The 128691-nt window shown below is 45.1% G+C and overlaps 2 protein-coding genes across 3 annotated transcripts; both read right to left on the reverse strand.

The window, feature by feature from the left end:
• Nucleotides 1-11344: 11344 nt before the first annotated feature.
• On the reverse strand, nucleotides 11345-20002 carry NEIL2 (nei like DNA glycosylase 2). Its single transcript, XM_061626134.1, has 6 exons — nucleotides 19886-20002; nucleotides 15603-15698; nucleotides 15343-15458; nucleotides 12626-12807; nucleotides 11979-12167; nucleotides 11345-11403 (listed from the first exon to the last, which is right to left on the reverse strand). Exons 1-6 carry the CDS (start codon nucleotides 20000-20002, stop codon nucleotides 11345-11347), a joined length of 759 nt encoding a protein of 252 aa, XP_061482118.1.
• Nucleotides 20003-26786: 6784 nt separating this feature from the next.
• On the reverse strand, nucleotides 26787-90379 carry GATA4 (GATA binding protein 4). 2 transcript variants are annotated; one of them, XM_061625799.1, is made up of 7 exons: nucleotides 89575-90379; nucleotides 82690-83484; nucleotides 37143-37309; nucleotides 36395-36520; nucleotides 34950-35037; nucleotides 33810-33958; nucleotides 26787-32734 (listed from the first exon to the last, which is right to left on the reverse strand). In XM_061625799.1, the coding sequence occupies exons 2-7, from the start codon at nucleotides 83213-83215 to the stop codon at nucleotides 32552-32554; spliced, it is 1239 nt and encodes a 412-aa protein (XP_061481783.1). In that variant the 5' UTR covers nucleotides 83216-83484; nucleotides 89575-90379; the 3' UTR covers nucleotides 26787-32551. The 2 variants fall into 2 exon arrangements, with proteins under 2 accessions (XP_061481783.1, XP_061481784.1); XM_061625800.1 differs by lacking the exon at nucleotides 89575-90379 and adding an exon at nucleotides 89446-89541.
• Between the last annotated feature and the right edge of the window lie 38312 nt (nucleotides 90380-128691).

Genomic DNA, 128691 nt, shown 5'->3' on the forward strand with positions numbered 1-128691 from the left:
CGATAGCTTCGCAATCGCCGGGTTTCTTAAAGGGGCCGAGCACCTTTTAGGTCTTTCCTCCCCCATACCTGCGCCCCGCTCCACTTCCACGTACGATTTGCAAAAGACTGCGTGAAACCTTTGCAAGGAATGGCATTGCGTCATGCTGCAGGTCCAGTTTGTCCGCTGGCAAAAATATGTGCAGAAAAGAAACGGTAGTGCTGATGTCGCAATAGCTAGAATGGCACGCGTTTAAAAAGAGCAAAGGCTCTTTGTGGCATCTTTAGGTGGAGATCGTTACAGATAATAAGAACATAAAAACATAAGAAGAGCCTGCTGGATCAGGCCAGTGGCCCATCTAGTCCAGCATCCTGTTCTCACAGTGGCCAGCCAGGTGCCTGGGGGAAGCCTGCAAGCAGGACCCGAGTGCAAGAACACTCTCCCCTCCTGAGGCTTCCAACAACTGGTTTCCAGAAGCATGCTGCCTCTGACTAGGGTGGCACAGCACAGCCATCATGGCTAGTAGCCATTGATAGCCCTGTCCTCCATGAATTTGTCTAATCTTCTTTTAAAGCCATCCAAGCTGGTGGCCATTACTGCATCTTGTGGGAGCAAATTCCATAGTTTAACTATGCGCTGAGTAAAGAAGTACTTCCTTTTGTCTGTCCTGAATCTTCCAACATTCAGCTTCTTTGAATGTCCACGAGTTCTAGTATTATGAGAGAGGGAGAAGAACTTTTCTCTATCCACTTTCTCAATGCCATGCATAATTTTATACACTTCTATCATGTCTCATCTGACCCGCCTTTTCTCTAAACTAAAAAGCCCCAAATGCTGCAACCTTTCCTCGTAAGGGAGTCGCTCCATCCCCTTGATCATTCTGGTTGCCCTCTTCTGAACCTTTTCCAACTCTAGAATATCCTTTTTGAGATGAGGCGACCAGAACTGTACACAGTATTCCAAATGCGGCCGCACCATAGATTTATACAACGGCATTATGATATCGGCTGTTTTATTTTCAATAGCTTTCCTAATTATCGCTAGCATGGAATTTGCCTTTTTCACAGCTGCCGCACACTGGGTCGACATTTTCATCGTGCTGTCCACTACAACCCCGAGGTCTCTCTCCTGGTCGGTCACCGCCAGTTCAGACCCCATGAGCGTATATGTGAAATTCAGATTTTTTGCTCCAATATGCATAATTTTACACTTGTTTATATTGAATTGCATTTGCCATTTTTCTGCCCATTCACTCAGTTTGGAGAGGTCTTTTTGGAGCTCTTCGCAATCCCTTTTTGTTTTAACAACCCTGAACGATTTAGTGTCGTCAGCAAACTTGGCCACTTCACTGCTCACTCCTAATTCTAGGTCATTAATAAACAAGTTGAAAAGTACAGGTCCCAATACCGATCATTGAGGGACTCCACTTTCTACAGCCCTCCATTGGGAGAACTGTCCGTTGATTCCTACTCTCTGCTTTCTGCTTCTTAACCAATTCCTTCTCCACAAGAGGACCTCTCCTCTTATTCCATGACTGCTAAGCTTCCTCAGAAGCCTTTGGTGAGGTACCTTGTCAAACGCTTTTTGAAAGTCTAAGTACACTATGTCCACTGGATCACCTCTATCTATATGCTTGTTGACACTCTCAAGGAATTCTAATAGGTTACTGAGACAGGACTTTCCCTTGCAGAAGCCATGCTGGCTCTGCTTCAGCAAGGCTTGTTCTTCTATGTGCTTAGTTAATCTAGCTTTAATCATACTTTCTATCAGTTTTCCAGGGACAGAAGTTAAGCTAACTGGCCTGTAATTTCCGGGATCCCCTCTGGAACCCTTTTTGAAGATTGGCATTACATTTGCCACTTTCCAGTCCTCAGGCACGGAGGAGGACCCAAGGGACAAGTTACATATTTTAGTTAGCAGATCAGCAATTTCACCTTTGAGTTCTTTGAGAACTCTCGGGTGGATGCCATCCGGGCCCGGTGATTTGTCAGTTTTTATATTGTCCATTAAGCTTAGAACTTCCTCTCTCGTTACCACTATTTGTCTCAGTTCCTCAGAATCCCTTCCTGCAAATGTTAGTTCAGGTTCAGGGATCTGCCCTATATCTTCCACTGTGAAGACAGATGCAAAGAATTCATTTAGCTTCTCTGCAATCTCCTTATCATTCTTTAGTACACCTTTGACTCCCTTATCATCCAAGGGTCCAATCATCTCCCTAGATGGTCTCCTGCTTTGAATGTATTTATAGAATTTTTTGTTGTTGGTTTTTATGTTCTTAGCAATGTGCTCCTCAAATTCTTTTTTAGCATCCCCTATTGTCTTCTTGCATTTCTTTTGCCAGAGTTTGTGTTCTTTTTTATTTTCTTCATTCGGACAAGACTTCCATTTTTTGAAGGAAGACTTTTTTCCTCCAAGAGCTTCCTTGACTTTGCTCGTTAACCATGCTGGCATCTTTTTGGCCCTGGCGGTACCTTTTCTGATCTGCGGTATGCACTCTAGTTGAGCTTCTAATAGAGTGTTTTTAAACAACTTCCAAGCATTTTCGAGTGATGTGACCCTCTGGACTTTGTTTTTCAGCTTTCTTTTTACCAATCCCCTCATTTTTGTGAAGTTTCCTCTTTTGAAGTCAAATGTGACCGTGTTGGATTTTCTTGGCAATTGGCCAGTTACATGTATGTTTAATTTAATAGCACTGTGGTCACTGCTCCCAATCGGTTCAACAACACTTACATCTCGCACCAGGTCCCGGTCCCCACTGAGGATTAAGTCCAGGGTTGCCGTCCCTCTGGTCGGTTCCATGACCAACTGATCTAGGGAATAGTCATTTAGAATATCTAGAAACTTTGCTTCTTTGTCATGACTGCAACACATATGCAGCCAGTCTATGTCCGGGTAGTTTAAGTCACCCATTACTACCACATTTCCTAGTTTGGATGCTTCCTCAATTTCATATCTCATCTCAAGGTCTCCCTGAGCATTTTGATCAGGGGGACGATAGATCGTTCCCAGTATTAAGTCCCTCCTGGGGCATGGTATCACCACCCACAACGATTCTGTGGAGGAGTCTGCCTCTTTTGGGCTTTCGAGCTTGCTGGATTCAATGCCTTCTTTCACGTATAGAGCGACTCCGCCACCAATACGTCCTTCCCTGTCCTTCCGATATAGTTTATAGTTTATATCCGATATAGTTTATATAGTTTATATAGTTTATATCCAGGGATAACCGTATCCCACTGGTTGAACGAGTTGTGGCGGATATCTGTTGATACAGAGATAGGCAGATGTAATTATAGAGCCATGAGAGTGGCTCTCCCTTCCCTCACCTGGGCCCCTGCCCCAGGTCAGTTTCACCTATCCTGTAAGGACAGAATATGAAGAAACTGATTGGTTCCCCATCTGAAAGGGTGTGAGACAGGGGTGTATTTTATCAACCTATTTGTTTAATGGTGGTTCATGACAGATGCTCTTGGAGGTCACTGATTCATAGGGTCACCATAAGTCCTAATCGACTTGAAGGCACATAACAATAAATTTGTTTAATCTATTTGCATAACATAACCTACGGAAAGCAGGATTGCACCAAGACGAAGGAGGTGTGAAAATTGGAGGGAGAAATATCAATAATTTAAGATATGCAGGCGATATCATACTCTTAGCACAGACCAGTAATGATTTGAAACAAATGCTGATGAAAATTAAAGAGAGAAAGCATTAAAGCAGGACTACATGTGAACATCAAGAAGACTAAAGTAATGACAACAGAAGATTTATGTAACCTCAAAGTTGACAACGAGGCCATTGAATTTGTCAAGGATTATCAATACAGTCATTAACCAAAATGGAGACAATAGTCAAGAAATTACAAGAAGGCTAGGACTGGGGAGGGCAGCTATGAGAGAACTAGAAAAGGTCCTCAAATGCAAACATGTATCACTGAACACTGAAGTCAGGATCATTCAGACCATGGTATTCCCGATCTTTATGTATGGATGTGAAAGTTGGACAGTGAAAAAAGTGGATAAGAGAAACATCAACTCATTTGAAATGTGGTGTTGGAGGAGAGCCTTGCAGATACCATGGACTGCGAAAAAGACAAATAATTGGGTGTTAGAACAAATTAAACCAGAACTGTCCCTAGAAGCTAAAATGATGAAACTGAGGTTATCATACTTTGGACACATCATGAGAAGATATGACGCACTAGAAAACACAATAATGCTGGGAAAAACAGCAGGGAGTAGAAAAAGAGGAAAGCCAAATAAGAGATGGATTGATTCCATAAAGGAAGCCACAGACATGAACTTACAAGATCTGAATAGGTAGTTTATAACAGATGCTGTTGCAGGTCGCTGATTCATAGGGTTGCCATTAGTTGTAATCGACTTGAAGGCACATAACAACAAGCATGATTGTACAAAGTTTAAATCCCATTGATCTCAAAAAAGCATGCAAATGATCAAACCCGCCTCCCCCTTCCTCTCTATCCCCTCCCCCTTGCCCCTCCCCTCCCCTCCCTTCCTCCCCTCTCCTCCCTCCTCCCCTCCCCATCCCCTGTGGTCAGTTTCACCTATCCTAAGCATGATTGCAGGGGACTAAATCCCACTGAACTCAATAAGCATGAAAATGATCAATCCATTCTCAGCAAACTTGCACAGGATCCCATTTCTTACCTCCCAGGTTAAAAAGCAAAGAAATTCACTAATAGGCAAAAAACCTTGCGGTTTAAGAATGTACCTATAGCCCACAGATGTTTCTACCAAACTTTAAAAAGCAGGGAAATAGGGCAGCTATAGTGAATGCACCAGGGGAGCAGGAGACCAGACCTCCTCTCTGAAATATTGGACTGCCCTACAAATTTGTCAAAATGCAAACACAGTTTGGGTTGGTCTTTCACAGTCCAATCCACTTCATGTGTAGGTTGGAAGAATTTGCTAACATGTGCTTCTGAGCATATGGTGAGTGGTGGCAACACCTGGAATCAGCCCAAATAATAGAAAAGACGTGCTGTGCTGATCTTGTTTTAGCAGGGAGGAAGCAACAGTATTAAGACAGTTGATATAGTTCAGATGGTCACTTTAAATATGTCTGATTTACTTTGCAAGTTTAGTGAAGTTTCCTATAGGAAATCATTTCCTTTTGCTTTTATTTCTATGAATATGTGAAGTACAGCAACAGTTTGCAAAATTTACACTAAAAAAACTCCAAACATAATTGTGGAATAATGGCACTGACTATTCTGCAGAATCATTTCCAATTAACATGAGGAAATATCAGTTTGCACAAAATAATTATCAGTTTGCACAAGATAAAACAGTGGGAGGTGACATATTCCAGCAAATTTCTAGGTGTGCTCTATATTTTTAATTTCCCACGCCCACCTTTCCTTGAGTGGTTTAAGCAGGCTGAAGACATGCATCTAGGGCAGGCCAAGTTTGTCCTTCTAACAGCTAGAGCCATTGCTTAAGTAGCAACATATTGTTATCCGTCTGATTTTATATCACACTGCAGTTTCACATTCAACTGTTAATGTACCCAAAACAGAAATAGAACATAACCTCCAATTTGAAACGCAAAAGGCTGTCTTCACCATCATATGACATTGACCAATAAAAAGGCTTTGAAATGAATGAAGAATAAATTTGGCACAGATTTCTAGGATGAATTACAAAATGTAAATGTACTGCCTCAAGTCGATTCCAACTTATGGCAACCCTATGAATAGGATTTTTATGAGGCTGAGAGGCAGGGACTGGCCCAAGGTCACCCAGTGAGCTTCATGGTTGTGTGCGGATTTGAACCCTTGTCTCCCAGGTTGTAATCCAACACCTTAACCACTACACCACACTGGCTCTCCTAAGATGAATAATGACAGAAATATAATTTTCTAAGTCAGATGCTCTGTAGAAACAGTAACACAGGAAAGAAGCAAAGTAAGAAGAACACCAACACAATACAAAAAATGTAATTCTCCATCTTTGCAGATGGAGTCCTGATTACAGGTATTGCCACTACTCATATGCTCAGAGGCACATGTTACCAAATTCTTCCAAGCTACACAGGAAGTGGATTTGTTTAATCTATTTGCAGAACATATCATATGGAAAGCGGGACTGGACCAAGATGAAGGAGAAGTGAAAATTGGAGGGAGAAATATCAATAATTTAAGATATGCAGACGATACCATACTACTAGCAGAAACCAGTAATGATCTGAAATGAATGCTGATGAAAGCTAAAGAGGAAAGCACAAAAGCAGGACTACAGCTGAACATCAAAAAGACTAATGACAACAGAAGATTTATGCAACTTTAAAGTTGACAATGAGGACATTGAATTTGTCAAGGATTATCAATACCTTGGCACAATCATTAACCAAAATGGAGACAATAGTCAAGAAATCAGAGGAAGGCTAGGACTGGGGAGGACAGTTATGAGAGAACTAGAAAAGGTCCTCAAATGCCAAGATGTATCACTGAACACTAAAGTCAGGATAATTCAGACCATGGTATTTCCGATCTTTATGTATGGATGTGAAAGTTGGACAGTGAAAAAAGTGGATAAGAGAAAAATCCACTAATTTGAAATGTGGTGTTGGAGGCTTTGTGCGTACCATGGACTGCGAAAAAGACAAATAATTGGGTGTTAGAACAAATTAAACCAGGACTGTCCCTAGAAGCTAAAATGATGAAACTGAGGTTTGGACACATCATGAGAAGATATGACTCACTAGAAAAGACAATAACGCTGGGAAAAACAGAAGTGAGTAGAAAAAGAGGAAGGTCAAACAAGAGATGGATTGATTCAATAAAGGAAGCCACAGACCTGAACTTGCAAGATCTGAACCAGGTGGTTCATGACAGATGCTCTTGGAGGTCACTGATTCATAGGGTCGCCATAAGTTGTAGTCGACTTGAAGGCACATAACAACAACAACATGGAAAAATACACACACACATAATTTGGGGAAGGGCCTTAGCTCAGTGGTTGAGCATCTGCCTTTCATGCAGAAGGTCCCAAGTTCAATCCTGGCATCTCCAGGTAGGGTTGGGAGGGACTCCCTCCCTGAAACCATGGAGAGCTGCTGCCAGTCAGTGTAGACAAAATGAGCTAGATGGACCAATGGTCTGAATTGGTTTATGGCAGCTTCCTATATTCATAATTGTTATTATTTCTTCTCTCAATATTATGTCCACAGAAGCTTACATCACAAACAGCTGGCTGGGACTGATGGGAGTTGTACTCCAAAATATCTGGAGGGCACCAGGTTGGGGAAGGCTGCTAAACATACTTACCTGAGACTGAGACACACAGTGGGCCTGACATTGTAGTCAGCAACAAGCTGAAGCCAAGGTTTGACTTTTAAGGAGCAGGTTTGTCAGCAGGTGTGAGCCATCAGCATTTTGGCCTTAAGTGGACAGGCCTGCCCCTCTTCTGCCTGACCTTCTGTTGTCTACGTTCTGCAGGTGAGGGGGGAGTATCCTGTTCACTGTCTGCTTCTGGCTGAAGGGCTTCAGCTGTGTCTGGGGTGCTCTGCAGCTGAGGGGAAGAAGGAGCTGGGTTCTCAGGAGTTTCCTCCATTTCTCCTTCTGGGTCTGCTGCTGTTACTCCCGAGTCATCCTCATCTGATGAGTCCTCTGACGGGGCCATGACATGTATCCTCAAGGCTGAGAAAACCAGAACTCTGGCGATGGAAATGGACATCAAAGAGTGAAGACGACTGTTCCCACTGTTGAAATCTTAGAAGATGCTAGGGGATTGACCTCTGCACCACAGGGTTATCACAAACTGCGCTCTTAGAACTGAACATAAGGAAGTGCCCTAAATCTGGATCAGACCAATAGTCCTTTGTTTCCTGCAGAATCAAATGCCAATGGGAAGCCTACAAGGAAGTGTAAGTGTAAATTTTACCTTGGGAAAGCTGGTGCCCACACGTGTTCCTGTACCTCGGAATTCTGTATCCAAGCAAGCAAAAACATATCCAGCCAGGCAATGTCACTTGAGGTGCGAAGCAGTGCCAACGAAGGGCGGTGCCTGGAGAGAGTGGATGTGGCCCTGGGAGAGTTCCAAGGGCCAGATAGAAAGGCTTGGAGGGCCACATTCAGCCCCCCCGTGCCTGAGCTGCCCACCACTGCTATAGTCCATCCTCTGTGGGTTCCATACCAACTGGTATTCAGTGGCATACTGCTTCCGTAGGCAGAGAGATCCACTTAATCTTCATGACTAATAGACCTTTGAGGGCCATCTAACCCAGTGGGGATCACCCATCTTGTGGCAGGTTACCAGTAGAGTTGCTCCACAAAACTGTCCCAGGAAATTTAGAGAAGAGGCTGAAATGCCAACAGGAACACACTTTGACAATGTTCCCATTTCTTCAGGTGTTATGATGTCAGAAACAGCTGGCATAGCACAGTGGGGAGGAGAGCCTGGCTGGGAGTCCAGAGTCTGTGAGTTCAAATCCCCGCTCGTGTCTCCTGGGTGTCAGGGGCCAGCTAAAGATCACCCCCACAGTGAGTGGCTTAGGGGTTACGTGCCCTGCCACCTGTGCAGCCGTGGGCAAGCTGCAGAGTCCCAAGGAACCCAGTTGCCCTCCAGCTGGCAGTTGCGGACAAGGAAGAGGCTGGCTTGTGCAGCTGTGGCAAGCTGAGCAGGCCCTCGCCAGCTGGGGAGGACTAGCCTCAGAGGGAGGCAATGGGGAAACCCCCTCTGAGTACTGCTTACCAAGAAAACCCTATTCATAGGGTAGCCATTAGTCAAGATTGACTTGAAGGCAGCCCATTTCCATTTTTATGGTGTCAGAAACCCAATTCCCCTCACCACCTGATTGGGCTAGTCACTCTCTGAGCCTAGCCTACCTCACAGGGTTGTTGTGGCAACAGCAAGGGGTATGAACCATAGTGGCAGCTTTGAGCTCCTTGGAAGAAGAGATGAGATCAAAATATAAAAAATCACTAAATTTGCATTTCTATGTGGTAAAATAAAAATAGTCTTTAGAAGAAGCGCGGGTCACGCTGATGTTTTTCTGCAGCACCTAGAAAAAGGCTACTTTTCTGGAACAAGACCTAAAAAATCTAGGCCTATTTGGGTTAGGAACTCTCACCACAAACCTGAGGACTTGCCCATCTCCCTCTCTGGCCGTTTTTGAATGCAACGAGAGCACCTTTGGGTTTGTGCCAATATTGTTATTGATTCATTTGCACAAAGATTATGATGATGATGATAATTAAAATTTATCCTGCCCTTCCTCCCAGAAGGTGCCCAGGGCGGTTCTAAAGATGTATAGAACACTTGATTACAAACATCTCTAAGCAGGGTGTATTACCAATTTTGGTTTCCCAAACTTCAAGGTAGATTTCTTTGTAACAGAAGAACCTGTTCTTGGCTATCGCCTAGGCTAAACACGACATCTCAACTCCACAAACAAGTTCTTCTCCCTAAGCACATAGTTGGACAACATAAACCCTGCTTCTCCCATCCCCACCCACCCCGGGCTGAAGCTTTAAGCACTTGCTTACATCCTCATAGAGCATCCACCAAATTCCCCTCCTTCAAGCTGTTTGACCTCTTCCTGGCTAAATCAGTAAAGAGAATATAGCTACAAGTTCTGCTCCTAATGCAGTGTGGATAAGGAACCTTCAGTCTTCCAGATGCTGCTGAACAACAACTCCCATCATACCTGCCCATCTGAACAGGGGGGTTCATGACAGATGCTCTTGGAGGTTGCTGATCCATAGGGTCGCCATAAGTCACAATCAACTTGAAGGCACATAACAACAACAATCCAATATGATCTTGGAGTGTGAGCCTTTTCAGCTATAATCCTTTTTTATAATTTTATAAAAATTATAATTTTAATATAATTTTATCACGAACCCAAACTACTTCACCAGGCTCCCGTTCATCACGGGGTTGGACTCCATGGCAGTTATCTTTTGTCTCTGTCTTCTCTGATTTTCCCAGTTAGTCAGTTCCTCCATATCCACCTGTTGGGGGAGTGACTGCTGTGGGACTATTGGTAATGTTGTTCTGATACAATGTCTCATAAGCAAATCTGATGGGCTGCATCCATTTTAGAGACGAGATGCCCTATATTCCACCAGTGCCTTATGTGGGTCAGCATTCTTCTTCAATTGCATCTTTACTATTTTAACAGCTGGTTCCACAAACCCACTGCTGTTAGTTAGGGAACTTGGGTCTAGATATCTGGTGCTGAAACCCATATTCCTGTCCAAATCTCTGGAATTCTGAAGTCTTAAGAGGGAGGAACTGAGGTCTGCTGTCACTCCTGACTAGCTCTGGGACCCCATGTCTGGCAACCTCCAGGCTGGATTACTGTAACACACTCTGCATGGGGCTGCCTTAAAGGCTGGTCTGGAAGCTACAGGTGGTGCAAAATGTGGTGGTGAGACTGCTCACTGGGGCAGGGTATCACCGGCATGTCACCCCGCTGCTGAACAAATTGCACTGGCTACCTATTAGCTACTGAGCTTAGTTCAAGTTTCTGGTTTTGGTATACTAAGCCCTATACACTGTGGAAACAGGATTCCTGAAAGACCATCTTACCCCTTATATACCCACTCGATCACTACATTCTACAGGTGAGAGGAGGGGGGAGGAGCAAGAGGCGATTAGAGAGGCCTAGAGGGGAATGAATCAGCTTGGCTCCTTGTGTACTAATACTTAAATAAAGCTGTTCTAATCTGAGTTTACCAATTTACCAAATTACAACATTCTTAAAAACCAAAATAAAAATATTGTTATCATAAACCGAAATAATAAAACAGAAGTCACCCACACACAGCCACAGAAAGCTTTGGCAGCACACTAATACAAGCAACATCATCCCAGTCTATCAGATGCCTGGGGGAAAAGATGTCTTTACCTGGCGCCAAAAAAAGTCAATGAAGGCGCCAAGCGGATCTCGCTGCAGAGCATATGCCACAGATGGTGAACCACCACTGAAAAGGGCCTGTCCCTTGTCACCACCCTTCGGGCCATCCTCAGAGGGGGGACCTGGAGAAGAGCCTCAGAAGAAGATCTATGGGTCCAGGTGGGTTCTTACCAGGAGAGGCACTTGGGAAGATATTGGGGTTCTGAGCCATAAAGAGCTTTATAGGTCAAAACTAGCACTTTGAATTGGGCTTGGAGGTGTACAGAGGAGTCCATCACCACCACCACCAAGTAGGCCAAGATAGCTGGCTGCACTTTTCCGAAATCAGTAAGATATTCTTGTTTTGATGTCCAGGCTGGTTCTGCATTTGGATGGCGGGAGACTCCTTGTCTTTTAGGCTGCCAAATCCAGCAGTGTTCTTCTCCTGTTGCTGAGCCGGCCACTGACATCCTGAGCCCGGAGTTCAACCAGGAACAGGTTATGGAGGCCCTGCGTAAAGCCACATCTGTGTCGTTGACTCCTGGGTCAAGGGGAAGTCTTTGGGAAGAGGAAGGAGGAGCAAGAGGGAATTAGGGAGGTTTGGAGGGGAACGGGTCAGACTGGAGCCCAATATACTGAGACTTAAGTACTTAAAGCTGTTCTAGTTTGAGTGCTTGGAGTTGTTTCTAAGAAAGTTGGGCAACAACACATGGTGGCATCTCAGTGGATTCCTGACACCCACAGCTTTGGTGAAGGGAAGGATAAAGGAAAAGACAAGGATCCAAGGAGATTGGGCCTGCTCCAGCCTGCTCAGATTGGAGGTGAGAGAGAACATCCACTGTCTGTGGCAAAGGGGACATGGTGGCAGTTTCTCTTCAGGTTCAGTCTCCTGAGCCTTTTGCATTTGCAACCTCAGCAGACTGGCCTGGATGGAGGCACAGATTTCAGCGGTTCAGGATAGCCTTTGGACTAAGTAATAAACCTGAAGAAGAGGAAGCAAACATCCTGGGAGACCAGGCAGAGGATATTCTGGTTTCCTTCCAGCTGAGTCCAGATGAACGGAAACAAATGTGATGGGAAGATCTGAAAGGCATGTCCCCTTTGCCACAGACAGTGTGGCTATTCACACTCACCTCCAATCTGAGCAGCCTGGTGCAGGCCCAAGCTCCTTGGCTCCAGGACCAGCCCCAGACTTGCCGGGGCCCTTGGGCACAAGTCTGCCCCAGGCCCCGGCGTTCCCCTTCCACAATTCACTTCAGGATTGCTGCTGTGGATCACACGGCGAGAGCTCTGGAGCTCCTGCCATTCCTTTGCTTCAGCCCCTTAGGGAACCCTCAGCCACCATCTTGGTTAAGGGCAGTGCTGCGCAGGCAACCGCTCAACAGCTGAGAAAGGTAGGTTGAAGCAAGGGAATGGCAGGAGCTCCAAAGCTCTCACCGATCAAGCTGCAGCAGCAATTCTGCCGCAAATCGCAGAAGGGGAGCAGAGGGGCCCCTCGGGGGCCCTTTAGCCCCAGGGGCCGTCAGCCAGGGCTCCACCTGGCAACCCTGCTTGGATCCTTGTCTTTTCCTTTATCCTTCCCTTCACCAAAGCTGTGGGTGTCAGGAATCCACTGAGATGCCACCATGTGTTGTTGCCCAACTTTCTTAGAAACAACTCCAAGCACTCAAACTAGAACAGCTTTAAGTACTTAAGTCTCAGTATATTGGGCTCCAGTCTGACCCGTTCCCCTCTGAACCTCCCTAATCCCCTCTTGCTCCTCCTTCCTCTTCCCAAAGACTTCCCCTTGATCCAGGAGTCAACGACACAGATGTGGCTTTACGCAGGGCCTCCATAACCTGTTCCTGGTTGAACTCCGGGCTCAGGATGTCAGTGGCCGGCTCAGCAACAGGAGAAGAACACTGCTGGATTTGGCAGCCGTAAAAGACAAGGAGTCTCCCGCCATCCAAATGCAGAACCAGCCTGGACATCAAAACAAGAATATCTTACTGATTTCGGAAAAGTGCAGCCAGCTATCTTGGCCTACTTGGTGGTGGTGGTGATGGACTCCTCTGTACACCTCCGAGCCCAATTCAAAGTGCTGGGTTTGACCTATAAAGCTCTTTATGGCTCAGAACCCCAATATCTTCCCAAGTGCCTCTCCTGATAAGAACCCACCTGGACCCATAGATCTTCTTCTGAGGCTCTTCTCCAGGTCCCCCCTCTGAGGATGGCCCGAAGGGTGGTGACAAGGGACAGGCCCTTTTCAGTGGTGGCTCACCATCTGTGGCATACGCTCCACAGTGAGATCCACCTGGCACCTTCATTGACTTTTTTTGGGCCAGGTAAAGACATGGTCCCAGGCTATGGTCTGAACACACACAAGGCCACCATCTTGCTGAAGCTAAGTAGGTTTGAGTCTGGTCAGTGCCTGGATGGGAGACCGCCTGGAAACCACATGCATATGCAGCCTTGGGTTTCAGGGTGAAAGAAAGGCAAAGAATATATGTAACAAATAAATAAATAATAAAGAGATCTTTTTTCCCAGGCATTTGATAGACTGAGATGATGTTGCTGGTATTAGTGTGCTGCCAAATCTTTCTGTAGCTGTATGGGGGTGACTGCCGTTTTATTATTTTGGTTCATAATACAATGTTTTTATTTTGGTTTTTAACCATGTTTTAATTCACTTGGAGACCTTTGGGTAACAAGCAGCTAATAAATCTAAATAATCATAATCATAATCCAAAAAGCCACAATAGAGGAAAACCTTTATTACAGGTGTGGGGAGCTTTTGGCCCTCTAGATGTGGCTGAACTACAACTCCCATCAGCCCCAGTAAGCATGCCCAGTGGCCTGGGATGATGTCGTTCAGGAATATCCGGAGGGCCAAGGGTTCCCCACACATGGTGCATTGGAACCAAGCAGAACATCAGAACCTTTGCTCATAGCTCTGTGCATCTGGAAGCTGCCATTTATTTACTTATTTAGATTTGTTAGTCGATTGTTACCAAGTTAGTCGATCTTAGTCTATCAAAAGCCCAGGGGAAAAGGTAAGTCTACCTGGTGCTAAGTAGACCTCACTGGGGAGCCGCAACCGAAAAAGCCCTCAGTGCCTAGTATTGCATGAGACACTGGATTTGTCCACACTGGCATTTAATCTGGATTTCAAGCTGCTTTTGCCTCTGTTTATTTGTGTGTTTGTGTGTGGTGTCCACACGAGGTCCTCATCCAAGGGGCAGCCCATACTTCCCCCCTGCTAAATTTGGATTTTCCCAACTTGCATATAATCTGACAAGGGAAGAAAACCCAATATAAAACCTTATGTAACCTGACTCTGAATCTTCTGAAGTGCATGGTGTGGGCGGGTTGTTGGTCTTGTTTTCCACATGTGTGGTGTGGTGTTGTTTTGCTGGGTGCCGTCTATCACCACGCCCCCACTTCCATTTTGTTCCCAACAGCCCCAAAAGAAAGATGCAGCCTGCATTTTTCCACCGGTCATTGTTGAAGGCCGAGTGAGTTCCAGCTCCTCAGCCCCACAACTTTGACTGAAAGGTCATCGCTGGGCTCTGCTACCTAGCTGGTGGAGGCCAAATGAAAACACGGGGGAAGACCTACAAGGGAGAGCAGGAAATGCCACTTGGGTAATCTTGACATCACAGGGCAAGGGCGAGGTACCTTTGTCAGACAGAGGGCCAAATTCCGTCATGAGCAACCTACTGGGGGCAGCATGCCAGGGGTAGGAGGGGCCAAGAGCAAAAGTGGGTGGGGCAACAGATGTGATTCTTACCTTTGCACAGTAGGGCACATTCCAGCCTTGCAAAAGTCAGAGATAGATGCACACACGCCATCCACACATGCCATCCTCCTTCCAGGCAAGGAAGAGGCTGTGTACACACCATACATTTAAAGCCTGACATTCCCCCTATTAAATCTTGGGAACTGTTGTGCTTTTGTGTTCAAGTCCTGCTTGTGGGCTTACCATAGACATCTGGTTGGCCACTGCGAGAGCAAGATGCTGCACTAAGATGCTCTTATGTTCTTACTAGGGGCTTCTCCCCTGCTCACTTCACTCACCAACCCAGCTTACCTCCCACCAACCTTGTCTACCTCCCACCAAACCCCCTCGCTTTACAGGCCACCCACCCACTCCCTTTCTCTCTCGAAAAAGCCACCTAACCCCTCCCTTTACAGGTCACCAAAGCCACCCTCTCCCTTTAGACTTGCCGCCCTCCCTCCTCCATTGGCCCAGCAGCTCTCAGAAGTCTGTCAGCCTGATGTAGTTTGCAGCACCACCTGTTGGCAGCCAAGCAAACTGCTACGTGATGACATTCTTATGCAAAAATACTGGAGAAAGCTCACTGGGTGACCCTGGGCCAGGCACAGTCTCTAACCTACCTTACAGAGTTGCTGTAAGGATAAAAATGGGGAGAAGAACCATGCATGCCACCTTGACCTTCTTGGAGGAAAGGTTGGGTATAACTGTAATACATAATAAATAGAATAAAATAATCTCACCATTCATACTTGGGAATTGGATCTTTCCAGTCTCTTCTTTTGTTTGCCTTGTTGGCTCTTGCAAACTCATTGGTACAGATCCTTCCATAGAGGCAAAAGTGGAAGCGTAACCATTTCTAAGGAGGCCTGGCAGCAGCATCTTCAAGCAATGGCAAATCTGATTCCTGCTCCTACTGCAGGGGTCGCTGTGGACCGCCAGCATCAGCCTCATTTCCTTCACAAGTCAGGAGAAAAGAACTGTCCCTGCTAGCAGCTATCACATGGCCTGTGTTCAGGCTTTCTGGAGATGTGCTTTCGCAACTGGGCACTACCTTCTGAATGGTACCAAAAGCCAGGAAAAAGTTCTTCCCGTGGACCTAAAAGTATTTTTTAAGGGGGAAAAAAAACCAGCCAGTTATCTCCCTTTTTCCCCATGCCCATGAGTAACCTCAAGTTTTATTTGAAGGAGAGAGTTGTACCGGAGATTCAGGTTGCCAACTGTTTTCCCCCTCTGGCCCTTGTTCCTGCACAAGCCAAGTTAGATCGGAAGAGGCAAACGGCCATGGAAGCAATTTCAATGTAGTTTTAAAAGCAGAGAAAGTGAAGCTACATACACAACGTGTAAACAGGCAGGACTCTCTGGGCAAGCCTTGAGTTGTCAGGAGGAACCCCAGACAGAGAAGCCTTCCGTATGGAGCTCCAGCAAAACGAGCCCAGGATGCTTCCGTCTTTGGGACCCGGTTGAGCCAATTCCCCAAATCCATAAAAGGAATTTAAGGATAACCGAGACTGTAAGGTGTCCAGGGCCTGCCTCTTTTCTTTCTCTTGCGCTGTGTGCAGGGATGGTCCCCATCATACAGTTGGGAAGAAGATCCACTAAATTGGACCTAGTGCTGGATTTCGGCTGAATTCGACAGTTCACTATCTTTTCAGACCGCTTCCGATTTCTTGCGGCGCAACTACAATCGTCACGAATTTTTTCCCCAAATCCCCCCCCCCCATTTTACGTAATTATCTTTGTAATTTCCTGTAACATTTTTTTATTAAGAAAGCTTAAAATTTAGCAGGAGAACAGGTGTTGCAAACAAAACAAGAATAGCGTAAGGGAGGGGAATTGTTAAGCAGCACATCAGTTAGCCCGAGGCGAGAGACAGACTCAAAGCCAATTATCTACTTCACTGATATGTAAATGGGTGTCTGTGTGATAGCTGGCTATCAAAGTCCACTCTGACAAACTCCATAAAGAGACACTCCAGTCTTGCATACGGGAAACAGGTTTTATGAAAAGCTCAGAACATACACTTAAATAAGGAATGCTAGACAAGGCACTTGGCTGATTGAATACTTCTCACCTGTGCTTAGCAAGCAATTCAAGTATCTTAAAAAGACATTACACCACGGGGGGGGGGGAACCACGTGGAACAGCATCGGTGTTGGAATTGCTTTTCATATGTTTTTTAAAAAACATTTTTCCCCTAAACAATATGTTGTTAACCCTTTTTATTTAAGATGTTTTTTAAAGCTTTTTTAAAGAATGTTTTTAAAGTTGTTTTGTTTTAATGTGTTTTAAGGTCTGTTTTTATGATGTTTTAATAATAAATAAATAAATAAACAAACACTGTGATAATTTTCATAAGTATTTACAGTATGTTAAAAAATATTCAATTTTTTTTCGCCACCAAAAAACAAAAAAATACCCGGCTCGAATCACCCGCCCGCCCCCCCAAAAACCCCCACAGCACGTTAAATCGGCAAGTGCCAAAGCAAGCAGGAACAAAAAAAGGGCAAAAAAAAAATATTTGGGATCAGACTATCAGAATATAAGCGGATCAGAACTAGGCAGCGAACCCCATCCCTACCCCCTATGGAGCCAAGTGAGGCAGCCACCTCAGGTGGAGGGCAGGCAACACACAGCGGTGAGGTGTTGGAGAACGGAGATGCGTGCACGCGATATGGCATACCCTCCACCTCCTGAGTCGCCCTGCTGCCCCCAGGTGGGGTGGAGGATGCTGACCGATCACCAGTGATGAAGATTCGTAAGAAGAACCCTGTAGCTGGATCAGGCCAGTGGCCCACATAGTCCAGCATCCTGTTCTCACAACCAGATGCCCGTAGGAAATCCGCAAGCAGGACCTGAGCAAAAGAGGTTTCTCCTCTCCTGCAGTTTCCAGCACCTGGTATTCAAAGGCACACTGCCTCCCACCATGGAGGTAGATCATAACCATTGTGGCTAGTAGCCAGGGATAGCCTTACCCTCGATAAAGTTGTCCAATCCTTAAGTTGACAATAAGGACATTGAACTTGTCAAGGATTATCAGTACTGTGGCACAGTCGTTAACCAAAATGGAGACAATAGTCAAGAAATCAGAAGAAGGCTAGGACTGGGGAGGGCAGCTATGAGAGAACTAGAAAAGGTCCTCAAATTCAAAGATGTATCACTGAACACTAAAGTCAGGATCATTCAGACCATGGTATTCCCGATCTCTGTGTATGGATGTGAAACTTGGACAGTGAAAAAAGCAGATACGAGAAAAATCAACTTATTTGAAATGTGGTGTCGGAGGAGAGCTTTGCGAATACCATGGACTGTGAAAAAGACAAATAATTGGGTGTCAGAACAAATTATACCAGAACTGTCACTAGAAGCTAAAATGATGAAACTGAAACATCATGAGAAGACAGGATTCATTAGAAAATACAATAATGCCGGGGAAAACAGAAGGGAGTAGAAAAAGAGGAAGACCAAGCAAGAGGTGGATTGATTCCATAAAGGAAGCCACAGACCTGAACTTACAAGATCTGAACAGGGTGGTTCACAACAGATGCTCTTGGAGGTCACTGATTCATAGGGTCGCCGTAAGTTGTAGTTGACTTGAAGGCACATAACAACAACAACAAAGTTGCTGGCCATCACTGCCTCTTGTGGGAGCAAATTCCATCATTTCATGATGCACAGCGTGAAGAAATCCTTCCTTTTGTCTGTCCTGACTCTTCTAACATGCAGCTTCACTGGATACCTCATGTGTTTTAGTGTTATGAGAGGGTGAAAAACATCTATCTATATTCTCCAAGCCTAATTTTATACACTTCTGTCGTGTCACCTCCGACTCGCCTTTCCTGTAAACTGAAAAGCCTCAAACGCTGCAACTTTTCCTCACAGGGGAGCTGCGCCATCCCCTTGTTCATTTTGGTTGCCCTTTTAAGAAGATCTAAAGCCATTTAACAACAGTCATATATTCTCACAGCAAATTTCTTCTTTAAAAAAAGTCTACAAGTGGAGAACCACCACTGAGAAGCAGCACCATCTAGGCAGTCCCCAGCACCGGCACCAGCAACGGGGCCTCTCTTGCCAATCATACGGCTTGAGATGGTTGATACAGGGAGATATGTTATTTAGGTACTTAATATTATTGTTAATGCTGTTACCTACTTAAAAATCCAAATTAGGTATAGCGTAGACGAGGACAAACAAACATTAGGTATTGCACTCCCCTGGAAAGAGCAGGTCCGCAGTCTGGTAGTTCTTCTGGATCCTGCCCTTCTGCTGGAATATCAGGTGGCTGCTGTAGCCAGGGGTGCTTTTGGCTATCTCAGAGTGGTCTACCAGCTGTGTCCGTTCCTGGAAGCGGCTGACTTAGCCACAGTGACGCATGCATTGGTGATGTCGAGACTTGATTACTGTAATGGACTCTATGTGGCCTTTGAAAACGATTCGGAAACTACAGTTGGTCCAAAATGTAGCAGCCAGAATGTTAACTGGAGCATGGCGCAGGGAGCATTTCACCCCTGTGCTTTATCAACTCCACTGGCTCCCAATTTGTTTCCGAGCCCAATTCAAAGTGCTGGTTTTGACCTTTAAAGCCCTAAATGGCCTTGGACCAGTGTACTTAAAGGACCACTTACATCCATATTATCTTACAGCCCCTTAGGGAAACCTCGGCCGCCATCTTGATTGATGGCAACCCTGTGCGCGCAGTGCGCGCAGCCACAAAAAACAGCGAAAAGAAAGGTAGGTGAAGCGGGGGGATGGCGGGCGGCTTGGAAGCTCCTGTCCTGCGATCCGCGGTTCGTTCCGCGCATCGCGGAAGAGGAGCGGAGGGGCCCCTGTAGCTCCGGGGGCCCTTGGGCCAGTGCCCCACCTAGCCGCCCTTTAGAACCGACCCTGCCAAGAAGCCCGCTTTGCTCCGTCCCTGATGGTCTTCCAGAAACTTGTAAAAACTATTTTGTTCCGGAGAGCCTTTGGTTGGGACTGACGGGTCAGCCTGACACTGTTTAAAGTTTTTTATCTTTTTTTAATCTTTTAAGCTCTTTTACTCTCATGCTTTGCACATATATACATGTATGTATGTTTGTATGTGTAGGCATAATGCATTTTATGTATTTTAATAGTATTTTATGCATTTTAATTTACATTTTAATTTGGGTTTTTATTGTGTATTTTATTATATATGTGTGCTATTTTACTGTAGCCGCTCTGAGTGTCCTATTGTAGGGTAGAAGGGTGGGATAGAAATATTTTAAATAAATAAATAAATTTTGGGTGCCAATTATGTCCATGACTCACCTGAGTGTCTGACAGTGCCATTGTCTTCAGATCATCTGGGTTCATTTGCTTTGGGATTCCCACCATGTTGACCAGTGCCTGCCTCACAAAGGGAGAGCACAGAAGCTGGAATCTCATTACTTTAAAGATCAAGATAGCAGCAGAATTCCTGAAACTGAAGGCAGTCAAGCTGAACGATGAGGAAGAGTGGCCCCCTCCCAAGCAAAAAGTCAAAAACACAACTCGGTCCAACGGAATTTCTAGCAATAGGTCTTCATCCAAGCATGCGACCTGAACAGGCATCAAAGAGCCTGCAGTACAAAGGCAATCACTAAGATTAAGTTGTGTCATGTTCACTCCTCAGTACAGAAAATATATCATCTTCTTGAGGGGCTTAGTGTGGGCAGCCGGCCAGGCAGAAATGGCAGTGAGGCAAACTTTTTGGCGCTCTGCCTGCTGCCTAACATGGTAAAGCACATTCAGCCATTAACTGCTGGACAGGGGAGGAGAAAACTGGAGATGTGGCATTATCGAGGAGCAGCAGCCAGCGAGGCTGTGGCTTATTCCTTTTTTTTTTTCCCCTTTTTGTAGAGGTTCTGAGCAAGAGCAATCCATCTGAGTATCCTGAAAAGATACTGCTGGAACTTTCCAAGATTTGTGTGCAAGAACTGGGACCTTGCAGAGGGATGACTGGTTATGGCATCGCTCATAACAATTTTAACACCAGCCTGTTCAAAACCGTGCAGGGCTAGACATTCTAGTCTACTTGTTGGAAAAATTATATCAGGAAGGTTCACAGTGCACTATTGAGCATCCCCATGGATTTTGAACTGGATATCTGGGTACTCTGAGGACAAAATGCCTTGAAAGCTTTGCTGGTGTTTCTTGGTGACGAGATGATTTTATATATATAGTTATTTTGCATATATTGTGCATATATTGTGAATATATATATTGTGCATATATTGTGAATATATATATATATATATATATATATAGAATATATTGTGAATATATAGTGCATATATTGTGAATATATATATATATATATATTCACAATATATGCAAAATAACTTCAATTATTCCAAGGTTTCCATAAAAATTGCAAGCCACTATTCCATAAGCAAAGCAAAAAAAATTCTTCTAGTTACATGAATAACTTAATAGCTTCATATTTCTCCTTATAAGCTGGGGCAGGGAACCTTTTGCAGCCACAGGGTAGAGATGTGAAGGCCTGGGGGGAAAGCCAGAAAAAGTCAGGGGGGGAAACCCATTTTCCCCCCAGATTTTTCTTCTTCAGTTTTTTTGAAAAACAAAAAACAAAAAAGGTTTAAAAAAAGGGGGGATCTTCCCATTTTAATGTTTTCAGGGTTTTTTTTCTGAGCCTTCACATCTCTACCCCAGGGCCACATCCCCTTGTAGGCAACCTCTCCAGGCCGCACTCCAGTGGTGGGCAGGGCCAGAGGCAAGAGTGGGCAGAGCAATTCATGTAAATGTTACTTTTGTCTAGTAGGCTAGTTTCTACACACGCACACTCACGCACAGCTCACTGCCCTTCATCCAGGCAAGCGAGAAGTATTATCACAGTTGTTAAGTGTTAATTCTTACAACAAAGTCCAAGGACACTTTCCAGCCAGATGAAAACGCTTTGTGCAAAGTAGGACCAGTGAGGGGCGTGGCCTAGGGAAATAGGGTGTGGCCAGACAGAGGGGACTGCAGGGCTGCATTCAGCCCCTGGGCCTGGTCCGCCTCCTCCCCCCCCCCAGTGCAAACTACCGGTAATCAATCTAATTTAAGGAAAAACAAAATAGCATATTTTGGTGTGCCAGTTTACAACAGATGTATCAATAAAACATTCCCTGTTGCCAATAAATATATTCCTAGTCTGTCTGCCTTCCCTCGCTCTGATGTAATATGTCAACGTCTCCACAAGAGCCTAGTCCCATAATTTACTGAGCCAGATCTTTATTGAGGGTATTTTACACAAACTCTACTTTTTTACATAGAGTATCCTAGCTGCTGTAATCATATAAATGGCTACCTCTTTCTGTCCACGTGTCACAAAGTCACTCACATAAAAAGACAAGCTTGTCCACCCCCACCAAATTCACCCGACAACGCACAGGTTGCATCGTGTGGTTTCCATGCAGAGTGACAGAGAATTTCACACTACACGCCACGCCTCCTGTGCCTCCAAAAATGTTGCTATCAAAGCTGGCTCTTGGGGTGCCTTGCATTAGGGGTCTTGAACCAGGGACCCAAGTCAATTAAGGCAGGGGGTGTGCCACTCTGAATTGTCCCAATCATTTTGTTGGCGGAAAGCGCTACAGGGCTGTTCCTTGGCTGCTCTGCAGCACCCCCATTGCCAAAGGCCAGAAGGTGGTACTGCAACAAGATCAGGTGACACAACACAACAGGCCAATAGGCTTCTACCAGATTCTATAAAGGTGCTAATTCTGGCCTGCCCCTTCATTATGAACAACTTCTTGACCAGGCAGAGGTTAAGCAGCTCTTCAACTACTTATCTGCACAGGCCTCCAGAGCAGCCCCCCCCACAAAAATGTATATTGGGAACTGTAGTTTGTTAAAGATGCTGGGAAGTGTAGCTCTGTGAGGGGTAAACTACAATTCCCAAGATTCTTTGGGGGAAATAATGTGCTTTAAAGATATGGTGTGGATGCAGTCTGAATACCCTTGGAGCTTTTTCGTTTGGCCAGTATCTCTCTGCAAGATAAGGCTTGGCTTGCTTATGGAGATTGGGGTGGAGTCATCTCCATTCATTTTCTGTTTCAAGAGAGGCATCAGAAGTTGGCTTTTTGGTTACTGCCAACTCTACAGTATTATCATGGCTATTCATTTTATAATATCTGGTCGTCTTACAGAGACAGGAAAGGGCGAGGGACCGCATGTGAACTGTGTCAGCCAAGAGCGCCCTCTTGTGCCCATCCTGACTTAGGCTGCATACACACCATACATTTAAAGCATATTACTTCCCCCCAAAGAATCCTGGGAACTGTAGTTTACCTCTCGCAGCGCTACAGTTACCGGCACCCTTAACAAACTAGTTTCCAGGATTTTAGGGGGAAGTGATGTGCTTTAAATGTATGATCTACTCTCCAGATGCCCAGAGATGCACCCAGTCCCTCTAGCCATTTTTAAAACATGGCTGGTTTCCAAAGCTAGGCACTCTGCACATGCTTAACAGGCACTTTTCTCTATCTGAGACATTTCTATTTTTTATCACTTTTTTTTTTTACACAGCCTTTGTCCTCCAAGAGGGAAAAGCACTCAGCAGCCAACTCAACAAGCCAAAGATTTTGGTACCAACACTAGCAATGGTTAGCACATCGGGAAAGGCTAAATGTCAAACACGCATGTTCACGCTTGACGATGGCAAAGGTCAGCAAACATGCCTCCTCTCAGACACAATGCTTGCCCAAAGGAAGCAGTTCTCACATGCACACTGCAGCTCAGAGCTGTCACATGTAAAAGAGGGTGCAAATGCACGTGTGAATCACCCCATGAGCTTTCTGCAGCTCAGCCAACCTGGTTTCTCTTTTTGGCTTCTGAACTCTGATCACAATGTGCCTTCCAAGAATCTGGACTCTCTCATCCTTTCACTGATGCAATTTTTTTATTTGGGAGAAGCACTTTCTCAAAGTTGCTGCACCGGCAGATCCTCTCAGTGGAGCACCGAATGGCACATCTCCAGAGCAATCGATCTCTGGGCACACTGTGTGCTTCTTGGCTCTAGCCTCAGAGCCAGCTCCTTGCAGCTGTTCATGATTATGTCATTGTGAGCAGATGATTTCTTCCAAAGTCCCAGTTAGAGGTCAGGATAACCCCACTTCAGGGTTGCTGTCCTCTTTCGTTTCCAAAATTTCTAGCACCTTGGCTTGAGTGCCTCTGAGCACATGCAAGGTGTGTTTTCCCTGCGTAGGATAAAGATGCCTTTAAAAAAAAAAAAAGACTAAAGTGTTCCTGACCATTTGGCATTTGGGGTGGGTTAGATTTTATTATCATTGTTTTCAGATTTTTAATGTCTAATGTATTTGTATGTCTATTTTGTACATTGCCCAGAGTGGCTGGATAACCAGCCAGATGGGCGACTAATAAATTCAATAAATAAATAAACAAATAAAATGTGCAGATTGCTTTTTTCTTTTGATGGGAAGCAACATTTAAGGGAATTTGATGAGAGGGGTTTCTGAACATGTGCAGAGTGCTGCCACATCTCCCCCTTTTCAAACAATACATCTAGACAGCTTGGATAAAACAAAAAGAAAAGACTGACCGCAACTTATTTCCTCCTTCCACTCCTTTACATCTGGCAACTGGATGGGTTCAGATGGATAAAATGTTGCCCACTTGACAGTCCTTTATTCATTCCCCCCACCTGGATAATTTCTAAAACAGGAGTGGGAAACCTCAGGCCCAGGCAGCCAAATGTGTGCAGCCCTTCAGGCCCTTCAGTCAAACCCTCAGGACTTTCCCCTACTCACACATGCCTCACTGGCCCTGCCCCACGCCCTCAGGTGCTTGTGTGTGTGAACATGACTTTTGTCTGGGATGTAGCAAGAGGTAAGAGTCATATGTGTTGCTCTGTCACTTTTGCTTCTGGCCCTACCCACAAGTGGCATGTGGCCCCTGGAAGGTTGTCCATAATGGGATGTGGCCCTCAAGCTGAAAAAAATATTTCCCATTATTGTGCTAAAAGAAGGGATTGTGACTGCATAGCTACAGGGAAGACATGGAATTTCCTTTTGTTTTCTTTAACCTTGGCAACTCTCCAGCATTTTTTTTAAAAAAAAACTATGTTGCCAGGCAGATATTCAACAGGTGAGGCTTTCCCTTTACTAACTCCATACAGAGTGTGAATAACATGTTATATTTCAATCTGTCATGAAAAGAACCTTCTTTTGTGTTATAGAACACCAATCCATCCTAAAATTGTCTCCCCCAAAGCCCAAATGTGTGGGCTTTTAACTGTGATTAGCAAATGAAGTGTCTAGCTGCAGTCTGGGAATTGGGCCTGGCAGAAGCAATGGGAGAGGTTGCTACCACCACGGGGTGCTGTCAACTCTGACAGAGCAATCCTATACATGTTTACTCAGAAGTAAGTCTATGTTCAGTGGAGCTTATTCCCTAATGAGTGTTTAGGATTGCAGACTTTAAAAAAATCTGAATTACCAGAAGTGGACAAAGTTTGAGCTTGCGGGATCTTAGTTTTACTGGATTCCGCAGGTCCACCTTGAGATCTGACCAACTGGAGCCAGGTGCAAAATAGTGTCCCAGTGTGTGGGGCCAGATGCAGAATAATGGCTCAGGGGATGAAGCCAAACGATTCATTGCATTCCATTGTACACCATACACTGGGATAACCAGCATGTACATATACCAGTGTGAGTATGGTGTAGTGGTTAGAGTGTTATATTAGGACTTGGGAGGACCAGGGTTCAAAGCCCCACTCTGCCATGAAACGTATTGAGTGACCTTTGGCTGGTCAATATAACCTACCTCACAGGGTTGTTGTGAGAATAGATGCACCTGGCAAAAGTCTTTTTTGTAGTAGTGGTCATTGCTACAACCCAGCCTTTTCTGGGCCAGGATCTAGCAGTGCATTATAGGCAGGAAAGACGATGATCCAGTGTAATGTTCAGAGTATTGAACTAGGATCTGGGAGACCAGGTTACAGATCTCCACTCACCCAGGAAGCTCATTTGGTGATCTTGGACCAGTCACAACCTTTCAGCCTAGCCACCTACCTCACAAGGTTGTTGTGAGGGTAAAATGGGGAAGAGGAGAATCACGTGCATCACCTTGAGCTCCCTAGAGGAAAAGGCAGAGTAGGAATGCAAAAATAAAATGAACTTTTAAAAAATACAAGTACAAATCTACAGCTGACTTGCTACAGATCAGAGACACTCACCTACACAGCTCTACAGTTAGCCCACAGAGCTGCCCAACCAGCAACTAATTAATATCTCTGGTTGACAGGGGAGGAGGCAGAAGAAAAGATTAGCATGAGGACAGCCATGGTGGCAGAGATTAGTCTGTTTACTTGCAGCTTGATTTAAACCGCAAAGCTGTTCTGTGTCAGGAACGAACACATCCCATCCTAGTTTCTTTCTTCCCCTGAATTAATAAATTGCTATTTCAGAATAATTGTTGATCATTATTAATTAATAATAATGTATCGGTATTAGTAGCAGAAGTAGTAATAGTTGGGGTAGTAGCTGTTGTTATTACCCTCCCTTCACCCTGAGGTCCCAGGGCAGGATTACAACAGGTCCCCAATAGTTAGAACTATGTATCCTTATGGTAATTTTGCAGGAGTACAGAATGTGCTGTTGGACGCAGGATCGAGCTTACTGTGCACCTCTGCTTTCCATTATTTATTTAAGAAACTAGGTTTCTAGCCCTTATTATTGCAAAGCACATGCGAAACATCTGCCGAAATTTCGGAGGGGTAGCAGGAAAGGTTTCCGACAGTTTTGAGCAAGTCCTCCATAATTCCTCCCTGTGAATAAATTATGCAAAAGAGCTGGAATGAATTATGCATGACAGCAAAAAGCAGGGAAGCCATATGGTATCGATTATGTATGAATTTGCATTATTGACTCAGAGTGCAGAATTCATTTTGTCTTGGGGCAAAATTTGCTGCATGTTATGTTGATCTTTTCAGTGTCTCTGGGTAGCATTCTGTGCTAGTCTTACAATGAAGTTAACAGACTTGACTAACTTAGGTTCATTACTTTCAATAGGTTTACTCAGAGTAGGACTGAGTTGAATACAACCCTGTGTGTCCATCCAGTACAGAGAACCCTGCAGGTACCTGTTAGGTCTCCTGTTCTCATAACTGCAATCAGATTTAAAAATGAATGAAAAAAAAAGGAATGTGTTCTTGATTTGAAAATTAACGCCTATGTTTTATTTCCGTTCATTCTAATGGGTGAAGTCAGTATGTAGATTGGTAGTCATATTGCATCATAAGATATATATATATATATACACATACATACACACACATATATATATTATAACTTTAAATAATCTTAAACTTGTTCAGGTCCCTGCCACACCTTCCACCATACAAGCAAGCATCTTTTTGAACGGCACCTTTGCACACAAATGTATCACGCTAAAAATGCATGGATTGATTTTTTTAAAAAATGTATTAATGCCACTTAAGATTACCAGCCATTTTTTGGCTCAAAGATGGAGGCCATATCGGTGGGCTGCTAAACCCGAGATGGGCCTTGACACGTGTCTGACTTCAGCGGCCACTGACTCCAGCTATCGCTCTAGGGCTGCCAACTAGGGTGAACTAAGCCCTAATACTTCCTCAGGTGGTCAGCCTGTATCTGGACTATACTACTTCAGACTGCAGGCGGGACTCACTTCATTGAATGCTCCAATCCTGCAAACAGAAAACTAGCAAATCAGGGAACAGTTGTCCCTTCTAGCCCTCTCCTTGAAAAGCTAGTTTTCTGAGGGTGTTTTTTATTTATTTACGGTGTGGTGTGGTGTTGCCCAATATGAACTCCCTCCTACAGCCTGAAGTGGTATAGCCCCAGATACAGGTTGATGTCCTCAGTAAGAGGTAGCCCAAAGAGTATAACCTGAAACACATACAAATTTGGTTGTCATTTCTTTTTTAACAAAAACAAAAACCTTGGAAATTTAGCAGGGGAAGCGTTGCTTGACACAGAGTGATCAAAATAATGGGGAAACTCGCTTTCCCTTTCTGCTACATTTTTTTTAAGTTTTAGGCTATAGGCACAGCTGCAGCTCTAGGGAACTGCACTGGCAGCCTCCTCATTTGACTTGCCACCATGTGTCCAAGTTTAAGCTAATGTTGTGCCTAAACCTGTCCTCCAATTTCCCAAAAGTTGTTTTCCTTTGTAAAAGCTTGCACTTTCCTGCCTCTTTCGCAAGCTGTTTTTGCATTTCTTTGGAAGTTTGTTGGGTGCGGGTTGATCTTATAATTGCAAGGGCCCATGCAGAGGTGTCATCCATGGTCTCAGGGGGCTTAGTCCCTTTACTTTTTTGGGAGCAGGGTCCCAGCAGCATCCCTGTCTCCAGCATCCTACAAGCCAATCAGCACGAAAGCAGAGTGTGCTAGCCACTGAGAAGAGTCTTCTAACATGCTTCCTTGTCTTTTCCTGCCAATCAGAGTGAAAGAAGGCAAGTCACCTACTGAGAAGACTCCTCTCAGTAGCTAACACTCCCGTTTCATGCTTATTCACTCCTAGGAACATCTGTTGTTGAGAGAAGGTATTAACCCAGCAGGGAAAAGGGGGGAGGGGATGTAGCTGTGACTATCATGAACGGACCCTGTACTTCCAAATTTGCCACTACACTACTGGGTCCCTGGGTGGTCTCTATGTTTCTTCCCTTCAGATCTTTCTCCTTTGCTTTGCGCCTCCTCAGTTGCCTGGGCTTCCCAATTTTAAAATGTCCCAATGGGAGGGCTGGGCAGGAGGGCTCCCTTGCCACACTGTCAGTTAATCCCAAGGGCCAAGTAGTTTCAGCTTGTGGCTTGCTAAAGCTGACCTCTGCATTCAGCTTGACTGGTGGCCCATTGTTTTGGGCCGGTGGAGGATCGCCGGTCTGCATTTGGCTAGGCGAGACACACAAGCCTGGGCTAAATATCCAAACTGTTATAACAATTTGAGCCTGGCAAATGTTTTCTCCCAGGCACAGCAAAAGATTCTAAGTGGAAAGGTGATTTGGGTATGCAGAGATGTGCTGCCTCTGACAGACAGGTGATTTGCTCATTTGGACCCCTGTTGTCTGACGGGCAGCAGCTCTCAAGGGTAGACTTTGCCAACCTGGTGCCTCTGATGTTTGGGACTACAACTCCCATCAGCCCCAGCCAGCCCAGCTGATGGGAGTTGCAGGGGTGTAAAACATCTGGAGGGCACAGAGTTGGGTAAGGCTGATGTAGGCTCGCAGACCCACCTTCTCCATTGTCACTCTGACTCACTCAGCCAGTGATGCCGAGGGTCAAGCCTGAGGCCTTTGGCATGCAGAACACGCCAACGAGGACTGAACCATTTTAATCTGCTGCTAAAGATTTAGCCGATGAATCTCCTCAGTCAGTTGGTTAGAGCCTTAACTGCAAGACTTGCAAAAGAGAGCCAAGGATGAGGTCAAGTGTTAAATGCACAGAGGAGGGAGGGAAGCTCTGAGGACTGAGCTTTATAACGCCATTTCTGTCTGTGCTGAGATATGCAAGGCTGTGTTTGTTTTTGTTTAAACCCGCTCAAGGGCTGTATAGCTCCTCTGTGTTTGCAGGAGCCTTAAACAGCAACACATGATCAACATTAGGATTAACATTGTTAAACGATGGCAACCATCATATAAAAACAAAGCCAATCACTTCTCTGCCTGCGAAGCTGCTGTTGGATCCAGGACCGCACCATTTGTGACCTACCGAGATTAGCCCACCTATCGAAGCTCTCAGGAAACATCCATACGTTTGTCCATCAAGCCCAATTTAACCTACTCTGACTTGCAGGAGCTCTCGGGCAGAGCAAGTTCTGATACTGTTCCTTTTAGGGATGTAGGGACACTGCCTTATGCCGAGTCAGATCATTGTGCCATCTAGCTTAGTATTGTTGACGCTGACTGGTAGCAACTCTGCAGGGTTTCAGGCAGGCAATCTTCCCAGCCCTATCGGGAAATGCCAAAGACTGGACCTTCTGTATTGAAAGTGGATACTCTGACGCCAGGGCCGGATTAAGCTGAGTAGGGCCCCTAGGCTGATTGGTGTTTGGGGGCCCCTATCCCCACACTTCACCTACCTTTCCGTTGTTTTTTGCAGGGCGCGCAGGTTTGCCATCAATCAAGATGGCGGCCGAGGTTTCCCCAAGGAGCTGAAGCCTCTGCTGCCATCTTTGTTGATGGCAGCAATGTGCACGTGTAGCACACATGCATGCCATCAGCCAAGATGGCAGCAGAGGCTTCAGCTCCTTAAGGAAACCTCGGCTGCCATCTTTATTGATGGCAAATTTGCAAGCTGCAAGAAACAACGGAAAGATAGGTAAAGTGGGGGGATAGCACAGAGCTTGGAAAAGTTACTTTTTGAACTACAATTCCCATCAGCCCCAGCCAGCATGGTGCTGCCTGGGGCTGATGGGAGTTGTAGTTCAAAAAAAGTAACTTTTCCAAGCTCTGCGATGGCGATCTGCGGATGCTTCCCCGGATCGCGGAAGGAGAGTGGATGGCCCCCTGTAGCTCCAGGGGCCCTCGGGCCAGTGCCCCATGGGCCCCCAAGAGCTCCGGGCCCCTAGGCTTCAGCCTACTAAGCCTAATGGATAATCCAGCCCTGTCTGACGCTAAGCTTCAGTCCTACCTGCCACCTTTTAGTGGAGGGTGCCTGGGATTCACGCCCATGGCCAGCCCCCCTAGACCCGCCTGGCTACGTGCCTGCTGGGATTGAACCTTTGACCTTCTGGACTAACTATGAATTCTTCCACTGAGCTGCCATCCCTCCCCAGGGGTTGCAAAACCCCTGGCAAGCCACCAAACATGGCAGATGGGATGAGTGCTGCCACCTGACCAGAACAATGGCCTGCCTTGCTCTCGTGCTTTTCAACGGCAGCTTGGTCTACGCAGAAACTAGCAGGCAAAGCTTTTCTTCACGTGGGCGGAGAACAGTATGATCAGCCTGCAGATGTAGAGGATACTAAAAGCACAGGAGCAGGGCCTGGTTAAAACACTGGCAATCCTGCAAGTAGGCTGTGTTCAGCTTAGTGGGTCATACATATCAGAAGTCTCGTTTAACTCTGATTTAGCTCTGGCTTTGTTCTGGTGGGAAGGATGAGCTTTGACTCCAGTGAAGTTTTTTGCTAGCCCAGGAAATCTGCTGTGCCCTGAATCTGATGCCTGACGATTCTGGTACACACCAACTCTTGCTGTCCCCAAATTTCAGCTCTGCATAACAAAAAAAAAAAGAAATCAAGAGATTTCATGCGAGAATGTCCAAAGATTTAATTTGGGAAGGGCCATAGCTCAGTGGCAAAGCATCTGCCTTGCATGCAAAAGGTCTCAGGCTCAGTTCCCAGCATCTTCAGGTAGGGCTGAGAGAGACCCCTGTCTGAAGATCTTGGAGAGCCACTGCCAGTCAGTGTAGACAAGACTGGGCTAGATGAAACAATGGTCTGACTCAGGCAGCTGCCTGTGTTCCTAAGGACAGTAGAAAGTCCCTCTTTTGACTCAATGCCGGGCAGGAACTGTGTTGGGGCGGCTCTGAAAGGAAGAAAATTGAGATTAATTGATAATAACCAAGGCTGGCGGGGGAAGGAAAAGGAAATAATCAAGGCGAGCAAAAGCGATGAAAGTCACAGTGGCATGCTTTGGGCAGTCGTACAATCGCTGGATTCGCAAGCGTCCTGTGCGACAGTGGGATCCACCAGCCGTGATCACAGCAATATTTGAAACTGACGATTCTGGTCCACACCTTTGAAAACAGCTCTTGTCTTTTTCCAGCCCCCTCTCCCGAAGTCTTCCGCTTTGTGTTCGTTTGTCGGATTTGCTATCCAAACCGTCTTGTTGGAATGCCGACCTTCATTTGAAATGAAGCAAGCCAGGCGCTAATGTTCAGGAAAATTCTTTCAGCTTTGTGGCCATGAGGAACAATGAGTCAAGATTCATGGTCAGCAACAAGCTTAGGGAGGTGAGGAAAGGGCCACTTTAACAATCAAATGGGGGAATGAAGGGCCAAAATCCCAACTAGCCTAGACAGATATTACCACTCAGCAAGCCAGATTTTTGTACAGAGGCTGGCAGTCACCGATCCCTTTCACTCAAAAATTTCTAGATATTGTTTGGTCCTTGTGTTATCTCTTCTTCTCCTGTTTTAGTTTTCTTCGTCCCACTTTGCCCCATCTGACGGGCTTCTTCACACATCTGTGTCCATCGCTTTGTGTTCTCAACACTTGATTACTTAAGTGGCCGACAGCCGGATGTGTGAAAAGCCACCGTCACATTCAGGGAGAGAAGACGGACATTGAGCAAGATGAAGGCTCCACTGGAGGTGTTAGCATCATGGTTGACCAGCAACGGAAGGCACATGGGGATCAGCTGTATGGAAAGTCCATCCGCCCAAAAGCCAAAGTCTGTACTTGGAGGTCGCTGATTCATAGGATCACCATAAGTCGTAATCGATTTGAAAGCACATAACAACAACAAAACTATTCAAAGAAAGATCAGTGCAAGGGAAAGTCCTCCCATCCTGCTGGACCAGCACTGGGAACTGAATAGATGACAAAAGTCACTGTCAAAGACGTCAGGACCAAATATTTATTATTATTATTATTATTATTATAAATGGGCTTTCTGTCCGTTTTACTTAAGGTGGTTGTCATTTGAGGCCTTGAACTGGCTAAATCGGTTTTACTTGTTCAAAGCTTGGTGGGATCTTCACGGAGATTCAAAGTCATTCAAAGTCATTCAAAGATGATGCTTTTTGACTTCAGGAAAACAATCAAACAAACAAAACTCTCGACAGCACAATTTGGAATGGCTCTACAAGGATCAGGATCTGCACCCTTCAAGAAAGTGGGTGGAGAAATAAGTAAAACAAAATAAAGAAGAGAAAAAAAACTGGCTTTGGTCGATAGTCGGAAAGTTGCCTTCGGAGATCCGGAGCCCGAAGCCGCCAGGGAGGGCAGAGGACAGTTATGCCGTGATGATGTCTCCGTGGCTTTCGCCTAGAATCAAGCTGTTCCAGGAGTCTTGCTTGGAGCTAGGCTGGGGAGAGTGACTGATAGCTGCCTGGTAACTCTGTGGGGAAAGTTTGAGGGCCGACATGGCGGAGTGAAGGGCAGATCCATGTCCGGACATTGCAGCGACTGAGAATGCCTGGTTGGAGGGAAAGATTGCAGGGGAAAGAGAAAGAAAGATATGGATGATCAATGAAACAACGGGAGAATTATCATCATCATCAACAACAACAACCACCACCACCCTAGGCAGTTTCCAACAAACTTGTCCCATCTGTGCAAGGATTTCCGCTTAACGCAATAGAACATTTCCCCACCTGTCCTCTATGACTTCCCAAAATCTGCTCGGGAGGGTTGGGAAAAAACCCTATAACAGATTTTGCAGCCACAGTGATGGGGAGAGGAGAGCCAGTCACTTTTCTCCATCTAAACCTAAGAAGCTACCATGGTCCTCTGCTTGGCCAAATTCCAATGGACCACAGAGCTGCTGCTGGTTGCTGGGATCTTGCCAAGAAGGTTCGACCTAGGTGGACCTTGCTCAGGTCTAGAAAGAAACTTGTTAAGCCAGAGTGGCTCACTAGGATCACTTCGTGCAAATTAAGTATTCCTTCATGGATGTGCCCAGCAACGTTTTCGGGTCCAAGGGTCACATTCCCTCAGGGGAAATTGATCAGGGGCCAGAAGTGGGAGGGGCCAAATCCCAAAGAGGAGGAAATTCTCTGTTCTCCCTCCCCTCTCTGTCTCTCACGTGTACAGGCTCACTCTCTCTCACACACACACCAGCCAGCCAGCCAGCCTTCCTCCTTCTTTCTGCATCTGCTGGCTGTTCTGGCAATGGGGTTAGTCCAGTTGCAGTAATGCTTTCGGTAGTGACAGGCATTTTGGGGGGCCACATGGGGGACCCTGGAGGGCCAGATCTGGGTCATGGGTGGCCCACATATGTCTTAGTGGCTAAAAGATCCTGATTGTGAGCTCTTCCTTTGCCATTTTCAAATGTGTGGGTGGCTCATGAGGGGCTCTATTGAAAAGTAAACCATGCAAAGCTGAAATGTTAGCCCAACCCTGTCCTAGCCTCCTTCACAGGGTTGTTGTGAGGATAAAAATGAGGAAAACTTTAGATATGTTGCTTTGAGCTCTTGAGGAAAGATGAACAACATCAAACAAACAACATCACAAATTGGGCCCACGCAATTCCCTTTTCTTTTATTCCTCACCTGAGGAACAGGGGCCGGGTGCCCATAATGAGATGAGATCCCCGGTTCTGTCTTGATGGGGCGCATTTCCACAGTGGCAGTGGTCGTCGTGGTGCTGGTGCAGGTGGCCGAGCTAATGGCTGAGGTAAGGCTTTCGTTATTGGCTGATCCTGGGCATGGGAAGGGACAAAGGGGAAAAAAAACAGTGTTAGACCAGGTCATTCCTGTGAATTTGGCAAAAAATATAGCATTGAGTGCTGTTGCAGTCAGGGATATGGGGAAGCAGGGTATCACAAATAACAAAGCAGGAGCCTGATGGATCTCCATTGGGAAGGCATTTCAGTCACAGCACCACAACTGGAAAAGCCCTGTTGGTTTCCCTAGCTGTTTGGTCACTTGCAATTATAGCAAAGAGAGGGCCCCCAGGGCAGATCTTAAAGTGGGGGGTAGCCTGTATGGAAGGTGACACTTAATGTAATCAGGTTTGGGACTGGCTGGTTTTAAAATAGAAGGAGGCAAATGTATAAAGGGCAGACCTATCACTAAGTTAAATGGAACCTCCAAGTCCAGAGGCAGTATACCTCTGAAAAGCAGTTGTCTGGGGGAGGGACTAGATGACCTCCCAGGTACCTTCCAACTCTATATTTCTTTGATTCTATGAAATCGAAATGCTTTGATGAAAGTGGATTTAGGCATTAAAGGAAGATTTTTTCCCCTGCCTTGGCAGATCTCAGGATCGTCTTCTGAGCATGAGGAGGTAGTGGTGCTTTTTAAAAATACAAAGGTCCTTGTATATCCTTGCCCAGCAACTGTGATCCTCAAATGGGGCACTGCTGAGAGTACCACATGCTCCAGAAGTGCACTTACATTTGCACTTGAAATTGGTCTTTTAGTGTTGCACCTCTAGCCTTCTGGTTCCCAGGTGAAATTAGACAAGCACCCAGAATCATTGTTGTTTAAGAAGGCTTTCCCAAGGGTATGGCTCAGGAGTTTTTGTTCTATTAACTGTACATCTGTATGGATGGTTTTACTGTATTAGAGCTTGTACAAAATAATTTCAATTCTTGTAAGAATTTGCATTCTGCTGTACACCATGTTAATAGCCTTTGGCTGAGAAGTAGTTTACAAATTTGTAAAACAAACAAACGATGGTATACACACCCGCAGATGTCTTGGATTTGTTTAAGTTCTTTGGTTTACGCTTCCGGGTCTGGATCCCTTCCTTTCGCATCGCTAAGGGCCTCGGGACCTAAAAAGACACATTGCAGAGCAACCTTTTATAACATGCACGTAAATCCATTCCACAAGAAGTCCCCACCAAGACCAAGAAAGATCACGGCTGGGGCCTGGACTTCAAATTCAAGAGCTGAGGGGCAGAACGCTGAATGTATGTATCAGCTTCTGCTCGGAAAGAGGGCCGTTGCGTGTGGTGGCTCTTGGCTCCATGTCAGTGGGGCAGTGGAATCCTCTCCAGGTTTTAGTCCTTGACAGTTTAGACTAAAACCCAGAGCAAATTCCACTGGCCCACTGGTATGGAGCCACCAGTTTGCAACTGGCTGTTGCAAAGAAGAGAGAGGCTCCAAAAATGCAGGCACTGGCCCTGAAGCTTAAGGAAAAGCAAACCCTCATCTACGATTTGTCTTCTCTTAGGGATTCATATTGGTCCCAGAACCCCATTCTGCATGACTGCAGAGGAAAATCTTACAAAATGCATGTAAGTTCTCCGTGTGATCTGGAATGGGGGAACTTTGCCCGTGTGGGGTTCCAGATCATGGGGAGTACCCGTGTGTGTTCTGCAGGCCTCTTCTCTTCAGACATGCCCCCAATACTTGAACAGTGGGTGGGTGGGCAGTGGAGGCTGGTCCACTGGGCTAATAGTGAGCTGCCCCACCAACCTCCCATTTGCATTCCTTCTCCTTCTTATAACCAGCCGAGGGGGGCGGGGTTTCCTGCCTGTGAGTTTCCTCTTCTTCAGTCTCAGTCTAAGTGTTGTCCTTGCAGAACTCAACAGGAAGGAGAGGAACAAAGATAGAATTACTTGGCTCTGCCTCCCAATTGGCTCTGGCTCCTACTGTTGGGCTCCCTGCTTTCTGCCCTACCTGTCTGTCCCAATGGGCACCAGCCACCACTGGGGGGTGGGGGTGAGTTATGGCCAGAAAGAAAGTGCAGCCCTTCTCTCCCCCTCACATAAATCCTAAGAGTGGGAGATGCCTGGATGGGGCTCAAATGCTCCTCAGATTATGCTTTGTCTTTGTTTTCCCAGCGTGGTCTGTGGACGGCATCAGGCCTCAGAGGGTCTCGAGCCAGCAGAGGATTGGGTTCTTCCTCTTGCCATTGGCCCAGCTGTGCAAATACGGCATGAATGGGGTGCTTGACAGCTCTGCCCTTGCTGATCTTCTGCCTGTGCCCACCATACACACACCCCAGCTGCTGCCACCACCATTTTTCTTGCACCCAAAGACTACAAAGAACAAGTTCCTCAAAACACGTCACGCCACAGAAAAAGCTAAGCAGCCAGAGTTGTCCCCTGATGCCGCATAGATAACACATTCCACATTCCAGACAGACTGGAAAGAGCTTGTTCTGCTTTGTTTGGTTACTCTTACCCCGTGCAGCTTCATATATAAACCGCAGGCATTACAGACGGGCTCTCCTTCGGCATTCCGGCGCCACAGCGTAGTTGTAGAGGTATGGCAGTTCGCGCACGAGAGCCCAATCCGACGGGAAGCCGACTGTGGGGACAACAGTCCAAAGCAAGAAGAATTGGCTGTTAACTCACCAGTGGCCTCGGGCAAGCCATTATCCTGTAAGAATACCTAGGCAGTGTGCAACATTAGAAATGCAATAAATCATAAAATAATATAAAATATCGTGGCAGCCCCAAAGTTGTGGAACTGCTTCCCCATAGAGATGCGCCTGGCACCTTCACGATACAATTTACAGTGAGCACTGAAGACACACCTCTTTACCTGGGCCTTTGACACCTGAAATGCATGGGTCGCATCCAACTCAGAGTAGATCCACTGAAATTAATGAACCTCAGTTAGTCTTGCCAATTAACTTCAGTGGGTCTACTCTCAGTAGGACTAGCATGGACTATACCACCCGATATTTCTAGGACCCACCCTACTTTTATGATTGTAATTTGTTTTAAGCTGTTTTTAATGTTGTATTTTAAATTGTTATAACCTGCCCTGGGATCTTAGAGTAAAGGACGATAATAATAATAACAATAACAACAACAACAACAACAACAACAACAATAATAATAATAAAATGCAATCAGCAATTGAGATCATGCTTCAGGATCACGTTCCAAGATCACATGCCAGACTGGTGCAGGCGTTTCCTTACCAGCCTCTTCTGGGGCTTGATCAGTGGACGGTTGATGCCGTTCATCTTGTGGTAGAGTCCACAGGCATTGCACAGGTAGTGGCCGGTGCCATCTCTCCGCCACAGTGGAGTGGACATGGCCCCACAGTTGACGCATTCCCGGCCTTCGGAGTAATCGTCGAAAAATTCTGCAGATACCAAAGGGAGGGAGAAAGAAGGAGAAATCAAAGGCTTGGCTAACAATGCATGCCCATGGAAGGGTTTTACAGAATTATAGACAAATCTGATCTGACCTAATATCCTACCCCTGAACCAAACAAGAGAGGTGCAAACAGCTCTAGGAGGCTCAAATCAAGACATTTCTTCACTTAAAAATCTAAAAGCCAAACCCTCCCAAGATGGCAAACTATAGGCCTTTAAAAAAAAATACAGCACTACACTACACTATACTAATAATAAAATCAATATAATGAAACTATGTAATATGTAATAGAAGGGAGTTCCAAAGGATAAGTGCCACCATGCTACAAGCCCAGTTCCTACGCTGTATAGAACAGACCTCCTGATAAGATGGTATCTGCAGGAGGCCCTCACCTGCGGAGCGCAGTGATCGGCTGGGTATATAAGGGGTAAGACAATCTTTCAGGTATCCTGGTCCCAAGCTGTATAGGGCTTTGTACACCAAAACCAGAACCTTGAACTTAGCCTGGTGGCTAATGGGCAGCCCAGTGCAAATTAATTTAGCCTGGTACCTAGTAATTGCAGCCACTAGAGGGAGGCATTGTCCTAATCTAGACCAGAAGAACTGGCAGGACTATTTTATGTGGCCCAGTAACCCCCAAATTAAGCGAGAGTGAAATGCAAGAACAGCGAGGAATAGGTTTATCAAATAAGTGCCCATTAGGGATGGGGGAGAAATTTGATTTGGTTCGCACTGAAAGTCGAATTGATCCAATTCACCCTTCCCGAAACAATATGAGAACCGAAATTTGCACATATCCAAATTTTGCAACACAGTTCTTCAATCAAACAGTGTTTATAAAAATGCATATATTAGGGGCAAGTGTACACAAAAATGAATATATTGCTGAAAACAAAATACAAAAATGCATTATATTAGGAGACACTGCTTGCAAAAATATGTACATTCATCAGAACTGCATACAAAAATGTGTTTATGAGCATTAAAATGCTGAAGGATTTTCATGAGGATTTTTTTTAATCTCAAAGTATTGCAGAAATGTGGGGAACTGAATTTAAGATTGGAAAAAGGAGAAACTGACAGATTTTCCCACCCTTAATGCTCAGCTAGAAGAGGTTGCATCTCTCTGCCAGACGCACTCCTCACCAGCCACATCCACAGAGCCAGCGCGGTGCAGTGCATGGGATATTAGGATTAAGGGTGCCTCCAGACTGTCAATATTTTGTAGGAAGGATTCAAGCACACTGGGGGATTTTAGTTTTGCACAACGAAAGTGGATCAAAGTGCTCTGCCTTCCCAGCACAAGAAATCCATTTAAAGACACACACAGAGAGATTTTTTTGCAGTTTGGAAAGTGAGAGAGAAATGCCTTGAAATGCACTGGGGTGAACAAATGATTAACGAGAAGATGTGGAAACAACCTGCAAGCAAATCAGGAAGAAAGCAGGATGAATTGTCATTGTCCAAATAACTGCCCTGTCAACAAATCAGAACAAATCTTCAATAAAGCCTGTATATAGTCTAAACTAACCTTTGTGCAAGCAAATCAAGAGGAATGCTGAATAAGCAGGTTGTCTGGAGGTGCCCTAAGATGGGTCAGATTCCCATTCAGCCATGATGCCCACATGGTGTCCTTGAGCAAGTCTTTCTCCCTCTAACGTCTAACCTACCATACAGGGTTGTTGTGAAGATAAAATGGAACAAAAAAACACAGGAAGCTGCCTTATACTGAGTCAGACCACTGGCCTTTCTAGCTCAGTACTGTCTACACTGACTGGCAGTGGCTGCCCAGGGTTTGACAGGGCACATTCCCAGTCCTACCCGGAGATTGAACCAGGGACCTTCTGTACCCAAGGCATACGCTCTACTCACCCAAACTCTGGCCCTTCAGCAGGCCAGGTAAGTCTCACACCACACACCCAACACAGAGCACAAATTCTGTCCATAAGGAGTTTTCTGCTTATTATGGGGATTGTGAAATATGACCAATCCATTAAAAAGTATTGACTGCTGGGTGGGTGGGAAGGAATCCTAAGTGAAAATGGGGAGCAGGGTAGAGCGCGGGGCGGTGTGTGTGGAGAAGCGTCCTTTCCGTCTGCTTTGTCCTGGATTTATATGTGGCACACGCCGAGGTGGCCTGGAATTTATCATCATGCAGGAACAGAGGGCTGTTTGTGTTGCACACTGGAATATCGAGACAGAATATACATGATGTCCAGGCCCGGGTTTGATAAGCAGTGCATTTTTTTTCTTTTTTGGAAGAAATTCAGCTTTGGCCGTGCCAGACAGAAGCTGGAATCGCTTGCAAAGCAGATGCTGGAAAAACTGGCCGAGGAATGGAGGGTTTTAAAAATAACAGCAGCAGACCTTGGCTCCTGGAAGCTCCAACAGATCAAATCTCACCCCCTCCACCCCCTGCATGGATGTTTTTTGAATAGGCTCATTCTACTTTCCATGACGGTGTGAACCAGGCCTGGTGAGCCACTAAACTGAACAGTGCCCACCCCTGGCTCACTTTTTGGAAATGCAAATGCAGACAGGCTGCCAAGCGCCTGGCAGGTCAGAGGTCATAGCTGGGTGGATTCCTTTCCGTGGGATGGGTCACATGGTGCAGACCTGAGTGTCAATGCCCCTGTGTTGATTGGTGTCGGTTGGCACCTTCTGGAGGGTGATCACGAGGGGTGATCATGGTGGCCTGTAGCTTTGACAGCTTTCAATCATGATTCATTAAGGGGGGGAGAGAGAGAGAGAGTCTGACTTTCATGGCATAGAGATTCAGTAAGGATAGCCATTTATTTATTTTGAAATATTTCTAGACTGCCCTGTATCCAAATGGATTCCAGGGCGGCATGCAACTGGCACAAATAAAACTATTTGCATCAGATACAAACATAGCATGGAGGCTATCAATGGCTACTAACTATCAATGGCTACTAGCCATGATGGCTATGTTCACCCTCCGCTGTTGGAGGCAGCATGTCTTTGAATACGTTACAGGGTAATCAAAGTGGGGAGAGGTGCTGTTGCCCTCAGGTAACGCTGGTGGGCTTTTCATTAGGGCATCTGGGTGGCTACGGTGAGACCAGGGTGCTGGACTAGACAGGCCCCCTTTGGCCTCATCCAGCAGCCAGGCTCTTCTTATGCTCTTATCATCACTCACACTGAATTAGCAAAATGAGGTTCTTCTCATCTAACCAGAAAAACAAGAGGCCTGGGCCATTTCCTTTGCAGGAGGGCCGGGAAAGATCTCCGTCTCTGAGCCCTGGAAGATCAACTGCCATTTCGCGTAGACCAGGAATGGGGAAGCTCTGGGGCTCTCCAGATGTGGTTGGACTGTAATCCCCATCATCCCCAGCCAGTGTGGCCCATGGCCAAGGGTGACGACAGCTGTGGTCCAGCAACTTCTGATGGGCCTCAGGTGCCCCCATCCCTGCTGTAGACACTACTGGCCTACGTGGGACAACAACAGTCTCTCCAGACGCCCTTTCGATTGTGTGTTCATGATGGTTTGTGCTCTTGCACCTAGATAATACCTCTTTCTTGCCTAAATGGATGATGGAGGGGTTTGTGTGTATGTAGAGAGAGAGACCTTTGATTTTTGCATGGCTGGGATGTACTCTGTTAGATACAAAAGTAGGAGTCACATCCATGATGACCCTATCCTCGTTTGATCTCTGGCCCCACCCACCACAGGCATGTGACTCCCAGGACGTTGCCCGCAAGGGAATGCGGCCCTCAGGGTGGCAAAGGTTCCTTGTCCTGTTCTACAGGTAAATGCAGAGTTTTGCTACTGATGAGCTCTGTCCCATACATGCCTTCCAATGGCTTGGCTGCCCGCCTCGACTCTACATCGGAACATAAAAAGAGCCTGGGTACTGGGTCAGGCTAGTGGCCCATCTAGTCCAGCAACCTCTTCTCACAGTGGCCAACCACGGTGCCTGGGGGAAGCCTGCAAGCAGAAGCTGAATGCAAGAGCCCTCTCCCCTCCTGCGGTTTCCAGCAACGGGTATTTAGAAGCATCCCACCTCTCTGAACTCCACCCTCAAAGCCCCACTTCGGGGTGAGGATTTTGCGATGGGGATCTTTCGCTCTGCAAGTGGATAACTCTCTTCTACACGCACGCACACAGACAGTGCCACCAGCCTTTCAGTGGCCACAGGCTACGAAGCGCCCCTATTTGAAGATGGCTCCACTTAAGGGTTCCCAAATGACGAGAACAAAGAAAGTAACATTGGCCAGCTCTTTTCCCTGTTACAAAGGTTGGCTCTGCTATATCAGTGGGTGACACTTCTTTTCAAGACATAGGGCCAGACACATGTGCCTGTTGGTTGCTGAGGACTGGGGAAGGGCCGTAGCTCAGTGGGAGAGCATCTCCCTTGCATGCTGAAGGCCCCAGGTTCAATCCCTGATATCTCCAGGAAGGGCTGGGAGAGACTCCTTGCAGAGACCCTGGAGAGTTGCTGCCAGCCAGTGTTGACAATACCAAGCTAATGAGCCAATGGTTTCACTTGGTATAAGGCAGCTTCCTTATAGCTACGGAGGTTGGTTCCCTGTGCCCGCTCTGGAGAGCTGCAGCCGAAGGCATTTCGATTCACAGCTTTCGGCCTCCAGTTAAAGGCTCTAAATCCAGGCATTATGAGGCCTCTTGACACTGACCCTTTCCTGTGGGCTTCCCAACAACTCGGAAAGGAAACACATTCAGGCAGTGAAAGGTCTGAACTACTCCTGCCCAGCGCCACAACAATAGCTGCAACAGGCAACCACATTCCATTCAGGAAAGATTTATGCGTGTCTCGAAAACCCTATTCAGAGGGTTGCCATAAGTCGGAATCGACTTGAAGGCAGTCCATATTCAGGGCTTTTGGAAGCGGAAGGGGGGGAGATTTATTTCTGTCACAAGAGGTACTTCAGGGAATCTTGGCTCTCCCTCCAAATTAGGGAGAGTCCAAGGCAAGACTAGCAGAAAAAAGCAGGCCTGTTTATTTGGTCTCATGTGCGGTGCTGTACATTGTTGGCGCTTGTTGTTCCTTGACATTGCTCAGTGGCCAAGCGCAAGCCTTGCATGCAAAAGGTCTGAGGGAGGTGGCACCATAAAAAGAGCCTCTCCTGAAGACTGTAATTTCCTGACCGGCATCCTGCAGTTTCCGGAGGGGAGCTCACTCACGCAGCTGATGCCTGTAGAAAGTTGAAACTTTCGGGTGCTTTAAAGTAGCAGGTAGGGCTCTTTGCAATGAGAGCCAGTGTGGCGTAGTGGTTAAGGTGTTGGACTACAACCTGGGAGACCAGGGTTCAAATCCCCACATAGCCATAAAGCTCACTGGGTGACCTTGGGCCAGTCACTGCCTCTCAGCCTCATGAAAACCCTATTCATAGGGGTGCCATAAGTAGGGGTGCCATATTCCAGTTCCACAAATCCGGGCAGGCTAATTTGCATATTATGCAAACATTTGCATGTTAATATTTGGATTATCCAGTTGTTTTGTTTTTGTGCCTAGGAATTACCACCAAAAACTGGGGAAAGATGTGAGAAATCTTTTTTTAAAAAAACAACATTTTCAGCCTTAAATGCCTAGACTCTAGTTTCCAACACTATGGAATATTGATTGATTGATTAAGAGGATTTATATCCTCCCCTTCTGCTGTTAAAAACGGAGCTCAGGACAGCTTACAAATATAATAAAAACAATAAAAATACACAATCAATATAAAAACATAATAAAAACACAAAATAGCAACAAACATAAAGTAAGTCAGGGCAACAGTACGGTTAACCATTACATATACGATATATTTCAGAGATGGAAACACAGAAGGCAGTAACACTTTCCTAAATGTAATACCATACCAACCACAACAAGATTCCTATAAGGCAGAAAACTCAGCATCCCACAACCAGTCAGGATTCATAACCAAAAACCCAAACTAAAAGAATCCTAGCAGCCCGTCAGCCAAGGTCACAGAAATCCCCATGCAGCACAACCTGACCTGGGGACTGCAGTTAATGTAGAATGCTGCAGCACAATCGCTGACATGAGTGAGATCCTATCAGCACATAATACCTCTGCTCTGAAATCTGCATTGGATGCCGATTTGCTACCAGGCCAAGTTCAAGCTGTGCTTTCCATGTTATGGGTGCCACATAGTACTGTTCTGCTCTTGTAAGAAATCAGTCCAGTAAAGTGGCAGCACCTACGCTTTGGAACTCCTTGCCTATTGACATTAGGCAGACGCCTCTTTTCAGCACCTGCTAAAATCAGTTTTCTTGAGGCAAGCCTCTCCAGGCATATAGAAGCTATTGTGTTTTTAAATCTGTTTTTAACTCATTGTTGGTTTTATTATTTTGAATGTTTTTAAGTATCTGTCCTTAACGCTTTTGCCAATAATTTTATTGTTTTCATTCTTTCTGTAAACCGCTTTGAGATTTTTTACAATAAAGCGGTATATAAATCTTGTAAATAAAAATACATAAATAAATGTTGGAGTCACTGTGGCCCTTGAGTCTCTTCCCACTTTTAGGAACCAAGGAATCTGCCTTATACTAATTCAGGCCATTTCGTACCATGATTTCTTAAATGCAATACCATACCAACCACAACAAGATTCCTATGAGTAAGGCAGAAAACTAAGCATCTCACAACCAGTCAGGATTCCTAACCAAAAACCAAAAATATGATAAATGAAGAAATATTTATATAAGCATGGCTATCAACTATATTTATTATTTACACAAACTGTAAATATATTTATAGTGCAATCCTACGTTTATTTATTCAGAAGCAAGTCCCAGTGTATTCAGTGGGGCTTACTCAAACAGGGACAGAAATGCAACCTCAAGTGATAAGCAACTTCATTCACACAACCCAAAATTCTGAATCATGCCACTTTACGCTGTTTTGCAACTGTTTATACTTGTTTTTATGGTTATTGGATTTTAAATGGCTTTATTTCTTGTTGTGAGCTGCCTTGGTTTCCAGCCCTACCTCACAGGGTTGTTGGAAAGACTACACACACTGCAGATGTGTAAATACATACAGCCCATATAATAGTTTATTGTCAAACCAGTTGGTCATTGCAGAAAAATCAGTATTAGTTTTTTAAAAAATCAGTATTAGTTTCCTACAGAATAAAAACTGCCCTGCCTACTTGCTTTAAAATAGGACTGGAGAAGGGACAGAAAGAGAACACAAACACAATTCTTTTTTACATTCACTCCAAAGTCCCATTGATTTTCAGCACATTCATAATCATGTCTACTCAAAAGTAAGTCCTGTTGAATTCGATGGGATTTACTCTGGACATATGGGATTAGCAATGCTTTTACCCCCACAAAAGCAAGTATTGGGAAGGTTTTCAAAACACTGACCAGGATCTGACTCCTGCACACAAGAGGGGAAAAAACTGAAATGTATATACTTACCCAATTTATGAGATTTTCAGATAAACAGGGGGGGAAACCACCATTTTCTGGCATTGCAATGAGGTTTTCTAGACACTGCCACAGGTCAACCAAACACTTCACTGATTGGCTGCAATCCTGAATGGGCGGGGTTAAAGCTACGAAGTGCTATACAGTAGTTTAAAAAAATATTTAACAGTCGGGGGGGTGGCTGACGTTTTTATGTATATCTGAGGGAACCGGACCACCTAGAAACGTAATTTTTTAAAAAAATTAAAGCTGAGAATCCGGGCCACCTAAGGGGCTAAATGGGCGCCGGTTGGCATGCAAAGAATCCAGGTAAAACCCGGCTAACCGGGCAACATGGCAACCCTAGCCATAAGTCAGAATCAACTTGAAGGCAGTCTAGTAAGTAAAGGGCTCTTTGCAAGCCCTGTGTGGTGCTTCAGGATATCAAAGTACCCTATCACTTGACATCATTGTGAGGGATGCCCACCTGTCAAATATGACCCACAGGGCTAGGATCTGATAAGAATCTGCCCCATGGAGCCAAAAAAGTGTTCCCCGCCCTTTGCTTTGGGCTTCAAACACAAAGGTGTACACTTTGAATTGGACTCTAAAGAGGAATAGGCAACCAATGCAGCTTCTTCAAGACAAGCATTGTACTCATCCTGACAGATATCCCAGCCAGGACCTGAGCTGCCACATTCTGCACTAGCTGCAGCCTCCGAGGCATCTTCAAGGGCAGCCCACATAGAGTATATTGCAACAGGCTAACCTGGAGGCTACCAGAGCATGGAGGAGAGTGGCCAAGTCATTCCTGTCCAGAAGGGCTCATCGCTGGTATACAAGGCATAGCTAGAAGTAGGTACTCTGAGCCACTGAGGCCACCTGGGTGGTTTCTTGTTTTATATAGTTTTGCAATTCAATTTGTCAGCCACCTTGGAGATGTAGGTGGGTTAGAAAATATTAAAACAACTGAATATATTTTGGCCAATCTGCTTCCTGGCTGATGTTGGATCTAGATTCTGCCCCTTCTTTTTAAGGTGTGCATCCTAGAGGGGGCCAGCCTTCCTATCACTGCCTTTTTATCATCCCTGCGCCTTTCATCTCCAGCCTTTTCCGTGATTTGCCAGATGGCAATGAGTTTTCCGTCATCCTGTCCTTAACTCTCTGTTTACAGAGGGAAATTTAATATCAACATACCAGAGGCTTGAAAAGCACCTCGTCAGATGGGAGAAGTGCCTCTGGGCCCTGAGAAGACACTTAGAGGCACCGTCTAAACAGACCCCGAGAGGAGCCCTTCCACGCTGCCCACCCTCCCTGGAGAAAGCGGGTGTCCTAAAACAATTTGTTATGATAAGGGACGGCCTTGATATATTGGTGCGCCAAAACCAATCATGTGAAATTATGCAAAGATGAATGTCAAGCAAGAGAACGGGGGGGGGGGAGATGCCAAGGCCACCCCCTGCTTGGGGGCTAAGGCATCAAATGCATGCATACCTGGTCTTCTGTTGTTTCGGCAGAAAAAACAAAAACCAAACATTGCTGTTTTTATCAGGCTTGCCAACCAATTAACTAACTCATTGTTTAAATTTAAATGAATGTGCAATTTCATAGAATCATAGAATAGTAGAGTTGGAAGGGGCCTATAAGGCCATCAAGTCCAACCCCCTGCTCAATGCTCAATTTAAAGGGCTGATGTAAATAAAAAGTGTCAAAAATGTCAAATAGGGCTGCATAACAGAAGAAGAGCCCAGCTGCTGCTGGATCAGGCCAATGGCCCATCTAACTCCGTCCGGCATTCAGAAGTATGCTGCCTCCGTAAGTGGTTCTAGAACACAGCTACCATGGCTAGTAGCCTCCATGAAATTTGTCTAACCCCCATTTCATAGAATAGTAGAGTTGGAAGGGGCCTATAAGGCCATCAAGTCCAACCCCCTGCTCAATGCAGGAATCTAAATCAAAGCATTCCTGACACGGCTGTCCAGCTGCCTCTTGAATGCCTCCAGTGTCGCAGAGCCCACTACCTCTCTAGGTCATTGGTTCCATTGTCGTACCGCTCTAACAGTTAGGAAGTTTTTCCTGATGTTCAGTCGAAATCTGACTTCCTGCAACTACTGCTGGTCTTGGACCGAATTAAATAAATTCAAGACTTCCTACAACTTGTGCCCATTATTCTGTGTCCTGCACTCTGGGACGATCGAGAAGAGATCCTGGCCCTCCTCTATGTGACAACCTTTCATGTACTTGAAGAGTGCTATCATATCTCCCCTCTGTCTTCTCTTCTCCAGGCTAAACATGCCCAGTTCTTTCAGTCTCTCCTCACAGGGCTTTGTTTCCAGTCCTCTGATCATCCTCGTTGCCCTCCTCTGAACCTGTTCCAGTTTGTCTGCATCCTTCTTGAAGTGCGGAGAGCAGAACTGGATGCAGTATTCAAGATGAGGCCTAACCAGTGCTGAATAGAGGGGAACTAATACTTCACGCGATTTGGAAACTATACTTCTCTTAATGCAGCCTAATATAGTGTTTGCCTTTTTTGCAGATTTAAAGCCATCCAAGTTGGTGGCCATCACTGCCTCCTGTGGGAGTGAGTTCCAGAGTTTACCTATGTGCTGCATGAAGAAAGGCTTTCTTTTGTCTGTCTTGAATCTTCCAACATTTAGCTTCATTGGATGTCCATGAGTGCGAGTGTTATGAGAGGGGGAGAAAAATATTTCCCCTGATGTGAGTGGGCAAGGCTTTCTGATTTAATATGTCCCTAACTTCTAGTATTCAGCTTCATTGATGTCCATGAATTTTAGTGTTACGAGAGAAGGAGAAAAGCTTTTTTTCTGGACCTTCTCCATGCCATGCATAATTTTATTCACTTCTATCATGTCATTTCTGACTTGCCTTTTCTCTAAACTAAAAAGCCCCAAATGTTGCAACCTTTCCTCACAGGGGAGTCACTCCATCCCCTTGATCATTCTGGTTGCCCTTTTCTGAAACTTTTCTGAACCAACTCTACGATATCCTTTTTGTGCATACAAAAATATCTTTCTGCAATATACCTTTCTGAGATACTGAAGGACATGGGAAATAACTTACAGTTTAATGAAGGAAAGCAAACCCTTATTGGCCGAGTCCTCCTTGAGACAGCGAACCTCTGTCAGGACTGTACCACTTCAGAGGGCTCTCAGAATCGAATGCATCTCCATTTTTTAAAAAAGAAGTTCCTCAAAGGGTTGGTGTGAGGATAAAAATGAGGAGATATTGTGTATGCTACCCTCGGCTCTGGGGAGACCTGCGTTCTGATCCTGCACTTCGCCACATAAATCTCACTAGATGACCTTGGGACAGGTACGCTTAGCCTACCTCCCAGGGTTGTTGTGAAGATAAAATGTGGAGAGGAGCATGCATGTCACTTTGATGACAGAGATGTAATGAAAAGATTAATACAGTGGAAACCAATCATGACAGCAGGGCTGTGCCAAGACTGAGTAATGCACTTTTAAATTACATTCCTATTATATGAAGATTAATGGCAGGCCATCAAGCATGGACTTTACGTCCACTAATGGTCCCTAAGAGACTCATACCATGAGCCTGGAAGGATGAATACCCACCAGCGACTATGCAATGGTTTGATGATCTAAACACCCTTGCTACATTTGAGCGAACTTTCTATAGACACCAACTTCCTTTGGATACACCATATGCCTATGAACGGCGTATGCTGATCTATATGTGTAAACCAAAATAGATGTTTTGTTGTTGTTAATGGATGTATAGGTGTTTAAATGTTCTGTTCATGTGAGCTGACAGGGCTTTCTTTCTTTCTACATTTAAAGCACATCCAGCGCACCTTTAAAGCACATGACGTTCCCCCAAAGAATCCTGGGAATTGTGTTTTTTTTTTCCCTCACAGATGTACCAGGGCCTGGGGCAGACTGGTGCCCAAGTGCCCTGGTATGCTTGGCACCGGCCCAGTATGGGATAAACCAGAAAAGAGAGGGGGAAATACCCACTTAAAGGGACCATATCCATCTATATGCTGGCAAAGGAACTTGATCATGTTCTTCCTGGTCCGTCCATTGTACAAACCACACTAAGTCAAACGAAACGTCAACATACAAGAATATATAAAAGAAGTAAAGGTATATTACTTCCAATAGCGTAGCGCAAATTCAGAAGTGCAGGGTCCCGTCATGATAGCCACACCACATCCCCTCACAGACACGCCCCCTCACTCACTCCCTTGCTCTCCATTATCTCCACACTCCTCAGGTTTTCTCACGTGCAATTTCTCCCACAACAACAGATGTCCCTAGGACCAATCAGGATGAAAGGAGAGTCCGTTAGGTACTGACAAGAGTCTTCTCAGTGGCTGACTCACCTCCTTTCACTCTCATTGGCTCCAATCAGCAGGAAAGGACAAGGAAGCATGTTAGAAGACTCCTCTCAGTGGCTAAAACACTGCTGATTGGCTCATAGGATTCTGGCAACATAGGGACCCTGCTCCCCAAAACGTAAAGGGTCTAAGACCCCCTGAGACCCTGGATCACTACATCCCTGATTACTTCATTTTAAAATTTCTGTAATAGCTAAGGCAAAGCTCAAAATTTGAGTTTTGTCACGAGAACCTCATTCCTACCATCTCTAACCTTCTGTGACTGAATCCCACCCGCAAATAGCAACAGGTTGGAAAGCAGCCTTTGAGAACTGCGTTTGTCTTAATTTTAATTATCAAAGGCACACAGTTTAGCAGTTTGTCCTGCAGAGGGCAGTAGTGGCTCCAAGCACTGTGTTACTGAAACACTGTGACCTGGGCATTCAAAAATCCAGAGCTTGGCTTTTGAATCATGAGATTTCCTTCCCTTTTTTGTTTTTGTTTTAAAGAATGCTTTTAAGTTTCAAAGTCAATAGAGTTTCACTTAAGCAAGCCTTTAAGCTTTGTTCTTCACTTGCATGGACTGGGGGGGGACTAGATGAAAGCTAAGATTCAGTCACGTAATTGTAGGACTTTGTGGGGTGGGGTGTTGGTGGGTGGATGAGCAGGAGACCAAAGTCTGAAAATGTTGCATGGCAGCATTTTGAACTAGGAGCCCTTGATCCAAATCAATTGCTTTAAAGCTTTCTACAAAGCCCCTTTGCCAGATCTCTGCAAATCTGTGGGGTGGGGAGTGTCAGTCTGAAGGCTTAAGCAGTTGAAATTTAACTAAGAGCACCCAGGGAGACGCTCTGAGCAAGAAGGAGCCTTCCTGAATGTCACAACCCAGGACCAGTAATGTGTGAGTGGGCGGGACCTCAGACCAGAGGCCTCTTTCGATAGCAGTCCTTCTCAAAGGGTCTGCAGCCTTTGTATGCAAAACAAATAGGATTACTTTTTGTGGGGTCTGTCTTTGATGGCCTTATCAGGAATAGTTAACATATTTAGGCCTGTCTGTCACGTGTCCCAGTGCCTCTGCATTTTTGGGTGCTCCTACATGGAATCATAGAATGTCAGAGCTGGGAGGAACCCTGAAGGCCACCTAGTCCATTTCCTGACCAGTGCAGAAATCTTGTAACTACAGCATTTCTGATACAAGGCGTGCCAGCTTCTGCTCAAATACCCCCAGCAACAGAGAGCCCACCAACTCTCGAGGCACTCTGTACATGCCCCACAGCCATACAATTGGACCCGGGGGGGGGGTGCTCCAAGAGTTCTGACTGATTTCTTTTTCACTGCTAATACTGGATTAACTTACAGCCTTTCTCAACCTTTGGGTCCCCAGATGCTGCTGGACTACAGCTCCCATCTGCCCGACCCAGCATGGCCTATGTTCAGGAATGATGGGAACTATAGACCAGCAATTTCTGGGGACCCGAAGGTTGGGGAAGGCTTATTAACCCTTTGTAGGAGCTTGTCCTTCCAGTTTACAATTGAATAACAGTTTAGGTATCATCTGATTAAGGAAATCTTAATTGATTAATTGGATGTTTTTGTTTATTCATTCATCCATCCTACACGCAGAATTGGGGGAAAAAACCCAACAACCTAATTGTTCTGACTCCAGAAGCACACAGGTTTGTTTAGAGGAAGTGTGTATGCATGCAATAATGCAGGCAACATTTTGCAGGAGACATCTTCTGTGGAAGAAGGGAAATGACTCTCATGAGGTGGTACTTGCCTTCTGCAATTTATGTATGTGCTTATATAAGAAATTCCACCCCCGCACCAGAAAGAACATAAGCAGTTTGTAACTAACATTGTAACTAAGAACTAGTGCCTAAGTTTACTGTTTCCCTCCTCCCTCTTAATGCCTTTTCCTTTTGTGTCATGTCTTTCAGATTGTAAACCTAAGGTCAGGGACTGTTTTATTACTGATTGTTGTAAGCTGTCCTAAGGCGCCTTTTTAGGCTTGGAAGTGGGATTCGGAATGCAGACACCATCCCTAGGAAGTGTAATTACGGGGAGTAAAATAAAATAAAAATCATGCAGACCAATCCATGTGCACATTTACTCAGAAGTAAGTTTCCCTGAATTCAATAGGTCCAACGCCAGTTAAAGGGTGCATAGGATGGCAGCCTTAACAATTCTAGGCATGTCTACTCAGAAGTAAGTCCCACTGAGTTCCCCCAGGCTTGCTCCTAGATAGATGAGTGTATGATTGCAGCCTACATGCGGAAGCTCTCATAATTAATTGCTTGCATTGGCGTAGTGTGCTCTGCTCAAAGGGCTTCACATACAATATGTCATGTCAGTAATTCTTATAAAAACCCTGTAAAGTCGATCAGGGCCCTGACTCCCCATTTGGGAGGGCTCCAGATGGGAGCCAGTGGCCTAGATAACCACCTCTTCTTCAATGTGGACTTTTGCGGAGGCCAGCACGTGGTCTATCAATCTACGTTATAAATGTGTATGTCGCCTTTCAAGAACAGAATAAAAACCTTGATCTTTTATTTAGTTCTTTCGTTTTTATTTTATTTCGACTGTCTTTTTACTGTCTGTAGGAACATAGGAAGTTGCCTGATATGGAGTCAGACCACTGGTCCAGCTAGCTCAGTATGGTCTACACTGACAGGCAGCAGCTCTCCTGGGCTTCAGGGATCTCTCCCAGCCCTACCTGGAGGTGCCGGGGATTGAAACTGGGACATTCTTCATGCAAAGCAAAGGCTCTGCCACTGACTTATGGTTCTTCTCTGCTTAAATTACTTTTAAAAAAAAGAAAAATTTAAATCTGATTTCAAACCTGGAGTTGGCCACAAACTGAACCTGGAACCTCCTATATGCAAAGCCTAGTAGTGTAATGTAGTGTAGTGGCAGGGTCCCTTCATGTTTGTTGGTTATGTGCCTCCAAGTCGACTATGACTTATGGTGACCCTATGAATCAGCGACCTCCAACAGCATCTGTCATGAACCACCCTGTTCAGAGCTTGTAAGTTCACGTCTGTGGCTTCCTTGATGGAATCAATCCGTCTCTTGTTTGGCCTTCCTCTTTTTCTACTCCCTTCTGTTTTTCCCAGCATTATTGTCTTTTCTGGTGAATCATGTCTTCTCATGATGTGTCCAAAGTATGATAATCTCAGTTTCATCATTTTAGCTTCTAGTGACAGTTCTGGTTTAATTTTGCTGTGGGGTTGAGAATGAGATCCTTGTTAATGCCATCTCCTGTAGCAGACATTCCTAGGAGCCAATAAGCATGAAAGAGGAGAGTGTTAGCTACTGAGAAGAGTCTTCCAGTGGATGGCTCACCTCCTTTCACTCAGATTGGCTCCTATCACCAGGAAAGGGCAAGAAAGCATGTTAGAAGACTCTTCTCAGTGGCTAATTGGCTTGTAGGATGCTGAGACACAGGGACCCTGCTCCCAAAAATACTGGGGCTCTAAAAATCCCTGAGACCCTGGAGGGCTACACCCCTGCTCTCTGCCAACCTTTCCATAATGGCTACATTCTACCACTGCTGTTGGACGCAGTATGCTTCTGAATACCAGTAGCTGGGAATCACAAGTGGGGAGAGTGCTGTTGCGCCTGTGTCCAGCCTTTGAGCTTCCACTCTGCCTTTGATTGGCCACTGTGTGAACAGGGTGCGGGACTGGATGGGCCATTGGCCTGATCCAGCAGGGCTCTTACGGTCCTCAGCCTGAGCTATGGACCCCTCTGTCTTCATATCTGAGATCAGTGGTTGGCAAAGTGGGTCGCAGAGTGTTGTTTGGGAGCTTTTGAGTAAGCCCCTCAATGTGAAAATCAATTACAGAGGACAAGGCTTTCTCAGAGAACACACACACACAGGCTCACGGCTGCTGATCTCCAATGTTTGCCTGCAGCCAGTAGGTACAGGAGTGTTTTGGTGAGTTAGAGGGAGCGCTGTCAGTTCACAGGAGGGAAGAATGAGGTCCAGCAGCACCAGTAAGGGTGAAAGCAGAATAATTGAGAGCTGCTGTCCCCGTCTATTCCCTGAATGTACGGAGCGGCATGCACTGGCTGGCTCTCAGACTTGCTTTGGACTAGTATTTCAGACTCAGCTTTCTCATCTGTAAAATGGGGATATTCACCACCAATTTCACATTGTTGTCGTAGTGCAGATGAACGGCTGCAAAACTGTTCATCTGCTTACACGCCCTGGACAAATGCTGGGCAAGACCACAGCCCAAGGACAGCCTGAAGGACCCATCTGATGGCTTCCATGGGGAGTTACTCTTTCCCTGCAACGCATATTCTAAGAGGCATATCCCCTTAAGGACCAAGGCAAAAGATCACATCCTGTTGACTTCCTGGGATAGGAGGAAAAAAAACATTTCCAAGAAAATCCCCTCCCATATGCCTGCCTGTGAGCCTATCCTGCGCAAGACATGGAAGAAAGTACAGTTTGGGAGTTAGGCCTGTGAGTCTGGGTGGCGCTTGCTGAGAAAGTGGGTGGGGCTCTGCTAGGGGGTGGTATTCTGCAGCCCCACCCATTCTGAGCAGTGAGCTTTCTGCAGCGGAAATGCAAGCAGAGATATCTTCAGGAGTTCGGGGCTGCTTATAACCTCCAGATTTGCACTGCTGCATAAGATAAAGTTCCCAAGCAAGAATGAGAGAACCTAGTGGCTTCAGCCTGCTCACAGTAGGTGAGGCAGGCTGGCCTAGATCCCAAGTTGTTTGGGGCTTCGTAAGCAAGCAACATGTTGCAGCTCATTTGCGTGTCGGCCATCATTTGCATAATGTTACTAACTCTGCATTGCAAGATAGCTCAGATCTACAGTCTTGCAAGCCGGCTTTGCAAAACCATAGATTCGTGCTATCTGGCTGCTCATCTCTAAGATCTTACAAAGAGATCCCATGGACCATTGTTTTGTCCTTCTCTTCCATCTACATCAATTCTTATCAGAGTTCTGAGTCAAGGCTTCCCTTTTAACATAAGAACCCAGGAAGAGCCAAGCTGGATCAGAACAAGGGTCCAGATCTACTCCAGGGATGGCTAGCTTGTAGCTCTCCAGATGTTGATGGACTATAGCTCCCATCCGCTCCAGCCGTCATGGCCCATAGCCAGAGGTGATGGGAGCTGTATCCCATTAACCTCTGGAGGGCTACAAACTGCCTGCCCCTGATCTCGGTCAACATCCTGCTTTCCACAGTAGCCAACCAGATGCTCCCAGAAAGCCCACAAGCAGGCTTCTGGAATGCAATAGCCTTCTTCCATAGTTGCTTCCCAGGAAACTTTCCCAGCTCTCTCTGGAGATGCCACGGATTGAACCTGGAACCTTCTGCCCGCCAACCATGTGCTCCGCCGATGAGCGATAGTACCTCAAAACCAAGCAATATTCCAATTCATGGTTATTTCATGGTTCTGAGTAACAGGCTACATAAGAAGAGCTTGGCTGCCGGATCAAGCCAATGGCCCATCTAGTCCAGCATCCTGTTCTCACACTGGCCAATCAGATGCCCCAAAGGGAAACCCACAAGCAGGACCTGAGCACCAGAGCATTCTCCCGAACTGTGATTCCCAGCCACTAGTATTCAGAAGTGTCCTGCCTCTGATGCTGATTTAAATAGGGTTGATTTGAATAGAAACAAAGGTACCCTATCATTCTAGAGTTCATTACCACACATAGTAGTGCATTGTTAAAGAGTTAGCAACACAGGAAGCTGAATCCAGCTCAGTACCATCTGCGCTGACTACATGGGCTTGCTACGGTTTCAGGCAGGGGTCTTTCAAAGCCCTACCTGGAGATGCTAGGAACTGAACCTGGGGCCTACTGCATGCGAAGCAGATGTTCTGCCCCTGAGCTAGAATCCTTCTACTGCCTTTGCTGCCACCAGTTAATCCTGCAGGGGTTTGCCACTGTAACGGCTCTCATAGGACACTTTGCCAAGGACCCCTCAAAGATGGATCTAGCCCTGCTTAGGGAGCCCCTCGCACAAATCTTCTCACTTCCATGAAGTCACCAAGTAGGTGTAAGCAAATTATTGCCTCTCAGTCTCTCCCTCCCATCTGCAATATGGGTATAATGAAAAATAATGGCCTGCCTTCCAGGGCTGTTATAAAGATTACTGAGATAACATATAAGTGCTCTGAGCAGTCTAAAACACTACATAAAATGCTACATATTATTATTCACTAATAGGCAAAAAATGTTGCGGTTTAAGAATGTACCTATAGCCCTCAGCTATTTCTATCAAACTTTAAAAAGCAGGGAAATTGGGCAGCTATAGTGAATGCACCAGGGGAGCAGGAGACCTGAACTCCTCTCTGAGATATTGGACTGCCCTACCAATTTGTCAAAATGCAAACACAATTTTGGTTGGTCTTTCACATCCAATCCACTTGCTGTGTAGCTTGTAAGAATTTGGTGTAGAGGGAAGGAAGAAGGGGGAAAGGGGTACAGAAGGTGTGGGAGGGGGAAGGAGGGGATTGGAAGGGGAGGGGTGAAGGAAGAGAGAGGGAAGGGGCAAAAGGGAGGAGGAGGGGAGGGAGGAGAGGAGGAGGAGGAGGAGGGGAGGGAGGAGAGGAGGAGGAGGAGGGGGAAAGAGGGGATTGGAAGGGGAAGGGGGAGGGAAGGGAGAAGTGAAGAAAGGAAGAGGGAAGAGGCAAGAGGGAGGGGATAGGAGGGAGGGCAGATTTGATCATTTGCATGTTTATTGAGTTCAGTGGGATTTACTCCTGTGCAATCATGCTTAGGATATGTAAAACTGACCATGGGGAGGGAAGCCTAGAGTGGGTGGGGGAGGAGGAAGAAGGAAGAGGGGAGAAGAGGAGAAAGGAAGGAGGGGAAAGGCAGGTCTGATCATTTGCATGCTTTTTGAGTTCAGTGGGATTTACTCCTGTGCAATCATGCTTAGGATAGGTGAAACTGACCTGGGGGAGGGGGAGGGAAGGGAGGAGGAGGGCAGGAAGGGGAGGGCGAGGGGGAAGGGGGAGGAGAGGAGATTGGATGGGTGGGCACTGGGCAGAGGGGAAGCCCCTTTCCTTTCCAAAAAGAAAACTTTGTGAACAGTATCATTGCTTTTCAGGGTTTCCCCCACCTTTTTATTCTACAGCAGGCACATGTAGCCTCCCACCCAAATTTAAACTAAAGCTGTCCCTGGCCACATCCACACCAGACTTTTATTTCACTTTAGACAGTCATGGCTTCTCCCAAAGAATCCTGGGAAGTGTAGTTAGTGAAGGGTGCTGAGAGTTGCTAGGAGACCCCCTGTTCCCTTCACAGAGCTTCAGTCGGAGCAGCTAACTGTTAAACCACTCTGGCCACTGGAGCTCTGTCAGGGGAATAAGAGTTTTCTCTCATCCCCCTTCAAAAAGTACACTTCCCAGGATTCTCTGGGGGAAGCCATGACTGTCTGAAGTGAAATAAAGGTCTGGTGTGGTTGTGGCCCCCTGATTAGCCAAGCAAAGCAGCTGTGAGTCTGGCTTTTAGAACACTGACAGTTGGTTCTTACTGAGCGTGCCCAACATTATCATTGAGTTCCATGTGAAATTTCTTAAAATTAAAAATCAGCCAGGCATTTTTTTAACTTTTAAACTGCAAAAATGAAGGTCATAGTATGGGGCAAGGTCAGGAATAGGATTACAGGTCCTCTGTGAACATGGCTGATTTTTAATTAACTTCAACAGATTATGAGAACTCTTTGCGCATACCATGGACTCTTTGCGCATACCATGGACTGCGAAAAAGACGATTGGGTGTTAGAACAATTAAACCAGAACTATCACTAGAAGCTAAATTGATGAAACTGAGGTTATCATTCTTTGGACACATAATGAGAAGACATGATTCATTAGAAAAGATAATAATGCTGGGAAAAACAGAAGGGAGTAGAAAAGTGGAAGGCCAAACAAGAGATGGGTTGATACCGTAAAGAAAGCCACAGACCTGAACGTACAAGATCTGAACAGGGTGGTTCATGACAGATGGTCTTGGAGATTGTTGATTCATAGGGTCGCCATAAGTCGTGGTCGACTTGGAGGCACATAACAACAACAACAAAATGAGAACTCTGACAGAAAAAAGTCCAAAAGGGGTCTGGTTTTTTCCTCTCTCTTTTTACACTTTGAACTCTCAATTCTCTCTGACTGTTTTGTGTATCACCATGAAAATTTAGAGGGTTTTTAAGCAAGCATTTCTGAGTTCAGGACTATACATTTTGTAAGGTTTTGTTTTGAAATGAGCTTATGGGAAGGATCAGAATGGCATGGGGGGAATTTTCAATTTAACACTGCAGAATGCAAAAAATCCATGCTGACTATAGTATACAGCCACTCTCGTGTTTGTATAAAGCCACTCTCATGGCTGTATGATATAGATCCTAATTGTTTTCAGTCCTGTGGATGTCAGTGGGACACTTAAAACTCCTGCTTAAATATCTCTAAGGACACAAGAAGAGCCTTATAGCTGGATCAGGCCAATGGCCCATCTAGCTCAGCGTCCTGCTCTCATGTCAGAGCTTGGAAAAGTTACTTTTTTGAACTACAGCTCCCATCAGCCCAGCCAGCATGGCCACTGGATTGGGCTGATGGGAGTTGTAGTTCAAAAAAAGCAACTTTTCCAAGCTCTGCGTCATGGTGACCAACCAGATGCCCTACTGGGAAGCCCACAAGCAGGACAGGTGGGACCTTCTCACTTGTGATTCCCAGCAACTGGCAATCAGAGGTATCCTGCCTCAGACAGTGGAGGTAGAACATATTCAGCATGGCTAATAACCACTGATAGCCTGAAAAATCAATATCCACACGGAGATCAATGGGTCTTAACTTTGGTTGGTTTATGCCATGATTCTAGGGCTCATGGTGACAGATGCTTGAAAGTAGATCTGAAAAACATTTCCTCTTGGGTGTGGGACAGTTTCAGATAGGGATCTCACCCATCCCTACGTGGAGTGACAACAATTGACCCTGAGACCTTCTGCGTGCAAAGCAGATGTTCTGGCCCTGAAATGCTGCCCGTCAGTGCAGAGAATCCTGAGCTAGATGGGTTAATAGTTGGTATAAAATAGCTTCCTAAGTCCTTCTGAAAGGACCTTCTCAGCGGTAGCATACTTTCCTACTTTGGCAACAGTAAAGACAACCAGGTCTTTTAAAGACTCCTTTCGGAGGCTTTCGCTTTGCTTAAGTTGCAAGAGTTTCTAATATGGCATCACTTGATTTTACTGATCCCCCCCCCGCTCCATTTCTTTTTGTTCATATGTTATTGCTTTACTGTTTTCTGGGTTACATTTTGTACTTTTGACGTACGGGCCACCCAGGGAATTCTGCTTAGGAGGCAGCACAGAAAGTCCACAAACAAACAACAAACATACCAGTTCATAGCTGGTGCACTGCATTTGGTTCAGTGGATCAAAAGTGGCTGTTTATTATAATAACAATAACAACAACAACAACAATAATAATATGCATTTTTAGCAACAGCTGTATCTGCAGAGGTCAGTTTCTATCTCGTCAAAATACAGTGACCTATCTGATAAAACAGCCGGGGACTGGAGTTATCAGAGGAAAATAAAACCTGCCATTTTCTGACTCAATTGATTGGGCTTTTTATCTAAAATAACAGACATTATAAGATAGGCAAAAAGGTTTCAGATAAGGAAGAGAATCAAAGCAGTCTTAAATCCAGATCAGTCCGGGGCAGGGCAGGGCAGGGCAGTCAGCAGGTATATTTGTGCGGAGAGGGGGTGGCGGATCTGAAACATTGCTGAAGTTGGGTGAACTTTGAAACATCAGAGTTTATTATGTGATTATCATTAACCTGGGATGCCAGCCTCTATTGATCAAGTCTCAGTATGGAAATGCCAAAGTTGGGATGGATGGTTTTGGAGGGGAGAGAGCGACACGGCTCAAGGGGAAGACTCAATGAAGAAAAAGAAGGGTGAGGATGAGGCGGCCGGCTTTCCTGGAGCTTCCCTCCAGTTAGTGAGCAGCTAAATGAACATTCTGTGGGGAAGGATGGCTAATTGGTGATGCTCTGGCGGTGATCGGTTGATGTCACAGAGACAGGGCAGGCAGAAGGTTGCCACTGGCTGAGTTACTTCTGTCACAGAGAGAGGCAAAATAATAATAATAATAATAATAATAAAAGAGGCAGAAAGTATTAGGAAAGGAGAGACCAAACATGCAAGAGATTGAGAGGGTAGTGGGGTTGGGCAAAAGAAGCAGAAGGGCATAGGCAGCGGTGTAGTGGAGGTGGGGACACTGGAGGGCACAGCTCCAGGACTTCTTCTTCTTCTTTTTTGAGAGCAGGACCAATGTCATCATCTGCTGGAGCACCAGAGTGACTGGCAGTCCTTCCTTGCTCTGGGCCCTGAATGAGGTGATAACAAGGCTTTCAAGTTTTACTATAGTTTGCAACAGATTAGCATAGAGGATGTCAAAGGAAAATAATCATGCAGAGGCTGGGTACTTCTTTACTTTTCTTGAATGGGGTTCCATCTTCATGCTAGCCATTTAAATGGTGGCTGTTCTATGCAAGATTGTTTGCATATTAATTAAAAGCTAAAGGGTCACATTTCAGCTTATTCAGCTTTAAGAAAATAGCATCAATGTGCTTTCCAAGCAGAACCTATGCAGTCAGAGATAAGCACCACTGGGCAAAGGAAAGGAACACTGGGACTTGGGAGACATGATAAGAGAAGAGGTCTGAGGAATCGTTTGGGAGGAGCAGAAAAACTGAGGGAGAATGGGCAGGGAGGAGAACTGAATGTGGCCAGGAGCTGCAGAGGCGAAAAGTAATATATTACTTTGAAATAAGTAGATAAATGTTTTGGGATATATGGACTCCTGTTATACTCATTTTATACCCATTTGAGAGATCAGCAAACTGAGGTTATGTGACAGTAGATTGCCTAAAGTTACCCCTCCTACAAGGGATCATCCTCGACAGTGCTTTGAAGCTGCTGCAGCAAAATTCCCTTGGAAACTTACTGAGAATTTATAAATGAGAAGATTGGTTAAAATATGCACAAGGAATATGACCATGAGGTCTGGTAAAAATGTAAAGGTGTCCCCGCACTTATAGTGCAAGTCGTTTCCGACTCTTAGGGTGACGTCTTGCGATGTTTACAAGGCAGACCGTATATATGGGGTGGGATTGCCAGTTCCATCCCCGGCCTTTCTTTACCCCCCAGCATATGCCGGGTACTCATTTTACCGACCACAGATGGATGGATGGAAGGCTGAGTGGACCTCGACCCCTTTTACCAGAGATTCGACTTCCTCCTTCCGTTGGAATCGAACTCCGGCCGTGAGCAGAGCTTCGGCTGCGTTACCGCCACTTACCACTCTGCGCCATGGAGGGTCTTTTGAGGTCTGGTACTGATCTGCAATTTCCAACCACAGGACAGTCTCTGATATGCTGAGGTAACCGAGGGTAACCGTGGTGATTTCAAGTCAACAGTGAATTCATTTTCTTTAAAATGTACAGCCCTTTTGGCTGCAAGAACCAGAAGCTGCCTTTTCACCAAGTCATGCTCTTTGCCCATCTAATCCAGAGTTCCCTGCTCTGACTGGCAGCTGCTCTCTTCATTCTCAAGCATTTCCCATCGCTTGCATTTTAAGCTGAGATCTCAAGGGCTGAACCTGGGGATTTCTGCATGCAAAGCGCCTGCTCTATCAACGGAGTTGAGCTCAGTCCTCGCCTCATCCTCTTGTAAATGCCTGGTAAATTCCAGGAATCAATGAGTTTGCAAGCAGAATTTCCAGTGACAAGGCATCATTCTATGAAAGACACATAGACATTCTTCCCCCCCCCGCCTGCCTTTTACGTTAATCTACCATCTTTCCCCCACCAGCATAATCTGTACATATTACAAAATTTAGCTCTCTTTCAAATGCAGAATTTGAGTTACCATGGTGCAGAATTTTTGTTTTTGTTTTTAAGCAGCAATACACTGATTTCTGAACATAGGATGATTTATAGTTTTGGCTCCCCAAACCCCAATGCTGTTGCACAGCTTCTTAAAATATTTTCTTATGTGTCCTTTATTCAGTAGCTGCTTACTGTGGGAAGTGATGACAAGAGCTTTGCAGAAGCCCACTATTTTGCCGAAACAACCCCTCCTCAGCCCTCCTCTACACACACACACACACACCAGCTTTCATTACACACTGTCCACAGACAGCCAAATTTATGTCTGCCACTCTAAGGACTAGCAACTTGAGATTTCAAGAAAATGGATAGCTCTCCACACATTACAACTGCTCCACAAACAAAACCCAATGATACATCACTATTTGTGGACAATGTGTTCAACACGTGAGCACATCTGTCCACATCATTACACACCTCTGTTTAAAGGAGCACACAGAGCTAGTTTAGGTCATCAGACGGAAAATTAATTTTGCAGAACCCCACAGAAGAGGGAGATCTATAGCTCACATTGCATGAACAAGAGCGAAGGTGAAGTGATTAGAGTGTTTGACTAGGACTAGGTAGTCCCAGATTCAAATCCCTACTCACCTACCAAATTCACTGGATCACCTTAAGCCAGTCGCTCTCATCCTAACCTACCTCGCAGGGTTGTTGTGGAGATAAAATGGGGGTGGGGAACAGCCACTACCCTGTCCTCAGCTCTTTGGAGGAAAGGTAGGATGCATGTGTAACAAACAAATCAAAGGTTCCAGGTTTGATCCCAGGCATTTCCAAGGAAGAGCGAGGAGACAGCAGCCTGAAACCCTGGGTGGGTGGGTGGAGGTAGCAGTATTTATTATTATTTACTAAATTTCCTTGCCCACCTTTCATCATGAGGCCCCAGAGCGGGTTGCAACAATTTAAAAACACCATATTTAAAATCAGTTAAACCAAATTAAAGTCAAGGGGGGGAAAGGTAGCTGCTGCCTGTCCGTGTAGATCAGCCTTCCTCAACATGATGCCCTGCAGACATTTTGGGAGACATTTCCTGTCATGTCTGACCATTGGCTAATAGGAGCTGTAATCCAAAACATCTGGAGAGCATCAGCTTGGGGAAGGCTGATGTAGAGCTAGAGGGTCCAAAGGTTTGACTCAGCAATTGGCCACTTCCAAAGTGTGGTGTAGTGGTTAGTGTTGGACTACAACCTGGGAGACCAGGGTTCGAATCCCCACACAGCCATGAAGCTCACTGGGTGACCGTGGGCCAGTCACTGCCTCTCAGCCTCAGAGGAAGGCAATTGTAAAACCACCTCTGAATACCGCTGACCATGACAGCCCTATTCATAGGGCTGCAATAAGTCGGAATCATTTCCATTTTCATGTTTCTTCCTACAAGGGGAGAGCAAGAGATTGGGTTTCCTCTTTGAAAACTGACCTGAATTTCATAAGAAGAGCCTTGCTGGAGGAGGCCAAAGGGAGCCCATGTAGTCCAGCATCCTGTTACTGCAGTGTCCAACTGGAAGCCCATGGGAAACCCACAACAGGACCTGAGCGCAAGAGCAACCCTCCATGATGATGTTCTCCAAATGTCTCTGATGCTGGAGGCAGTGCAACATGGCCATTAGCCAAGAAATCAGAAGAAGGCTAGGACTGGGGAGGGCAGCTGTGATAGAACAAGAAAAGGTCCTCAAATGCAAAGATGTATCACTGAACACTAAAGTCAGGATTATTTCCGATCTCTATGTGTGGATGTGAAAGTTGGACAGTGAAAAAAGCGGATAAGAGAAAAATCAACTCCTTTGAAACGTGGTGTTGGAGGAGAGCTTTGCAGATACCTTGGACTGTGAAAAAGACAAATAACCGAGTGTTAGAACAAATTAAACCTGAACTGTCACTAGAAGCTAAAATGATGAAACTGAGGTTATCATACTTTGGACACATAATGAGAAGACACGATTCACTAGAAAAGACAATCATGCTGGGAAAAACAGAAGGGAGTAGCAAAAGAGGAAGGCCAAACAAGAGATGGATTGATTCCATAAAGGAAGCCACAGACCTGAATTTACAAGATCTGAACAGGGTGGTTTATAACAGATGCTCTTGGAGGCCACTGATTCATAGGGTCGCCACAAGTCATAATTGACTTGAAGGCACATAACAACAAAGCCTTATACTCCACGAATCTGCCTAACGCTCTTTTAAAGCCGTCTAAGTTGGTGGCCATCCCTGCCTTTTGCGGGAGCTACACTCTCGTTTAGCTACACTCTCTTTGAAGGAGTACTTCTGTCAGTCCAGCCTGAATCTCCCAGCTTCGTTGGATGACCCCTTTCCCCCAATGTTTACTAAATGACTGGAAGGGGCTGAAATTGGAAATAGCATGGGAAGACAACAGAGTACGCTGCCTTATACTGTGTCAGATCATTGGTCCATTTAGCATCTGGTTTGTCTACACTGACTGGCAGCGGACAATCCCCACCCTACCTGAAGATGCCATTGGGGACTGAACCTGGAACCTGCTGCATGTAAAGCAGATGCTCTGCCACTGAGATACGGCTGTTTCTCACATCTTCTGCCACCCCTCCATTTGCCCCAGGGGGCTGCTGGCTTGCTCCTCTCTCAGGTTTTCCAGATTGTCTCAAGATCTCTTAAATTTCCATCAACCCCAATCAATGGTTGTGCCGCCTACTGGACTGGGCCAGCCATGTACACTCACCTAGCCCTATTTTGCCAAGATTCTGAGATGGGCGTTCACGGGTGTTCAAAGGAGCACACGCATGACGTCCCCATGTTATGCATTTCCTACAGACAACTGTTGAGATAACGCTGGTGTCCCCCACAGCAGCTGTCATGCGCTGAGTCGCCCTGTGGCTTTGCCAGCCGCAACGGCAGTTGTGCGCTTCCTCTCTTCATGAACAAATCCAGCCGAGCAATCTGTATATCCCGCCATGCGTTTATAGGGAGAACATGACGACATGTCTGGCCCAGCTCAAGAGGGTAGAGGAAGGAGAAGGGGAGGCAGACCAGAGGCAAAAAGAGGCACGTTTTGGAAAACCATTCCCAGCACAGGAATTCTGTTGGTCAACATGAACTAAGCAAAATGGAGGAGAAGCCCCCATTGCTGATGACAGCAGTGCTCGGAATGCCACATGGCCCCTTCACATTTTCCTGACCGCTGCCAAGTCTGCCGTATGGCTCCTAATAGCAGCAACACCCAGGATTTCAGGGAGGCAGACCTCATTCTTAATGCCACACTCTCCGCATGTGTTTAAAGCACACAGCTTCCCCCAAATAATCCTGGGAACTGCTGTTTGTTAAGGGTGATGGCAACTGTAGCCATGTTAAGGGGTCAACTGCTGTTCCCAGGACTCTTGAGGGGAAGTCGCGTGCTTTAAATACGCTTTAGATGTATGGCGTGTTTGCATCCTATGCCGAGCTGATTATTTCTAAAAACTTCTTTGCGGGTTCCAGAAGGCGTTTCCATGTGACCATAAGTCATGTATACATTGCCCGGTCTGTTGATTGTTGGCGCAGAAGGGTCAGGAGGGCATTCTCCATTCACACAAGGAGCCAAAAGCTCATCATGGCATAAGAACATCAGAAGAGCCTTGCTGGATCAGGCCAAAGGCCCATCTAGTCCAACATCCTGTTCTCATGGTGGCCAATGTATATGTGATGTACAGAGAAGGTCCTAAATCCAATCCCTGGGATCTCCATGTAGCACTGGGAGAGACTCCAGAGAGCTGCTGCCAATCAGTGTAGACAATACTGACCTGGACGGATCTACGGTCTGACTCAATATAAAGCAGCTTCCTCTGTTCTTATGTTTCTTTGTTCCATTTTATCTTCACAACAACCTTATAAGGTAGGTTAGAGGAAGAGGGAGACTTGCTCAAGGAGACCATGTGGGCATCATGGCTGAATGGGAATCTGACCCATCTTAGGGCACCTCCAGACAACCTGCTTATTTAGCATCCATCATGCTTTGCTTGCGCAAAAGCTTACACAGAGATTAGATTATATGCAGACTTCATTAAGGATTTGTTCTGATTTGTTGACAGGTCAGTTATTTGGACAATGACAATTCATCCTGCTTTCTTCCTGATTTGCTTGCAGGTTGTTTCCACATCTTCCCGCTAATCATTTGCTCATCCCAGTGCATTTCAAGGCATTTCTCTCTCACTTTCCAAACTGCAAAAAGTCTGTCCTCCAAGGAGCTCAGAGCAGCAATCAGCAGACCTCCCATTTATTTATTTATTTATTTATTTATTTATTTATTTATATATATACCGCCCCATAGCCGAAGCTCTCTGGGTGGTTTACAGTACCTAAAAACATTAAAAACACATATATAAATTTAAAACACATCTTTTAAAAACAATTTAAAACACAATTTAAACATTTAAAACAATTTTAAAAAATGGCCCTCTAGTCCTCTGTCTGGCCCCCAGGACTCTCCCCAGGCTATACTCCTCATTGGCCTTGCTTTGCACCCTCAGTGTGTCTGCCTGGCTGGACCGTTTCCTTCAATCCTTCTAATGTCTCTTCCTTGCCTGAACGAAGGAGAGAGTGGGGTGTGGACTGTTCAAAAGGTAAAATGTGTATTCGTTGCACCTTCCCACCCTGCCACTTTTGCCTCTGGTCCTGCTTACCACTACCACGTGGCCCTCAGGTTTTCCAGAAGGGAAGGTGGCCCTCAGGGTGAAAATGCTTCCCCAGCCCTGGTTTAGTGTTACGTGCATGAACAGCAACAAACCTCAGGGATCCTGCACTCCCCACTCGCCTTTCCTCCTCCCGCGCAGCTGCAAGGATTTGCTCCTCCAAAAGAATCTCCAATCACAAGCAGATTTTTTTGGTGAAATAAACCCCTTTCCCCCCAAGTATACGAGTGACTGGGTGTGCCTGCTATTATAATCCAAACAGAACAATGTTCCTCAGCTGCCAAAAATCCTGGGCAACCTTCTTTCTGGGAGTAATACGGCACGGGTGCATGCCAGCAGCATGTATAGCCATAGACATTAACTGACCTCAAGGCCAGTGTGTCATGCCTAACTCTGGACCTGGTACCAGACATGGAGTCCTCAGAGGATGAATTGAGGTTGAGGACCTTGACAAGCAGGCAGGGCCCCCTGAATTGAATGGTGAAGATCCCCTTGGGGGGCCTTCTGGGTTGATACCCATTGAAGAACCCTGGGACTGTCAGAAGAGGAGAAGCTGCCCCCCACTGCTCAAGAGGGCCGGGGCCAAAACCTTCAGGCCCAGGCTGGTTGCCCTCTTCTGAACCTTTTCCAACTCTATAATATCCTTTTTGAGATGAGGTGACCAGAACTGTACACAGTATTCCAAATGCGGCCGTACCATAGATTTATACAACAGCATTATGATATCGGCTGTTTTATTTTCAATACCTTTCCTAATTATTGGTCGCCTCATCTCAAAAAGGATATTATAGAGTTGGAAAAGGTTCAGAAGAGGGCAACCAGAATGATCAAGGGGATGGAGCGACTCCCTTACGAGGAAAGGTTGCAGCATTTGGGGCTTTTTAGTTTAGAGAAAAGGCGGGTCAGAGGAGACATGATAGAAGTGTATAAAATTATGCATGGCATTGAGAAAGTGGATAGAGAAAAGCTCTTCTCCCTCTCTCATAATACTAGAACTCGTGGACATTCAAAGAAGCTGAATGTTGGAAGATTCAGGACAGACAAAAGGAAGTACTTCTTTACTCAGCGTATAGTTAAACTATGGAATTTGCTCCCACAAGATGCAGTAATGGCCACCAGCTTGGACGGCTTTAAAAGAAGATTAGACAAATTCATGGAGGACAGGGCTATCAATGGCTACTAGCCATGATGGCTGTGCTCTGCCACCCTAGTCAGAGGCAGCATGCTTCTGAAAACCAGTTGCCGGAAGCCTCAGGAGGGGAGAGTGTTCTTGCACTCGGGTCCTGCTTGCGGGCTTCCCCCAGGCACCTGGTTGGCCACTGTGAGAACAGGATGCTGGACTAGATGGGCCACTGGCCTGATCCAGCAGACTCTTCTTATGTTCTTATGTTCTTATGTTTACCCATGAGTAAGGAGTCCTTGATGCTCTGCTACCAGCAGCTGTGGTAAGGGTGTGGCTTAGGAGGCCAGGGTATATAAGGCGTCCCTCTTCAGCTGTTCAGTTTCTAGAAACAGCACAGATCTTGAGCTCCTTGGTGCCGAATTCCTGATTATAGACATCCTGCACTGCTGTGTTGTACCTTGCCTCAGCTCTCTGTGATACTGACCGTGGACTGCTGTCTGAATCTGTCTCTGGAGCATGCGGTTCAATCCCCACTGGCATCTCCAGGTGGGGCTGGGAGACACCCCTGCCTGAAACCCTTGAGGGCTGCTGCCAGTCAGTGTAGACAACACTGAGCTATATGGACCAATGGTCTGACTCAGGATAAGGCAACTTCCACGGTTCCTAACAGCCCGGTGAGGTAGGTTAGGCTGGGAGATGGTAACTGGCCCAGAGTCACCCAGTGAGCATTTGAACCCTGGTCTGTACCTTCCTGGGTCCTAGTCCAACACTCTAATGCTTCCATGGCTTACTTTGAAACAAGGCTTGGTTTTAAGACTGGCTTTCAAGGTTTAGTCCTAGAAATGGAGAAGTAGCTTAAAATACAGCTAAAACTGGACCCAAACATGTACAAAACAACATACGCGCACACACATCTCAAGCTACTCCTACCCAGCCAGGAATAGGAAGAACCAAAACCCCCAGCACCCTTCTCTCCTTACAAATTAAGACCTACTGTGTACCAATTAACAGTTTACATTTAGGATTCCCACCTCAAGCAATGTTAAGCTCACAACAGTTGGCGCCTGCATCTTAAATTAGACTGGCACCTTCATCCCAAACATTAACAGTGGTTCAACAAACCTTCAGGTCAGCCTGGTCATTAACACTTGAAGACTCAACCCTAGTTATTAGCTCAGTGGCAAAACCCCATCCATCCCCTGCTGGGCTAAGGCAAAGAGGTAGGGCAAGGAACAGACTCATTACTGCTCTGTTAGTTGCAGAGAAGGTCTGCACTACAGCAATTACATAAGGAAAAGATAGAGGTAGCCTACAAAATTAAGAGAGGGCCTCCAATTAACCATCACAAAAAATGCAAACGTGGACATTCAAATCGTACTGTACGACGGTCACTGTGTCTTACAAGAGTGTGAGGATCTGATTTATCACGCTTCTCGCCTTTTACCGACTCCTGCTAATGCCGCATTAGAAGCACGGAATTAGTGATGTTAGCTAAATGGGACTTCCATGTGCAAAAGCAGTCTACCAGTGAATACTGCATGCTGAAGACAAACAACAAGGAGCGGCTATTACTTTTGAGTCCTGCTAATGAGCTCCCAAAGGCATCTGGCTGGCCCACCTCACTGGATCTAGCACAGCACTTGGATCTAGCAAGGAACAGATAATGTCGCTAGCATCAAATACTCATTAAACAGCATAGCTCCCATTTCAAATACTTCGGAGCTCTAGTCCTGAAGTCAGATTATACACATGCTTGTCCACACCTTTAAGCAGCCTTAGGCTGCAGTCCACTACATGTCTACTCAGAAGTAGGTTCCACTGGGGTTAATGGGACTTAATCCCAGGTAAATGTGTATTACACACCTGGGACTAAGTCCCATTGACCCTAATAGAACTTACTTCTGAGTAGACATGTATTGGACTGCAGCCTTAGTCACCTGCCCTGGGATGAGATTATTTCAGTCATGGCTGTACACCTTCATATATATATGAAGGTTGTGCATGTAAAGGAAATTAGAAATCCATACATCTGAAGTACTTATTTATTAGAAGAAGTATATCCCACCTTTATGCTGTGCCTTTTGCATTCCAAAACGGAAGTATAGCTTACAGACTTTTTTTAAAAATCAGTTTTTAAAAAATAAGCAAACAAAAATTGATTGGTCAATTATTTGAAAAACAAAACAACACAAAGAACCAGCCGATGCAATCCCAGTAAAGAGCCAACAAATAAGCAAAAAAGCATTGCTGAACAACAGATAAATAAAACATACATTGAAAAAGAAGTGGCAGAGAAGCCAACATCATGGAACAGGGAATTCTACAATCCACAGCAGAAAAGGCCCCGTCACACACATCCCCAAAGGCTGGACACAGAAGGGAAAATTAGTATGATACTAATTACTATTAGGTAATTAGCTAGCTCAGTGGCAGAACATATGCTTTACGTGCAGAAGGTCCCAGGTCCAATCCCAGGCATTTTTAGTAGAACAGGGAAAAGACTCTTGTATGAAACTCTGAAGAGCTGCTGCCAGTCAGTGTCAACAATACTGAGCTAGATAGGCTGATGGTCCAACTCAGAAGGCTGTGTCCTATCATATTTCTTTACTACGTTTTTACATACAGCTGTTTCAGCTCAAGCCCTCAAAGTGGTTTACAGCAGGAGCGTGCAGAAGGTATATCTGGATCTACTGGTAGTTCATGGGGCGCTTTGCACTGGATTGGCAAGGATTTCTGACTCCGAATTGTATAACAATAGCAGCAATGAAAAGACTCCCCTTCCTATCGCCCTAAAGTATACTGCTGGAATGAAGAAAGGTGGGGAAAACCAGGAATGGATTTTTGCATAGAAAGACTATGAATTGTGTTCAGTTTGGGTACTCAGAGCAAATTCCTGGGGTGAGAGTCCTTTAATGCTAAGTGTATCTCACTTGCACCAGGCTCTGGGTGACGGCTCTCAAGGTTCTAGTAAAAAACATTCCACTAACCCCTGGCTTACACTGTATAACAGTAAGACACATGGTACAAAAAGATCTTGGGACAGGATTTGAAAGAAGAAAATAAGCCAGTTATAATTTCTTCCTTCCATTTCCACCACATTCATGGAAGGAAAGCCCTGTTTACTGACTTCCGTTGGCATGGCTATTCTTCCATGAATGGGAATGCCTTCATTCCTATAGTCATCTCCTGTGTCGTGCAATCAGAATTTGTAAAAATGTACTGCCTTCAAGTCGATTCCGACTTATGGCAATCCCATGAATAGGGTTTTCATGAGGCTGAGAGGCAGTGACTGGCCCAAGGTCACCCAGTGAGCTTCATGGCTGTGTGGGGATTTGAACCCAGGTCTCCCAGGTCATAGTCCAGCACCTTAACCACTGCACCACACTGGCTCTATCTGTAGAACACTCTAAATGCGTGTCACTGCACTCCACCTTTTAATGTGCAATCGATACATTTTTAAGAACATCAGAAGAGCCCTGTTGGATCTGACCAATGGCCTATCCTTATTATGATTATTAGAATTTATTACCCGCCCTTCACCCAGAGGTCCCACGGCAGGTTACAACAATTTTAAAACGCATAATTAAAACACTTAAAAACAACCTAAAGAGTGGCCGACCAGTTGTCCTTGGGAAGTCCACAAGCAGGACATGAGCACAATAGCACTCTCCCATTCATGTTCCTCAGCACCTGACACTCAGAGGTACACTGCCTCCGATCATGGAGGTTGCACCGCTATCGCGAGTTGTAGCCATTAATAGCTTTATCCTCCATGAAATTGCCAAATCACCTTCCAAGGCCATCCTAAGTGGTGGGGCATCACACCTTGCAGAGAATGCCACAGTTTAACTATGCACTCTGTGAAGAAGAAGCCCTTCCTCTCGCCCAATGCCTTAGGAGGATTTTAAAAACAAGTAAATATACCTTTTTCTATCCATACGTTTCCTGCAGTCTGAGTCCCTAAAATTACTTGAGGGTGTTTTGCATCCTTCATTCCTTACAGCTGTTCAATTTTTTCCTCTTAACCGTCATCTTTGCTAGCTCTTTCTTCCAACTTTTTGGCCTGCTCCATTCCAACACTTAGAGAGTCAGTCTTGGATCCCCATGGGGCTGAGAATAGCAGCGATGCATTTCAGTAGTATGACACGACCCAAGTACCTAATGGCAAAATGCCAATGGGTGTTTTTATTTTTCTGGAGTAACAATCCCGATTTGCCGCTGAAATAGCCTGGCTGATGAAAGGTTATTTTAAGGAAATTCTTAAGATCCAGAAAATTAGTTTTAATTCTTAATTTAGAAGGGATGTCCGGATTAACTTTTTGAAGAACATATCCTCCAGTGATATTTTTTTGGGGGGGAGGGTGAGCTTATATGCTCCAGAATGTAGCCTAATAAAAATAGGTGTTTCACTCTCATACCAAAGGCCATTGCCATAGCCTTCCCCTAGCCATGGATGACTTAGAACGGGGTGGTGGTGTCCCCCTCCTCAGTCACAAAATGGCAATGTAGGGCTGAAGTAGATTTTGGCATCATCAACTGAGAACTGTTGACATCATTTTCTACTGATATCTAATCCCTCGTTGGAAACGATTAAAACCTTTGCCACAGCGATTTCCTCCGCAGCAGCGAATTCCATATCCAACTTTCCCTGGTAAATAGGGTCTGCTGGGGCAGACGGAATGGGATACTCACAAGGAGCCTTGCAAATATGAGCCCTTGAAAAGTTTATGGACTTAACGTCACGGAAGCTTTAAAATTTAATGAATTTTTGCAACCTGTCTATTTCATTTCATTTATTTATATAAGTATTTCTGTAGCACTGTATCTTAAAATATCAAGGTAGTATACACTGCTAAAACATGAAACACCCTTTTAATTTTGTTTTTAATTACAGATAATAATTAAGGTGACTGGCTAATAAATAATAACAATTAAGCAGTTGCAAAGGCGTGTCGGTATAAAAAAGTCTTCAAGTGACGCCTGAAAGACAAAAGCGAGGACGCCAGCTCTGTTGTTTCCTCGGTTCTTCCCCAGTTTAGTTTTTACATTTCAAATGTATCTCTATTTTGAGGGCTAGTAATGGCAAAAGGCACAGGCAATTGCAACATGAACAGAACTTCATTGTCATTATCTTTAGGACTGAACTCTCTCCTAGACTAAACTGATTCCAGCCATGGGAAGTACAGAAGGTCGTTTGTTCAAAAACAAGCAAAGCTCAAAGTGATCCCGAAGCAAGGAGAGCATACAGAACTGACGCAGAACAGTGAGGGCTAGATACTTGCCACGTTTGCTGAGGATGAGTCCAGGGCTACGTATGTACCAAGTTTCACTTTTCTAGCTAGTGGGAGTCACTTTTTCCTTTGGAGGTACACGTCATGTTCCCCACTTTAAGGGAGAAATTATAAAGGTCCCATATACTGAAATGAATGCATGCCAAGTATTACTGGATTGTTTGTCTAGTAATCCAGAGGCCTTGGACTACATGTGCACCACATGGCAGTTATGTTGGAGTTCCCTGTTTCCATTGCTATTCTCATAAGTGAGTGAGTCTTCAGCACCAAATTTAAGTAGCTGCCTTATTGGAAATTCTGGGAAACTGTGGTGTATTTTTTTGGGGGGGGGTAGCATTTCACTATTTTGTTTGTTTTGATTTTATCCTGTAAACTGCCTTGCTACATTTTATATGAAAAGCAGTCTATAAATGTAATAATAGAAAAGTAAATCTTTATATATGTTTCAGCAAATGTCTAGAAATTTTAATGTTAATATCTACACATGCTGTTGATGATCCCAGAGAATTTTTTGCAAATGACCAAAATCACGCCAGAGAATGTTAACAGCTCCCCAGATGCGATCATCAGTTATCTACTGGTGCATGGTCCAAAAAAGGGGGAACAAGATACTTAAGAAATTCATCTGGGATTGCCTATATTCATATGTGAATGCCAGTGTTCACCAGATTTTGGATATTCTCTGTAGCATATGAGGTACAACTACAGAATATTATATACACCAGAGCACAGGTGACTTAATTTGAAATATTTGTCCCGATTTGGTTTTCTTCCACATATTTTAAGAAGATCTTCCACATATATTAAGAAGACTCAGCTTACAGAATTTTTTTAAAAAAAACCCAGCTGATTAGTTGACTACAATGTCTGCAGAATTTTCAGGAATACAATTTAGAAATGAGCAAGCAAACTAGCCCACCTTAATCACAACTCCCTTGCCCCATTTAATTCAAGTATCTATTTTATTTTATTATGCTTGTATACTGCCCCATAGCTGAAGCTCTCTGGGTGGTTTACAGTAACTAAAAACATTAAAACAAATACAATTTAAAACAGATCTAATAAAAACAATTTAAAACACAATTTAAAAATTTAAACAGTATAAAACACATGCTAAAATGTATAAAGCACATGCTAAAGTAGGTCAGAAATGGGAAACCTGTGGCTTTCCAGAGGTTGCTGGACTCCCAGCTCCTACCAGCCCCAGCCAGCATGGCCAATGGTCAGGGGTGATGGGAGCTACAGTACCTTAAGCTGAAAATATCTCAGGAGGCACACTATTAATAATGAATTGAAATGGACTGCCTTCAAGTCGATCCCGACTTCTGGCGATTGCCTCCCTCTGAGGCTGAGAGGCAGTGACTGGCCCAAGGTCTCCCAGTGAGCTTCATGGCTGTGTGGGGATTCGAACCCTGGTTTCCCAGGGCGTAGTCCAACACCTTAACCACTACACCACACTGGCTCTCTCTTAATAAGTACAGCTTGCTTATTTATTTATTTATTCATTTATTTTAACTCTACCCTTAAGAGGAATAGCAACTTTAAAAAAAAAAAACACAACCCATTGAATATAGCAAATGGAAATCTCCCCAACTCATATACCAATTACTATATTTGAAATTTGAAATATGCCTAAGACTTCAGCCTTCTCAGACCCAGACAGGATTTTAACCTAAACATGCCTTTAGGGATCCATTTATTTTAACCATGTATTTGTAGGCTGATGGTGCTGCTGTTGCAATGCATCTTAAATCAGGTTGCTGCAACCTGATAGTGGGTCTCAGCCCACCAGCTGAAGACCAACACCTTAGATTTAATTTGAGGTGGTCCAGACCTTAGCTGTGGGCCCATTTTTGGAGTGGCAGGAATAGGAGAATCAACAGTAAATTAGTAAATTACTGAGTAACTATATCCAGCCCCTCACATCTGGGATTGCTTCAAAACACAGCACCTTTCATTTGAAAAAGTCATCTCATCTTGAAATTGTCTACCCCCCCCCAAAAAAAATCCTTTCCGTGCAGGTCCTACTTATTTTTTCGGTGTGATCACATACACAGGAACTTAGCTCTAAGAAGGAACAGTCACATGAACCTCATTGGATGTGGAGACAGTTGCAGCAATGTCCAAGATTGTGGGTGCAGTTTCCCTAGAATCTGCCACAATCAAGGGAAACATGGGGGATTGCACAGGGATCACCCAGAAAGCCATCCATGCATTTTCAGATCATGGAACTATATTGGCTAAATCCTAAAATTCTGGTGTATTTAGGCTATAGAATAGGGTGATTGGAGCCTGAGTCAGAGGCTGGGTATTTGTTAAATGTTCAGCACTGAGACAAGAATCACTCTAAGGACAATTAGCCTCAATCCCTTCAACTGGATTTCACCGTGATTTATTCCAGTATAGAAGGCAACTAGGGAAAATCTCATAGAATCCTAACAAATGTTATAACAGATGTTATTTAAAAACAAACCAGTCCCCCATTACAGTTTTGTTGGTGTTTAAAATGGCCAGTTTTAAATCTCCTAAATGATGAACCAGCCTGAGCATTTATGGCCGTCAGTGGGACAGCATGGGGAGGACATCAGAAGGGTTTAATTGCAATGATTGGATAATCAGAGGTATCAGCCACACTGTTGCAGTTATTTGAATTTTAAATATTAAAGCAGTGGAACCGTTTATCCACTCCTGACAATCACAGCAGCCGCTAGAACAAAGCTTCCCAAACTGGGGTCCGTGGACCAGTGGTCAGCAAGCTTCATTTAGGTGGTGTATGGCATGTCTGCATTAAATATTCTTACTGATTTTGCATTATATTTTCATTTCATTTCTTATATTGCATTTTATTGTACCACAATTTGAATTCTAGGGAATGCGAAGTGAATAAAATATAAGAAATAAAAGCATCAATAAAATACAATTAAAAATCATACAGTGTCGATTTTAGCACAAGACATTACAATGACTACAACAGGCAGAAAGAGCATGAACTGGCCCTCCAAGATCCTCAGCAACTTTCAAGTGGTCTGTGATGGTGGTGGGGAACCACTGCCCTAGAACATTCTACACAGCAGTGTATATTGGACAAAGCTAATAACACCACATTGCTCTATGATTTTCTATAAATCACCATCCTTTCATTAGCACTGCAAACTTTAATAATTTAATCAACAATCAGATGAGCGCCACTATTATCTGGTTGGGGCCCACTTGAATGGGAGGGGGCTGGCATTACAGGCGCACAATTTATTTTATTTGATGAAGCTACTTCAGTTCTGATGCGAAACCATGATAAGGGAGGAGCAAGAAAATGGTGAAGATGAGCCTTTAAAAAAATGATTACATGGTAAGTTTTCATCATTAAATTATAACTTATCATATACTGCCTCCAATAACAGGAAATGGGGCTTTGGAAATATGCAGATACATTTAACTTTAATCAATGCAAAAATTAATTGGTAAAAAGGTAGATGATTAATCAAGTGGATAGGTTTAATATTTTTAGTTTGTTTCTTTAAAAACCTGGTTCCTAATGGTTGTTGCAACTTCCAAAAGACTACACTCTCTTCCAAACACACACTTCTAAAAATGTTATGCTGAACGTCTGTGTTGCAATTTTATTTTATTTTATTTGTTACTGTTGTTTTTATTGTTTTGTGATTCTTATTTTAAAATTTCCATTATCTGTAAGCCACTCAGGGAAGACAACTGTTAACTGGGCATGGGCTGATCCCAATATACTTTCCTGCCTGGGGCAGAACACCAAATCTCACACATCCCCACCCACCTAGCCAAGGGACATATTCTTGTAAATTGCTTAGAGGTTTTATTTCAATCAAGTGGTGTACACATTTTGTTAAATAATTTTTTAAAAAATAGTCCAAAGGCTGGCCAAGTTATTTTGGCACCTGAGGCAGAAAATCCCACAAGCGCCTCTCCCTGCAAGTAAAAATACCAAAAGAATAAATGAAACAAACCATTTGCTGCCCTTTCAGGCTACCCAAAATCAGCTGGCTCAGGCAGCCACTTCACTCTGCCAAATGGTAGGACAGGCCTGAGGCAGCAGCCTGAAGCAGCTGATTCTGGGTGCCTTGAAATGGCAGGAAATTGTTGGTTGTTTCATGCTGTTAAGGTAGATAGATCCTGAGATGATTTCCAGTTTCCTTAGATGTGCTGTTCTGCCTTCAGGGGGTGGGAGGGGAAGGGCCAAGGTGCATTTAAAAGAAGTGTTCTGATTGACACAGGAACCTTCCTGAGTCAGACCATTGGTCCATCTCTCTCAATGGGTTACAGATCCAGGTCTTTCCTGCAATCACCTGGAGACCGAACCTGGCCCACATCAGATGCTCTCCCAATGAGGTACAACCCATGCCCATTTCACCTGAAATGCAGTTGTTGTTATGTGCCTTCAAGTCGATTACGACTTATGGCAACCCTCTGAATCAGTGACCTCCAAGAGCATCTGTCATGAACCACCCTGTTCAGATCTTGTAAGTCCACGTCTGTGGCTTCCTTTATGGAATCAATCCATCTCTTGTTTGGCCTTCCTCTGCTTCTAATCTCTTCTGTTTTTCCCAGCGCTATTGTCTTTTCTAGGGAATCATGTCTTCTCATGATGTGTCCAAAGTATGATAACCTCAGTTTAATCGAATGCGGAGAATGTATAAAAAGGGAGACCTCTTAGCAACCCTTTCAAGTCTCTTAAGGTCTAAAGCTTAAAGGGCCCTGGAGACATCAGCGGCTTCCCATTTAAAAAGTGGAAGAAAACCAAAAGCTCATTTCCTTCCCTACTTGCTTAAATACCTGCCGAAGAGAGCAAACGCCTATTGCAAGCAACACCCTCCGGGGCTCCTGGCGTTTCTCTTTCAATATGTATAATGACAGAAGAAAGGGAGGCAGGTCCCCTGTGGGGGCTGCCATTCTCCTTCACCACTGGCAAAAGCAAACATCTGCATGTTCCTTTGACAAACCTTAGCCTCAGCTCTTTTGTCCCACACAAGCCAATAAACTGCCCTCCTCACATCAACAAAATCCTTGAGTGTGTGTGTGTGTTGGGGGGGGGGTGTTGTTGCATGTGGAAAGCAGCCTAGCTGGGCCTGCTTTGAAAGTCTGGCCGATCAGGCTAGGCAGCAAAGTGCAAAGTGGCAGATATACGTAGGGACAGGGGAAGCTGGCTGATCGAGTCAGACCATTGGTCCATCTAGCTCAAGACTGTCTACACTGGCTGGCAGCATCTCTCCGGGGTTTCAGACACCTACCTGGCACCTTCTGCATGCAAAGCCTGCCGCCCTGGGCTCTTGCTGGGAGGAAGGGCGGGATATACATTTAATAAGTAAATAAATAAACCAAGCAGATGCTCTACCCTGGGCTATGGCCCTTCCTTCTCTCTCTCTCTCTCTCTCTCTGTATGTGAAAATGGAAATAGACTGCCTTCAAGTCGATCCCGACTTATGGCAACCCTATGAATAGGGATTTTGTGGTAACCGGTATTCAGAGGGGGTTTCCCATTGCCTCCCTCTGAGGCTAGTCCTCCTCAGCTGGCGAGGGCCTGCTCAGCTTGCCACAGCTGCACAAGCCAGCCCCTTCCTTGTCCGCAACTGCCAGCTGGGGGGCAACTGGGCTCCTTGGGACTATGCAGCTTGCCCACGGCTGCACAGGTGGCAGGGCATGTCACCCCTGAGCCATTCACTGTGGGGCAATCTTTATTTATTTATTTTATTGCATTTGTATACCGCCCCATAGCCGAAGCTCTCTGCGCGGCTTACAACAATTAAAAACATTAAAAACAAATATGCAAATTTAAAAACACATTTTTTAAAAAAGCAACTGAGCTGGCCCTTCACACCCAGAGACATGAGCAGGGATTTGAACTCACAGACTCTGGACTGCCAGCCAGGCTCTTCTCCCCACTGTGCTATACTGGTTGTACTTACTTACATTTATATTCCACCTTTCCTCCAAGGAGCTCAAGATGGCGTGCCTGCTTCTTCCCTCTCCTCATTTTATCCTCACAACAACCTTGTGGGGTAGGTGAGGCTGAGAGTTTGTGACTGACCCAAGATCACGCTTCATGGCTGGGTGGGGAACTGAAACGGACTCTTCCGTGCCTCAGTCAGACACTTAGGCTATGCTCTGCCTCCCTAGCCGGAGGTGGTATGCTTCTGAATACCAGTTGCTGGAAACCATGGGGGGGTAGCGCTCTTAGCACTCAGATCCTGCTTGCCAGCTTCCCATAATGGCTAACTGGTTGGCCCATTCAACAGAGCCTCCTTCAACAGCACTCTTCTTCTGTTTCTATGTTCTTTCTCTAACCACTACACCACACTGCCTGTAGAGATGTTGTGTTTCTGTGTGTGGGGAGGGCAATTCTGGGAAATCCCATCTACTCTGAACACAAACCCCATCAGAACTAGGAAAGAAGGTAAATCTTATTAACATGTCTCTGGGCCAAACGCTGTCCGGTGCTCGAGGCACTAAGTACTCTGTGGGCTTTGGAGCCTACATAAGTAGCTGGATCAGGCGAGTGCCCCATCTAGTCCAACATTTAATTTATTTTTTCGTACAATGCATTGCTTTATTGATGTATTTTTACATTTGTGTTTCCTTTTTCTGGAAGCCGCCTTGAGGGGCTTTTGGCCGAAAGGTGGGGTATAAATAAACATTAACATAACATCCTGTTCTCCCAGTGACCAACCAGATGCTACAGAAAGCCCACTAGCACGACCTGAGTGCAACTGCACTCTCCCCAGTTGCAGATCCCAGTGACTGGTATTCAAAGGTATGCAGTCTCCAAAAGTGGAGATAGTGCATAGCCATAGTGGCTGATAGCCATTCATACCCTTATCTCCCAAGATAAAAGAATGACCAGCTTCTGTTACTACTCCAGCCTGTCCAAATGCGTTATGCATTGTCAGAGGTTCTCCACCACTGGATCACCTCCACTCTCCGAAATCTGAAATCTGGGGAGATGTCATCTGAGAGCAGACCTCCTTGGTCGTGGCACCCTGCTTGTGAAATGTCGTCATTCCCCCTACAACCACAATGTGGCTCACCTGGCACAAAACTGTGATGTCATTCTGCCGCCAGGGAAGACATTTGCCTGGACATTCCAGCATGCGGACTGATCTGGTTTTAATAAGCTTGTGTCTGCTCTGAATTTAAATGTGGTGCTAGTCCGTTTCTGTTTGAAAATGTGATTTTATATGGACTTTTCATTTAGTTATGACATTTACATCCTGCCTTTTTCTCCAAGGTGCTCAAGGTGGCACACATGATTCTCCCTCTCCCCATTTCAGCCTCACAACTACCCTGCAGGGTAGGTCAGACTGAAAGAATGGTGACTGGCCCAAGGTCACCCAGTGAGCTTTATATGGCTGAGTGGGGATTTGAACCCTGCACTACACATTCTGTACGCTGTCCTGTGAGGTTTTCTGAAGGGTGGATTTGCTAAAAAATGAAACGAATAAATGAAATGACATAAGCGACCCTAACAGCAAGATGGAGGTTTGTTTAATTTGTGTAAAGGCAAGAGTGGGTGAAGGTGGGGGGGAAGAGCGGGATCCTTTCCCCCCCCCCCAGCACCACCCCTGGATTATCTTCTGCAGTGTGGCACCAAACTCCTTAGCCCTCACGAATCTACCTTCAGTTCTGGAATTAAGTCTAGATGAGAGGAAAATACCTGGGACAATTGTGATCAAGGCAGAAAGGCTCAGCTCAGCTCCGTTCATCAACAGGAAGGATCAGGGTGGCAAGGTGGCTGGTTTTTCTGTTTTTTAAGGGAGCAGCCTGACGCAAAACTGTGGAGTTGGGGGAAATGTGCCATTGGAAAGCCGATAATGTGCCTTTTGAAAAATGGTGGTGATTAATGTTAGGCAGATGTGTTTATTAAGCTATTAAGTGACAGGCAATGTCAAAGCAAGCATGTACACCAATTATATGAGGTTAGAATGAACTCAGTTTATGGCTGAGTTTTATCATTACTATTAGTATTTCTGGTATGGGGTGTCTGATGGAGAATTTGTGCAGTTGTTAAATGCGCTTAAAAAACCAATAACCCAGTAGTGTGGCATTGTGGTTAAAGTGCAGGACTAGGCGGTGGGGGAGGCCCAGGTTGAGAGCCCCATTCAGCCATAAAGCTGACCAGCTGACCCCAAGCCATGATGAGTGGGAAACTTTCTTCAGACCGAGGGCCACATTCCCTTCTGTGCAACCTTCCAGGGGCCGCATGCCAGTGGTGGCCAGGCCCAGATGCAAAAGTGGGCGGAGCAATGGATGTAAATATTGCTTTTGCATAAGAGGCTAGTTTCTACACACACTGACACACCCCAATCTGTCTCCCACCCTGGTCAGCAGGAGACATGATCAGAGTTCACAGACACCTTCCAGCCGGGCAAAAACACTCAGGGATGGTGCAAAGCAAGGCTAGTGAGCGGCACTGCCTGCCCTCACATGATCCAGATGACTCACTGTCTCTCAACTTAACCTACCTGATAGGGCTGTTGTGATGACAAACAGCAGGGTATTTATTATTATTATTATTATTTATTACATTTGTATACCGCTCCATAGCCGAAGCTCTCTGGGCTGTTTACAACAATTAAAAACATTAAAAACAAATATACAAATATACAAACTTAAAAACACTTAAAAAAAAAAAGCACCAGGTGTGCCAACTTAAGCTCCTAGGAGGAAAAGCAATTAGCAGCAGCAGCAGGAGAGAATCAGCTCTTTTTGATACTAAAACGTGACCTCTCATGGATGTTTCCAACTTGCCTAGTTCTGTCACTCTGTTGTACCATACTTGGACACCCCCCTCAAAAGATTACTGGATCGAAGCATTTTACTTAAAAACAAAAAAGGCAAGTGCCCATTCGCCAGGTCCCAATGAACATTAATTGCAAACATGCAAAACAAATATTCACTGTGAGATGTATATATGTGTTTATTTATTGGGGTGTCTAGAGTACGCTCCTTTTAAAAGTCTGCAGACTATGGGTGAAAGGCTAAGGGTTCTCCCATGAGTGTTCACAAGAATTTTTCGACGGGGTGGGCAAGTGAAACACTGAAAGAGGATAGCAGGCTTGCTCCTCACCAAAAATTAAGAATATGACATTTCCTGAGGGCTGGGTCAGATGTTGAGCACATGTTTTTACTTGTAGATTCTTTTTCTGAAAAATTAATAAACCACATTTTTTAAATACATTTCCTGATTTTCTTGAGCAATCTGGCAACTTTTGCAGCGATAACAAAGTATTTGGAGATTTGGACAACACGTGTCTATTTTAATTCATGTCAACTAAAACTCTAAAGTTACAGCGGGGGGGGCAGGGGGTTGAAGAAAAACAACAAGAACTTTAGTAGGAGATTAAAAATCACCCGATAGTGTGATGGCCTCAGGAAATGTCCTCTGCTTCCATCTTTATGAGGAAATAACTAGGGGTGCTGTACCTTTCCATTTGTATCCTAAGCTAGCAGAAAGTTTGCTTTCTCCAGTGTGAAAGTTCAGCATCAGGAATAGGACAAGAGCTGCACAAGGGATCCCAACCACAGAACAGCCGGGTCTTTAGCAGTACAAGGCTGTGCAAGCTTCATTGGATATTAAGTCCCACTGAGTGTGGTATAGTGGTAAAGGCGTTGGACTACGACCTGGGAGACCAGAGTTCGAATCCCCACATAGCCACAATGCTCACTGGGTGACCTTGGGCCAGTCACTGCCTCTCAGCCTCAGAGGAAGGCAATGGTAAACCCCCTCTGAATACCGCTTACCATGAAAACCCTATTCGTAGGGTCGCCATAAGTCAGAATCAACTTGAAGGCAGTTTCCATTCAAGGTGCTCAAAAGGGCTAACATATAATTAGCTTTCCTTCCAACAATAAAACCTCCATGACACTGACATTTCAGCATCCCCCCAAAATCAACAGCTGAAGTCAGAGAGCATCCCCCCTAAAAGAAATCAACATCAATTGGATTTTTTAAAAAAGATGCAGATATTTCACAATACTGATTGTTCATGATCTTCTTATTTAAAAAAGACAGAAGCAGCTCTGTTTACATTCCTGTAACGAGGAGTATTCAATGTTCCTGAAATATTACAGACATAATAATAATAATAATAATAATAATAATAAAATCTTTCCCTTGGGTGGTAGATGTGTTTATTATTATTATTATTATTATTATTATTATTATTATTATTATTATTATTATTATTATTATTATATTCCATCCTGTCCTTCCTCCCAGAAGGAGCCCAGGGTGGAAAACAAAGCACTAAAAACATCTTTAAAATATTTAAAAAATAAAACATCTTAAAAACATCTTTGTGAAAAGCAATTCCAAAACAGACGCAAACTGGGACAAGGTCTCTACTGAAAAGGCTTATGAAGTGTTACATTAACTCACACTCAAGGGGGAAAAGAAACCAACAACCAGAACACCATGTCCTCTTCTTTGAGAAAGCTCGATCAATGTGACAGGGACATTTTTCCAGTTAATTCACTGGCGAGCTGCTACACAGTTCATCAATTTAAAATCCAGCCTCGTTTAAACCCACCAACCTGGCTTGGACATGGTCTTTCCTCCAGAGGCCAAAACACCACAGATAGGCTGAATCTTACCTAGGTTGGCGTGTCTCGCACCTCCTGGGGTTCCCCGATTCTGGAAGTTGTGGAGCATGGGGCTGTCGAAGGGTGAGGAAGTCCATGTTGTGCCCAGCTCTGGGCTCATATAGGTCGCTGGATAAGGGCTGGAATAGGACCCACTGAAGCTCCGGGCATATTGTTCCCTGCTGTTGGCCGTGATGCTGAGGGAGCTGCTGTAAGTGGCCGCTTCTCTGGAGGATGTGGCCGGGATGGGGGAGCTGGTGGCGAAGGAGAACCTCGGTGACACTGAGGGATGAGATGATCCCGGGTTGTAAGCCACACTCTCCGCTGTGGGCTGAGTCCAAATGGAGTGGCTGGAGACTGGGCTGCCCTGCTGGGAGGAGCCGCTGCCCTGGAGGTAGGGCAGGCTAGGGATCACGGTGCTGACCCTGGTGGTGGGGATGTAGACAGGGGATGTGGCAGCCGTGCCGTGCATAAAGCTGCTGGCCCCTTCGTACGCTGGTGGGCCATGACTGGCTGCCATAGCTAAGCTCTGGTACATCTCTGAAAGTGCAGGCTGGGCCCTGAGCAGCAAAAGAGCCCAGGAAGCAAGTGATCTCCAGGCCTGAGATCGAAAGGGCACCTTCCTCTATGAGAATGGCAGGAAGGACCATGCAGTTCTCAGTTGAGTCCAGTGGGGCACAGTTGCCTGGACAGCTCCTCACCAGGAGAGGCACGTCCCTGTTTTATGTGTCTCTTCTGGCTTCATCCATAAGAGCCCGGAGAGGCTTCGGTCTTGCGTTCTGCCCTCGTCTTGGATTCAGCGCACACCTAGGAAGGAAGAGAAGACAGGATAAGACAGCAGGCAGAGCAAAAAGACCATGAAGTGGGAGGGGTGGCAGAGGTCTTCTGTCCCTGGTTCAAGGCAGCTATAATAAGGTTAGGGAAGGTTGTAGCCAGGGAGGTGACAGACAGGCAGCTCCTTCTCCCAGAGGCTCCCCTTAGCCAAACCTTTGTCCCTGGCTACAAGTTGCCTCTTTTGTGCTGCTAATTGAACCCTAGGCTGTTTGATCTGAAATCACATCACAGCAGTCTCCAGGAGACATGGGAGAGAAAATGCAATGATAAGGACCCAAGTGGAGTCAGGAGGGGGCAGCAGGGGGGAGGGGGAGGATGGCTGGCCACTATGCTGTCACGCCCTGGTCCACTACACAAGATTGCATGCGCACATGCTCCCTCGATCCAGATCTTCCACACATACCATGGATATCATATCGTTCCGGCAGGAAGCAGAACAGAAAATTTATTTTGCAGGAGACAGGAGGTGAGCCAAGGTGTAACACAGAAAGATGTACATTAGATAGGTCATGGCATGTGGCCACATCGATGTATACTTTTGCTCGGTTTTGTGGCCTGCTTGAAAACAGAAAGGAGCCTATACAGAAAATGTGCATGCATGTTCAAGGGTGGTATATATATCTAAAAATGCATATGTCACAATTTCACCCAAGTTCATGACTTATGTGCACATGCAGAGGGCCAGGCATGCTCATTAAACTGTTTTTAAGACTGAATTTCGAATTGCTGTAACCCATCCTGGGACCTTACAGTGAACTTTGGGTAAAATAATAATAACAACAACAACAACAACAACAATAATAATAAATGATGATGATGATGACGATGCTGTTCACACCCTTGAACAAACCCATACAACATGTAAAGATGGACCCATTTCTTTTTTAATTTCATTCATAAAACTTCTTGTCTACCCTTCACCGTAAGGTACCGATGCAGGTTACAACAATAAAATAATATATATTTATAAAAATAGGTAAAAGGTACTGCAGCATATAGCTACCTGGTTGTATCATGTCCTGATACTTCTTATATATTGGTATTATGATTTGAATTCCACAAAATTCAAATTGTAATACAATGAAATACAATACAAGATATATACAGGGAACCATAGAAATGCAGCCAAAAATCAATATGACTGTTTCATGTGACACATGTGCCGTCTCCCGTCTTCAACCACAAATCCACAGACACACCACAGACCACCTGAATGAAGCTGGCAGACCACAGCCCGCAGTTTGGGAACCCTCGCTCTGAGGTCTATGTTGGAGGCCCTGTTGAGATGCCCACTCATAAATATTTAGAATGAATCATGATTTCCTACCATGCACTTAAGAGACAAAATTAGAGGAGCCACTGGTTGCAGATAACACCCCCCCCATAATACCCCTCCCACCTGGAAATCATGAATCCCAGTCTTAGATGCGATTATTCGGGGACATGGAAATGAGATTCTGCACATGCCCAGAGGCACTTTTGTCTCCAGACAGCCTGGCAGCGCAGGTAAAATTAAAAGTGTTGCTAATGCAAAACACAGGAGATATGCACCCTGGATATAGGCTCTATAGAAACAGGTCTAAGTACCTCAGCGAGGACACAAATGGATGCACACACAGCCACACAACCCCAGGCACATGCAGTTCTGCACAACTGTGCTCAGAAACAGAAGCAATAGGACCCGGGTAGGATGTGCAAACATGTAAGGGATGCATAATTGTGTGCACGAGCGCTGAGATGCTCACCTACATCCATATTCACTTTCACATGTGCACATGTAAATGCATGTGCTCATGGAGTGCACGCATGGGCACATCTACAAATGTTCAGAAGCGCATGCGCATCCACGTGTCCAAAGCAACAGCAGAAAATACGGAAGAGGCTAAATAATAACATCAATTGTTCTGCCTTCTGAGAACATGAAGAATATGAAGATGTCATTTTATTGTTATTCCGACATTGATATCCTACCTCTCTTCCAAGGAGCTCAGTGATTCTGCCTCTCCTCCATTTTATACTCACAGCAACCCAATGAGGCAGGCTAAGCTGAGAAAGTGTCCAGCCCAAGGTTGCTCAGCCAGCTTGATGGCTGAGCTGGGTGGGTGGGACTTTGGACCTGAGTCTCCCCAGCCATAACTGTAACCCTTAGGCCCCACAGCTTCTCTAGATCCCCTGGAAGCTTGTACAAAAAAAGCCCCTTCCCTTCAGATTTTGTGTTGTGCCCCTTGGGACCACCCCGCCTCCCCAAAGTAAATATTATTCCCAAAGTATAAAAAGGGAGCAGTGGTGTAGTGGTTAGTGTTGGACTACGACCTGGGAGACCAGGGTTCGAATCCCCACAGCCATGAAGCTCACTGGGTGGCCTTTCGGCCAGTCACTGCCTCTCAGCCTCAGAGGAAGGCAATGGTAAACCCCCTCTGAATACTGCTTACCATGAAAACCCTGTTCATAGGGTCGCCATAAGTCGAGATCGACTTGAAGACGGTCCAATTCCATTTTCATCATCCTTCAAAGGGCAGAAGCGTTCAAGACTCATCCAGACACATAAGAAGTAGAAACCTGCTTCCCCCCAGTCTGTTTTCGACACCAGGACTGACGCTTATACAATGCGCAAGGTTGTGATGGACAGCCTCTGGGCATGTGCAGAGCATCAGTTCCTCACCACTGATTAGTCACAGCCTGACTCTCCGGCTCCCAAACACGTGGGCTTTGAAGGCCTGGTTTTCAAGGAAGGCAAGACTGAGTCCCTGAGGAGCCTCCTCTTCCCAAAAAATAGGCCAGCGCTCATGCTTAAAAGCAGGCTCTTCCAAGAACAGGCAACTCCCCCATATGTATGTAGGTAAGTGTGTGTGGGGGGGGGAAGAGATGGACGTCTCACAGGAAAGGGGTGCAAAGAAGCTGTTTTTTTCCACCTGGAGAAAATGGGTTTGTTTTATTATCCGTTTCCAAACCAGGCAAGGTCTCCGGCTCTTCCTGAATCGGCCCTGCCCCTGTGGCTTCGAATCCGACTCGAATGCAAGGGCTTCCTCTCTTGAAAAACAGGGGGTTGGACTTGATGGCCTTGTAGGCCCCTTCCAACTCTACTATTCTATGATTCTAAAATACCCTGAATTGGGCTGAAAATGCGAGACGGGATCCTTTGCCTCTCCGATGAGGGAGAGGGGAGGAGATTCATAATGACTTTCTTTTAATGAAGCGGGCGGTTTCTCTTTTAGATCGGACCCCGTGTCGGCTGATTTCTACGCCAGGCGTGTGTGGACAAACGTTCTAATTCGGATTAAGGTTTTCCTCCCACTCCTCATTGCCTTAAAGCGAAACCAAATTAAGCCCGCGCCGAGATGCCTCCGAAATGGATCTCTGCTGAAACGGGAATAGGTAACCGCAGAATAAACCGAGTGGGCATTTCTAAAAAATCTTGACGTTAACAGGCAGCTGTCTCCATGAGACACCCGCAGTTTTTCTTCAAAAAGATTGATTAACGCGTAAAGCAAATAATTTTAGCGACCAGGCGCCCGTGTATCTTTTAAAAGAAAATCAAACGCTTACACCAGTACACTCACGTATCCGATTGATTTAGAATAGTTTTATCAGTCTTCTCCAGAAAACGTTTGCAGAAATAAACTCTTCTTTTTAATAATAATAATAATAAAATAATCTGACAACACGGGTGCAAATCGAAAGCACAATGTGAATGAATAGAGAGTATAATCCGAAGTGGGAGACAAATCGTCCAATTATAGCCACTCAGAAAATCATGCGATTTAGTGGGTAACTTTTAGCGCTGCGGTTCCTGAGCAGCGTACAGTTGTGATCGTGCAAAAACAGTCATCTCTGCATAATGCTGAAGACTGGAAAGAAGCGTGGGCACGATCCAGGCACCAGGCAACACTTCAGAGCTGACCGCAGTACGACTTGCTTCCTAGTAAACCAGCAGAGGCTACCAGATTTCTCCCACTGAGATCAGTGGGGTTTAAAAAATGTTCTTGCTGGACGGTGAAATGCAATTTAGTCCAGTGCGGATGTAAAGAATGAGTCCACTAGTTCAGATGTCTATATACAAACGCTGGCAGAGGGGAAAGTGAGCTAGGGGGTGCTTTTAAATAAAACTTTCCAAAAAAATTACAAAAATTCCCATTTTTCTAATGCCAGGAATGTTTGGCAGGTTTAAAAAAGAACTTAAAGGGAAAACATAACCGATTCCAAAGGGGTTCATGTTTGCCCTTCCCGGTTGTAAGAATGGAAGGGTGTTATCGTTTCATTTTCGAAGGGAATTTGAGGAAGAGACAGAGGTTTATTCACTCTGTCTCTCGGGCCTATTTTGCTTGGAACTACTACAACTACTATTCAGAAGAAGATCTATTTACCTGTAACTGAGCTTATTTTACTTGGAAATATTATTATTATTATTGCTTCTGCTATTTACAGAAACTGATCTAGTGGATCTGCTCTACCCTCAAGGCTTTTTAATGCCGGGGCTTAAAATGTAATTTACTTGCTCTCTGCTTAAAAAGCGATTCCCAGAAGAAGGAGACTGTTTAAGAAATAATGAAACGGAAAATGGACTGCCTTCAAGTCGATTCCGACTTATGGCGACCCTATGAATATAGGGTCCCTATGAACAAAACATTGTTTTGTTTTGTTAAATGTTTCTGACTCCCCCCCCCCACACACCTCGTTTGAGCAGAAAAATCCCGTTCCGGAGATGGGCCGGAGCAGCCCGGAGCTCCCCCGTTAAAGGAGATTCTCCAACAGCAAACCTGGATTTACAAAGCAACCGATGAAAAACTAAGAGTTTTTTTTAAAAAAATAAATAAATAAATAAGAGCAAATAACGAAGGAGAAGGCAAGTAAGGAAGACTTTCGAAACAGCAGGCAGACCTGACTTGATCTGTGAAGATGATGATGATGATGATAGTAATAGAAACAATGGGAATGGCCTGCCTTCAAGTCGATCCCGACTTATGGCGACCCTATGAATAGGGATTTCATGGTAAGCGGTATTCAGAGGGGGTTTACCATTGCCTTCCTCTGAATAGTAATAATAATAATAATAATAATAATAATAATAATAATAATAATAATAAATGAGCATTATTACGCCCTGTTGAGTTCCATCGATTTCTATGCTGCCTCAGCCAATCTACCTGAGACCCATGCGACTTTTAAAAAGTGGCTGAATCGTCACTGCTGCATCAAATAAAATTAATACAACTCTTGCTTTTTAATTTAATTTAATTTTTATTCACTGTAAGTCGCTTCGAGTGCATATATTTGTGCAGCAAAACGGCCAAACATGTATATAAACTAACAAAGAGACCTACCGCCACTCAAGCTTAAGCACAGCGCAGACAGCCGTGTACCTGGGGTCGGGGGTTTGCCCCAGACGGACGGTCGGAGCGGCTGAGACGGGGCGCTTCACTGGGCCTGGGCGGAATGCCGAGCGAGCATTTCCCCTTTCGTCGAAGCGACCCTTCCCGGCCCCCCACCCCTCTCCTCCTGCTCGGCATCTCCCGGGCCTGATTTCTTCTCCCAGAAAGAGAGGAACGAAATCAAGTTGCAAAGGCGGGGAAGGAGAGCTCGAGGGAGGTCGCGGCGTCCAGCGAGCGGTGCAAACCCTTTCCGCGCAATCCGAGCCACCTTTCCGCCCAACTAAGTCGCGCTTAGTCCCCGGGGACGTTTTGCCCGGAGAAGGTCGCCATCTCGCTCGGGGAAAGGAAAAGCCGGCTCCGCGGTTGAGGCGGAGAGAGACGGAGAAGAAAACGCACGTGGAGGAAAGGAGTGAGGGGAAAGCGGGTCCATTTCTCTGGGGCAAGAGGCAGCGGGGCGGAGAAGCGGTAGTTGCTTCCAGCCTCAGATCAAGTGGAATAATAATAATAATAATAATAATAATAATAATAATAATAATAATAATAATAATAATAATAATCTGATTACCTAAAGCAAAAGGCTTTTGAAAAAGAACCTCAGGGAACGGAGAGCATTCTGCAATGGTGGACAAGGGAAGGGAAAGGAAGGGAGAACCGGGCAGAGGTTTCCAAGCCTCCCCGGGGAGGGAAAACCGACCTGCTTCTGCCGCCTCAAGGGATCCGCCCGCTCGGCCTGGGCGACCCGCTCCGGATTCGATTCTGCGGCGGAGTCGCGGCCGTGTCAACGCCGGCCAGTGAGGCGGGGAGTGTCGCCGCCGGGCAGGCGGAAGGGCTGTTCCCCGTCGGAAGCCCCGCGCGGCTCCGGGCTCCTTCCCCGCCTCCCGACCCACCTCTCCTGCCCGCAGAGACGGGAGCAAAAGGCACCTTCGGCGCACGCAGAGCCCGGCTGGGGCTGGGAGGAGGCGGGGGGGCAGGAGGTGGCGCTGGATGTGGCGCTGTCCTCCCCCTTTCCCTCTCCCCTCCTCCTCCTCCTCCTCTTCCTCTCTCTTTCCCCAGTTGTCTCCCGCCTGGTGACTGGCCTCCCCACACCCACTTGGGGGGGGGGCGAGGTGCGTGTGTGTGTGGCAGAAAGATCTGTTGCACCATCAGTGGCGCCGACCTTCATTCCTGTGGAAAAACTCCATATAACTCTGTGTGCGTCTTCGTATATGGCTACATAGTGAAACAGATAGATCAACCCGTCTAGCAGACCGTCAAGAGCAAGGGAGGTCCAAAGGAGAAGTCCTCTTGGGCCTCAGGGGCACCTGAGGAACATCGGAAGAGCCGGCCTGCCGGATCAGGCCAGCGGCCCTTCTGCTCTAGCCTCCTGATCTCCAGGAACTTCCCAATGGGAAGCCGGCCAGCAGGCCCTGAGCGCAAAGCGCCCTCTCCCAGGACCTGGCCTTTAGGGCAGGCCGCCTCCAACAGTGGAGGCAGAACACAGCCGTCAGGGCTAACAGCGATGAAGAGACGGTCTATCCGCCACAAATTGTCTAGGCCTTTTTAAAAGCCATCCCAGGCTGGTGGCCAACATCAGTGCCTCTTGCGGGAGCCAATCCCATCGCTTCGTGCTCTCTTTCGTCTGCCCGGAATTTCTCAACATTCCGCTCTGTTCGATGTCCACCAGCTCTGGTGTTAGGAGAGCGGGAGGAAAGCTTCTCCCGATCCACTTTCTTCAGGTGATGCGTACACCTCTAGGGAGTCCTCCTCTGCCCGAAAGCTCCAAGCAACTTCGGGGTCAGGGGGCACCTTCAACCTACGCCTGAGCTGCTTAGGTTTCCAAATAAGTGCCAGGAGCCCTTCGAAACAGGAGGATCAGGGAAGGTTCTTACCCAAATGTTTCTGGCTCTCTCTCTCTCTCTCTCTCTCTCTCTCTCTCTCTCTCTCTCTCACACCCCCACCCACCCACCCACCCACCCACACACACACACACCCCCACCCACCCACCCACCCACCCACACACACACACACACACACACACACCCTGGGAGTATCAGGAAAGAAGTCATTTTGCTGCTGGGTTGAGAATGAGATCCTTGTTAAGGCCTTTTCCCACAACAACAGATGTCCCTAGGAGCCAATCAGCATGAAAGGGGAGAGTGTTAGGTGCTGAAGAGAGTCTGCTCAATGGCCGACTCACCTCCTTTCACTCTGATTGGCTCCAGTCAGCAAGGAAGCATGTTAGAAGACTCTTCTCAGTGGCTAACACACTCCCCTTTCATGCTGATTGGCTCGTAGGATGCTGGAGACTTTGAGACCCTGTTCCCAAAAAAGTAAGGCGTCTAAGCTCCAAGACCCCAGATGACTACACCCCTGTGCCTAAGGGAAGCCCGCAAGCAGCCCATAAGCAGTCTCTGCCCCCCTGCAATTCCCTGCGACTGGAATACAGAGGCATACTGCCTTCGACAGTGGAGAGAGACCCCAAACTTCCATCTCCCTTGGTCATGGGCCATGCTGGCTGAGGCTGATGGGAGATGGAGTCCGGCAACATCTGGAGGGCCACAGGTTCCCCTCCCATGTCATAGGCGATGGTCGTTTTACTCTTGTTTTCAGTACATCACTCTGAGAGTCTTTAAATATAAAGTGATTAAGACGTTTTTAAATAAAATAAAATTTAAAAACTAAGTAAGCAAGTAAGTGAGTGAGAGAGATACTCTGGAGGTGTATGTGGAGAAAGCAGAGACAGAAGATGATAATGTTAAAATCAGAGGCCATTCAGTAAAGCTAAAGTAGAACAACAAAGCACTCATAATGCCAAAATACAATTTAAATAACATCCCAGAAGAATATAAAGATCAAATAAGGAACAGGTTTGAGGCTTTAAACTTAGTTGACAGAGAACCAGAAGAACTATGGACTGAAGTCAGGGACATTATCAGGGAAGAATGCAAAAGGACAATACCTCTTGTTAAAAGGAAAGACCTCAACGGATGACTGAAGAAACTCTTAAAATGGTTAAAGAGAGAAGGAAAGCAAAAGCAAAAGGAGACAGAAACATGGTCAGAACCCTAAATGCAACAATACAGCGACTAGTACGTAAGGACAAAGAGAACTATTACAATAGTTATTGTATAGAAATAGAAAAGGACAACAAAATGGGAAGAACAAGAGCCCTATTCCAAAAGATTAGAGAAATGAAAGGGAAATTTAAACCAAGAGTAGGGATGTTGAATAACCAACAGGGGAACTGACTGAGATGAAATAAAAGGAAGATGGAAGCAATACACTGAAGAACTCTATAAAAGAGATGACAGGATGACAGATTCATTCATGGAGGAACCATATGATGAAGAACCAGAAATTTTAGAATGTGAGGTGAAAGCTGCTCTTAAAATTCTTGGAAGAAACAAATCACCAGGAACAGATGGCATACCAATAGAGTTGCTACAAGCTACTGACACTGAATCTGTCCACATTTTGACAAAAATTTGTCAAGAAATATGGAAAACTAAACAATGGCCCACAGACTGGAAGTGTTCAATATATATCCCACTTCCAAAGAAAGGGGATCCCAGAGAATGCAGTAATTACCAAATTATTGCCTTAATATCCCATGCAAGTAAAGTAATGCTCAAGATTCTACAACAAAGGCTCTTACCATATATGGAGCGAGAAATGCCAGCTGTCCAACTTGGATTTAGAAAGGGAAGAGGCACCAGAGATCGCAAACATACGTTGGATAATGGAACGACCAAGGAATTTCAGAAGAAAATCACCCTGTGCTTTATAGATTACAGCAAAGCCTTTGACTGTGTAGATCATGGAAAACTATGGAATGCTTTAAAAGAAATGGGGGTGCCACAGCATCTGATTGTCCTAATGCACAACCTATACTCTGGACAAGAGGCTACTGTAAGGACAGAATATGGAGAAGCCAATTGGTTCCCCATCGGAAAGGGTGTGAGACAGGGTTGTATTTTATCATCCTATTTGTTTAATCTGTACGCAGAACATATCATACGGAAAGCGGGATTGGACCAAGATGAAGGAGGTGAAAATTGGAGGGAGAAACATCAATAATTTAAGATATGCAGACGATACCATACTCTTAGCAGAAACCAGTAATGATTTGAAACAAATGCTGTTGAAAGTTAAAAAGGAAAGCACAAAAGCAGGACTACAGCTGAACGTCAAGAAGACTAAAGTAATGACAACAGAATATTTATGTAACTTTACAGTTGACAATGAGGACACTGAACTTGTCAAAGATTATCAATACCTTGGCACAGTCATTAACCAAAATGGAGACAATAGTCAAGAAATCAGAAGAAGGCTAGGACTGGGTAGGGCAGCTGTGAGAGAACTAGAAAAGGTCCTCAAATGCAAAGATGTATCACTGAACACTAAAGTCAGGATCATTCAGACCATGGTATTCCCGATCTCTATGTATGGATGTGAAAGTTGGACAGTGAAAAAGGCGGGTAAGAGAAAAATCAACTCATTTGAAATGTGGTGCTGGAGGAGAGCTTTGTGCATACTATGGACTGCAAAAAAGACCAATAATTGGGTGTTAGAACAAATTAAACCAGAACTGTCACTAGAAGCTAAAATGATGAAACTGAGGTTATCATACTTTGGACACATCATGAGAAGACACGATTCACTAGAAAAGACAATAATGCTGGGGAAAACAGAAGGGAGTAGAAAAAGAGGAAGGCCAAACAAGAGTTAGATTGATTCCATAAAGGAAGCCACAGACCTGAACTTACAAGATCTGAACAGGGTGGTTCACGACAGATGCTCTTGGAGGTCACTGATTCATAGGGTCACCATAAGTCATAATCGACTTGAAGGCACATAACAACAACAGACAAATTCAGGGGGAATAACCCTATTAATGGCTACTGGTCACAATGGCTATAATACTACTCCCACCATCGGGGCAGCATACCAGTTGTTGGAAAATACACACAGGAGTGCTCATGGACGTCCCAGAGGACGTCCCAGCATTTTGCACCAGCTGGTGTTTCCGGGCCAGGCCCAAGGGCAGCCCTGCGTGGCATCACAATAATTGAGTCTTGGTGTTATGGCAGGGGGAGACAAAATTCTCTCTGTCCATGGCACAGAGAGACATGGGAATTTGCCTTATACTGAGATAGACCATTGGTCCATCTAACCAGGACTGCTTACACTGACTGGCAGCGGCTCCTCAGGGTTTCAGACCAAGGACTCTCCCAGTCCTGTCTGGAGTTGCTGTGGATTGAAGCTGGGACCTTCTGCATGCAAAGTAAATGCTCTAACCTCTGGGCAACAGCCTCTTCCCATACACTGAGGCCCATCGCTAGATGACTCACAGTTGCCTCCACAATTGCTGTATCACAGGGAATTGGAGAAGTGAAAAGTACCAGGAATTGCCCCCATCTAGCCCCCATAATGGTCCCTCTCTCCCCCAACTGCCACTACAGGGGCATGTGAAAGATCAACTGTGCCCCAGGGCAGTAGAGAAACAATATGGTAATACCACAGTTAAGGAATCCTCCAGCAAGGAAGCTCCTTTTCACAAAAGCTTTTTTAATGTTGAAACTGACCAGCTTTGCTCTGCTATGGATAAACTTTCAAGCCTGTGCCTTTGCTTTAAGGTGAAACTGACCAGCATGTACCTTTGCTTTGCTAAGGTGAAATTTACAAGCATGTGTATTTGATTTGTATTAAAGATACCTCTTGCTTTCTCCCAGGGCTGGGGAGGGAAGGATCCAATATGATTCAGGGGAGTGGTGGGTGCCGGGTAGGCACCCTTAAAACCCCTGCTGACACTGCCCTCACCATCTATGAGTGGGTGTAGGAACCTGTCCCTATGCTTTCCATGTTATTCCTACCTCTGGTACCAAAGTTTCTGTTAAAGAAGTAACGCAAGGAAACCATCTACTTTGTTAACTGAGGTATTAGTGTAGTAACAAGGTCTTCTAAACAAAGAAGTTGTCTTTTCCATTTCATTGTAACTTTTTTTTTACAAAAATCAATGTTTATTGTTGTAATAATCCTATATGAACTGCTCTTTGGAGTTTGCCCCCAAAGTGGCATATACAGTGCCTTGCAAAAGTAATCAGACCGTTGAGCAGTGCTCTCATATTACTGAATTACAAATGGTAGATTGTAATTTCATTCTGATATTTTATTTTGAAACACTGAAACTCAACATCAATTATTGTAAGGTGACATTGGTTTTATGTTGGGAAATGTTTGTAAGAAACATAAAAAACTGAAACAAGCTGTTTGCATAAGTATTCAACCCCCACGCATTAATATTTGGTAGAGCCACCGTTCGCTGCAATAACAGCTTTAAGTCTTTTGGGGCAGGTATGAACCAGCTTTGTACACAGTGTCGGTGGGATTTTGGCCCATTCTTCTTGGCAGATTTGCTCCAGGTCACTCAGGTTGATTGGACATCACTTATGGACTGCAATTTTCAAAAAGCGCCACAGATTCTCAATGGGACTGAGATCAAATTAGAATCTGCAGTCATACAAATTACAATCTTCCACTGGTAATTCAGTAATATGAGAGCATTGGTCAGGGGTCTGATTACTTTTACAAGGCACTGTAAATACCTTACATGAACAAAGACACCAGAAAACAGATTGTGTTCTAAATGGATGATTCTATGGAAAGCATTTCAGCATCAGAGACCTCAGGGGAACTCAAATGTTGGCAAAAGAAATGCAAGCAGACAAGAAAGGATGCTAAAAAAGAATTTAAGGAGAACATTGCTAAAATAATGAAGACGAACAACAAAAATGTTTTAAATGCATTCAGAGCAGGAGACTGTCTAGGGAGGCGGCTGGACCCTTGGATGACAAGGGAGTCAAAGATGTATTAAAGGAGGATAAGGAGATGGCAGAGAAGCTGAATGAATCTTTTGCATCTGTCTTCACAGATCTCTGTGCCTGAACAAACGTTTGCAGGAAGGGAAACTGAGGCAAATAGTGGTGCTTCCCTGGTCTCCTTCTGGGAGGAAGGGTGGGTTTTTTTTGCACATTTAATAAATAAATAAATAAATAAAAGCAGGGTGCCCTTGGGGTCAAGGTACCAGGCACCTCTCGGTTTAAAATGGTATAATACTGCTTTAAATCCAGAACTGTACACAGTCTTGCAAGTGTAGTTACATGCACCATCAATTTGTATAATGGGATTATGATATTGACAGTTTTATTTTCAAACCTAATGATCCATAACATAGAATTCACCTTTTTCGCAGCAGCTGTGCACTGGTTAAGTCATCCATCATGATCCTAAAGTCTCATTCCCGGTCAGTGATTATTAGTTCGGACCTCAACAGCATATATGCAAAGTCAGGATCTTTGGCCTGCATCGCTTTACCCTTGCTTACATTGAACCAGTTTTGCCTTTTTCATGCATATTCACCCAGTTGGGAGAGATCCTTTTGAAGCTCCTCGGAATCCCTTTTAGTTTTAGCCAGCCTGAACAATCTGCTGTCATCAGCAGCAAAGGTGGCCTCTTTATTGATCACCCACAGCTCCTGGTAATTTATAAACAAGTTTAAACATAGGACCGGGGAGCTGCTGCCGTTCAGAGTGAGCAGCACTGAGTTTGGTGGGTATGCCAACAACTTGCCTTAGTAAAAGTCAATTTCATATCTGCCCTGTTCTTATTTGGAAGAGATCACTACCAAAACTCAAGAACAAGGAAAAGCACATTGAAATGGACATGTGGAGTTTCTAGTATATCTTTGGGAAGGGGAGAGAAAGCATATTGCAGACTTGAATTCAGGGGGGGGGGAAACTTCAACAAAGCCAAACCTTGTGACGCAGTGGGAACAGTCAATCAAATTTATTTATTTATTACATTTGTATCCCACCTTGTCCTCCAAGCAGCTCAAGGTGGCATACATGGTTCCCCTCCTCTCCATTTTATCCTCACAATAACCCTGCAAGGTAGGTTAGGCCAAGAGACTGTGGCTGGCCTAAAGTCACCCAGTGAGTTTCACCACCACGTGCGGATATGAACCCTGGTTTCCCAGGTCCTAGTCTGACACTCTGATCACAATACCTCATGCTGGTTGCTTTAAATAAAGGGGACAAACGTTTATCCCTCCAGGCCAGCAAAAAAGATGATGAGGGGGAATGAAAGGAAAACTACACAACAAACTAATCACTGCTTTGCTGCTAGAAAGGCAAGATCATGATGAGAAGCCCCTTAAACAATTCTGCCAGGACAAGAATTAGCATTGGAAACCCCAGCTGCCTGCAAAGTTAGAGGTTTAAGGGGCAAAAATTAATAAGATGTTGATGTGACTCTCCACCCCACTAAAACAGCAGTAATGCAAATACTCCTCTTCCAAAAGAGCTGAGCTTGCTGCATGGAGAGGCTTTGCTGTGCTGCTTGCTTGCTTGCTTGTGAAAATGGCAACAGAAGGCAAAGGGTTTTGCATATCAAAAGGCTTCCTTCAGAGCAGCTCTGTGAGGAAGGGAAGATCAGTCGCCTCGGAGTGCCTGTGAGATTCAGCTCCACACAGAGAACATCTGGCAGGCATGTGTGTTGCTGCTGAACAACAATACAAAATTTGGTTTGTATGTCTAAGTGTAGAAAATATAATGCCAAAATAAATAAATATGGGTGCCGCAGCTTTCATTAGGAGCAATATAGTCATGCACACAAAGTAAAAAGGCTTCTGTACCTGGGGAGACGTGAACAGTATTGGCTTTAGAGGTGGGCAAACTGGGCAATCACCCAGGCCCCTACACTTTAGCCCCCCCCCCATGTTGTATAAAATCCTGCCTGCTTCTTTTATAGTCAGTCTACCTCACTCTGCCTTGCTTGCCTGCAATGCTGCTAAGTTAAAGGGAAGGAACTAGCTTACTGCAAGTGTGGATGAGCAGGCTTGGGGGGGGGGAAGGCCCTCTGTGTTTTCTCTCCTGCATTAAAAACGTTGGAACCTGCTTTCTACTGACTCAGACCCATTGGTCCATCCAGCTCAATATTGTCTACACTGACCAGCAGTGGCTCTGCAGGGTTTCAGGTAGGGTTCTCTCCCAGCCCTACCTGGAGATGCCGGGGACCGAAGCTGAGACCTTCTGCATGCAAAGCAGATGCTCTGCCACTGAGCTATGGCCCTTCCCCAAGCTATGTACTGCTGTTGCAATGTGCTGGCTATGTACTGTTGTTGCACGGACAGCAGCAAAAAGAGAGGTTGCATTGTTCCACTAGACAACAGATTTAAGCAAATGGTGCAGTTGGAGGACAAGCAAAGACTCCTAACCGATGTTAAATTTTTGAGGAATACATTGATTCAACAGAGTTGCTGGCTGATATCAGGGGGTCTTTTTTAGGCTGTATAATCAACCTCAAGAAAAACACACACCTTTGGCAACTAATCAATTTATTAATGAGTGTAATTTTCATTTACCCCAATTTATGTGTAGTACTTCACATTATTCTCACTGTATCTGTAACTGTTGTGCCTGGTGAGAGGTCATTTTCAAAGCTGATACTGATAGCAAATATATATATATATATTGGTGCTATTCTGTGTCACAAGAACATCTAGTAGGATTAGCACTGGTTTCAATTAAACATAACATTGGAAAGGGTTTGCATTACCGTGATTTAATTGAGAACTTTCCTTCCAAGGAGTGGGGTGTGGGGAGATCCACCTTGTATGCCACTTTGAGCTCCTTGGAGGAAAAGTGGGATAGGAAAGAAATGATATATAGATAAAATCACGGGAAAATGGGAGGTGGGTGGCACAGAGATCAGAAAAGGATGAAAGAATCAACATTGGCCATGATTCTCTATGCACAAAAATTGGTCTGTTTTGCTTTATCCACCTTTTTGTCACAAGCTGTATATTAGAGCTGTGCACTAGATTTGGCCCAGTTGAGCTGATGCAGGCTGATTTGTGCCCTGTCCAGATTGGGCTGAGGCAGCTACCCATCGCTACAGAGAGGGCAGGCTGACCTGACCTGATTTGCAGTGATTCGTGCCAATCTGTAGCTCAAAACAGTCTCTCAGGAAGCCAGACAGGCAGTCTTTAAACTGTTGCAATTTTAAAGTATAATACCATATAAGGAGAACACCAGGGTGGGGAGAGGGGGAAGGAGGGGAGCTGGACTTTTCTTATCAAGAGATGAAGGGCTAGAATCTCACCCCACCAATACTCTCCATTCATAGCCCATTGGTATTACAGTGTGGCTTCCATCCGATAATTTTCTCAGCAATATATCAGCAAAATATCAGCAACTGAATGACTGGCTTATGTAATGGTAATTGTTGCAGTTGTTGTTCTCATTGCAACAACATTAGGAGAAAGTGTTGTCCAAACTTTCTTTCTAGGCTTTTTTTTTTAAAAGAACATAATTAAGAACCATGTTGCTGATTATACAAAATAATCTCTAAATTGGAAAATAAGCCAGGTACTTACATGAACAAATGGTGAAAGGATTAAGGGCAAGAATGAACAATGAATGGAAATGGATATGACCTAAAATCTTATCAAAACTACTTAAAGTAGATTTAAAAGAGGAGGTCTTCAACGCGGCACAGATTAAAACAGACATAGTCAGTCAACAACCCAAGATAAACTTTCTGTGTAACAATTAAGAAAAATAGCTGTAATGACAGGATATGTGTTACCTCTAGATCCTAACGAATGACTTCTTGGTATGTAAAACATTATTATTAGGCATATTATTAGTTATTAAGTTATTAGGTGTATTTGTGAGTAGTACCACCTATAAGAATCTTCCCTCCTGCTGATCAGCTGATCAAACTGGAGCAAGCACTAAACAAAGACTAAAATTGTGCTAGCAGATTTCACTCCACGCTTGCATAGGAGACCTATAGACAATCTCATATGTACATTACACACACACACACACACACACACACACACACAAACAGACGATGATTCTGCACGCAGGTAGTCCACATTCTGCAACCTGTAACAATTATGCAAATAGAGTGGATTTGCATAATTTATCTCATTGTCCCCAAGTTATTCTGATTTTCCAAGGCAAGGGGCAAGAGGCAAGGGGCTTTATGCAGGATAATAGATCCCTCCATCATGGCAGATCTCTACATGGGGGCTTTGAAGATTTGACAGGAGTGTAGTCATCCAGGGACTTGGGGGTCATAGACTCATTACTTTTTTGGGAGTAAGGTCACAGCCAGGTCACAGTCACAGTCCTTCTCCTTTCATGCTGATTGGAGCAAATCAAAATGAAAGGAGGTGAGTCAGCCACTCAGAAGGCTCTTCTCAATAGCTAACACACAACCTCTCCTTTCATGCTGATTGGCTCGTGAGACGACAGGGAGAGCAAGGGAAATGAGGAAAGTGGAAAAGGGGGAGTGGTTGTGAGGGGTGTTTGGCATGACTATCAGAAAGGGACCCTGTACTTCTGAATTTGCCACTACCCTACTGTTTGGAGATTCTGGACATCACACTTTAAGAAGGATGCAGACAAACTGGAAAGGGTTCAGAGGAGGGCAATGAGGATGATCTGGAGAGTGGAAACAAAGCCCTATGAGGAGAGACTGAAAGAACTGGACATGTTGCGCCTTCAGTGAGGGGAGATATGATAGCACTGTTCAAGTACTCGAAAGGTTGCCACACAGAGGAGGGCCGGGATCTCTTCTCGATCATCCCAGAGTGCAGGACATGGAATAATGAGCTCAAATTACAGGAAGCCAGATTTCAACTAATCATCAGGAAAAACTTCCTAACTGTTAGAGCTGTACGACAATGGAACCAATTACCTAGAGAGGTGGTGAGCTCTCCAATGCTGGAGGCATTCAAGAGGCAGCTGGACAGCCAACTGTTGGGGATGCTTTAATTTGGATCCCTGCATTAAGCACGGGGTTGAACTCCATGGCCTTATGCCCCTTCCAACTGTACAATTCTATGATTCTATAAGTAGGCATTATCTTCTGATACAGGGCTGCAAACGTTTCAGATGTTCATCCCCATGCTATAAAAATAGAGCCATCTGATGATTTGTGCAGACTCTGGTGCTATTAAAGAAACAGAAGCAGGCCAGGACAATTATTTTCTGATCAGTTTCTATGTCAGTATCACATTGGGAAAGGACCATAGCTCAGTGGTAGAGCATCTATCTGCCTTGCATGCAGAAGGTCCCAAGTTCAATCCCCATCATCTCCAAGTAAATGTAAATGTACTGTCTTCAAGTCGATGAGGGTGAGAGGCAGTGACTGGCCCAAGGTCACCCAGTGAGCTTCATGGCTATGTGGGGATTCGAACCCTGGTCTCCCAGGTCGTAGTCCAACACCTTAACCACTACACCACACTGGGGCTGCGAAAAGGCCCTGTCTGAAACTCTGGAGAGCTGCTGCCAGTCAGTGCAGGCAATACTGAGCCACATGGACAAACAATCTGACTCAGTCTAAGGCAGATCTCAGTGTTCTGATGGTCATATCCTGTGCATTTTCTGTGCTCCCCAAACCATGCTTATAAGCGTTCAGAAGGTATGCTTGAATTTGTATTTTTTTTCTATATTGTACCATCTTTACAATACTTTGTGAAGTCTTTTTGCCCTGAAGACAGTGGTATAAATACAGAAATGATAAAATAGTACAGGATGTGCCAAGAGCAGGGTCAGAATTAGGATAATTCTAGGCTGGGCACAGGAGATATCATATTTGGGGGTTTACTCAACATTCCACTCAACAGCTGAAGCAAGTTGCTCATATTAACTTGCAAAGGTGGCGGAGATAATGGACATGGCCAGAATTGCATTAACATTCATAAGAAGAACTCTACTGAATCAGGCCAGTGGTCCATCTAGTCCACCATCTTGTTCTCACAGTGGCCACCTAGATGCTCAATATGGGAAGCCCACAAGCAGGATCTCTGCACAACAGCACTGACTGTCCCTGCTGTGGTTTCCAGCAACTGGCATTCTGACCATGGAGGCAGAGCATAGCCAGCATGGCTAGTTGCCATTAATAGCCTTTCCCACCATGAATATGTCTAATCCAAGTTGGTGGCCATCACTGCCTCCTGTGGGAGCAAATTCCATAGTTTAACTCTGCACTGTTGGAAGGAGGACTTTCGTCTGTCCTGAATCCTCTGTAAAGTTCAGCTTTATAGCTTCATTGGATGTCCCCAAGTTCTTGTGTTACGAGAGAGAGAGAGAGAGAGAGAGAGAGAGAGAGAGAGAGAGAGAGAGAGAGAGAACATTTCTCTAGCCGTTTTCACCATGGCCTGCACCATTGTACACACTTCTGTTGTGATACATTTTCTTTGTTTGAAGCACTGGTATTATTTAGGAGAAAATTTTGCAGCCACAGCGCACATTCAACAGATGGGATACGTGTAAGCAATCATGCATGGAAACTGCAAAAAGAGGCTCAACAACAGCTCCAGGGAGGGGGTGGGTTAAGGGCATTCAAATACTGAACAAATGAAGAGGGAGGTGCTGCTGAAGATGTCCCTGACCAAGAACACCATTTGTTCTTAGGATGGCCTTGTCCACAATGATAGGTTTACAGATTACATTTGCTTAGTCAATGGGTAGATCAGAACTAGGATCCTGGCGGCACCACTCCAACACTCAGTGACTCTGCTAGCTCCCAGGGGGAGATAATGCAAAGGAACGTAATTGTTTGATGAGGACTGGTATGTGGCAACAGACAGGCACCTCAGCCACTATGCAAAATATGCACATATTGCCAAAATCTAGCATTCTGCAGTCATCAGGAACATAGCTGCCTTGTACTGTCAGTTCAATGGTTCATTTAGCTCAGCACCAGGGTTGCAATCATCCAGGGTCTCAGGGGGTCTTAGACCCATTCCTTTTTTGGGATCAGGGTCTCCGTAGAGTCCCTGTGTCTCCAGCATCCTATGACCCAATCAACATGAAGGGGAGAGTGTTAGCCACTGAGAAGAGTCTTCCAACATGCTTCCTTGTCCTTTCCTGCTGATTGGAGCCAATCAGAGTTAAAGGAGGTAAGTTACTGAGCAGACTCCTCTCAGTAGCTAATATACTCCCCTTTGATGCTGATGGGCTCCTAGGGACATCTGTTGTTGTGGAAGAATGCATTAACAAGGATCTCATTCTCACCCCGGAAACAAAAAGGGGGGAAAGAGAGGAGAGGTGTGGATATGACTCTAAGGAAGGGACCCTGCACTTCTGAATCAGCCACTACACTACTGCTCTGCACTATCTACATTGATGGGCAGTCAGTCTCCAGGATTTCAGACACAGCATGTCTCTCACACCGACCTGAAAACGCCAGGGATTGAATCTGGGACCTTCTATATGCAAAGCCAATGTTCTATCACTGAGCTATGGCCCTTCCCAAACCATGCTGATTTTCAAAACTATTCTGATTTTCAGAGGTGTCCAGGTTCCATTTCCAGCTTACTGGCTTTCTCCGGCCCATCAGCCAGGCCCCATTGCTCAGCAGTTCACTCAATCCCTAAGTCTCTCCCTCTCCCCAATTTATTTCTTCAGGAAGCTCAGAGAGCTTTAATTTTATTTATTGAGCACCAGAACTACAGCCAATTAATAAGAACCACTTGGGCCTGCAACAAAATGTTGCAGCATGGAGTACTCCAGCCAGCCATGCCCTCCTTCAGGTTACTCTGTTTCATTCCTCCTTCACTCCTCTAAAAGCCAGCCAGCATTCTGTGCCCACTGAGAATGTTCAGTCCTCTTTGGGCTGCTTAGTTAATTAATTGACTGTTTTGTACTTTGGCAAACCTTGGAGATTACACACACACACACACACACACACACACACACACACACACACACATGTCTACTGATCCCTCCCTTGGGTGCTGTGGGGATGACCTCTTTTTGGCTATATAAGGACTGACAAGCACAGAATTGCTACTGCAGTATTTGCTATTCCAGCGGGGGATTCTTTTCTGGTGAGGGTCATCGCTGGTCTCCCATCCAGGCCTTGAGCAGGAAGACCCTCACTTTGCTTCAACAAGGAGTTGGAATCATGTGCCCTGAGGCTATTCTCTGACAGCCTTGGTTAGAACCGTGCAGGTGATTATATGCCAGGCAGGCAAGAGGGTCTAAAGGTTAATAGAGCAATAAGAAGGTAATACTGCTGCATTAGAGAGAGAGAGAGAGAGAGAGAGAATCACTCATTTGCAACCTTCAAGGCTGATCACCAGAAAACATCCACAAATCCCGGGTCTCGGAGATTTATCTGAGGTTTTCATATGACTGGGTTTCCTTCATGGGGATTTTTTAAAAAAATATAATTTCTACAGTCTTCATTTCCCTCTTATATCACATCCACACCATACGTTTAAATCTCTCTGACATCACTTTGACAGTCACGGCTTCCTCCCCAAAGAATCTCGGGAACTGCAGTTTGTTAAGTGTGCTGGGAATGGTAGCTCTCTGGCCAACAAACTACAGCTCTCAGCATTCTTTGGGGGTGAGGTGGGGGAGCCATGATGGTTAAAGTCTTATAAGAATGCTTTAAATGTATTGTGTAGATGTGACCTTTGTTGTTGTTGTTACGTGCCTTCAAGTTGATTATGACTTATGGCGACCCTATGAATCAGCGACCTCCAAGAGCATCTGTCATGAACCACCCTGTTCAGATCTTGTAAGTTCAGGTCTGTGGCTTCCTTTATGGAATCAATCCATCTCTTGTTTGGCCTTCCTCTTTTTCTACTCCCTTCTGTTTTTCCCAGAATTATTATCTTTTCTAGTGAATCATGTCTTCTCGTTATGTGTCCAAAATATGATAACCTCAGTTTCATCATTTTCGCTTCTAGTGATTGTTCTGGTTTAATTTGTTCTAACACCCAATTATTTGTCTTTTTTGCAGCCCATGGTATGCGCAAAGCTCTCCTCCAGCACCACATTTCAAAGGAGATGATTTTTCTCTTATCCGCTTTTTTCACTGTCCAACATTCACATCCATACATAGAGATCGGGAATACCATGGTCTGAATGCTCCTGACTTTAGTGTTCAGTGATACATCTTTGATTCTGCCAGTAGCTTGCAACAAATATTCAGCTTGCATCAGTTCAGTCTAGAGCAGGAGTTCCCAAACTGTGGTCCATGGACCACTAGCAGTCCACAAGCTTCATTTAGGGGATCCGAGACCTGTCTGGGGCTTTGTGGCCGAAGATGGGAGACAGCACCTCCATTGCTTCAAATTTTCAGACTGATTCTTTACTAGTATTTCTACTGCCTCCTTTGTTTCATTTACTGCATTTTCTTGTGTTGGAACATGAATTCTGTGGAACACATTATAGAAGAAATGAGAGAAGCGATGCAAATGCAAGTAAAAATCATGCCGCATCTAACACTGCACATTTCAGCTGCTAGAAAACAGGCAGAAAAATCATTAAGCGATCTGCCAAGACCCTCAGCAATTTTCAAGTGATCCGTGGAAGGGGTGGGGGAGTTGAAGAACCACTGGTCTTCTTCTCTTCTACTTGGTGATCACTTGTGACCGGGTAAGATCCTCTTCCAAAATATAGTCTTTAACAATGGATCCGTCTGAATCTGTATCCACCGCCAATGTACCAGACCATGACTAGGGGCTTCTGGATTTCACAGTCCTGCCCCCGTCGCCATTTGCCAATCGCCATGGGACTTTTGTTATGGAAGACGCCTGTGCATGAATTTGTTTTATGCGGGGAGATTGGCGCACCATGATCAAGACACAATCTTGACAGAAAAAGGCTTTGATCCAATGGCATGGGTACCATGACGATTGGAAGTCCTTTATATGCTGCAGCCTTCATCCGCCTTCACAGCCGTTGTAACACACATTGTTATCCTCCGCCTGTTCTGCCGTTGAGGACTTTCTTGGATTGTTGTCTGGTTCCTCTCCCTTGACCTTACTGCCATGGGTGACCCTGCTGGGAGTACATGACTCCCGACGGCATCGCTCACAGAGTTCATTGGAACACGCAAGCCCACTCACCACTACAAGGTGACGATCCAGTGAGGGAAACCACTGGTACAGAGAAATGAAACACATAAACTGGTTAAATCTCGGGAATCTCGGGAAACACAGGGCCTTGTCATGGAATTTGCCGAGTTGTGGATTCTTAAGTGGACCATTGATCTGCCCCATCATGATCCACTTTGATTGGATCTGCCGTGGCATGCTAAACATGACAGACCATTTCTGGGATCCTCTGACAATCTCCGCTTGCAGGAATGTAATTTTCACACACACACATACCCCTCTTCCTCTGGAATTACAGTTTAGGAATGAGAAAGATCAAGCTATGGATGTCAAAAAGCTGTGGATGCCTGAAGGTACCAGAGACCATCTTGACTGTGAGTGCTGCAAGATTCTCTCCAGAGCCTGAATGGGTGAGGCCCTGACTGATTTCAGCTATGAAAGATGCTCCTGGAAAGTGCCAGAGACCATCTTTTGAGGCTTTGGTTGGAGCCCAACCTTAATTCTGGAGGTCAGTTATTTTTGCTGTGAGTGGGATTATGTTTTGTATTTTATTGTTGGATTTTATTATGAATTATAAGGGAATTGTTTCATTTTGTTGTATATTTCTTAATGAGATGTTTGATTATTTAAAGTTGTTTTGTAACTGGGTGAATTATGTAGCTTTTTTCATTCTGTAAGCTGTGTTTATATATATGTTTATGTATATGGATATTTATGTATTTTGCTTTGTAAATTAATTTGATATGTTTTTATTATACTTTGTGTATTCTATTGTAAACTGCTTCGAGATCTTTTAGATAGTAAGTGGTCTATAAATGGAAATAATAATAATAATAATAGTTGTGCGGTGAGAGGGAGTTGCAATCAGGGGTGTAGTTTTCTGGGCTCTCAGGGTGTCTTAGACCCCTTACTTTATTGGGAGCAGGGTCCCCACAGGGTCTCCAGTGTCCTATGAGCCAATCAGCATGAAAGGGGAGTGTGTTGGCCACTGAGAAGAGTCTTCTAACATGCTTCCTTGTCCTTTCCTGCTGATTGGAGCCAATCAGAGTGAAAGGAGGTGAGTCAGCCACTGAGAAGACTCTTTTCAGTAGCTAACACTTCCCCCTTTCATGCTGCTTGGTTATGGACATCTGTTGCTGTGGGGCATTGACAAGGCATCAACCATGATCTCATTCTCAATCCTGCAGGCAAAGGGGAAAAAAGGGGGGAGGGATGTGGCTGTGACCATCATGAAGGGACCCTGCACTTCTGAGTTTGCGGCTACATTACTGGTTGCAACCGCTCCTCATCCTACCTCCTGCAAGCTGCCATTTCCTCTAGCGCTTTATAGCTTCTCTCAGCCATGGGTTGAGTGGGAGGCCTCAGGCAAACTGCTTTCTCTCTGAGCGTGTGTTTCCCCGCCCCCTCCAGTTACAGCACCATTGGTTACGATAAGAATATTTGTGAGCGCTTGGATCCCTTATTTTTTTTTAAAAAAGCTATACAAAATGCTAGTATGAGTAAGTAAAATTTGAACAGCCTTGCCGCTTTCCTTTAGAATTTGCCCACTGTGGGTACTGTCACTCTTGCTTGAATGCAGACCGAACACCGAGGGATCCTCACTGACTCTTTTTGGCTTTTCTTCTGCATGCAGAATCCTCCCTGTTGCTCACATAGGAGCAAGAGAAGAAAGGAAGCTGCCTTGTACCATGTCAGACCATTGGTCCATCTAGCTCAGTCTGCACTGGCTGGCAGCAGCTCCCCAGGGTTTCAAGCAGGAGTCTTTCTCAGCCCTATCTGGATTGATCTGCTGGTGGATTGAACCTGGGACTTTTCACATGCAAAGCAGATGCTCTCATGGAAATGCTCTCAGCATTAGGGGCCCGATCCAGTCAAATTTAAGCTATGGGTCAGTCGGCCTTGAAAAGGGCATGACTTGAACTGGATTGCACCGTTTGAGTTAATCAAAGTACTGTATCCTTTGAATAGCGCGGTCCTTCTAAACACATTAACCAAAAGGAAATCTCTCTGCAACAAATGAGATTTATGTACCAGTAAATTATTTACGACTGGAGTCTAGAAGCTCATCAGTACTGAAATTAAACGTACCAACTGTTATATACAATGGGCTGCTAATATTCTTGCTTTGACACCTTCCTTTAGTTTACCCCTGGTTTATTTCTTAAACTTAAATAAAATTTACCAGCTGTTTAGTGCATAATATTGTAAAGTGACGTATGTTTTTCCCCAAAAAGTGTTTCCATTTATATTTAAGCAAAATATTTGAATTGTATGAAAATCTTGGACCCTCAAAAAAATCACAGTGTAATCCAAAAGGGCTTTTTTTTCTTTCTTTCTTTCTTTCTTTCTGATTTGATTTATATCATGCCCTTCCTCAAGCAGGAGCCCAGGGCAGCAAACAAAAGCACTAAAAACACTTTAAAACATCACAAAAACAGACATTAAAATACATTAAAACAAAACAACTTTAAAAACATTTTTTAAAAAGCTCTGAAGACATTTCTTTTTTTAAAAAAGGTTAAAAACATTTTTTAAAAAAAGTTAGACTTGTATCACAGAGTTCAGGGCTCATCTATGCCACCCTCCCTGACTTTGGATAAGTTACTACTGCTTGGCCTCAGTTGTGCTGTCTGTGAAATGGAAATAATTGAGACTTTCACTTTAAAAAATCATGGTCCTAAAATTCATTTATATTATAGCTGTGATATTTAATTAGGATCCTGTAGTATGCGTTGTCTCTTGACTTAAAGATGTCTGATTTGGCTCTAGAATTAAACAGTCTTATAAAAGCATTTCTGCTGTTGCAGGAGGCTGGGATCCTTTTAACCAAAAATATTAAGGCTTACAGAATATCTTATTCAGCTTTGTGGCTGGAAAAGGAGCACATGTGGAGAGAGAGAGAGAGAGGAGAGAGAGAGAGAGGAGAGAGAGAGGCTACAATCTTTTCCAGATAAACAAGCTGAGAGAGAGAGAGAGAGCGTCGGCTGAGAAATTGAGATAGACTCTTAACAACGGCCCGAAGAAGAAAAAGTGGGGAAAGTGGTTAGTTTGCTGTCCAGATGCTATGCGGTGGAGGGAGAGATGCAAGAGGGAAAAATGCATTTATACATCCCTTTCTGAGTGAGGTGTTGAGAAAGCGTCTGAATCTGTTTTGGAAGGTTGCAACTGATGAAGACAATTGACTTGCCAAATGCGGCTGTTCTGACGCATGGATTTCCCGTAAGCTGTCATGACGAGAAGTCTTTCATTTTCTTCTACGGAAGCCTTTTGTCCGCGTGGAAAGCGGCTGTAAGAATGCAAAACGAGGCTGTTTTGGAAGATATGTATATTCTTCAAGAAATGCCGATGGAATCTCATCACAGTTTTCCTTTTAAAAAACCGAACGGCCTGATCCATCCCTCCTGGGTGCTTTTACTCATTGCACTGAACTCAGAGAGAGGATTTCTCGATAGAACTGCAGCCTACAGGGCTAGATTCCCCCGCAGTCCGGTTCTAGGTTCACTCAAACGTAAGCCCACCTGATTTCTATGGGGAGCCCCCTATTTACCTAGGAGAGATACATTGAAATAAGTGGAACTTAACTTCCGAGTAAGCATTCATAGGATGCGGCTGTAGTTTCTTATGAAATATTCAAATACGAACAGATTTTGAAAAGTAAACATAAACGCTGAATACATCTAATATGCCTTAAATTATATTCTGTTTTATAAGACTATAAGGACACGTTTTCAAATAAGAAACAAACTATTCTTAACCGAATATAAAGATAGGTGAAATATAAAAAGTAAAATATGTTTTTATACATTCATATAACTTTTGTTCAAATAAAATACACCCGCAAATTTATTTATTTTTTTAAAAGGGGGAATTATTGTATGTTTTTAAAATATGTGAATACAATGGCAAACGATAAACATTCGACTCCTTTTCCGCTTGTTTAAAAATTATTCCAAGCTCGCTTAGCACAGACTTTGTTAAGGAGCTGGATTCGTTATTTAGGAGTATATTTTTGCAGCATAATTTAGGAAAATACATACACGAAAGAAGGAATACAGCAAAATCTGCAACGCTAGCTGTTTTCTTTCGCCACGGGCCTTGCTTAGCAAAGAGAAAATGGATCTGGACTTTGCCTACTGTTATTTTTTTTAAAAAAGGACTATCTTACAAAAAACGCTGTGGGGAAATATACCGCGTTTAGAAGAGGTGGAGTTAAATTCTGATTGGGAAGAAAATAATCGAAGAAAGTTAAGGAGAAGTAAGAAAACGCAGCAATGAATCGAGAAAAGCGCAATTAACTAGAGAAGGAAAGCGGGGGCACGATCCAGTGAAAAAACCCGATCCTATATGCTTGTTTACGCGGAAGCAAATCCCAGAGTTCTATGGGACTTGCTCCCAAGTAATAAGACTGCAGTGAAATAAACTTTTAAGGATGAAGTCCTGTGCCGTTTGAGTCCGAATGAAAGCAGTGGAGGTTACTCCCGAGTAAAAGTGGATAAGATGGCGATGCAGCTCTTACTTATTTCAAGGGGAAGCTAAGCGGGCACTTAAATCTCCCCCTACCGGGTTTAATGAGACGTTAGGAAATAACGCTTCAAATGCCTTTGCAAAATAGTCATATTTATTTGCGTGCGCATTTAAGGTGATTGCTCAGAGCGGGGAAATGAATACTGCTTCTGCAAAAAATGGATTTTTTTTTTAAAAGGGTGATATCAAAGGCTGCAATCCAATACATGTCTACTCAGAAGTAAGCTCCACTGGGTTCAATGGGCCTTACTCCCAGGTAAGTGTGCACTGGATTGCAGTAAGTCAGAAATGAATAGATTTAATGTTACATAAGCCCCCATTGATTTCAATAGGTCTACACTGAGCATATATATGGGAATTAAAAAAAAGAATTTCCAATCGTTCCACTGTCCACTCTGATGCGTTTCCCCACTTCATAATCACGGTCTTAGCAAAACCGATCCTCTGCTCTCAAAAAAAAAAACCAATAGGTCCGGGGACGGGCAGGAAGGAGATGAGGTCGTAGGAAGGGGGGGTCGAAACTGTCCCGTTGAGGCCGAGGGCTCGGTTTCAAACGAGTCTGCAGCCACAGTGAGGCGCGCCCAAGTTCCCTTATAAAGAATTAAGTGCATAGGATCGCACCCTTGACATGCACCTTTTGACTGCAGTCCCAAGAGGGCCTGTGATCCTAACCCCACTTGATTTAAGAGCAAGCCCCCTTGTTGAATCCAATCTTCTGGGCAGACATGGTTAGGACTGCGCTGTAGGCCCCTCTGAACTCGGTGGGACGGTTCAAATAAGCATCCCTCGGATCCCGCCTTTGGACTGGACGTGTCTCGTCAACGGCAGCTCAGGAGCTCCACTCAGCCTGAAGTCCACAGAGCCTGACGTGCCCTCCAAGTCTCGTTGTCTTCCACGTGGTCAAGTAGGACGGCAGCCTCAACCAGGAAAGATATCTCTTTGTTGTCGCCAACCTGGCGCCCTCCATATGGTTTGGACTCCAGGGCGCATGGGGGCTGCAGACCAAACCATCTGGAGGGCACCAGGTTGGCGAAGGCTGCTGCCTTTCATGGGGGAATGCAAGGCGTGTGCCTGTTCAGAAACACCGGGCTGTAAATCCTTCGGGGGCGAATGCCCACCGACCCACCACAGAAGTTCTCTTGCGCAACAGCCAAGTGAGCGTTTAGGATTGCAGCCTTTTAATTTAGTCGCTGGTCTGCTGCACCCGCAAATTCCGTCTGTGATCCTCTCGCTCCTGACCGGTTGAATGTGGATTTTGTCACTGGGCTTTATCTGGGGATGCTGAGGTTCGAGCCCTATTGACCCCACTGTGGATTCATTCTAGAGAGTAGCATTGCTTTTATTTATTTTTTAATAGGGTGACCATTTTCCTTCTTTTTATTCTTTGTGCTTTGCATACTTAATTTTTTTTTAAAATCATGCTGCGATCCTCTCCAGGCTTACTCGGGAGTAATTCCAATTGAAGTTAGTGGGAGTTCTTCTAAGAAAACGTGCATAGGATTGAGGTACATCTGAGATTTATAGCACCACCCTCTATCTCACTGGTTCCCAAACTCGCACACACAACACAAGCAAAATTGCTGAGGGTCTTGGAGGATCATTTAATGGTTTTTCTGCCTGCTGTAGCAATTGCAAAGCCCTATGCTAGATGCTGTAGGATGTTTAATTGTGTTACAATTTTGACTTCAAATCGCAATACCATAAAACATAAGAAATAAAGGAAGTAATAAAAATGCAATTAAAATCAGTATGAATATTTAATGCAATGGATGTGCCATCTCTGAACACAAATCCACAGACATGCCACGGACCACCAAAATGAAGCTTGCGAACCGATGGTGGTCCGTGGACCACAATTTGGGGACCCCTGCTCTCATCTGTCTACTAAATCCCCTTAACAAGGTTAACTCCCAGGCTATGTGAATATAGGATTGCAGCTTTTACTCTCTAAAATAGATGCACAGGGTTGTGCAGTAAGGCTTTTAAAGGTTTATTCTAACGTGCAGCTAGACACATTTTGTGCAGCATCAAAAAAATCTGTGCAGTGTGAAACAAGGTTTTTGTGCAGCTGAGCATATGGGATTTAAGAAGGAGCCAGGTGGTTTCTAAAAACGAAATAGATGACAAAAGATAAACAGAAATAGAAAATGAAGATAAATACTGGCTCCTTTCAAACCTTCATAATCTTGTACTACTTGTCAGTGCTTTTCCAGTGAAAAAAAAAATGAGGTGCCAGTACGCATATATTGATGAAATTACTGTGGGTGCTGCAGAAAATGGCTGGCACAGGTAGTACTGGTGAGTTCTCTCTCTCTCTCTCTCTCTCTCTCTCTCTCTCTCTCTCTCTCTCTCTCTCTCTCTCTCTCTCACACACACACACACACACACACACACACACACACACACACACACACACACACACACACACACACACACACACACACACACACACACACACACACACACACACACACACACACACACACACACACACACACACTCACTCACTCACTCACTCACTCACTCACTCACTCACTCACACCTTGCTAATAATATATTAGGGACAAATTACTTAATTACTGTCTGGGGACAGGCAGTGTGCTGGCTATTGTATAGTGGGAAATAAAGCTTAGAATAAACCCTGAGGCTTTGACCAGCTGCACACTTCCTTGGGAGAAAGGGACAAGGTCCTGAACACACTCGCTAGGAAGTGAGCACCATTGAACACAATGGGATTTACTTTGGAGTAAAAATTCATAGGCTTGCACTGCCTGTCCCATTGAGCTCAGTGGGATTGAATTCTTAACAAAGAAACACAGGATCAGCTGGGATCCCTTTGTTGGAAGGGTGATTGCTTTCCAAAAGCAAAATCAAGGTGTAAAAATGTTTATCTGTCATAATACAATGCTTTGGGGGGGGGGGAGGAAAGATAATCCCAAGGAGGTGCAGAATTTGTTTCTTCATAACCTCTCTGTGCCCATTTATAATGTGAATTTGTGAGTTTCATGTATACCCAAATGAGAAAAGAATCCTTCTCTCTGGGAAGCAAACTATACAGATGTAAACCAATTCAGCATCAAGAATTATTGCTGTCTATTAATGCAATCCTGTACATATTTACTTAGAAGGAAGGCCGTGCTGAGTGCAGTGGGATATCCTCCCAGGTAAGCATGATTACAGCAGGGTGCTCTAAGCTTTTTTCCTGTTGCACAAGCATCCAGCACGTTGCCTGCTTCCGAACTAGCCAAGTAATCAGTCCCATAATATACTTTGCGGGCTATGAAGATTTTAAAGGAGCCAATATTTATCTTCATTTTCTATTTCTGTTTTAGAAACCACCTAGCTCCTTATTAAAACCCACGGGCTCAACTGCACAAAAATGTATTTCACATAGCACAGGTTTTTTTAACACTGCACAAAATGTGTCTAGCTGCATGTTAGAATAAACCTTGGATTGTGGCCCACGTTTTCAAGAAGAAATGACTAAGTGAAACATCCTCTCCCCTCTCCCCTAATAAGCATTTTTTATTCGTTCGTTTTCACTTTGCATAGACCATGTTTCGACAGAGGTTCTTGAAGAATGTCTCCAAGATAAAAATGCTAAAATCTGGTTCACTCCTCAATTTCAGGGGACTTCACTCCTTGCAGCCTGTGTGACAGACCTGTATGTATGTCTATGCAGAACTGAGTCCTATGTTCAATGGGATTTACTTCTAGGTTGCAATCCTATATGCCCTCCCCTGGGAGTAAGTCCCATTGAACTTAGTGGACTGAGTAGACATATATAGCTTTACACTGTCAGTTAGATGTCCAATGATGAATAGGTTTAATTTTAAGCCTAAGCTATTCAATGCAGGCATTTAAATAAAATTGGCATCTGAGATGCGTATTTTTAGGAGCCATCCTATTTTTGTGACGCTTATAAATTCTCTTAAATTGTTGTTAAGGAGGCATTTTAAATTGTTGTAAAATTGTCTGCCCTGGGACCGCAGGGTGGAGGGTGGGTTATACATTAAAATGATGGTGATGTGCTAAAACACACAGGTTGGTTCCTGAGTTTTGCATTTGCTTGGCTACCGCTAAACTAAGGCTGTCAGAATGCTAGGTGTTGTATTAAAATCTATCTGTCAGTCAATCAATCTGGCATCTTTTCAGCCAGGTCAGTCACCACTCTGTTAAGCTGAAGTCTTCCTCCAGGTAAATGTGCCAACCGTGTTCACACCAGAAACTGAATTAAATGTGATTAATAAAATAGATCCTTTTCCTCCTCTGTAGTAATCGGTGGCATCTGACTAAGGCTGCAATCCAATACGTCTACTCACAAGTAAGCTCCATTGGGTTCAATGGGACTTATTCCCAGGTAAGGCTGCAATCCAATACATGCCTATTCAGACGTAAGATCAACTGCGTTCAAGGGGACTTACTCCCAGATAAGCATATATTGGTTTGCAGCCTCACTTGTTCCCAGGGCCAGGATTCCTGCTTGTGCAATGGAACTCCTCCCCTCCTGCGCCCCTAAATCTGTTCTGGAGTTTCCTGAACCCTCTGGAGTAGATTTGGGGAGGGCGCAGGGCCTGCCTAGGGAGAGGAGGCAGGAGTTCCATGGCAAAAGGATTGCACTCACGGAAGAAGGTGTTGTTATTTTCATTTAGGAATTGTTTCTATGAAGCATCTCAAGTGATTTTACGATACAGTAAAACATCTATAAAATAGATGCATATATAAAAACAGTTAATTAAAACCGTCCAGTTTATAAAAACAGCCACAGGATTGGTTACAATCCTCAAGCCACTTTCTTTCAAGAGCAACCCTATTAAATTAGCAATAATTAGGAAAGGTATTGAAAATAAAACAGCCGATATCATCATGCCGTTGTATAGATCTATGGTACGGCCGCATTTGGAATACTGTGTACAGTTCTGGTCACCTCATCTCAAAAAGGATATTATAGAGTTGGAAAAGGTTCAGAAGAGGGCAACCAGAATGATCAAGGGGATGGAGCGACTCCCTTACGAGGAAAGGTTGCAGCATTTGGGGCTTTTTAGTTTAGAGAAAAGGCGGGTCAGAGGAGACATGATAGAAGTGTATAAAATTATGCATGGCATTGAGAAAGTGGATAGAGAAAAGTTCTTCTCCCTCTCTCATAATACTAGAACTCGTGGACATTCAAAGAAGCTGAATGTTGGAAGATTCAGGACAGACAAAAGGAAGTACTTCTTTACTCAGCGCATAGTTAAACTATGGAATTTGCTCCCACAAGATGCAGTAATGGCCACCAGCTTGGACGGCTTTAAAAGAAGATTAGACAAATTCATGGAGGACAGGGCTATCAATGGCTACTAGCCATGATGGCTGTGCTCTGCCACCCTAGTCAGAGGCAGCATGCTTCTGCAAACCAGTTGCCGGAAGCCCCAGGAGGGGAGAGTGTTCTTGCACTCGGGTCCTGCTTGCGGGCTTCCCCCAGGCACCTGGTTGGCCACTGTGAGAACAGGATGCTGGACTAGATGGGCCACTGGCCTGATCCAGCAGGCTCTTCTTATGTTCTTAAATTCAATTGGACCACTGCAGGCCACCTGATCTGAGAGCTGGACACACATCTCTGTTGCCTTTGTCTTGCGTTGGAGATCAAGAGTCCAAACAACAGCCTCAACTCCCCTCCCCCCCACTTCTGGCACTGATAGCTTCATTTATCCCCGAGTCTCGAGAGATTTTCTTACCAAACTTCTCCCTCCAGTGTCAAATAGTTTTCACTGATGTTTTTAGTCATCTTATTGTAAATGTGTATGCTGGATGCTGCCTTGCTATATTTGTATGAAAGCGTGGTCTATAAATATTTAATAAATAAACAATTTTTAAATTTTTATTTATTTATTTATTTTATTTGTATACTGCTTTATACTTGAAAAAAAAGCCTCTAAGCGGTTTACAGTGTTTGAAAAAAAACTAAACCAAATTACACATGCAAAATGTTTAAAAGAAACCATCTTCAACATTAACATCTTAACATTAACAATAAACACCATATGAACCAAATGACACATTTAAGACAATGTTGTTGCTATGTGCCTTCATGTAGATTTCGACTTATGGAGACCCTGTGAATCAGCGACCTCCAAGAGCATCTGTCGTGAACCACCCTGTTCAGATCTTGTAAGTTCAGGTCTGTGGCTTCCTTTATGGAATCAATCCATTTCTTATTTGGCCTTCCTCTTTTTCTACTCCCTTCTGTTCTTCCCGGCATTATTGTCTTTTCTAGGGAATCATGTCTTCTCATGATGTGTCCAAAGTATGATAACCTCAGTATAAAACTTTTTTTAAAAAAAAGAATCTTAAACATTAATATAACCTAAAATAACTAACATAATAAATCATAACAACTACTAACAGATTAAAACACAAATATACCAGGAAGACAAAACAACCCCACCCACCAAACACACATGTGCGCGTACAGGTAGCAGCATCACTCCCACTTCTGCTGCTACTACCCCAACTTACGCTTTCACCAAAAGGTGGGGCAACTCTCCCCACCCCTGGAGCTCCCTCCTCTCACCAGGGAGCACCCACAATCATTCCACCCACACACAACACCATAACAACAGCGGATAGCACCCTCCTTGAGGATAATGCACAGAGTGATTTGCAGTAGCACAAGTTGTATGTCATGGACAGGGATTTGAAGATGCATCCTGTTGAAACCATCCAGTGACTATACTTTTCTTCCCCACCAGTAAGCTGGCACACTCTGTTAATGTCTCATACATGAGCCAGCCTCAGTCACCATCTTCCTTTACTCATTCCTGCTGGATTCTCTACCTTTCTTTCAAGCCATTTCCGTGGTATTCTCCACCCTCTCAATTAATGCTTTTTCACTGGTTTTTCTTTCAACTCACATCAGTGATCCTCCCCCCCACACACACACTTTTCTTTCTGTTTGGTTGACCAATAAACAGGCTAACTGCAATTCTAGCCATATCTACCCAGAAGTAAATCCATTAAGTTTGGTGGAGCTTACTCCCAGGTAATTGCAACCTAAGGCTGAAATCCAGTACATGACTACTCAGAAGTAAGCTCCATTGGGTTCAATGGGGCTTACTCCCAGGTAAGTGTGGATTAGATTGCGGCATGAATGTCTGTCTTTTCTGTTCTCTTAGTGACATAGTTGCTAAGGGCAGGGGGAATTTCAAGGACTTTTCCTGCACAGAATTTTATCTCCCAACTCTTTCCAGGAGTGGTGTAATCATTCCTCCACTAAGGGCTGGGGAGGGCTTCGTAGACTAATCATAAAAATCAAGAGTAGCTTGGGAGCCCAAATTCAAAGGGGGAGTGATGAATTCCATTGCAACAAGCCACAAACCACGTCTTGGAAAGCAACCAGTTTTGTGGGTCACAGCTCACACGCTTATCCATGATGGTTATTGTATCTAAATATGAGCTGATGGTTTACTTCTTGTTGTTGTTCACCTTTTAAAAAGAAATTAATTTTAAAAAAACCTGGAGTACGCAGGCCCATGACACAAGATTACCTTTGAGCAAAACCTGAAAGACTGTCTTACCCCTTATATACTCAGTCGATCACTGCACTCTTCAGGTGATGGCCTCTTGTAGATACCATCTTATCAGGAGGTCCATTCCACACAACATAGGAAAGGAACCTTTAGTGTAGTAGTGCCTGGAATTCCCTCCCCTTAAATATTAGTCAGGCGCCATCTCTGTTGTCTTTTTGGCACCTGCTGAAGACCTTCCTCTTTCAAGAAGCCTTTTAAGTAGAGACCTTATCCCATTCTGCATCTGTGTTGGAATGGCTTTCTAAGATGTTTTTAAAGCTTTTTTTCTTTAAAAGAAAATGTTTTAAAAGATACTTTGTTTTAATATGTTTTTAAAAGTGTTTTATATTTATTTTTATTTATTTATTTATTAAATTTTTATACCGCCCCATAGCCGAAGCTCTCTGGGCGGTTCACAACATCAAAATATCAACATACAATTAAAACCACACATTAAGCAATTGAAACATAATTCATTGAATTTCCAACAGACCTATACTAAACTAAAACACTGAAATGTTAAAATGCTAAGATGCTAAATGCTACAATGCTAACATACTAGAATGCTAAAATGCTAAAATGCCTGGGAGAAGAAGTAGGTCTTAACCTGGCACCGAAAAGACAACAATGTTGGCGCCAGGCGTATCTCATCAGGGAGATTGTTCCATAATCCGGGGGCCACCACTGAGAAGGCCCATTTTGTTTTAATAGGCTTTAAAGTCTATTCTAAAGATGTTTTAGAGTGATTTTAGTGTGTTGTTTGCTGTCCTGGACTCCTTCTGGGAGGAAGGGCAGGGTATAAATTTAATAAATAAAACAAACAAATAAATAATAAATAGTAATAAAGATGGCAGGTGGCCTGGATCTCATTGTCACTGTCCTTTGTGGTACAGCCAGCCACCTTGGGAGCAAAGCTGTGGTTGTTTTTTAAAAATTACAAAAAGGGGTGGGGCAGCTGAGGCTTACTGAAAACAACCCAACTTGAGTTTTTCAGTAACAATGCCTCTGCTTGCAGGCATAACTGTGCAGATCCTATTCCTCTTCTGTTAATGCTGAGTTTGGGGCCAGTCTCTTTCTCCACATCTGTTTGTGCCACAGATACCTCAAATTCTGGCTTGTAAAATCTACTTTTTGTTGTTGTTGCTAGAACCCCAAAATTCATAAACTGGAGCCTGGTGCAAAATAGTGGCTTGTATCCAGGGCCGGTGCTGGAGGGTGGCCTGGTTGGTCCCTGGCTGAGGGCCCCTGCGGACTAGAGGGGCTGCTGAAGGGCCCCCCCTTAGGGTAGAAGGGCAGTGCTCTTGTTCTATGATCCATGGCAGCATCGGGTCCTGCAACATAACCCTATTGCGGACAGGGAGCGCCCAGGCACTCCACAATATAGGTAGTGTGGGCTTCAATAAGCCCGCATGCATGCCCCACTGACCTTTCCCATCAGTGTGAATACCGTGCGGACTGTGCACACATGCCTGCCATTGTGCAAGATAGTGGCGGGGGCTTCCCTAAGGGGCTGCCGCCCCCGCTGCCATCTTGGACAATGGCAAGCATGCGTTCTGTGTGCACATCATTCACATGGCACGAGAGGCAGGTGGGTTGCACGGGCATGCTTATTAACCCCGCACCGCCTGTATCAGGGGGTGTTGGCCTATGGTGCCGCAGGCCCAGGGCAGGGTAGTGCCCAAGGGCCTAGTCATGCCTGGCGCCAGCCCTGCTTGTATCCACTGTAGTTCATTCCTCCGTTAGAGCAAGGAGTCACACTTGTTCAGTGGAACTTTCCTTCTCCACCCCATATCTGTCCTGGGTTTCCCCCCAAACCTCTGGAGATTTGGGGAAGGTGTGGGGCACGCATGGTGGAGGAGCAGAGGGAGGAAAGTTCTATTGGGCAAGTGTAAATCCTTGCACTAACACAAGTGCATTGGATTCTGCCCAGTGACTGGGAGAGATGTGACTGACATGGAAGACCTTCCTCTTTCAACAAGCCTTTTAAGCTGAGACCTTATCCCAGTCTGCTTGTGTGTTGGAATTGCTTTTTAATATGTTTTTAAACCTTTTTAAAAAATAATATGTTTTTAAACCTTTTTTTAAAAGATATTTTCAAAGCTTTTTAAAAATGTTTTTAAAATTGCTTTGTTTTAATGTATTTTAAAGTCTGTTTTTATGATGTTTTAAAGGGTTTTTAATGCTTTTGTTTGCTGCCCTGGGCTCCTGCTGGGAGGAAGGGCGGGATATAAATCAAATAATAAATAAATTTATATAAGTAAGGTTTGAAAGATTTGAAAGGTTTGACAGATGCTCTTCGAGATCACTGATTCATAGGGTCGCCATAAGTCGTAATCGACTTGAAGGCACATAACAACAACAAGGTTTGAAACGGCAGAGAAAGTACATAGAAACCAGTTTTCTTCCCTCTCTCAGGGCCATCCAATGGAGGATAAGGCTATCAATGGCTGCTAGTCACAATGGCTATGTTGTCCCTCTGCTGTGGGAGGCAGGATGCCTCTGAATGCCAGTTTCTGGGAATCACAGGTGGGAAGAGTGCTGTTGCGCTCAGGTCCTGCTTGCAGGCTTCCTATTGGGGCATCTGGCTGGCCACTGTGAGAACAGAGTGCTGGACTAGATGGCCCGTTGGCCTGATGTCTTTAAGGAAGACAAGGCTATCAATGGCTACTAGACATGATGGCGGTACCCTACCTCCAGTATCCTCCTGCCTTTCCACCAGACAAAGGGTGTTGCTGGAGAGTAGGGCAGTGGGAATAAACAAAGGATGCAAGAATTTGCCACTATGCCGCTAGTGCAACACCTGGAGCTCCTTTGAAGAAAGATGGGCTATACCTGGAATAAGGAAATAAATAAATACCACTTGAGCAATGCCAGGATAGAGCTCTGAAGCCAATCTTTGGGTACAAATCAAGCCAGAGAAGGGAAATTCGAACCTGGAGCATACTTCCATAGCAAGACATGCACGCTTAGAAGAGAGGCAGCCCCACTGAAGGTGGAGAAGGGGTGCCCAACCTTTTCTCAGCGGGGGGGTCCACACTGGGGGTTAGCCCACCCGAGAGTTTAGCCCACTTTCCGCATGGCCAACCCGCGCCCACCACGCATACAGCCCGTGCGTACAGGCCACAAGCGCACATGCGGGCGGGTTAAAACGACTTCCTCATGAGTAAGCACGCTCAGGATTTGTTGCCCCCAAAGCCTCCTCTTCCTTTCCAGCGGGACCTGGCGCTCGAAGCGGAAAGGCAATCTGCACACGCGCAGAGTCTTCCCTCTCGTGGGGCAAGTGCCCGGAACGAGGCCTGCCGAGACACGTCTGCTTGCCCGCCTGCCAAGAGGGCTGAATCTCTGCTGCTGCCGCAATCCGGAGAGGGGCGAAGGGGGCTCGCTGGGAGGGATCAGGGCCTGCCGGCTTCTGCCCCCAGCCAGCGCCTGGTAGTCTGCGCCCGGAGCAGTGGAGACAGGCCGGCGACCCCGCCGCGCTTCCTATCAGCGGACACCTCATTAATATCCCGGGAGAAGGGAGGGGAAGCGGCTCCGGCGCAGCAGGGATCCGGTGCAGGCGCCGTTTACACGGGGCAGAAGAAAAACGAAATTGGAGGGGGGGGGCAAACGTGAACCGGGTGGTTGCTGGGGGGGGGAGCTTACCCCAGTAGGAGCTGGAAGGGGAGAGTAGCGGGGTAATTGTATTAAACTGGGGAACATCAGAAGAGCCGGCCTGCTGGGTCGGGCCAGTGGCGCAACTAGTCCAGCCTCCTCTTCTCACAGTGGCCAGCCAGACGCCCCAAGGGGAAGCCCACAAACAGGACCTGAGCGCAGGACCACCGCATCCACTTGTGACGCCCTGTAAGTGGTATTCAGAGGCAACCTGCCTCCTGCAGTGGAGGCAGAACATAACCATCCTGGCTATTTATTTATTACATTTATACCCCGTCTTTCTTTCCATGATAGAAACCCAAGGCAGATGACATATGGTTCCCAGGGGGTCTCCCATCCCGGCACTGACCAGACCTGACCCTGCTTAGCTTCAGCAGGGTGCTGGTTCATGTGCCTTCAGACCATAGCCTGGGTCTAGCAGCCACTGATAGCCTTCTCCTCCATGAATTTGTCTTAATTGTCTTTCAAAGCTCTCCAGGTTGGTGCCCGTCGCTGCCTCTTGTGGGAGCCAGTTCCATAGTTTAACTATGCGCCTGGTGAAAAAGTTTTGCCTGTCCGGAACCTTCCAACATTCAGCTTCACTGGATGGTCCCAACTTCTAGTGTTATATGAGAGAGAGAGAGAGAGAGAGCATTCTCCCTATCCGTTTTGTTCACACCATGCATACTTTTGTACAACTCTTCTCTTAAACTGGGTAGCTTTTTCCTAGACTAAAAAGCTCACATGTGGAAACTTTTCCTTATAGGGGGAAGGAGTGGAATATATTTATTGTCATGTGCAGTCTGGTCCTACGTGTCTTTATTCAGAAGTACATGCCTTTAATTCCATCCCCTCCACCCGCCCCCCACAATGGGATGACAAGGATCCGACCATTTCACAGCTTTTGGAAGCCACACATGTTGTGCACTGTGTTCTGTCTGCTGGAGAAAAACAATTAAAGCTCTTCTGACAAATTATGCTCTAATTTGGATTCCTGCATTGAGCAGGGGCTGGACTCCATGGCCTTATAGGCCCCTTCCAACTCTACGATTCTATGACATTTTAAAGACTAAAGTGACACCTACACCATATATTTAAAGCACATGGCTTCCCTGAAAGTATCCTGGGGTTTGTTAAGGATGCTGGGAACTGACGCTTTGTGATGGGTAAACTAGTTCCCAGGATTATTTGGAGGAAGCCATGTGCTTTCCATGTGCATTAAATGTGCTCAAAATATATGGTATGGATGTAATAGAACACATTGCTCATTTATTATTGAATTTATATCCTGTCCTTCCATTTATGATGACTTAGGCCAGTGACTCCCCCCCCTCCCCCGTGCAGCACTTGAAAATTGCTATGGGGGTTGGCGGATCAGTTAAATTATTTTTCTGCCTTTTGTAGCAATTTTAATACACTGGGCTAGATGCGGTATGATTTTTAATTGCTCCTTTTATTTTTTTAAAAAATGTAAATGTACTGCCTTCAAGTCGATTCCGACTTCTGGCGACCCTACGAATAGGGTTTTCATGAGGCTGAGAGGCAGTGGCTGGCCCAAGGTCACCCAGCGAGCTTCATGGCTATGTGGGGATTCGAACCCTGGTCTCCCAGGTCCTAGTCCAACACCTTAACCACTACACCACACTGGCTCTCATTCCAAAACAACATGAGAACTTCCGAACCTGGCTCATATCTAGGAAATGGAAATGGAAATGGACTGCCTTCAAGTGGATCCCGACTTCTGGCGACCCTATGAACAGGGTTTTCATGAGGCTGAGAGGCAGTGGCTGGCCCAAGGTCACCCAGTGAGCTTCATGGCTATGTGGGGATTCAAACCCTGGTCTCCCAGGTCGTAGTCCAACACTCTAACCACTACACCACACTGGCTCTCATTCCAAAACAATATGAGAACTTCCGAACCTGGCTCATATCTAGGAAATGGAAATGGAAATGTACTGCCTTCAAGTGGATCCCGACTTCTGGCGACCCTACGAATAGGGTTTTCATGAGGCTGAGAGGCAGTGGCTGGCCCAAGGTCACCCAGCGAGCTTCATGGCTATGTGGGGATTCGAACCCTGGTCTCCCAGGTCCTAGTCCAACACCTTAACCACTATACCACACTGGCTCTCATTCCAAAACAATATGAGAACTTCCGAACCTGGCTCATATCTAGGAAATGGAAATGGACTGCCTTCAAGTGGATCCCGACTTCTGGCGACCCTACGAATAGGGTTTTCATGAGGCTGAGAGGCAGTGGCTGGCCCAAGGTCACCCAGCGAGCTTCATGGCTTTGTGGGGATTCGAACCCTGGTCTCCCAGGCGGTAGACCAACACCTTAGTAACCACTACACCACACTGGCTCTCTCCTTTTATTTAGTATATTATATTTTACTGTATTACAATTGCATTCCATAGAATTCCAACTGTAATTCAATAAAATGCCATATAAGAAATAAAAGACGCAATAAGAACACAATTAAAAATAAAAATGAATATTTAATGGGGACATGCTGCAGACCACCTCAATGAAGCTCCTGGGCCACTGGTCCACAGACCCAGTTTGGGAACTCCTGTCCTAGGCCAAGGGTCTCCCAACAGTTTTGGGCTCGGGGGCACATTTGGAAATCTAAAACCGCAACAACTGTGGGCTGTACAAAATATCCATTGCACAAAAGAAAAAGTGGGGATGCTCAGAACTCCCTGCTCTCAAATAGGCAAACCCCCAAACAAATGAAAAAATGAAAAGCAGGCAGCCCTCCTGCAAATAGGCAAGCTCCCCAAAGAACAAAAAAAGAAAAAGGGGGGGAAATGCCAAAACTCAATTTTCAAAAAATTGGGAGGGTCCCTTGGCAGGCACCAAAGGGCTGTCTCGGCACCATGATGTCCATGGGCATTTCATTGGAGACTGCAGGCGTATGCTTTTGCAGACTAGGGTCCACATTGTCAGGCGCACAAACATCGGGACACAGGAAGCTGCGTTATACCGAGCCAGACATTGGCCCATCTTGCTCAGTTTAGTCTACACTGACTGGCAGCGGCTCTCCAAGGTTTCAGGCAAGAGTCTCTCCCAGCCGTACCTGGAGATGCCGGGGATTGAACCCAGGACTTTCAACACACAAGGCAGATGCTCTACCACTGAGCTGTGGCTCTCCTCCGGCGTTATCTTCAGTACCTGGAACAGATACACATATACACACAGGCCAAGAAACAAACAAGCAAACACGCACTTAAACCTTTTCTTTATTTCCTCTCACCAATACAGACAAAGGCCTCTGCATGCTGAACAAGTTGTCTTTGGAAGGACAATGCTAAGTAAAGAAAACATCGTGACTGGGGTCTCCTCTTTGCAACCTTCCCCAGATGATCTCAGCTTTTCAGGAATTTGGAATATGCTAAGGATTGGAGATGCCAAAGTTGTTATTATTATACCTATCAGGGCTCCGGGCTTGCTGTCTGTACAAGCCCTTGCGTCGCTGTGTGGCCATTTTGGGGTGGGAAACTGAAGCCTTGCAAGGACTGAGCAACACTTCATTCCTTTATTGAACATGCAGAAAAGCAAGTCCCCCATTAATCCCAGCATGCTCTGGAGTGGCCATGAAGCAGAAGGCAGGGTGGGGGTGTGAAGGGGGGGGGAATTAATGGACTGCCTGCAAGTTCCAGAGTGAGGGGTTCTTCAGGAAAAGCACCAGCAAGAATTGCTCAGCCTTGCAATTAGTTTCACTTTCCAACTGCCCCTGCCTCGTTTTTATGTAACCTGGTGAGTGTCTGAGGTGAGGTAGCCAAAGAAACCACAGTAAAAAGGCTGTAGGTTAGACATGAACACCAAACCACAATTAGAACAAACCATTGTTTGAAAATGGAAATAACCTGCCTTCAAGTCAATCCTGACTTATGGCAACCCTATGAATAGTGTTTTCATTGTAAGCAGTATTCAGAGGGGGTTTCCCATCGCCTCCCTCCGAGGCTAGTCCTCCCCAGCTGGCAAAGGCCTGCTCAGCTTGCCACAGCTGCACCAGCCAGCCCCTTCCTCGTCCGCAACTGCCAGCTGGGGGGCTACTGGGCTCTTTGGGACTCTGCCACTTGCCCACGGCTGCACAGGTGGCAGGGCACGTAAGCTGAGCCACTCGCTGTAGGGGTGATCTTTAGCTGGCCCTTGACACCCAGGAGACACGAGCGGGGATTGGAACTCACAGACTCTGGACTCCCAGCCAGGCTCTCCTCCCCACTGTGCTATACCTGATTTCTTCTTAAACATAGGGCCATACGGAGATGCCTTCTACCAAGGCAGACCACTGGTCCATCTAGCTCAGTAATACCTACACTGACTGGCAGTGGCTCTCTCCCAGCCCTACCTGGAGAAATGATGGGCTGAACTTGCCTGTTCTGCATGCAGAGCAGATGCTCTACCAGTGAGCCACAGCCGTTCCCCTTCTAGGCACTGGGATCATATTGTTGTTGTTGTGGTTGTTATCATATCCCACCTTTGCTCTAAGGAACTCAAGATGATGACATGGTTCTTCCCCTCCCCATTTTATCCTCACAACAACCCTGTGAGGTAGGTCCGTCTGACAGAAAGTGACTGGTTTGGGGTCAGCCAGTGAGCTTCAAGGCTGAGTGGGGATTCGAACCCTGGTCTTCCAGGCCCTAGTCCAAGACTCTTAACTGCTACTGATTCTTGGGGTAAATCTGTTCTACAACCATTCCAGGGATGGATTAAAGGGCAGGTAATTGCAGTGAGCTTGGGGGGGGGGGACGGGACGGAATCAGGCTGGTGGTGAGACAATGGCACATGTCATGGGGCTTGTAAAGTTGGCAACAGGGACATTCTTGGCCAGCATTGTAGTGATGTTCATAATGGTGGTAGTGGTAGTTGTTCACAAGATAGATATTCAACATCAGTATGTATTTTGCAAATAGTGTGCATGATCAGAAGTGACTGTGGATGGGATCTATGCATGCAAATGGATCGTCTTACGTGAAAGTCAAGGAAGCTCGAGGCAAAAAGCCTTCCTTCAGAAAATGGAAGTCTTGTCCGAATGAAGAAAATAAAAAAGAACACAAACTCTGGCAAAAGAAATGCAAGAAGACAATAAGGGATGCTAAAAAAGAATTTGAGGAGCACATTGCTAATATAAAAACCAACAACAAAAAATTCTATAAATACATTCAAAGCAGGAGACCATCTAGGGAGGCGATTGGACCCTGGATGATAAGGGAGTCAAAGGTGTACTAAAGAACGATAAGGAGATTGCAGAGAAGCTAAATGAATTCTTTGCATCTGTCTTCACAGTGGAAGATATAGGGCAGATCCCTGAACCTGAACTAACATTGGCAGGAGGGGATTCTGAGGAACTGAGACAAATAGTGGTAACGAGAGAGGAAGTTCTAAGCTTAATGGACAATATAAAAACTGACAAATCACCAGGCCCGGATGGCATCCACCCGAGAGTTCTCAAAGAACTCAAATGTGAAATTGCTGATCTAACTAAAATATGTAACTTGTCCCTCTAGTCCTCCTCCGTGCCTGAGGACTGGAAAGTGGCCAATGTAACGCCAATCTTCAAAAAGGGATCCAGAGGGGATCCCGGAAATTACAGGCCAGTTAGCTTAACTTCTGTCCCTGGAAAACTGGTAGAAAGTATTATTAAAGCTAGATTAACTAAGCGCATAGAAGAACAAGCCTTGCTGAAGCAGAGCCAGCATGGCTTCTGCAAGGGAAAGTCCTGTCTTAGTAACCTATTTGAATTCTTTGAGAGTGTCAACAAGCATATAGATAGAGGTGATCCAGTGGACATAGTGTACTTAGACTTTCAAAAAGCGTTTGACAAGGTACCTCACCAAAGACGTCTGAGGAAGCTTAGCAGTCATGGAATAAGAGGAGAGGTCCTCTTGTGGATAAGGAATTGGTTAAGAAGCAGAAAGCAGAGAGTAGGAATAAACGGACAGTTCTCCCAATGGAGGGCTGTAGAAAGTGGAGTCCCTCAAGTATCGGGATTGGGACCTGTACTTTTCAACTTGTTCATTAATGACGTAGAATTAAGTGGCCAAGTTTGCGTCCTTCCCTGGCTCTCCCTGTCAGGTTCCTACCTGCTCGTGGTTACTGCCTGTCTCTAGGCACCACCAGGGACTCCACCAGTCCGGACCGCTCTCTCTTATGATTTCTCTCCCCGCTCTAGCACAGATCTCAACAGATCCCCCTGCTAGGCAACCACCAGTAACGTCCCAATACTAGTATTCCCAGAGACTCTGAATACCGGTATTGTTATTCTCTTCACCGCTGCCACCATTTGTTACAGTTCCCCTTCAGCCTTGGTCATTACCTTACCCTCCCTTCTGGTCTGTGAAACCCCAGCCAAGGATCAGGCCTTTGGTAAACCAAATTAAGTATTTATTAAAGATAACAAAGCTAACAAGATTAACAAGATTTCTTCTTAAGGCACATAAGCATATGGTTTTACTCAATACTAATCCGAACTCCACCTCCCTCCTTCTTCACCCTCTCCTGGCAAACAACTCTCTAAACCCCACCAAGCAATCCACTCTTTCTCTTCTCCCCCCAGATTCCACAATTCACCACCTCACATATCCCCAGATTTACCTGTCATCCTTTCATTTATACTGTCAGCCATTTTAAACATTCAGCCAATCATCAAGCATTCTATTGCCTATTCACTCCCCCTCCTCTTTCACTACTTACCATGTATACTCTAAACAACCAGCACTTACCATATATACACTAATATATAGGAACATCACATTTCCCCCCCCTTAAACAACGGCAGAGTATTATTCCTGTTCCAGGATTTATATGTCGCGTTAACAAATAAAAGTCTCTATGGGGAAAATGTCTTTCTTTGTTCCTCTGTCTGGTCACGTCACTGCAGTCCCAGCCACTTGCCTGGAAAGTCCATCGGCCAGTACATTGTCCTTGCTTTTGATGAACTGGAAGTCCACTTGATAGTCCTGTAGGGCCCAGGACCACCTCTGCAGCATAGTGTTATGGTTTATCATAGTCTGCAACCATAACAAGGCCCGATGATCTGTAGTCACTGTGAATCTTCGCCCCCACACATATGGGCGCAACTTGTTCAGTTCCCACACGACCGCTAGGCACTCCTTCTGGACCAACGAATAGTTTTTCTCCCTCGGCATCAGCTTGCGACTCAGATACGCCACTGGATGTCTGGTGCCTTCTCTCTCC

This window comes from Rhineura floridana, chromosome 4, assembly GCF_030035675.1.
Source record: "Rhineura floridana isolate rRhiFlo1 chromosome 4, rRhiFlo1.hap2, whole genome shotgun sequence".
Taxonomy (NCBI): Eukaryota; Metazoa; Chordata; class Lepidosauria; order Squamata; family Rhineuridae; genus Rhineura; species Rhineura floridana.

Bases quoted from the DNA above. Each gene is read 5' to 3' on its own strand.
- GATA4 (XM_061625799.1), bottom strand. From the start codon at position 83,215: ATGTACCAGAGCTTAGCTATGGCAGCCAGTCATGGCCCACCAGCGTAC. The intron at 35,038-36,394 runs GTAAGAGTAACC...GTGTCTTTTTAG, and splicing joins TATATATGAAGCTGCACGGG to GTCCCGAGGCCCTTAGCGAT. The intron at 32,735-33,809 runs GTGAGGAATAAA...CCCTCCAACCAG, and splicing joins ACCCGGCCCCTGTTCCTCAG to GCATTCTCAGTCGCTGCAAT.
- NEIL2 (XM_061626134.1), bottom strand. From the start codon at position 20,002: ATGAGATTCCAGCTTCTGTGCTCTCCCTTTGTGAGGCAGGCACTGGTC. The intron at 15,699-19,885 runs GTGAGTCATGGA...AAATACTTTTAG, and splicing joins TGGCACTGTCAGACACTCAG to GTCCACGGGAAGAACTTTTT. The intron at 15,459-15,602 runs GTGATAGCTGCT...AGGCCTCCTTAG, and splicing joins AAAGCCTGAACACAGGCCAT to AAATGGTTACGCTTCCACTT.